Below are 139,710 nucleotides of genomic sequence, written 5' to 3'. Positions count from 1 at the left end.
CATTTCAGTCAAACACACTTGATAAAACCCCAGCCTATCAAATTTTCCCACCTGAGGAGAGTTTAAGCAAGGGATCTACAACATTCTGTGGGAGTCAAAAACTCATTTACGTAGAATATTATGAAAAGACGGACAAACCTTAATAGCTGAAAACAGATGTGCAACCCCACTTTGTGACCAATCAACTCCAACCAAAGGCATAAACTGACCCAAAACATCTGATCTGTTCACAACAAAATACTAATGAGGATCAAATCTATGAGGAAGCAACCAGTCTGTGACAGAGTTAAACCATGGAAATAGTATCTACGAAGGATGAGCCAGTAAAATATGGAGAAATTCAGACTGATGAACTGCACAACCGAATCACAAACATCAAGGATGCTAGAAACCCTGAGTGCAAACAGAAAAACGGAATCATGTATAGAAGGGACAATTCTTGTCATTTCACTTTCTTGCTGGTATCGAAGATAAGTGTCTTGAAATGACAAGATGGTCTAAATATGACTAATATGAGGAAAAATTGAATTTTGTGCGAAAAAGAAATCGAAGTTATGCCATGTTTCAAGTTGATTGGGTTCATTTCATGTCAGCAGTTTTCCCTCACCAAGTGTTCTCTTATTCATGTCGCAGTTTCGTATCATGTTAGAAGCAGCTCCAAAGGGAAATTCACACATCAAATTAGAACATAAATCATTTTTCTCTTCATTTTTATAATTGTTCAAGGCAGTGGATTAACAGTTTTCATGCAAAAGTCATAAGTAACTTGGTCAAGACAAAGGCTATCGATTTAGTGTCTATAACTTGATGGAACCATGGAAAGCCCATGCAACACAGAACAGAATATTCAAAGAGGTAGTTTGTATAGTTGTGGAGCATAATTTTGAAAAAATCATGGTTAAAACATAGGGGATGAACACACAGCAAGTGATCAGCAATGAGAGGGAAGTAAAACTGTTTGTCCACTGTTTGTCCCTTAATATCTAATGCCTAATCCTTATCTGGCCCCTCATTCTTACAAAATGAGGCATGGAAGATCAAAGAGAAGGGTACGCTTACAACTGTGAGAAGATTCAGCTCAGGACTACCCAAAAGTCATTACAACATAAAGCATTATGCAAGATGGATTTCCTCCTTCATATTGGCAAGGCTTCCCTAATCTTGGCTAAGCAAATGACAACATGTTGCATCGTGCTGTTTCACTCTATTATTACATCTCACAGAAGGCAACAACTGTCCCATTTTGCAAGTTCTATTTCAAGGAGTGGTGTCTGCAGCCACTCATTGCCAGACTTGCTGCCTGCACAATTATTTTACTTACAGAGCATCTAAATGAAACAAATATCACAAAGCAGTGTGCTATTTTATGTGCATTCCAAAAAATGGACTCACCTGGTTATGGTCCCATCTACATCCGAGATGATGACACGACTGTTCCATTTCCACAAATATATTCGTGCGTCAACCTGAATCATGATGAAAAATCCCAACTCAGCAGAAACTTCTTTTCTGCTTTGAGATAAATAAGGAAAGGAACGTCACTGTTCTCTAAAAAGCGACTTCTTAAGGTTATGGTGAGCAAAAAACCTGCTGCTTTCCCAGCATTGCAGTGGAAAATGTGAAGGTCACCAAATTGCTTCCTTCTTTCAAATTTAGGGACGCAAGCTGCTCAGATGTAGGAGTCATTGCCTTTGCCATCTTTTTCACCACTTTTGGTTTAGGCAGCAATTCGTCTGCATTAGGGCTGTTAGCTGTCTCTGAAACACTTTCAGCACCAAAGCTTCTGACACTATACCTAGCTTTTCGAGATTTGGAATTTTTCAAGGAGAAGGGCCAAATTCTCCAGCTTCCACCAGCTGGAATTATGACTTTTGATGCATTTCCATCAAGAGTTCTCTCCTCTTTATCAATGGCTATCATGCCCTTGGGTTCAAATATTCGATCAGCTCCAAAAGAAGCCATCCCCAGAAGAATGGGAGAAGCTGCATCCCAGGGGAAGTATTGACCACCAATTCTAACAACAAGCCTATCATCCTTGACAACAGAAGGACCTAGAGAAGTATATCTATGGATGTCCAACTTTTCAGCATCAAATGCTTGGGATGCAGCATCGGCCCCCATACCTACATACAACAAGTGTTTGCAGAGGGACACTTCTGCATTAAGCAACACAAAGGTGAGTTCAGTCAGTAATCTGCTTCAGCAATTGTAAAAAGAGAAGCGGATAAGCTTCTTCTTTTTTTCCCCAAAAGCTACCATTTTATTCAAGGCTAGTCAGATACAGAAAAGAAGAAACGCATTGTAAAGATACAAAAACAAATGAAATATTTAGTCGATAATGAAACTCTCTCTCTCTCTCTCTCTCTCTCTCTACTGACATCTAATGTGCAATCCATGTTGAGAGAAATAACACTGAAAATATCCAGTAAAAAGAAATAAAAAACAACCAAACTACGTTTGACAGCATCAAGAGGGTAGTTAACGATGCAAAATATCTCACCTACTGCAGGATCAAAAGGGAAATTCTTTGTGCCTCCTAAACCCTGGATGTCTCCAGCGTTAGGCTGGTCTTGCGCTAATTGGTCCTCTTTGCATGCATAAGACTTTGAACAACTTGCATCTTCCTTGCTTGGGATAGAAAATTCCAGCGATTCGTAATTTGAGTCTAATGAGTGACCGAGGGGAATGTCGAGCTCACATGAGTCCAGATTTTCAACATTAGACCTCATGTTTGGCATTGATTCCACTAGCCGCATACCTTCATCCCCATCGATGCCATGGCTTCTAGAAATGTTAATAGGGCTTGAGATAATATTTGAGTTCTCAATTGTATTATCAGGGTCAACTGATGAATTCTCTTGATCGTCAAAATCAGAAGATGCACATGACTTCTCATGTCCATCACTCGAACCAGTCTCCCCACTGCATTGCATACTCAACAAGAGATGACTTTCTTCATTCGCAGGCTCTGGTGAAACTGCATCCACACATGTAACCTCATTGACATTGAAACCATCAAGGTCACTGAAAGGAAATTGTTCCTCCTCTGAACTTTCAGATGTTGGAGAAATTGTAGTTTTTGACACAAGGCAATCACCTAGGCAGTTCTCAGCATTGCCACTAGACTCCAACTTAAGTTTCAGCTCTCTACCGATATTATCTCTATAGCTTTTATCATTGTAAGAGAGGTAATCTTTTTCAGTGACACTGATCATGCTCCGGATATCTTCACCACATGTGGGTTCAGCTTCTGCTATCTTGTCAAAAGAAGCCACTGCTGAAACTGGCTCTTCGACTTGCAGTTTAATACATTCATTTATTAACCAAGAAGACGTCTGTTGAGAATCCTTCTGTTTTCTGTCCAGTTCAACATCTTCAGCTTGGAACTCGGTGATTATATCCTGCTAAAAACCTATGATTACTCAGTCGAGACAGCATATAAGAACACAATAAAGAACATTTAGAGTGGCTCCAGCAGAATGCTAGATAAAATCACCAGCAGTTAGATACCAAAATACCTAATAATAAGTGTTTCTATCCTAAGTATAATGGATTATAAGGATTTCATGCACTGATACACCATGATCAATGACCTCAAAAGAGAGCTTACCTCAGGCAGTACCACAGTTTTGGCTTCAATTGTCTTGATAGAAACTTCACCAGCTTCTCCACCAGCAAGGTACACTTCTTCCTGAGAATGCTCAGTTGATGAATGCAATCCTGAATCAAAGGTCTCTGACATCACCCAGTAAGCACAGGATTCAACTTTATCAGCGTCCCTGTTCTCGCCAAGAGTGTCATTTTCCAGAAAATCAGCATTCTTTTCAGTGGAATCCCATTCATATTTCTTGAGTTCTTCATGATCCAGTGAACTGGAAGTGTCTGAAACAGGGCCAGCGATCTTGGCAATTACAACCTCCGCATTTACAGTCTGATTGGCAGTATCTACACTATGTACATACTGGGTAGTTTCTTCCACTATTACGTCACTCTTCTCTTCCAAAACACTGTCCCTGACAGTCGAAATTTCAAAAACTTGTCCTGAAGTGCTAACACGTGGCAATTCTTTGCCACCATTAGAAACACAATGCTCCACCTTTTCAACAGACGGATCATGGTGACCAATTTCAGTTCCTTCACACGATAAACCGCTCTTCAAAGGATTTTCTGCCCCACCATTTTTGTCCTCTATCTGCAAAACCTCGTCAGGCTTATTATCCAGAACAACATTAGGATGAAACCGAGAAGCAGCATCCTTCCCGTAGTTCTTAGTGGAAAGATTTGTGGACCACTTCATCTCCAAGAGGTCTGCGGCAATCTCCGCACGCTCCAACGAATCCACCCTCTCCACACCGGGATCACCATCTTCATCCTTGTAACCATCTGCCTTCACCGACCTCCGCCCAAAAACCAGCCCGAAAATGCGCGACCTTCGAGAATTGGTCCTAGCAACAATCTTTTCATCGCTCAAAATGATGGAATTTGGTCCTCTTGTGTCGTAATTGCAGCTTTTGCTCTTCACCGGCCTCTTATTTGCCCGAGACTGCCCATCTGTGTCATCGCCGGAAGACGAAGAAGACGGGAGCAACACCAAATCCCCATCTTCTCCCTCGACTTCTCGGAGGAAGTAAGCCTCTCCTCTTTGGTCCAAAAACATGTGGAAGTCGGCCTCAACTCCATTGACGCTGATGTTGACGATCTTCTCCTTCGCCTTCAACACGCCTTGGAATTTCCCAAAGCGGACATACCAGGGAGACGATTTGAAGCTGCCATCCGGTTGCTCCACCACAATTATATCCACAGCTCCACCAAAGGGATGAAATGGACCAGAAACAGTGGAGACACCCCGTGTGATGTAATTACCTAGCCTACCTACTGCATACATCTTTACAAAAATGTTATGATCCCACAACACAACCAGATGCAGAATTCAAACTCCAACCGTAATTCAAGCACCCAAATGATTGCCTCACATAATCATGAGGCATTCTCTCTCCCTTTCCCTCCCTCCCCCCTCTCTCAAAACAGCAAACTGTTCTCTTTTTGAATTTCAATCTCCCGAAACAGCAAAACTCCAACTGGGTTCAATCAAGAACCCGCGAGAGACCAGGATTGAACTCCTCCGATCACAACCCAGACCGACGGAATCTCAATCTGACACCGCCGGGTCACGACCCAATTAATAGCAACTCGTAAAGCTCCACCCTTTGCAGGTGCGGAGCCGATAACTTGTCGATCCGACAACAATTAATGATCAAACAAACTAACCGCCCCGCAAATCAAATTGAGGAAAAGAGAAGAAGAAAAATTAGTAATCGAAGAGCGGAAGAAACCCGAAAGGACTCCTCTCGCTTGCGGAGACAGCTTAAGAAGAACGGACCGCCAGCAAGTGCAGAGAGAGCTCCACCGTGTAAGCAATCAAAAAAGAATATTCTTTCAAATGTATTCGGATCCAAGTCATCATCATCATTGAATCTCCCCAGCAGGCAAGAGACACCTCATTCACGTAATCCCATTTCTTCTTTTCCTCTCTCTTTTTTTTTTTTTCTTTTGGTTCCTTCAATCCTCTTTTTTTTTTTTTTTTCTTTTGGTTCCTTCAATCCATCTAGTGATGCATTGAATAAACACCACCCATTGAATGCATGTAGTTTTACATATTATTCAACGACTAATCAAATTCTGATACAATAATTGCGCCTTAAGCGAGAAAGACACTGACCTGTAAAAACGGGCCCAAGCCAACGTTACTTAAAATGAAAAATGACCATCAAACAGGGCGGTCTCCATATGGAAGATAGATCTAGAGAGAGAGAGGGAGAGAGGGGCTTTTGGGTGGGCGTGTCCTTGGAAATGTCGAACAAATATCGGAAAAAGCTTAAATGACTAGGTCGGCTGGGGATGGTTCCTTGTCCCAGATTTGGATCAGAACTGTTTCGATTTAGTTGGGACCAATGAAGCCTGTTGGGCCCCCTTTCACAACTGCATTCTTCGTGACCATGGAACATGAGTCAACGCGCTCTGTTTTCTCGAACGCCGGAACGTGCTCTGCTCTTTCTTTTATTCAAATTTGGGGGTCATGGCGCCCTGTTTCTCCTTCCCCTGTTTTTAATTTTTGCATTCAGTACTCTCTGTCCTGAACGTGAGAACTTCCAATGATTGAGATTGTCGGCTAATTTTGCAAATTGCAGCTCGACAAGTTTAAAACTTTCAATGATCCGAATGAAATAGAAATGTGGGTTGAGTTACTACATGGGGGTGATGAATCATGGTGGATTGATTGGAATTGAGTTAGCTGTCCATTACTTCACGCCATGATTAGCTAAATGCCGTTGACAAGCAAGACCCTTCATTTTCTTTTTCCTTTGCTTTCCTTTCGATTTCCTTACTTTCTTTCACATTATTTATTTCATATTTGCCTGCTAATGATAAGCTATGATTGCACGACATCAGAATGAGCGTCTTATATTGTTTTTGCACATATAGGTTTGCGTCTATTTTCTTTTACTATGTTCAATCGTGTGTTACTCTTGCATACTACTGCAAACTAGGCTTCAAATTGACCTCAAGGTGAAATATAACCAAGAGTATAGTTCAAGCGATGGATCCTCATAAAATGAACAATCGATGGGCAAAAAGAAATTGACAATTGATATTACTTTTTATTTCATTTATTAATGCCAGGCCTTCTATAATGTCACTATTCGTCAAGCACCTTAAAACAAGTAGCACTTCTCAATTGGAATTGCCGAGAGAAGGTTGTATGCAAGAGTCCATGTGCTGTGAGGATTGTAAAGGGTCTAATGTTTGTACTATGCCAGATCATTGTCACATTTTTAGATTAACTCACTTAAAATATTATCCGTTTTGGCCCATTCCATATCAAATCTCATAGTTTTGTTCTTTTACATATAGATAGGTATTTTTTTCAAGAGGTCATCTATCATTACCAAATCTCACAATTTTGTCTCTTCATGTACAAGCATACACTTTCCAATAATATCATCCATCTCAGTAATATTTAAGTTTAGGCTTACTTAACTTTAGAATTCCAAAACAAAACTTGTTTTTATGACTTAATTCCAGTTTTCATGTATATCCTTTCTCCATCATAAAAGGCTACAAGAGCCGCTTCTTGTCCAGGTTCTCTAGCTCGAGGACTACTACTCACCCTCATTGGACTGGGTCATTATAGACCCATCAACTTCCATGTGATTCATCCCGAAACCACACACATATTTGAGGGAGTGTTGCTTTAATACCATATCATGGAATCCCTGGAGTAAGTTATACTGTTCGTTTTGATAAGTCTTATACTAATTCTCATGATTTTGTCCTTTTATGTAAAAGTACTTTCCTAGAAGGTTATCAATCATGATAGTGCTCTACCATAGGCATATGGTTAATTTTGGAGTTTTGACATAATATTTGTCATTATGTAAAAAGTTATATTCATGAGTTAATTCTAATTTAATATATATCAAAATCGCTCTCTCTCCCTTATTTCCATTCATTCTTGTCTCCTTTGAGCCTATTAAGAGTCATTCTTTGTCAAAGTTCTTTAGTCCCGATAACCACTTTATGCTTTCGTTGGATCGGATCGTTACAATCCTTTTTAAGGTATTGCCTATGTCCTGAGCTCCAAGTTGATCAATAAATCGACCACAGTGGCAAGCACTAAGCAACGCCAATCAAAAAGAGGAGGCGGCATTGCACCTGCAATGGCAGCTGGAATTAAGAATTGAAAAGTTTGAGAGTGACCCATCAATCTTTCCATCACTTTCTTCTACAGATGCAGCGAACCATCTTTGAACTTTTTTTTTCCCTTCTTTTTTTTTTTCCCTCTTTTCAACCTGAGTTGTAGGTTTTCGAACCGTGTTGGGATATTTTCTTTCCTTGGTGGGAATGTCTGGTTGAGATGATTCATGGATTCAAAATTAAGAGGTTCGTCTTGCCCAACGGTCCAACATTTATGAATTAGACCAGTGGTTGGAGGTAGATGAGAAGAAGCAGACAGCAGAACCGGCTCGAGAGATCTTCTTCCTCTACGTGGTACGGATAAAAAAAAAGAAATTGTTCCGTGAAATCAGATCAGCGTCGGTCCACATTTGTATGGAACATTCCCGTTTTCATTTCCTTAGCACATATGGATCTGTCCCATCGTTTCGCAACAGACTATCCATCACGATCTCCTCAATAGATTAGCAGTGAGGCATGTCGTAAATGGGCCAGTCAATTGATCACCGATGGACGACATGTTCAAGTGAACCAATAGGGACGAGTCACTTTTCCGAAACTCACATGTGTATGCACCGTGTGGGTCTTGGTTTGTTGGTCGATTGAGCCGCCATACTTATGAGTGGGTCAAATCAAAAGGCCAAGTCCTCACCAAAAATTCCCCAACTTTTACTTTGGCGACGTAAATGTCCTGGCTTTTCAAACGACAAAAACATTATTTGTCAAAAAAAAAAAAAACGACAAAAACATTAAAGAATTTTTAAAAATAAAATTACCCATCCATAAGTTTTGCATCCATACAAGTTGTCAAATGTGTACAAATGACATGCTAGTAAGAGCCAAAAGACACTATGGACAATCAATAAAAGTCAGATTTCATTATTGCTATAATATGTTATCATTTCTGATTCGTCCTTACTTAGACAAACCTATTCCACATGCATTTTGAAAGATCACTAAAGCTTTTTTTCTATTAATATGTCCTCCTAAAACGTTGCTATCAACCACGTCACATGTCATATCAGCTTGCATGGACGGTAAATCTTAAAACAGATATTTTTCATCTTGTGTAAGAATTCACGTGTTCTTTTGGTTTTCTTAGAAAGCCAGGGTTTTTTTTTTTTTTTTAGTACTTTACAGGTAAAAGTTGATGTGCATTTTGGGATTTGGCCTGTTCAGAATGTCATATGTATTTACTTTACTGGAAGTCTATGTGATTATGCAATGTCTTTATCTTAATTAAGTTGATGGAACTGACATCCTATAAGCAGAAGTTACATGGGCTTTTTTGGGTGTTGGGATGGGCTGGACTTTAGTCTTGGAAAATTTTGGAGAACTTGATCACGAGTCTACTTGGTTGGTTGAGATTCATTTGGTCCTCTGGAGCTAATTCCAAGCATCAATGATGATACATGGCTCGTTTGTCCAATTTCCCCTTTTCTCTTTCTTTTTGCAAGAGATTCTAATTCCCAAAACAAGAGAAAAACATTTTCAAATCCTAGATTTCGGGTTAACCTTGATGTCAGTTTATATTTGTTTTTCTTTCTCCGGTAGGATATATAGCGAGAGAAGGATATTCTATGTCATTAATTAAGCAAAGCCAACAGCCACTTCAATCTCAAACTTTTACCAGAAAATGTCACCATGAAAAACTCATGCAGATTTCTAAAAACCAAATAAGAACACTTGGCTACCTATGAACAAAATCACAATTAGCAATAATTGAGATTACAGTTACATAAGCAATGAATTTCTTACCTTCTAAATTTGAATTCAAAAAAATAACCTAGTATTTAATAATCCATAATCTAAAATTATATTCAGAAATAGATCAAAGTCTTTTCATACTATTACATTCTTTATTTATTCATTTTCTTTTTACTATTTCTCTTCGTGCGGAATGCACGTGCTGTACTAAGGAGAACGAAATTCATCATTGAAAGAAAAAGAATAAGATAAGTATGAGATTGACAAAAAGCAATGAATGAAAGTTGAATAAAATAAAATGGTTGTTCCGATTATTTTAATGAGGAACGTCAAATTCAAACAGGACCTAATGTCAAAATGTCAAACGCTATCTCCTAAAAGTAGTATGAAAGAGAGAAAAGAAAGAACAAACTTAGAGAGGAAAAGGCTGTTTTCTGAATTATTACTCGCTGTTCCATGTCGTCCTACAATGCGTATGAAGCGTTGTCATGATGATTAGGGCCAGGTCTCATGGCAAATTCTTGGAAGCAAAGCACTGAATCAACCTGAGATCTTGCTTGAATGGAGATTACATCCTCTCTGCTGCATGATCTTTCTTTCTCCGTTTCTTCTTTAGGTTGTTTTTTTTTTTTTTTTTTTTTTTTTGGGAGGGTCGGAGATTACTTTACATCTTTAGTTCACTTGGTGGAAACCAGAATTGATGGGATAAGCTGTTCATGATTGAAGAGGCAGCAGAAACTGACCTTGGACAAACAATAGTAAGTTCAACATGCTCCACTGATTTTGCACTTTCAAGGGTACAATCATATGAGGGAAATTTGGACTTGTGATTCACATAGATAAGTCTACTCAAAATTCTAAATCTTGTCTCGAAAATGCAACCGTCCTAACCAAGATCCGGCAGCCCTAGGTTAGATTTGGTCAAGAGGCAGCTACACTCGATCACCCTCACTCGCAATTGATGAAGGTCTTTGGCCACAGGCTGGGGCCTGGCTTCTATTGCTGGCCATGGCCCACCATGGCCATCCCCTTCCGCCAATGGTGGGGCGGGGGCCGCGACGAGGATCCTATAAGCCCTTGCCTGATTGTTTTTCTTTTGAGCTTATTTTTAATCTAATTTACATGAAATTTGGAGTAAAAATCATATTTGGATTAAACCAACCTTATTTTAGTCTCATGTCGATCCACGTGGGATAGAGAATATAATTAAGAAAAGAGTCAAGTTAGAATTTTTCATTTTTTATTAACCAAATTGGATGAAGTTAATAAAAAGACTTAATTGCATTTTTCGTGAAAGTTTCTTAATTGCATCTTCGTGATAAGTTTGTAAGACTTCTGGTTTAACATTAATCTGTTAACCAAATTTGGGATATGAAGGTCATTTTATTTCGAGGGCAAGATCTGACTTTTAAGTTAATGCAAAAACAAACTTATGGAAAAGTCTGTAAAGATCCATGGAGAGAAGATTGGTGGAGATGGCTGGGGGTATCCGGGAGATTTCCATCTCAAGAATTGAAGGATATCATCCAAATCTCATCGAGTACTCTACATAAACTGCTTTAGAAGAGGATCACATGCAAAGATCACAGGATCTAAACCTCAACGAATACTCCGTACAAACTGCTTTGAAATAGGGTCACATGCATAGATCACGGACCTAAAAATAAGATGGGGACTAATATGTGCATACTGCGCCAGTGGGCATCCAAGCAGCCATCAACAAACAGTCGAGCCAATGTGATTTTTGACGTGGACAGAATACGCTAAAGTTGTCGACCCCCAGCATAATGCAATAAACAAAAATCAGAATCGGGATTTCGTTAACAGTCCCCAATCCTCCCACCAATTGTGGTCTCAATTTCATTGAGCAGTCGTTGCTAAGGGAGGCTCTTTTCTTTTTAATCATTAAGAAACGCCTCTTTCTAGAGCCCCACCGGCACAGTTTTTTTTCTGGCGGGCCAATCCTCGATCGTTGGCCAAAAGGTTGTGGCCTCTTTTTGCAGTTCTCAATATGCAGAAACTAGGAATCTGCGCACCATGCAATGTCTCTCGTGCGCTTCAGTCCGAGTGCAGATCCACGCATGCACAGTCCGATGCGAGCTCCTTTAATCTTCTCGCGTCTCAAAGGGAAAAGGAAAGGATTTCTGCTGGATGCAACCCTTTTTTCCAGGGAGCACTTTTCCAATCCCTCCTTGCTTTTTGGTGTGATCTTTTGAAAAGGAAATCAAAGGCACTTTCTATAAACTTCATGTGGGTGTGTGGGGTTTGTGACAAAAGGTGTTTTAGTAGTTGCAATAAGCCATCTTACACGGCCCCTTGCTCGTATTAAAGTTGCTGGATCGATCGGTAGGGAATCATTATTAGAAGCTATCATCGTCAGCCCTATCATTGTGATCTTTTGGTGTTACTCGAGAGAATAAAGGTCATCAGCAATAGCTCCCACTAATGCATGAGTGCAGTTGGTGCGCCAAAGGGGCTAATGAAGGACCGAGTACCTTCTGCTTTTCTTTTGTTCTCATCACGTAAATAATTGTTGTACTTGGCCTCTCCCCTTTTCAACAGAGCTTAATCATCGAAGCTCGTGAGCCCCACACGCCCTATTTGAGAGAAACTTTGAAGCTCTCTCCTTTTGACAGTATCTGACCGATCTCCTTTCCGCACTATGAGCAGCTTGCTACTATTTTGATTCCTTTTACTCTCTACTCGTAGAAGGAGGAGGGCTATTTTCGTTTTCCAGAAAAAAGAATTTCCAGTGAAGATGTCATTGTACCAAATGTATTTTTAGTTTGTTTGAAGGACCATCGCTGTCGAGATCGGTTCGCATAAGTAAATACCATCGTTGCAGTCAATATCTCCCGTTCGACCATTTTGCTAATGCGTGCTCAAGTTTATTTTGAGCATAGTATAATTACAGTCCCTGAAAAGTCTCTAGAAGAAAGTCTGAACTGGATTGACTTCTCGAGGATATGAGTACAAAACACGGGGCAAATCAACTTCTTGAGTCTACGCCAATCCCCAAGCTGTTACAGCCGATTTGAGAGTACATGGAAAAATCTATCTTCTCTGGATTGCACAGTGCGCTGCTGGTAGGTAGTCGGTACAACTGTTGTTGTGTATCTTAATAACAAGTGGGCACAATTAAACAGAATATGAGATTCGTCCTGCATTGCCTCCGCTTAACATCACCTAATGAACGAAATTTCTTGTTATTGAACTGAGATAAGAGAGACCTTATTTTTAGCAGAAACTACTCGTAAGATTATGAGCCAAGTTGCTGTTATGAAAAAAGAAAACATCACCATTGATACAAAATATGGTGGGAAACAAAAGCATACTGAAGAATCATCACAGAAAAATCATTTGGAATCATTACACACGGTACCACATGATACATGACCCAAATGGTGAAGGAGGATGATTTCCAAGATGTCGTATCGATGCTGCCAGGGGGTGGATTGATTGTGTAGTTGCGTGAATAAACCTCACGGCTATCTTATGGGTTCAATATGAGATTTCATATGATACAAGATCAAGTTTCGTTGGGGGTCTTCATCATCCATATTCGAAAAAGCTAGGTGTGTGTTAGATATGGAAACAAGATGAATTCACAGCATTGTTTCGACATGCTTTTTAAAAGGGAATCTATGGTATTAAAACGAGCTCGAATAGCCTCAACAGAAGTGAATCATTTATAAGCGAAAGAAAGAGTGCATGAAGGGAAAAGAGAGTGAAGTAATCAAGCTTCAGGGGCAAGAGAATAATGACAAAGAAAAGGAAGAAATTTATTGCTTGTATAGGAAGAGAAAATAGCCAAAAAGGTATGTCCTGCGTTGGCTCTAGGAATAAACTAAATATGGCGGAGAGCAACCACGCCTGATCCACATTGCATGGAGCAAAAACTAAAGAAAAAGCACTTAAAAATAAAATCTCCGATGGGACACTGAAGCCCATGAAACTTTTTGACTAGAAACTCAAGACCCATATTAGTCAAATTCCGCAATTATGTGCAAAAGAGGCCCTCGTTACAAGGCACCAACAAATTATTTTATTGCTCAAGTGGTTGCAGTTTCCGAGTGAGAGAATTTTTTAATTCCTCTGAATGGTGGCAGGGCAGAACCCAATGCATTTTCCTAGGACATCATTTGAAGGAGATGCAGTCAAAAGCACCCAAAACCTGCCTCTGCCAATCTCAAATCTGTGACATTTTGCTGTCATCTCAATCTATGATTCTCAAAAAACTCATTACATTTATCGATGTGATATACAATTAATTATACACAAGGAGATAATGATTCGATGACTATGTCAAAAAAAGAAAAAAAAAAAAAGTACAGAACCTAAGGCGACAATTGATAAAAAAATACACATCAAGCCTTGAGCTTTCCTTCGGCTGCAATGGAGTTCTTGCAATGGGCAATTGCAGCTTGAATTGCAGCCTGCAACTCTTCCATGGTGCTTTGATCTGAGGTAGAAGAAGTGAGGGCTGCGGTTGGAACTAGCAGGCCACTGTTGGTTGGGGATGTCCTCATTGATGCTGGTGCTGAGAATTGAGGAGCTCTCAGTTCTGGATTCTTTCTCCTCCCATCGACATTCCCTGAGAAAGAATGTGACTGCCTTCTGAATTGGGCACCTTCTTCTCCTCTCCTGCCTCTAAACAGCAAAAGTGGCCTCACCATTCTTGCATACCTTTTCAACATCTGGGCCATGTCAAAGCTGATCACTTTCTTCCTCTTCTGCTTCTCTTTGTAATCTTCCCCATCTCCAACTTCACTGGCTCTTGACTTATTCCGTCTGGGTATCCCAAATATGGAAAAGGATCTGAGCTTGCTTCTTCCCCGAGGAGCTTCACTCTCTTCATCACCATTTATCTTCTGCTTGTGTTCGCTGCTTTTGCCATAGCCACCACGGTCATCTTCATCGCTGTCGCCACGGTCATAATTGCCATAACTCTTGATGGAGCCTTGATCATCTGGGAAGTCCCTTATGGGGAGGGTGAAGCTGTCCAAGGAATTGCCGGAGGAGCGCGGAGAGACGGGGAGATGGGAGAGGAGGTGGAGAGGGAGTAAGTGGCCATGGAAGAAGATGTCATCAGCAGGAGACAGGTCAATCGCTCGGGAAGTCGGGTTCTTGGTTTTGCTCGGTGTGGTGGTGGTGTTGGGGGTGGTGGAGGAGTGTAGGGAGATTGTGAAGGAGAATTCATGAGTAGGGGAGGAGGCAGCCGATGGTGGCGATGCGGAAGTTGTAGGCGGCGGTGGCGATGGTGGCTGCAGCGGTGGCTGCTTTTGTTCTCTTCCTACACCCTTCTGGTGCTCAAAGGACTCCATAATTCGATTGGGAATCAATAATTCACCCGAGACTATATTGAAAATTAACGAGCTGTAGGACGGTACGTAGATTCCTTTAAGCTGCTACACAGAGTGAGTAGAGAGAGAGAGAGAGAGAGAGAGAGAGAGAGAGAGAGAGAGAGTAAGGCATGGAATGTGCTTTGGACAAAAAGCTTGACATATATAAGGGGGTAGGCATTAGAAAAATGGCATCACCATCCTTGATGGGAAAAGAGTAATATGGCCATGAATGAGTCTTCGAAAAAGGGAGGTGATATAACCTTTCTAATTTTTTAGACGCAATTGTGAAATGAGGTTGGTGGGTCCTTGTCAAATCCAACAGCTATTTAAGTACTGATTTTGGAAATTGGAGATTCAGAAGATCCAAATTTGCCACCAAAAAGCATAGATGGGAATCGTCAAAGCAGACTGGTTTTTGGGTACGTGTTTCTATACCTCTTGAGTTGTTCTTGCAAACGAGAGGGCCGATGGGTCACCTTCATACATGCCCACAACCCGCTCTGGTTTCTAGGGGAATCTAGGAATTCTACATAAGCCAAAAGGCATAATGCTCACCATGAACATTTTACTGTTATTGCGTCCTCTATTTGCACAGAGATCGCATCAGAGAAGGCGCTTCGGGGGCGCCTTGCCTTCTTCCCGTGCAAAGATAAGAGAAATGATCGATGATGCAAAGGCCGGCAATGCGAAGAGAACGAGAGGAGGATGAAGTGGGCGAAGATGGAAGCGTGACGTCACTCGCGAACGGCTGAGGCACTCACGCACTGATGAAAGGCTTTTAAGTCAAGGCACTGAGGAGGGTCCATGTCCCTTGTGAATCTCATTCGCTCCAGGAGATATAATTTAATTCGGAAATTCACCGGCGAATGCGACGCGCACTGAGGGCCGGCAACAGTGATCGCGAAGAAAGAATTCTTGGACTTTTTAATCCCCCTTTGAAATTCGGATGCTTACGCTCGCGCGGGTAGAATATCTTGCGCCCCGCACGACATTTCGACAATGAAAGGATTCATGGCACACGCGCGTCAATCAATTCAAAGGAAGGTAGAAAAATTCAGAAAGCGCAAAGCTCACGCAGTGGAGGAAGGAGAAAACGAGAGCCACTGCCACCGCAGGAACAGAAGGGAAAGAACCAGCAGGAACCGTGCGATGTGCTGAAGCATGGGACTTCCTTTCCTTCGGGTGGACAAAGGACAGCGAATTAGCTGTTAGGTAAGATGACGTGGGCCCGCACACACGTGTACAAGGTGGTCCATTTTTGGTGAAGCTGTAGAGAGAGGAACTTTTGTTCTGCTCAGTTAAGTCAACATCTCAATCATGGAGGCATTATTTTCGGGTGGACAGGCTCACCTTCAACACTAAAACCACTAAAAAAAAATAAAAAAACACTCCCCATTCCCCCTTTTTCCTCCTCTGAATTCCTGAACAAGATAATAGCTGAAAGAAAGAGAGAGAGAGAACAGTGGACAAAACAAATACTTCACAGTCATCCAGTGGGCATCCTTACTTTTCCGTTTGTTTTGCCTTTTTCTAGCTTTCGCCATTGGCCACTCAAAATCCCGGTTCTTTGCCTAAAGACGCAACTACGGGTCACAGGAGAAAACAAGAGAGGCCAAGGACTAAACGTGGTATCAAACAAACGCCTTTTTCTTGGTGCGATGTGTACGTACGCGGGCGCGTCTTTCCTCACTTGGCTGGCATTGGAGATGGGCAGTGTGGCCTTTGCGCATCCTAAAAAGATCTTGGCTACGTGATTGAACCCGACGGTGGAAAACTGCAAGTGGTGGAGAATGAAGGGAATCGCGCGTATCGGCAAACGAGTGAGACAACTCGATGGACCATTGCAGATTTCCCAACTCCAAAGTGCTTCTGTCGTCTTGTCCTGTGCCTTCTGCATCGTTCGATTTCCTTTATCTACAAATCGCGCCTCGCCTTCCGGTTTCTAAAGATTCATTCTGCATAACATAACGGATTAGGGACTAAAGTTACCTTACCTATGCAGGCAATTCTGCTAAGGTTTACGTCGTTCACGTGGAATTCTATATTTGCAGGTACAAGACTGCTACAAGTGAAAAGGCGCACGTCTCTCTCCATTAAACCTTGGACACCAACGCTATGACCAACAAATACACCTTCGACACTGATCATGGATATGGAAACAATTAACCTCGGATGCTGAATATGGAAGACTGTTCTGCGAAGCGACATTGTACATCGTAAAAGTCCAACGGGCGCGCACATGATCATTGACCTACTTTCTTTAAAGACTCTTCATGTGTTTAACTTTTGCGATGAATGAATCAGTATATACCCCAATGAGGATGTACTGCCTTAAGGCCATTTCAAAGTCCTCTGGTTCTTTATTGACTTCTTCTTCACCTTGTTTTTCCTTTTCATCTTTTTTCCCTTTCAACATTCTCTTTTTAGACTTTTCCACTTATCATCTGAATCTGCAAAATTATTGATGCCGACCCATCTTCATTAAAACAAAATAGACTGTATTTCCAGCAGACATAATCAAGATTTCCTAGTCAAATGGTCCAATAGACTATTAGCATGTTGTCTGTTGACGGAAACCACCTGATCATAAACCTCGACAAGACGTGGGATAATATTGTAGCAGGACTCTGGTGAAAAATCTTGCTATATACTTTTATTATACCGATCATCACGGCCTGGTGACTATGTTAGCTTGACTGAGAGTTTCAAACACATTAGGACAGAGGAAGAAACGTGATAGAAAGTTGAAAAATTATTGTCACTTGTAGATGCCAAGAAAGATGCGATGGTGGATTCCTCCGTGAAGATAACAGCAAGGAAAGACTGAAAGAGGTTCACTGTAACAGAAGGAGTTTAAACTAAATACAAAAAGTTGCATAAATAGTGTCGAGGCGAGCGATAGGAGCGAAAGTCTTGGTGTAATGGATATCTTGTTGTTTCAAGTATCCTTTCGCCACTAGCTTGCTTTACACTTTTGAATTGACCTATTTACGTTGAGCTTTGTCTTGTAGACTCATTTGATACAACGATGTCTTTCTTCAAGCAATCGAAGCAAGTTTCATTTTTGTCAATCATCTCGGTATCTTCTTCTATGGTTTTTGTCCAATCTTCTTTATTGGAAGTCTTCTTAGCTCTGAGGCAGTAAAGTTGCATGTTTCACTAATTCTTCTCAGAGATTTTACTCGTAGCATGGGAGATGCCGGAGTAGATTCTTTTTGCGTCGTGCTTGGAGAAGATAATGGGGGTTACAAATTGAGTAGCAAAATCCAATACTTCACCTTCGCCTCGTGTTGTTGACTTTTCTGGTGCTAGTGGTGTATCTGACAATGTGACATAGTTCTTCCCGTTCTCTCTTCATGTCAGTTGCGGGCTGCATTCACGTTAAACTCGACATCTCGACTAATCATCTGCTTCTCGGTTCTTAGATTGAAGATAGCATTTCGATTGGTCATCGTAAACAATAAACATTCACTTTCCTATTTTCTCATCGAGTTTGCTCCTTTAGTAAGAACCTAAGTAATATCAACACTAACACACGACACGTGACACGATATAATATGCTGGCACGTTATTTCTCAAAAAATATAGAATTTCAATACGTTGGGACACGTTGTATATTAAATGTATATTTTTATATATACATAATAGATTATCATTTTTATCTAATTAATTTGATTCATATTCACAGATAAATAAATAATAGTAAGAGAACTTAGAATAAATTTATACTAAAAATATTAATCCATCATTTATTAATATCATTCATCATTTCGAATTGACAAATTCAAATACATTATATTCCAATAATCCATAAAACTTGGAGGAAAAAAAAACAAACAATCCACATTCCACCATCAAATTTTAACATTTAATAATAAGCCAAAAAAAAAAAAAAATCCACATGTCAGATATATTTTTGGGGCTGGCTGGGTATATTAATTTTGGGGTGACTAGGTATATAACTTGAGTATATATATTTTTGATTGATTTATATTGACCCTTTATTTATTGAAAATATTTAAAATTGTCTCGTGCTTGTCAAAATGGTGTGTCAAGATGTTGAACTCGCGTGTCACTATCATGTCCGAAGCGCTAACCACATGATGAATGTCTGACACTAGTTGACCACATATCGGTTGTATGTTAGACGTATGTCGATTCTACTACAATATTACAGTACTATGAATGGTACCAAACGGTACATGAATTGTATGCTATAACATCCACGTCCAACAACTGATACGAAGACCCCCAAAGAGTGTCCATGCTTCCTAAGCAGGGACATGGACATAACACATACGGCAAAACACCTTGAGATGCTTTGCTGGAAGTGTCTGCTCCATAATTCGACTTGAGTTCTTTTATGGACTACTTTAATTGGACACTTATTTAACTAGTATACTGCCATTTAAATAAGTATATCTAACTAGAACGAGTTAGGAAGTCTTTTTTCCCTTTTTCATGGATCTTGCTTTTTCCCAGGCGGTTCTATTCTTTCTTTCCGAACTTTATTCTGCTATGAGGCATAACCAACTGTAGGTGATGATGAATGCCTAGTCTTGACAGCATTTGTCGAATTGGTTGGAGTTGTATTCAATGCTTTTGTCAATTCTTAGGATTTTGACATTGCGCCCATTTGCTTTTTGACGTGGTTTTTGAATTTCTTGAAAATACAAAAAATTCCGATCTTTCTCGAACAAAATAGGGCTTTCATAATTATATCTCTGATGGGACTGATAGGACTGATCAATTCCCGGTCCAGTCTTGAGGTGGAACCTGAAACTGGACCGGGAGGACCGGGAACCAAACGATGATCCTGGAATCTGCAACTGGATTGATCAATCGGTCCAGTGCGATCCTGTGGAACTAGTAAATTTGCTGTTGTTTTTAAAAATAAAATGAAAAATGAGAGAAATTAGGAAGAATTAGGGTTTGTTTCTTAAAAATATAAATATATATATATATATATACTTAATCAGTCCAGTCCAATCCGGGCAGTTCCCGATGCACACCCTTGATGAGTTTCTATCAAGCAAGAAAGTTCCTATTCTCCATTTTAACAGAGGCAACAATATGCTTTTTATATTTGTCCCAAATAGTGCAGGTATCTCCTTTATAATATAGAGAATTCCCATTCTGTACCATGTTATCCATACTAAGTTTTGCGCTAGAATAGGAACCATATATAAGTCACGAATATACTTTGGATTTTCTCTGTTTCAACTGCTGGAGTGCATTTTCCTTCACGTCGAACAATGCGAGGTTTTGCAGCTCCTGGGATTTTACAGATGTATCAACAAATTAACAATGGGCGAATATTCATACCTGTCTTGTGATGATTAACGTATATCCTTATCAACATTTATTATTTGACCTGCGGAGAGCATATCGTCCGTATTTTCCTTTTCTTCAACATAATTAGTTCAGTAATTTGTTTTCGAGTGACGATAATTTTCTGGATGATCATATTTTTTACTAAAGAAGCCATCCCGCTGGATCCCTGGAGAAGCATCCTTCAAAGTGCAAGCATCTGCTGAGATTTACTACATGCTCCATTTTCCTGGAGCAAGCAATGCTCATATACCGGTTCTTTCTCCTTCAGTTGGGCATACATCGGTCGGTCATCTCTAATTACATCGACCATTCATGTGATGTGGCATATTAAACTTTGGTGTCATTAGCACTGGCGGTCTAACAATAGATTTTTTTCACAAAAGCTCAAGTGCCTCCTAAGTTCCCTGTAACAACTAGCACGTAATGCAGTTAAAAAAAAAAAAAAAAAACTAGTCCATAAGCAAAGACGCATGTCTCTAAGTTTGATGCATTAAAAGTCATAACTCTTTATTCTCATGACAAGGATCTACAGAGTCGAAAGCAAGTCATACCTCTTTATTCATGACAAGGATCTACGGAGTCGAAAGCTTTCTCACTAGAGTCGCTGTACAATTCAAGCCACAAGTCAAATCTACCACCGATCTCGCGCCCATTCTTCCTTAATTCCTCAAAACACTGTCATTTCTATGATTCTCTTTCAGGCAAAGCATCTCCTGGGCCCATTCTCGCTTTTCATATATTCCAAGCCACCCCTCCAATTAAATAACTTCCCCAACTTTACAAATCAAATAACTTTACAATCTCGAACGGCGTATGCATTTGATTGGATTGAATGGAGCATGCCTCCTTGTATTAGTCAGAGGGCGCTTGTAATAGGACTCTGACTGCCTTATGTCCCAGTCTTCGACATTCTTGGGAACACACACATCGAATAGAATTTGGCCAAGAACTCCGTGAGCATTGATGCTAGGTAGGCTAGGCAGATGGACCATGCCTTCCTTGCCCTCATCTTGTACAGATCCACCATTTCTTCCATCATAACACTCAACTGAGCTCGGCAAGAGCATCTGATTGCTCAGGGTGACAGCAAACCCTTGAGAATTCTGGCTCGAACTAGCTGTTGCTCTTCTAGGGGGGAAGATTGGCTCAGAGATTTCATCATGTCTGCCCTCAATACCCATTCTTTCACACTCAGGCCGTTGACCTCTCTGGGAGAAAATTGCAGCTGCCTTACCAAGGAGCTCAGTCACCGCAGCCTTGTAATCAACTGGATAGCAACGATAATGACCTGAAAAAGAATGCCATGCAGAGGATTAGTGCAGGAGTATATCCAAACCGAAAGTTTAGAATCTGAGCAAGACAAATCCAAGGAGTATGTCCTGCAAATTCTTTGGTAAGGTAAACTTTTCCTTCTTAAGCTCCACAATCTTGAAGAAATAACCTGCCCTAACAGAGTGCCACATAAATCAAAGGGGTGGAGCAGGAGCAGCATCAGCAAACTAGGCATGGGAGTGGAAATGAAAATGATTGATAGGGGTGACAAATGGACTCATAGATCCCCATCTCCAGTATTTATTATATGCAAAGAAGAATTGATGAACATGGAGAGTCATAATTGTGGAAAGGAAGAGAGAGAAACAGAGAAAAGTCAGCAAAGTGGCCGAGGAAGGACAAGTTGGGGAGTGGAAGCTACTATTCTATTTGGTGCAGAAATGGGAGTCAGAAGTCATGCAAGGGAGGCAAACGGGATGACCAGCTGAGAGGAGTAGTTGAGCAGCAGACCCTACTACCATCCTCAATGAGTACACCTGCACTTTTTACCAACAGCACAAAAACCAAAGCACTTCCTTCGAGAAGACCCCCGACCCAAGTAGGCAGGCCAAGGTCCTAATGTCTCATGCACAATCAGGGAAGCTTTTCAGAGAAGAAATTGCACAAGAAATACAAATCAAAATTACTGACCTACGTGAGGAGAGCCATTCCACGTAACAAGTTTAACATCACCGCCAAGATCTCGTATTCTTTCCGCGAAATTCCTTATAGTTTGGTAAGGAGCAAGATCATCATTTTCTGAACACAATAGTAGGTATGGAGCTCTCAAGTTCTGCACAAGAAAATTAATCAGAAAACGGAAACATAAAGAGACATAAGGCTTCGAATAGCAGTTGATACGATATTTACTCACAATAGACGAGTACAGAGTCTGCCAATATTCAGCCCGTTGTGATTCAAACCGGCTCAGGAAGAGAGCATCCAAACCAGAGGCAATGCCATTAGCTACCCATGATGCAAATCTCGGTGGATGGGACATTTTCATGACGGTTGGATGAACCACAAACCGGGTCCCCAGGTCGCTCGTAAAATCAACAGGACTAGAATCATATATGAAGCCGGAAATAGAGTCTTTAACCAAACGGAGGTCATCCTTCACACACAGAAAAGGAATGGCACACTTAAGAATGAAGATTGGAGTCAAATCTAAGATGAGAAAGATATTGCCCAATTTGACCTGCTTACGTAAGTGCCCAGGAACAAGACATTATAGAGAGAGAGACAGAGAGAGAGAGAGAGAGAGAGAGAGAGAGCAGGAGGAGAAGAAGAAGAAGAAGAAGAAGAAGAAGAAGAAGAAGAAGCAAAACTAATGGTAAGCAATGCCATCATTTCCTATAAAACTTTGGTTTCAATTAGCAGAAAGTAATGCTACTCTTGTGAAGCGTTCACATTTTCCTGGGTGAATTCAAATTTTGAAAGAAGACATACATGATTTAGCTGCACTTCACAATTCCCCTCCAATATCTGCAAGAAACAAGTCATGGCATGTGAATTACATATAAGGGTACAAAGAAGACATAGGATTATGTCCTTGGACGTTATTCAGCACAACTAGAGAAAAAATGCTAACAATGCGGACAAAGTATAGGACAAGATATACCTGAAGAACTCTGTACATGCAAGCTTTTGGCCCTCCAGAAAAAGATGCAAGGACTACAGGACATGTCCTGATCTTTAGTTCCTGCAAATCACAAGACAAAATTAATCAATTGAAACAGTGGAAAAGTTTGAGCTGGACAATTAATCGAATCTGATGAATCGAGAAAGGTATCTATATTATGATTAAGAGAAGTTGACAAGTAATTCAGGATAAAATGGAGATGGACCAACATAATCTTTCCCTATGATTCTTTTGTGCTTTTCTTGCTGAAGCTAGTTTAGACTTCAGATTTTAGCATGAAGAGCAAGGAAGAAAGCATACCCTAATAAGTTCATTGAGGACTTCAACCGCCAGAGGAGTTGCCCTTTCAGGAAAGAACCTGCAGATATAAAACATTCTTAATCAAATTGACCATTATCTGCTATTATGCAAAGACCTAATGCCCACTCCTTAATTGCACCATGTGTGCAAGTTCAATGTTAGAAGAACTAGCCAGTTGAGAGCAGAACTGTGAGGTCATCTTATATAGGCCGCACAGTAAACACAATAGGAGCCTTTGTCAGTGTGCCAATCTCAAATTAATTCTAATTTGTCTTCTTTAGCTCAAATACACATCATTTTGGTAACAGTGCTTGCCTAGTACTCCTAAAAAGATTGATAGTTACATCAGCTGTCTAATTCACAACATCGAAGGGTTTGGCAAGTTTAGGCCACTCTAAGATTTATCCACTCGAGATGCCATAAGAAGATATACTGATATTAGACCACTTGGCATCTCATACTCATTACATGGCACAACTATTATCAGGTTTCTCAAAAGAATCCTTAAATCTATTGCTTCCTGTTCAATGTAGTTCGATACTGACTCAGACACTGATAAGAGAGTTAAGCATTTGCTTTAATACTTTGGGGAAATTATCATGAAAAAACTCCCCATCTTGTCTCGTCCTACGCTCTACAGTTCAAATCTCCCTCTCCTAAAACAATACCTGAACATCACCATGATTTAGCCCGAGAATTTAAGGCTACCCCTAAACTCAGAAACTGAAGAACGTTATGCAACGAGGAGCTAAGGTTTCCTACCAGAGAAAAGATCGTCAGTAGTTACTCAAATTTAAGCTTTTGGAAGCATTTAAACCATGTCCCGCAGATTTAACTGACCAATTATGCATGGATGAACAACAATCCACGCATGAATTACGAAAGGATTGTAGACGATCAAGCAGAAACTTATCCCAGAGAAAGAGCAACAAGAGAATCAACAACCGTGCCTCGAACGCTATCTCTACTTAGAATAGAAACGCAAAATAAGTGAATTAAAATGCCGAGTGCATGGTTAGTATTAATTGAAAACTAGGCAACTTCAATCCCAATGAGACAGAGAGAAAACTCATTGCTTGATTATGGCATCCAATCCTCAAAGAGAGCTCTTAACATTCATAATCAAGACATAGTTAGGCTAATCCTCTCATTCTCTTCACTGAAACACCCACCCCCCCCAAAAAAAAAAAAAAAGAAAAAAAAAAAAGAAAAGAGGAGTTGAGAAGGACCATAAATAGAATGCATCCCAATTAAAAACCCAGCGAGACCCACATCCATCACTCGGTCAACCCCTGCTCAGACCCATGAAATCAAAAGGGCAAGAATGGAAAAGGGAACTCCGGAAATCATACCAAAGGCTTCAAAATCAAACCGAAGACGACATTAAAAAGAGAAAACCATCGAAACCGAAGCTCACATGTTGAGGAATTGCGAGTGGCAGACGAGCGAATTCCACCCCAACGACTCGTAAAGCTGGACGTAGCTCTTCAGGTGCCTCTCCTGGCTCGACATCCACGCGAACACCACCACTACGCCCTCGATTTTCTCCCTCCCACTCCCCTTCCTCCCCCAATAATGCCTGCCCCCGAACCCCCACATTCTCTCGCCCCCGGCGACCGAATTTTCCCGGGAAAAAGATCCGAGCTTTCGCCCGCGCCTGCACTCTTCGAGGAATCAAGCTTGGTGGGTCGGCATGGAACGGGTCCGCGGGGGGATGCAGAGAATCAGAGACGCTGGGACGAGGAAAGACGTGCTGCAGAGAGACAGAGAGAGAGAAAGATAGAGGCGGAGAGAGATGAGCAAACTCGATTTCTTCTTCTTCTTTTTTTTATTTGTTTTTGTCTTCAATTACTGATATTTTTTGGCTTATTTTGAAATGGAATAATGGAATAATGGAATATGTGCGGATATGAGTTTATATTTACTATGTAGATAGATGGGGATATTCGACTATTCGAGTGGGCAAATTACATATTGCTCCCCAAGCTTTTGGCATTGCTGCAAATCGCCCCCGATGTTTCATTTTTTTTATAGTCCTCCTGGGGAATTTTGGAAAACGGTTGCTATGCATGCCACGTGGTGTTGACTTCGACGAATTGCTCGGAACGTGACAGAACATGATTGATTATTGACGACAAGTTCGCCATATAAAAATATGCAAGTAGAGGAAAGCAAATGGATAGTTCATTAATATATTCATGTGAGAACAAGTGACCAAAATTTTGATGAAGATTTGAATAAGTAAACATCGATCGGGCATTAATCTTAAAATTTAAATATCGAGCAATCCCTATATTCTTTTCTCTCACATGTATATATGACATACGATCAATTTCCCTTCCTTAGCTTAATCACGTGATCAAACATGTGATAGAAATCTGGCTAGAGACAACGCTAGGAGGAAAATCGTCACTAATGTCAAAAAGAAGGGGCGAATTGTGAAAGAAAAATGAAGCGTCTGAGACAAGTTGACATAATCTCAAAAATTGAGGAACCAAAGGTAATTTTCCCAATTCTGGTCGTTTGGCATGGGTATGATTTTTTAATTTAATGTTTTTTCGGGGATATCAACTGCAACTTTTTGGAGTTATCGTATGTTTCAGCGAAGTGCGTGCCAATTTCCCCTTCTTTTGGCAGAATTTCGTTGTAGCTGGAGCACTTTCCTCAACGGGGTCCACGCATCGTGCTATAGACAATTAGTGTTTGGAAAAATATATTATTCCTAATAAGTATATTTAAAGTATTCAAGACACTCATTTACAAGACTTATAACCAAAAAAAATAAAATCGAATTACCGTTATATGATTAACAAGGATGGTTGATGCATTAAAAGTTATAAATTTTTCATTGGATGCTCATTGACATTTTTACATATCTCATTAATAATTAGTGCTCATTCACATTTTTACATATCTCATTAATAATTAGTGAATAAAATAATAGTTTTGTAATTTTAAAAATATATTAATATATTATACATCACTTCACATGCCAAGTATGATTTCGTTTGTACTTCGCATTCAAATAATATATATATGAGCACTGTGAAATTAATAAACAATTAAAGGTTAAAAGTAAAAATAACTCCCAATAAGCACTTATAAGAGGCAAAATATAAAAACCAATAAAAAGTTATAATATACTAAAAATATGCACCACATATCTAGTAGCCCATCTCCCTTGTTGTCTCGCAAAAGATAAGAGATAGTGACTTCCTCTTTCTTTTCATTAAGTACGACTTTTCATCGACTTCAGTGAGTCACGAAAATGTATTGAGTTCACATAAAAACAAAATCACTTGCCAAGATAAGATTGATTTGTTAACTCGACGGGTGATTTTGGGCAAAAGAACGCTTCAAGTGCCATAACTTTGGCCAAAGGGACACTTAAGTCTATGTAAACTTACGAAAGGTACACTTAAGTGCAAATTCGAAAAAAATGGATCACTGAGTGCTCACTGCCAAAATCCGCCAAAACGCCAACATGGCGTTTTCCGATGCGCGCCAAAACGACGCCGTTTTGCACGTTGACGTGGCCAAAACGGCGTCGTTTTGGGCGACAAAAAAGAAAATTAATTTAATTAATTAAATTAATTTTAAAATTAAATTTAGTTAAAATATTTAAAAATAATAATTTTAAAATTAAATTTATTTAAAATATTTTAAAAATAATAATTTAAAAAACTTTAAAAACCTTTAAAGATATTTTAAAAAATTAAAAAAAAAAAAGGGAATGGGGGAGGCGGCCGAGGGATCGGCCCTCGGCCCACCGCCGCCGCCCCGCCGCCGGAAGGGCGGCGACGGTGGGGAGGGTCGGCCGGGGTCGCCGGGGCCCGGCCGAGGTCGGCGACCCGGCCGGCCGGCGGCGAGGGCTCGCGAGCCCTCGCCCGTCTGGGGGCGAGGGTCGCGGCCCTCGCCCGGATCCGGCGAGTCGGCGGCCCTCGCCCGGCCGCCAAGGGCCGCCGCCCGCCGGGGGTCGCCCGGGGGCGGCGGCCTTGGCCCGGCGGCGAGGCGAGGGCCGAGGGTCCCCGACGGGCGGCGGCCCTTGGCCCGGCCGGGGCGAGGGCCGCGCCCTCGCCGGATCTAGGCGAGGGCGCGCGCCCCGGATCTAGCGGCGAGGGCTCGCGGCCCTGCCCGATCTAGCGGCGAGGGCCGTGAGCCCTTGCCAGATCAGCGGCGAGGGCTCGCGAGCCCTCGCCGCCGTCGACCGGCGAGGGCCGCGAGCCCTCGCCCAAATCCCGGCGGCGAGGGCTCGCGAGCCCCCGCCGCCGGCCGGCCGGGTCGCCGACCTCGGCCGGGGCCCGCGACCCGGCCGACCCTCCCCCCGCCATCGCCGCTCTTCCGCGGCGGCGGGGGCGGCGGCGGCGGCGGGCGAGAGTTGATCTCGTACCCGCCTCCCCCTGTTCCTTTTTTTTTTTTTTTTTTTTTTTGTAATTTTTTAAAGTTTTTAAATTTTTAAATATTATTTTTTAAAATATTTTAACTAAATTTAATTTTAAATTAAATTAAATTATTTATTTATTTATTTTGTTCCACGTCGCCGTAAACGACGCCGTTTTGGCTTCGCCCGGAAAACGCCCATGTTGGCGTTTTGTCGGATTGGCACTCAAGTGATCTCTTTTACTCCGATTTTGGCACTTAAGTGTACCTTTCGTAAGTTATGGCACTTAAGTGTCCCTTTGGATAAAGTTAAGGCACTTGAGAGGTCCGCACGTCGGTGATTTTGTATGAGAAATTTTGGTACTATTCCAAGTTCGGACCTGAAGATGATCGGATTGGTAGCTAGTCGCTCTCATCGCCAGACACACTCAGAGACCCTTCTGGTATTCCGGCAACAGGACACAACCTTGGGGTAAAGCCGGAACTGTATGATCTGTTTCCGATTCCGAATAGAAGCCAAATCGTTCTTTAGCCCGAGAAGGTGAACCTCTTCTAATTTGGGTTATGTTACCAGTACATGGCATTGTCTTGCGGTGGCTGTCACATAGCTCATCCCATGACACTAGTGCCAGTAACAGTGCTTTTCAAACTTTTCCAAGTCGAGAGACGGTAATCGGTGGTGCGTCAATCGATGTCGCCATAATACGAGAAAAGAACGCATTAAAAGATTCGACCTTGGGAAGAGCTCCCAAATGTCAAACAGCTAATGTGCCAACTGCCATAGGCCCAAAAGTCAAAACTTTAAGAGAAAACCACTTCAGCTTTGGCTTATTTTCCTCTACCAAGCGACGTGCATCCGAAGTTAAGGGAGAGAATAGTACCGGAACGACCCGATTGCCCGGGACATCTGTTGGAAAGGGGAAGAACTCTCGCAACCAATCGTCGCGTACGCAACGATTAAGGTTTTTTCTTATTTTCTTTTCCTTTCTAAATTGATGGAACCTGTCCTTCGATGATTAATTTGGATGAATACCATACTCCCCATGCTCTTTTAAGAGCCTCTCCTCAAAAGGAGTTTTGATGAGGCCAAAAACAGAGGACCTAACACGGGAAGAACGGATCCTGATAACGATAGCAAGGGACTTCTTATATTCCAAGTCAAGTTCCCAGAAAATGTTGGAAAGAACCAAAGGCTTGGAAAATTTTGACGAAAGCTAAAAGCTTAAACCAATCATCCGGCAGGCAAGGTTCGGGACCAACAGTGGTAGGTATCGGAAAAGAGGTCAACCAGGAGAACAGACCTGAGTCGCCCCTCGTGATTCACAGAAAGCACTTGCCCCTCGTAGCTTTGATTGGGTTCTCAGTCCCTTTCAATACACTAAAGAATCCACGTTAAACCCATCGGACAAGATTTCGCAAGTAGGGATAGCTACAGCTTTCGCAGTCGTTCGCATTTTATTAATGTCCTCGCTCAATTACCTAGGCAAAAGTGGCATTGTTGGATTGCCCTTTCTTGAGACTAAAGTGGCCAACTACCCCATGATGATTTTACACATGACAAGCTCAAATCAATTACAATAATCAGAGTGTGTACCGAAGATTAGTCCGCTCGTTGACTGTCAATCACTATAGATGCACAGTCAGTAAAGCAAATGCTCAGCGAAAGTTAGGGGCAATTTCTCACCACTAGATGGAATGCTTTCCCTATGCAATGTCCTTCAGCAATTTCTCAAGTGCCTCGGTTGGCAGAGGGATGTGCAAGCAGTCCTCTCCCTCCGGGTTTTTTCTCATCTTGACCAACTCGTGGTCCTTGAATTCTGTCAAGTGTGAGTTCAGTGTCACCTGACTACTCACCAGAAAACGCTCTCGGCATGTCGAGTATAAGCTGCTAATTGGCATCCCTGAAATTCAAACAAAAAGATGACATCCATACCAACATAACAATTACAGGCAACGATGCTCTTATAAGTTGTTCCCAACTTACCTTCTTCATTAGGATGAGCCATTTGATGTTCTGCCAGTACTCTGAAGACACTCTGGGCATTTGGCGTCAAACTCTGCAAGACGATTGTAGCTGTTTTGGCACTCTGGGTAGTATTGCCATGAGCGAGAATCAATGGGAAGAACATTCCTTCATACTTGTACGGTTCAAAGGTAGGAGTGTGATGCCAATACCAGTTGAACTGTGTGTCAACCATCTTCTTGTCCCACACTGTCGACAAACCCCGGTAAACACTAGGAAGTATTCATCACAAAATAACACCACAAACGGCTTGCACTGAGATTGCTTCTTTCATGTGCATTTTTTGTTTCATGTGATCAGATACTATGCTACTTACAAGTTTACCACACACAAACACTTACATAAGCATAAGCTGAAGTCAAGTAAGTGAAGAATTAGAATTATTGCAATAGCAGCTTCTTTTTTCTTCTTTTTTTCCCCAGTCAGGTAAATCTGACTTGCTGCTATGCAATGCAAGGAAAAGGGCTAACTGAACTTTCATGCAGAAATTTAAGCAGGCATTAAAAAAAAAACCAGGTAAGATACTTCTATCTATCCTTTGATGCCTGCCTCAATTAAACCATCGTTGAATGTGGACTAATTGATGATAAGCTGAAAACTTACAGAGAGGCGCATTGACATGGTCAATGGAAGCAATGATGCGAGTATGAGAACAAGCAGTGACGCGCGCAAGGCACTGTTGAGTGTCTGAGTCCCTCAATCCAGGCCCATCGATGTTATGAACGACGACGCAAATGAAAAGATCCTTCTCCTCCACCCACGGCCCATTCAGGAACAAAATAAGCTCATCCAAGGATTGAGAGCCGGATGGTTCTTTCATCTTAGACATGCTTGCTGCAGGGGTTTTTCGCTTGGTCTTCAAAAGATCCCACAGCACTTGAGCCAAGCCAAGCACGACCTGCATCAAGTATCAAGAATTCATACAGATACTGACAATCTACCAACCAAAAGCTTGCAAACACCCTGCCCTGCTGCCTCCACCCACCTCAAGCAGGGAATACACTCTCGCCGGTGGATTTCACATCAATATCGAAAGTAGCTTAGTACACACGAAACTGTCGAAATTGGACAATCAGTGTACAAGGAAAATGATACCTGCTTTATGTTGATCGACGGAAGGTAGCCATTGACGACAACAACTGAATAATCGGTCAACGCCGTGGAAGCGAAATCTTCCAGCAACGCTTTCTTAGATCCGAAACCATAAAACAACATCCCAAATCCACACCTTGTACATGAAAAATCCACAAACCGTAAGCAATCAAGCAAATTGAGACATACACACGCCGAGAAATGAAAAAAACCCAAGCCCTTTCCGGATCCCTTACGATGACAGGACAACCGAATTAGCACCAGAGAACCGATTAAGCTAAAATAAACAGGAGAGAAATCCAACGAGCACGCCGAATTCGCGAGCGAGAAGAACGCGCACCTGAGCTCGAAAACCCACTGCGAGTACGAGCCTCTGTACCCGTCTCTCAGAGCTGCGATCTCCTTTTCGTGCTTAGGTTTAATCTCGGACATCGCCGCCACGAGTTCCTGGCAAGGAAAGAAGTCGGCCTCAGCCGATGGCGAAAATTTCGACGCGGGAAAACTTCACGAAGAACGACGACGGATGCGGAGCATCATCGGAGACGGGTTTCGAAAGAGAGGGGAACCTGTTCGTCGACGACGTCGATGTCGGAGACCTTGCAGGCGGACTTCTTGCCGGCGCCGCGCGATTCCTTGGCGAGGAAGTAATTCCTCGAGAACCCGAACTCCTCTTCCCCTCCCTCGTCGACGCCGTCGGCCGCCGCCATTGTCGAGAGCTGCGCTTTTTTCCGAGCCGCGGCGGATCGAAGGGGGGGCGAGGAAGACGAAGAGCGCAAGCGCGCACAAAAGAGCTCTCGCGCCTCGCGCGCTGGCGGCGGCGGCGGCGCGTTTTCCCGCCATTTTCCTGGTCCCTGGACGACGCGTCGTCCGCGGCGGATGGCGGGCCCATGGGCCCCGTCCAAGGCCCAAGTTTCTTCACGGCCCAAAACGGGGTTATCGGGTCGGGAATCTTGCACTGCCTTGCCCCCGATGGTGCCGGCGATAACCCGATGGCTCTCGTCACTATTTGGAATGACCTCCAATAGCGGATGAGATACGTGGAAGCCCGTTCAGACTCCATTTCGGGCCAGAGAAAAAAAATGGAGTAGTTGAGGAAGATGAGAGATGGGGGAAATTGTGAGGAAAGTTGGTTGATGTCTACTTATTGATTTTAGCGTCTACATCGAGGGAGGAAAAATATTTATGGTACGCCTTTTTTGACATATCACAAATAATTTCAATAGATCGAGTCACTGCTATTTTTAAAGTCAATAAGAAAGAAATTTCAAACTACCATCACTTGTAAATTGACCACTAATTTGATAGCATTGTTTTTTCTTTTTTCTTCTTTTTTTCCATTACTTATTCTGAAATGAATTAGATCCAGTTCTAGAAATGCATTAAGATTTAAATCATTTTTTTTATATTTACAAAATCGTTAAAAATTTATGTTGACTTATGCTACTAATGCTTATATCATTGTACGCTCTTGAAGATTTGAAGGGTTCAACTTGAATAAAAAGCCCTATTTAGTTAATGTAATATTTCATCCTCTCGACCTTCAAGGGGTTAATTGAGTTGATTGGAACTCGAGGGATGATATTCACTATACATATATCAATTTAGGGACACATTCATTGCAGCGTATCGTCCCCAACTTTGACACATAGCACATTTCGCTATGCACCAAGTGTTTCTAGCCATTTATTAGCTCTCTCAACACATTTTGATCTCACTTTGAAAACGTATATCAATCTAGGGATGTATATCTACCGCATATTGCACACTCGCGCAATCTACATTCCATCACCTAGGTTGCATCTAGTCTTGAAACCGGTCCGCACATGTCCATCTGTGTAATTTTTAATTGAAAGAAACGGACTGAAAAGTGCATAATTCGAGCAAGGCCGTATTCTAATCAAGTTACATCATCATGAGTTCTCGCCTTTTTCTTTTGGCATGCAAGTTAAGTAATTTGATCGTGGGGATTTTAATGATGGAAATAGTGGGGAAATGAGGACTTGGGGGGGATCCATCCATCAAAACGGCGTCGTTTCAGGCGCCATAGATAAAAAAGAAAGCAAAGCCGCGTCATTAATTACGCTTCAGCCGCACGCCTGAACCCAAAATTCTTCACCCTGAACCGCCGACCGCGATTCCTCCTTCCCTTCCCCACCCGCCTTTTCCCACTTTTCGGCCGTCTCCACCTCCACCCGCCCGCATGCTCCACCTCCCAACCCCTCCCTTTCACTTTTAGTTAGGGTTTCTATTTATGGTCCCGTCTCATTTCGCCCCCCAAAAAAAAAAAAAAAAATTCATATACAAAAATGTTTTCTTAAAATTAATTGCTAAAAAATAATTGAGAAAAGGTTTTCATCATTTTGTGAGAATATTTAAATATAAATTATTATCGAGAGTGAGATATTTTTATTAATTAACTATTTTTAAGTGATAGAAGCGCTGATTTTTAGTAAAAAATTGATCTATTGAAATAATTAGTTAAAAAGATTTTTTTATTATTGACAATAATTTATGTTTAAGTATTTACGTGGACGATGAAAAATATTTTACGTTCACTCATTCTTTTATAAGATTTAGATCATTTTTTAGAAAAATATTTTTTAAATCATTCATTTTTTCATGAAACATATAATTAAATTTTTGTTTGCATATGGACATATATTATTATCAATAATGAAAATATTTTTGAATGCTAATTATTTCAAGCGATATAAATAATCATCTTTAAGAAAACATTTTTCACATGAATTGTTTTCCGTAAAATAAATAAAGCCTAAATTCTTTTCACCGCTTTCTAAAGAATTTAGTTTATGTTTTAATTGGAAATAAAATGGAGAGGGTTGTTTCCGGACGTAACTTTTGTATGCGGTTGGAGCCCCACTTTTATCCCAAAAAAAAAAAAAAAAAAAAAGGAAAATGAAGGAAAGACATTTTCTGGAGGGTCCCCTCTCGAGAACGATTAAAATTTGATGCCGACCGGATCTCCTTTCCAACTTTTTGATGGGGATTTTTGACCCTCTTCGTACATGTCGACACTCGGGATCTTAAATTCAACCCCCTTTTTTTTCTTCCTTCGTAAATTTTAGAAAGATAAAAAAAAAAGGTTACCACGAGGCTTATCGCGTGCGTGTATATTGAGTGGTCAATCCCTCCATCAAACATTTTTAATTACCAATATATATGTTGGTCATATTAAGTAAAAGGTATTATAAATAAACTTAAATATAATATGAATATCGAATGGATCATAAATAGGTTAACAATTATTTAGATCCCAACGCATTTTCATGATTCTTTCTTTATTGTTTTTGGGCTCCCATTTCAATTTGAATATGTGTTTTCTTAAATATGAAAGCCTTTTTTTTTTTAATAATATGAGTTGAAATGGATGGGGTATAGGCCAATAGATTTTCATGGTATTGAAAATAATACAAAATAAATTATTTGAATCAGTCTTAATTATGCTATTTATAAATCAATTCGATCCATTTATTCGATGAATCACATAATATATGGCGATAAATACATCATTTATCACACCCGCCGCCGTGAATCCGATTGAAATCATCACCAAAAAAAGAAAAAGAAAAAAAGAACAGCAGTGCCGAATGCCGATTACTTAAGGCAGTAAAATTTCTTGTTGCGCAATCAATCGCAGCAGCGAATGATTAACACCCAAATCAAAGGGGGAGGGGAGGGGAGGGGGACAAGGCAAGAAATAATTAAAATATTTCAACATTACAGACTACAGAGAGAGAGAGCGAGAGCGCAAAGAGCATTTATTCCGCCCCCTTTCTCTCTCTCTCTCTTCAGTGTCATCGGATTAGGAAGAAGAAGAAGAAGAAGAAGAAGGCGGAGAGAAAAAGAGGAGCGCGGAAGCAGACGAAGCGCAGAGCCCCCCCGCGAGCGTCGCTGCCGACGGCGGCCGGAGCAAGATCCCCTCGATCGCCGCGATCCGCAGATCGATCCCGGCATTACCCGACATTCCCCCCCTTCTAGAGAGAGAGAGAGAGAGAGAGAGAGAGAGAGAGTATGGTGGCGGCGGCGGGCGGTGGGATGAGGAAGGAGAGGAGGGAATGGCGAGGGATTGGGGAAATCAAGGGAGAGGAGGAGGCGGAGGAAGCGGGAAGCTCGGCGGAGGAGGCGGAGGAGGAGGAGGAGGAGGAGGCGGCGGCGGAGGGTGCTCCTACAAGCGCACCACCCTCATCGTCTGCTCCGTCAACATCCTCGTCGCCCTCTTCGTCCTCCGCTACCTCTACGCCTCCCTCTACGTCCACTCCTCCGGCGCCGGCGACCCCACCAATGGTACGTGCCCCGCCCCCTCTCGAATCGAGCTCGTTCCGGCTTGATCCTCCGGGACCTCCGATTTCGAGCGCGCCTGCTGATGAAATCTGCTTTCTCCCGTCGGTTTTGCAGTTGCCAAGTACACGCCGGATCAGATTAAGAAGATGGAGGAGTCCATCCGGATACGGAGGGCGGCCAAACCGGTGCAGCTCGTGAAAATGGTAAAACTAATTGGCGTTCGGAGAAGATTCTTGCTTGCTGTGTTTAGTAGATTTGCTGAGACGGTGTCGATCGATTGAGCAAAGATGCTAACTTTGCGACTGTATTATTGGAATTAATGAGAAGCGGTTACTCTTTTTTGTCTCTCTTGATCTGTGGAAAAACAAAAAAAGGTTAAGAAGCTCGAGAAGCAAATGTCTTCGGAAGGAGCAGTTCAACTACCGCACCCGCTGAAGCAGAAAATCACTGATGAGATTTTGCAGATATTGAAAGGCCTCGATGGCGATGGAAAGGCGAATGAGCAGCAGCGAGGTCAGCACGAGTCGGCTCTAATGTCGTGTGCCCGTTACCTCCCCTGCTTTTAAGCTGTGGTTAATGATAATTTTACTCGCCATTACATTGTTCTATAGCCTAGTTGTAGTTAAATTTGTGGCAGCTACCTTTTTCGATGTATGCTTGTGCCTGCGACTTTTGTTTCGGCTCGGTCAGTTGGAATTTGGGCATAACTTATAGGTTAACTTTTGGGAAAACCATCCTATTAAGATTACTTACTCGAGATAGCATGTGAACTCAAGTACAGGCATTCGAATTTTGACCAGCACTGTATAGTATTTATCAATTGGGTGCGGTATTCATTTAGGAAATAAACTCTATCAAATGCTTTGGGTGCAAGTTTCTTAGTTTTTAGCCAGTCTCATTGGTATATCTTTGTTTCGGAATTTTTCGCTCACTTTCCCTGTTTTTGCTATTTTAGGATTCTCCACATTTTTCATCTTGCATTTCACAGTGTAAGTTTCATTCTTTATCCTTCATTGGGAGATCGTTAGGCATTCAAGGACTTAAGTGTCATTATTTCACTGTGACCAGCTGGCGCTTCACATGACACAGATGTCATTAATTGGTATCCTCGAGAATAAATCTGTTCGTGTTGCTTCTAGCTCATTTTCTTTGATATGTCATCCTGTGGAAATTTTGAGGAGGTTGATACTTGGTGTTGGCTTAGGGTTGTTTTTTCCTTGGTTGAGTTTGCTTTCCTCTTAAGTGCATATGGAATGGGAAAAGATCCATCAAGACTAGCCTTTTTTTAACTGTATTGCGTCTACAGTCTGAGCCTTTTTTTTTTCCACCTAGACAGCATCTTCCAGGAAAATTCTTGGGGATAAGGTAAAAGTTGTCATGACCTTAATATTGTTGATTGGTGCCTTTCTGCCAATTTGACAATTAAGATGTAGTCCCTGTCATGGTCCATTAGTGCTAGGCCAGCCTTCATCCGGTGGGATCACCAGATCTCAGAGACCACTGACTAATGGAGACAATCCATACTCTAGATAGTGGCGGTATCAACTAGTACCACCATATACTTTTACTGGGAAAGAAAGTGAAGATCCAAGGGTCTGGCAATGTCTGCTGGTGATAGATATCATCTATAAATCCCCTGCCTTATGTATTTCATTAGGCCTTTCTTTATTTTGCATTGTCTTTAACATATTTTCTCTGAACTTGGTGGTGTACGTCCTTTCTTATGGATGATGTTTGCTATGTTGAAAATATTTCCCTTGTTGGAAGGGTGAGAAGGAAGGAGGATGCTCAATCTTGGATATGTTTCCTTGGTGATCATGGTTCCTAGTACTGAGTTTGCCAATAGGCTAAATCATGTATACCAGGAGTTTCCATAGTGATTGTGTAATAAGATAGGAGCACTAACCATGGATATTGTTTGTGCCAGAACAAGTCTTCTTTCAGTTGTATTAGGTCCTGTGCAGTAGTGGTACTTGAGCTAACACTAGACTTTGGCCCAAGATCACTGTGCCATTTTCCTGGGATAATTGCCTTTTGGCTACCAAAATCTTATTGATGAACTCCATGGAAAATTGATCTATTCATTCATGTAGGTTTTCTATTGCTCTAGGAGGAACTGACCCAACTGTGGATGGGTCTGGTGGGACATCCTCACAATATCACATCGGCTTTCCCGATTCACAATCCGTGCTCTTTACCTGGAAACTGAGAATGTCTTAGAGGCAGTCATTTTATCCAGGTTTAACTGGAATTGTGTGTGATTTTGGAAAATCTCCCTGTTGAAGTAGCACAGGTTGCTGCATGACTTTGCTACTGATTAGTCATGACCTCAAAATTTAGGTGTTTATCAACTGAATTCTGAATCTGAATATCCGGGGGTTGTACTTCCAAAAGAGCCGCTGGAATGCTTTTGGACTGGAGAGTGCCTCTTATGCACTAAGTCATGATCTTAGAAAAGTGGCTGTTCATGTTTAGGCATATATAGAATGTACTCTGTGATGGAATCGACAAGCAAGTATGTGAAATTTAGTCTCTTAAAATCTGCAGCCTGTAATTCTAACTGAACATTTAGTTATTCATAGCATTGTGAACAGTTTGGGATTAGGCCCTTTAGAAATTTTTGATGGTGAAATGTATGATTGCAATCTTGGGTATAACATCCTGTGAGAGATGATCAAAGGATGACCGGTCGTAAGTAGGATGTGCTGACAAGGATAATTATAGCAGGCAGAGTTTTAGGTAATGATTTTATGAGTAATTGTTCCCTTACAAAAGACATTTTCCCTCACAGAGGAAGTCGCTTCTCCTATATCCCAAGATTTGTGATAGGCAGATTTAGTGAGTGATCAATTCACCAGACTAGAACAACGGCCTTTTCTTCCACTCTTTTGTCTATCTATGAGAGTTGGCAGGCATTCACTCTGGAGCTAATATTAGTGGACCACAAGCAATGATGATGGAGGAAGTTATGCTGTAGCATTGCAGAATCCCTACAATAGTTCCTCTGACTGGAGTAATTTGCTACTAGCAAGTCTTGTATTTTGTCTGTCGGCCAGTTGTATATCTTGAACCTAACAAAGGATCCATTCACTATTCTCAAGGGAATAGGAAGAGACTTTCCTATATTCTTGATTTATTGTGCGGTGCAATGTCTGAATTATATCCAACTCCACTTAATTGCTGTTGTTGTGGTAGTGGTTGTTGCTATTGTTCTTGTTATTATCAGGTAGTTGAATAAATGTTTGTGATAAACAGATGCTATTGAAAGCTGGCGCAAGGAAAAACTACAAGAGGCCAAACGAGTGACCCTTGGAAACCGCGTCAATTCAACTCTTCTAGTAAAGGATGCAGGTATATCCAGGAGATGCTCCATAACTTGCTTTACTTGTGTTAATGCATAAGTACTCCTGTTTATTTTTTCTAATAAGCTATTTATAACTAAACATTGTTGATTAAATTTCATGCAGGGTTGTTACTGAAAGCCTTGGACTCTAATTGGGATGTTCTATTAGAACAGATTGGACTTTGGATACCAACTGAAGTCATCAACAAGGAACATGATGATAAGCCCGAGGGTGCAGACGAGATTGGTAATGTTTCTCTACCTTTCTTTCTGGTGCATTAACAGCTGTTTAATACATTATTGTGAAGTTATTTATGTATTGTCTATCTTCCCTGTTTTCCTTTGATCCCCACCTTCTGTTTCCTTGTCTCAATTCTTTCTTCCTTAATTAGCCTTTCCCTGAAGTCTGTTGTTTTCTTGACTTGCGGGGTGGAAAAACATGATGGGATTTGTCAGCGATTAGAATGCCTGCGTTTATAATGTTCTAATTTTATTTTCCAGAGGAGGAAGTTTTACCCGGCAGACCACTGCCTCCAGAGTGCAATGCTGAACTCCATTCAGACTACGGTGGTGACGCTGTTAGATGGGGCCTTACTCATCACAAAGAAAGTGCGGCTGATTGTTGTCAGGCTTGTTTGGATCAGGCTAAGTATGCCAGACGAGGGGAGAAGAAATGTAACATTTGGGTATATTGCCCATCTGAAACAGGGTGTTACTCTCCAGATATCTATGAACACAAGAACCAGGAGTGCTGGCTTAAATACGTAAGTTTTGGAATTTCTTTTCATCTGGGAAATTCATGGTCTCTTCTAATCAAATGAAGATTACTGCATGTTGGCGTTGTTTCTTTTAAGGTTTTCACCATTGACGTGCCTTTCAATTATCAAAATGCAGGCAGAGCAACCGAAGTTGAATTTTAAGGACCAGTATTCCGAGGCATATAGGGATGCGCATCCAAATGCGCCATTGGTCGTTCCTTGGGTTTCTGGTGTTGTTAGTGTATAACAGGGGGATACATTCGTGAGGCTGATAGAAACTGTATAGGAGCTGCAAATTGTTCTTGATCTGAATGAAGCTGGCGTTGCCAGGTTATTTCGTGCTGCTAACTCCTTGGCATTGTTTGTTGGACTGAAAGACGCATCCTTCAATATTTATTCGTTACACCATTTTTGTAATTGTAATACGGGATGCTGCGGTCTCGGTGCCGATCAAATTAAGTCGGATGGTGCCAAGGTTGCCCGGCTCTCGTGTATCTGAAATGTGAGAATATCATGGCATGGGGCATTTGATTTGTCATACAGTGAAGAAGTTTTGGCACTCGCATTCTCTGTGTCCGTCTCTGGCATGTTTGCGTGTGGCTATCCGGTCATCACTAAAACAAATACAGTTTTCGTAGTGCGAGAGGTAGCAACAGGACCAGTCTAGTGCCTACCCCACCTATGCTCATTCGTCGCATTTTCAAGTAGGCAGTGCTTCTCGAAGGCTGATGTGTGCATGTGTTTCGACTCGACTAGCTGGTTGCGCATCATCCCTGTCCGCGATAATGTTCTTGCGCGTGGGGACAATTGGACTCGCGGAGCAAATTGCGGTCCAATCATTTTCAGGAGCCCTTAAAAGAGTCTTCGTTACACACGGGCGAGCCGATGGATCTGATCCTATGGTTAATCCCATCAGGCCAGAATGACCTTTTTCCAGGTTTCGGTCATGGCACATGCCGGGAATTCTTGCGGGAATTATGATGATTAGCTCTTAGCAACTGCCACTTGAGTGGCTCGGACAATGTGCCGTTTCTAGCAAACTATTAGAATGACAAATGAAACGGGGATTAGCTGAGTTATATGTTGAATAAAGGAAGGTGATTTTTATATTATATGTGTGAAGCTGGAATTAATTAAGAAGAGGCGTTTTTTTCAATGTAACGAGATGATAACAATATGATAGTAATAACACATTGTAGATGGTAAAATTTTGTTCATCAGTTACTGAAGAAGTAAAATTTAATGTACCAGCATTTTCGGAAGGGCATGTATCGAGATTAATGAAATCTTCCCCGTTGCCTTTTTTGCCCTCGAAAAACTTAACAAAATTCCAAGTTTAACCCTTTCCCTTATTTTTGGGAAAATCAAAACCCTAGATCTGTTCTCTGCCTCTCTCGGCTCGCGATCGCTTTCACCTCTGGTTCTCCTTCCTCTCCTTCTCGTCGTCGCTCGCGAGCACCGCTGGTCCACCAGGTTGCGGAGCTCCTCGCGCCGAGAATCCAGGTTCGCTCGCTTCAGCTCCTCCTCAAGCGAACGGTGATTTCGCGTTCGGTTGTTTCGACGGCCACCGGATAAGCATGTGTTGCCTTAAATCCTACCATCGCAACTCGAATTCTTTCTCGCTCTCGCGCGCGAAAGGATTTATTGTCCCGTTGTTTACGTTAGGTCGGTGTCGGTGCTTCTGCCGATCATCCTTAGACTGTCATTCGGCGATGGTTTCGGAGCTGAGCGCTATCGGAGAACAATTCGAATGTATATTGTGTATCCTAATGCTACACTCATAGGAAGATTATAGAATGATGAAAGCCTGGAATATAACATGTGAAGTACTTTATAGGTAGCGCGGTTGGAAAATTCAGAAAAAAAGGGGGAATGTGGGATTCGGGCGTGGGATTCGTTGGCTTTGGTGGCGTATTAGAATGGATGTTGATGCGGTTGCTGGCCTCGCTGTAAAGCAGTGTAATTAGAGAATGATGCTGTGTAGTGTATATTCTCATTGTATACATTTTCAGTCTTTGATAACCAATGTCTAAGTATGATCTGCCCTTCATCTGGCTGTTTGTAGCCATTTGTCAATGTGTATGAATATATACTTTTTTATATTTCTGAGGGATTTTAAGAGGAGAGACTACCCTATTTTGCTTTGCCTCTCGTTATTAGGCATGGTGTTGGTTTTTTTATAAATAGGCGAGTGTAAATCTCAGTCTTTTGTTCACTTGTGGTTTGATCCTGTTGACAGTCTACATTAAGGTTTGCAGAGTTCTTAGTTTTGGACAGATTGAAGCTAATATTCTCAGACCTAGGGTTTTTATGTCTTAAGTTGTATGTTATCCTGTGCTTGATGTTTATTGGTGGCGTGTTTCCATTTCTCATATGGTTGTTTTCCATGTAACTAGTTGAAGGAAAAGTCAGTTGAGAGTCATTCTTCTATGCCTGGTGTCATGATTCTGAGCCAAAATATGAATGGCATAGCTGTGTTAGTCAAAGAAAGGATTGAGATATTTCCTGACCTGCTGAACACGAATTAGGTTGCCTTGACACTTCCAAGTTCTTTCCTTGCTAATTTGGACTGCATACTTTAGTTCTGAATATAATGTCTTGATCTTCAAAGTGAGTAAAAATTGATAATTGAAGTATGCTGTGCATTGGAGCTTAAGAGATGACTATCATGTGCTGTGACAAAAGGATTATAGAATTTCTTCACTTTATTTTCTCTTGTGATTGGCTATTGGTTGGTACTGATATCCCTACTACCTGCACAACAAACACAGCATCTTTTATAGGCTTGGTCAATGACCAATGTTAGGCTGTGGCATGGCAACATGCCAACATATGCAAATTAAGATATATGACCATACACTTGTGAATTAGCATCTGATGGCTTGAGTCCCTGAAACACAATAAGATTGAGAAGTAGTATTAACATTGACAAACTCCTTTGCAAATGGAGGCAAATTTTAGTGTCTTGCTTTTGTTTTGATGTGGTTCTGTTTGAATACAGGATGAGATTGATTTTTTTGAGTTCAACCTGGAAGCATACTCTATTTAGAAAATTCTCTCTTCTGTTTTTAATTATGTGGCTTGTATTAAGTTTTCCTGTGTGCATGCATTTTGCAGTGTAGCCAGCTTGAAGCCAATTCTCCTTTGAACAATGGTGCTTGGCCAGCATTCTGTGACAGAAACATACTATGATATTTTGTGTGTCAAAGAAAACGCGAGCTATGAAGAAATTCGTGCAACCTATCGATCTTCTATACTCAATTATCATCCGGATAAATTACACACAACTTCCGAGAGGGATTGTGCTGATCATAGCATGGCAAATAAATTTCTGATGATTCAAAAAGCTTGGGAAGTCCTCGGTGATGCCAAGTTGAGAAGACTTTATGATACTGAACTGCAGGCTTCAAGACAGGATACCGGAACTGCAGAGGACGTCAGCTTAGAGGATATGATGGTTGAAGATTCTGGAGATGTCTTACAGCTCTCTTATCAATGCCGATGTGGGGATTTTTTCTGTGTTGATTCTCAGGATTTGGAAGAAATGGGTTGCCCAATTTTGAGGGATGGGAGTGGTATGATTGTACGGACATCGGATAATTTACAGGCATCAATAGTTCTTCCCTGTGGCTCTTGTTCTCTGAGGATTCGGCTTTTAATTGAGCCAGATGCTATGGTTTCTGTAGGATGATCAGCTCTATCATCTTGAGAGATTTTGGTCTGCCCAATTCATTCGATTTAATTGAATGGTAATGTTTCGTTTTGCGCTTTCTTGGTTACCATGGCTTCCCTTTACTCCCACTTCATTGCTACTATTTACATCCATGTGCACGTGAGGGATCTTAACGGGCTTGTTTTTTCTTAGTAGGTAAGTTAAAACATTTCATCAAGAGCTCCCTTGCTATGACTCTGTCTCTTCGCTTTATAATGCAAATATAAAGGTGGCCTTAACATGATAATTCTATCATTAAATTTCGTGAAAGTCGATGTATATTTATTATTAACGAAAAATCATTATGGTACAAAATAAACGAAGGTAAAAAAATCGGTATATTAAGTGACATGATAAAGCCATTTAGTGTTCCACACGTGTCCGTTTTAATCCAATTAGATGGTCGTACTCTAGCCTAATGGGGTGACTATAAGGCGCGTTTAGTAACGATTCTATTCCTAAGAACAGATTCGACTAGAAATGATTATTTTTATTTTGTTCTTAAAACAATGGGAATGATCGAAATGATTATTTTTTATTACATTCCCAAAATAATTTCTAAGCATTTTAAGTCGTTTGGTAGCGTCTAAAATTTCTAATTCTAGAATAGAATTATGTTTGGTATCGTGCTCATTGATTCTATTCAAAATCAATTTTTTTTAATTTTTAAATATTCTTTTTCTTTTTCTTTTTTCCTTTCTCTCTCATGTTCTTCTTCTTCCGGTGGCTGGTGACCTCACCGGAGCGTCGCCGGCCCTCGGCGAGACTCAGCCTCGTCGGCAACTGGGTGGGGCTCGCCTAGCCCCGCCGAGGCTCGGGCTCGCTAGGGCTGGGCGAGCCCTACCGGGGTTGGGCAAGGCTCGCTTGGCCACCGGGGAGGCTCGGCTTTGCCAGTCGCGAGGCTTGCCCAGCCACTGTGAGGCTCGGCCTCACCCGATTTGGCGAGGCGCCTTAGCGAGCCTCGCCTAGCCCTTCGGCGAGCTCACAGGTGGCCAGGCGGGCCTCCGGCGAGCTCGCCGGACCGGTTGCCGGCGACCGACGGCGGGTGGCAATGTATGGCGGCGAACGGCAACTGGCAGTCAATGAAGAAGAAGAGAAAATGGAAGAAGAAGAATTGGTTTTGATTCTTAGATTTGTTCTTGAACAAGAACAACTTTTATTTTTTTTTTTTTTATTCTTGATTCTATTTCAAATTTACTTCCAAGAATAAAATGATAGAAATTTGTTCTCGGGAACAAAATTTTTATCAAACGCGTGATTCTGTTCCCAAATTGATCCAAGAACAAAAAATTAGAATCAGATACTGTTTGGATGGTTATCAAACAGTACCTATAAAAGCCGACTACACCGATCATAGGATCGCGGCAGGATAACCCATCGGGGAACATGTTAACCTTACAGTATCCCTTGGGTGGGGCGAATAGTAAGACCACTGCCTGTGAGACCAAATGCCCATTCGCACTGTGAACAGTTCGGCCACCGTGCGCCGTAATATAACACCACTTGCTGCGGCCAATGTGATTGTTTCGTGTTTTTTTGCTTCAGCAGAAAAAGCTTTGAAGTTTCTTCCCATGTTAGAAGTATGCTGAGCAAGTCGAAAATCCAATTTGTCTTGCCTGTGGTCAAATGGATCATACGCATTTTGGTCGTAAATTGGTGGACATATTCTGCAGAAGATTGTTTCTGATTGTTGATTTTCAGGTGTACTTGGCAAGGGAAAGCTAGATACACTTGCCGTATGTATCTTTGTCACAGTTGCATTGTAGGAACAAAAATCGCACTAGATTCTTAAGCAACTCCAATGCGGAGCCTCTTCTAGCGGTGGTCAGATTCAGGTCACTATGTCATGTTGTCTCAGTACTATTCAGTATGAACTGGACGCTAAAACCACAACTCCAGTAGACAGTATAGGCGATGAATTGATATTTTTGTTGTGAATCTTTATGATCCTGTTTGAGGTAGCAACTATAATTCAATCAGTATGAACTCTCGAGAAGCTTGCAGCGTCTTCTCATGGGAGAGATTAACACTGCCATTGCTAATCTCGAATATGCATGTGCGAGTGCATTCCTTGAGTTCCCATCATCTGTTGGTTCAAAGTATAAGGGCTTTGATAAGAATGCGATGTTGCAGCACGATGCTAGGATGACAGAAGAAGCATACAGGGCTGGACGTGCTGCCTTAGCTGCTTGCAAGCTCGATGAGGCTCTTTTATTCGCTGAATATTGTTCTCTCTAAATGCCCGCCTGATGAGGCTTCCGCTGTTGCAAGGCTTTGGTCAATTATTTCTCTCATTTCTCAGCAGTTCCAGAAATCCGGGGAGCCAGTTGACTGAACTGTGAGTTTCGCATTCCACAGACTCATCACTCTCCATGCTCCATCTGGCTATTGTCTAGACTGAACTCATTAGTCATTCGATTTTGCAATAGATTGTGGTGAAAGTAGTACCTGATCCCGAAGCAGGCTATTGTTATAAATAATTTAATATTGGTCTCTAGACAGGGTCGTGATTTTTTCTTAGTAGAAAATGCATTGCCTTAGATGTCTAGTTTTGCCAGGATCCTAGAGGAAGATACTATTTTTTCTTCCGATGTATGCTGACCATTTTGACCGAAGAAGCTGTGCAGTGTCAGTTGGCTACCTGAAGGAATTCATGTAATGGCATGTTCCTGAATACTTCATTCTCAGGGCGATGCATTCCCTATGCTCAGAAAGATTCGTGGCTGCACCCACCAGATTACATGTTCATCGGTATTCAGGCAACTGAAAAATATCATGAATGATGAAATGTGAGCTCCGGAATTGAGGTTTGAATCAGCTTATTATCGCTTCGACATGGTGGAAGCTCACTCATAAGAATCTGAATCCTGATTTACAACTTTTGATTAGCCTTCTGGTTGATTGGCTAATGTGCTGAACAGTTAATATGTGAATTATGGACTCTTCTATGTCAGCAGAACTCACTATTGACTATTTCGTGTTGGTCATACCTCAATAAGCAAGTGAAACCTTTTAGATCCTTGTCTTCTTTTTCCCCACCGAGATGCTATGCAGCTGTAAGTGTGCATCTGGTGGGCGGATCTTTGAGCACGGGCCTTTCTATGGTATCTGATACGGCTTCTATTCTGTCAATCTCTCTCTTCGAATTCACGAGTCACGACCTTCTCCCTTGGTTCGTTTTGCTTCCGCCATTGTTAGGTTTTTCTTCAATCTCTGATTCGCAAATTTACACTACTAGGGATAAGTACACTAATGGTGCCATAAGTTGTGTACGGCGCTCACTTTGGTGCCAAAAATTTCTGCCGGATCATTAAGTGCCAAATCGGAGAAAAAACGATCACTTCAGTGCCACTGGGGAGAAATTCCGGCTAAAATGATTACGTGGCTTTATATTTAAAAAAAAAAATCGATAAACCCTTTAAATGACGTCCTTTTCTGTCCTACTTAAGAAAACGACGTCGTTTTGCCGTCCTATGTGGATGGCTTAGAAAAAACGACGCCGTATTGCTCATTTGTAATTGAAGTTAGGGTTTTTTTGTGTTCATCCTCGCCGACCAAGCTTGCTCAGCCACCGTCGCTAGGCCACCATCGCTCGGCCACCGTGCTCGGGCACTGTGCTCGGCCACCATCGCTCGGCCAAGAAGTGATGGGAAAATAGGAGGCAAGGGCAGAGGAGGAGGAGGAAGAAGGGGGATTGAAGGTGCAGAGAGAGAGAAAAGATGAGGAGTGCGAGGGAAACAAGGAGGGCGCATATGGAGATGGTAGATTGGGCTCTGTTCAAAGAGTGGCTGGTGCTGGTGTGGTGTTGTTCTTCGAGGAAGAAGACGCCGCCGCTATGGCTTCTCTCTCTGTGTTGGTGTTGTTCTTCGAGGAAGAAGACGACATCGCCATGGCTTCTCTTTCTCTCCGCTAGTGTTGTTCTTCAGAGAAGAAGATGATGCTGCCATGGCCTCTCTCTCTGCACTGGTGTTGTTCTTCGAGGAAGAAGACAACATCGCCGCCATGGCCTCTCTCTCTCTCTCTCTCTCTCTCTCTCTCAATTTGGGGATTTAGGGTTTCGACTTGGGGTTTAAGATGCCAAACGACGGCGTTTGGTGGTTTACTTGCTAACTGGACTCTCCGGTGAGCTACATCAGTATAAGAAATTAATAAAAAAAAAAGGCCACGTTGGATTTCTGGCAATTCAGATCGGCATTGGCATCAAAGTGAGCATTTTTCAAATTTTTTGGCATTGCTTGCTCTGACCGAGATCTTTGGAGATGATTCCGTACTACAATTTGGCGGAGGAACTTTAGGACACCCTTGGGGAAATGCACCGGGTGCCGTAGCTAATCGAGTAGCTCTAGAAGCATGCGTACAAGCTCGTAATGAGGGACGTGATCTTGCTCGTGAGGGTAATGAAATTATCCGTGAGGCTAGCAAATGGAGTCCTGAACTAGCTGCTACTTGTGAAGTATGGAAAGAGATCAAATTTAGTGATTCGACGGAAACTTTTGGCACCAAAGTGAGCGCCGTATACAACTTATGGCACCATTAGTGTACTTATCCCTACACTACTATGACAAATTGTACTTCTAACAAGCCCAAACTTTCACCACCACTTTTACTTCTTTGTCCACTCACCGACTTGATGACGGTTCATGGAGCAATCCACTATTCAAAGGCAACGATTTAATGAGAAGAATTGACAAAAATGGATTTCGGATTATATCCTAGGTATAGATCGCTAAATTTGTATTGGATATAAATGCATCAATTTAGGTTAGACCGTTTTTCACCTCATCCACCGACGGCTCTGCTTGGACCAAATAACAAATGTTATCCAAAAAAAGAACAAAAATCGTTACACGCTCACAAGCACATTGCACGAACATTCAACCTAGCGTGGACCACTTGCTCTCCCTGATATGTAGATTCTAAAGCTGATAGGCTCTTGTCGGCGCACTGTTCTCGCTATGGGACCTGATTTTGACAAATCAAAAGGTCGATAATTTAGTAATCCAACTAGCATGATTTATCCAAATCAAAGTGGGTAAATTCAGAGAGAGACGTATCCTGGTCTTGACTAAAGAAACATGAATAGTCAAGTTAGCCAAGATCCCATTCTGATGGCCGAATGATTCTCATCGATACATCCATTGACATTTCCACTAATTTTCACGTTCATAGACGCATAGAAGACAGTTGTCGTTCTATGTGGTCTCCAATACTTCAGAGGATGGACACATACTCACCGTTGTAAACAGAGTCATTTAATAGGGTCTTGCATGTCGGTTTTTCTTTCTTCTCCCCGTGAGCAATATAACGAGCAACCAAAAAAGATAGGGCTGAGTCCCTCCTTTTGTAGGCTGGAAAATTCAATGCCAACATAACTCCTAGCTGTATTTAATGGATATTTATATGACAAGTTCAATACCAAGAATGAGGCTGGGGTTAAAAGGTGTCAATGGGACACGGCGGATCTCTCAGCCACCATCTGTTTGACGAAATCTGAGCACTTGGTGTAATCTTGGAGCTCGCCACATCAGTCAACATGTCACCAATCTGAAGTATATATTTTTTTTTGATTTGAAGTGAAGATAGCACTGCCCATTTTCTCTAGAGTCAATCGGAATATGCAGAAAGTGCAAGGAGAGAGTTTCAGCTTCTGAGGTTAGCTCCCTCTTTGTTTCTGATCTTAATTCTTGCAGAGCTCTGTGCATAAAATTTGAGCCTTTAAGATGATATCACCCTCTACCTTATTCGGCTGAGATAATTCAAATCAATCCCTTAAAGGGATTGTTCATCTCTTGCCAAATTCTATCGCATTTGGGAGGATAACGGTTGGTATAATGTCATAGCTGAATATGACTTCATCTTTAAGTGTAATCTATGTAATGTTCAATTTACTTCACGCATCTCCTGGGAAAAGTTCAAGAATTCCCGCAAAAAGAATCACAAAGGTTTTGACATGAAAGTTCAACAATCAACAGGGTGTGTTCGAGGGGGACTTGAAAATCACAGCCATCCCAATCTGCATCAGGTGATGAGGGAAAGCTTGAAATGGAATTGCGGGTCATGTCATATTTTTACTTTATCTAGTCTTTACTTTAAAGATTAAAACCCTGTATTTTTCAGAAAGCTGAGAGGCCACTATCACAGAGCACTTCAAAGTTACCATCAAGAGCATTGATTGGATTGTATTCTTGACATTTTCTTCCTGTCTTAAAACTCAACCAGGACCAAGAGTCTTCCCGCAACCACCACCAACGCCTTTGCCTTTGAGCTCACCAAACATGGGCGTGTTCTATCATGAAGAAGAGCCACCAAACCTTTCTAAGAGATGCAAGTGCCTCTCTGCAGTGCTCAAGGAAGCATTCTCTCAGTGCCATACTTTTGATAGACAGCTCTCGCGGTCAACCCCTGAAGAGGAGTATCCGATGAGCGATTCCGGCGATGAACAGGAAGTAATGATTTCTCCTTTATGTCAAAGTAACAAAACAATTGTCGTGTTTTCCTCTTACCAACCTTTTTAATGTTCATGTGTTTGTTGCATCGTACTGAATCAGTTCAGAAAGGAGTATTAACTCATCGGCTTTGATTGTATCCACTCTTTTGGCAAGGAACTTGACATGATCTTTATCCACGAACAGACAATTGCATTTGTCAAATTAGCCATGAGAAACCTTCTAGATACAGGAAGACTCGCACCATTGCAATCAGAGCCGGAATCTTGGATCGAATATAACCTTTGTAATGAATTATCGGTGCTTCTCAGGAGGTTGTATCGGAGATTCGCAGTCGAGCCATGGAGAAGCTAAGGCGCAAGGCGAACTTCACTATGGACAGCTTTTCCTTTGTCTTCTCCCCGGGCATGGACGAGCTTTCTTTCACCCATCAACAGGGAGCCGATCATGATGAAGACGACAAGGAGGAATTCGTGACCGTAAGGAGCTGTTTCACCTGCTGTTCAAGCGCTGCAACTGCAAGCAGGGATGAGTTCATGACCGTGAGGACCAACTTCTCACGGTGCTCGAGCTTGAATGAAATGACGATCCAAGAAATGCGGCGGCGCTCAATCATTCAGGAGTTCTGTCACTGCCAGGGGTGGCCGTTCGGCCTGTGCCGGAAGCTCCTATTGCTTCCGCCTCTGCCCAAGTCTCCAACAGAGTCATGGTCATGGAGGAGAGGTACCAGGCTGAGAAAGATGCCCTATATTTAGTGCTTCTTTGATCTGGGTACTCTTTGGTGATTGTTCATGTAATAAATGGATAGTTTTGGGCGATGTTGGTCACATTGCTGGAGAATTATCATTTTGTCAGCTTACAGCAAACTAGAGAAAGTAGGGAAAACAGATATAGAGACAGGTTTACTCCAAGCTGAGATTGAAGATTGTGGATGAGTTTCTAGCACATTCTAAGGCATCCAATTTGCGAAGAGGAGTATACTAAGCTAAGATGGATAATCATCTGATTGAATAATCGTCATTTCAATATCTATGTATCAGTTCTGAGTTATAGCATCAAATCGCTCTGAGCGTTGTCGACAGAGGGCTATCTCTTGCACTGAATATGGAAATCTCACTCTAACATGAGTCCCATCCAAATGGGTTCAAAAGTTTGGTGACCTGTCAATTACTTACCAATAATATTCATCAATACAGAAACCACCAAAGGAACATCCATTTTTTTTTTCACTTCTCTTCAGGTTCTTCTCCTGCTTAGAACACGCGTTATTTAGAATCATGGGAAAGGTCATGTTTTGGCACTGGAAGCAACTATAATCGACTATCAAATAGGAGAAAATTCAAAAAAAAAAATAAAAATTGCAAGACAAAATAACGTAAGAACATTTCTTCATGACCAATTAAACATGGGAAAATATTATCAGAAACATCCTCATCCCCCAATTTATGTCAACAATTAAAGTCCTTTATTGAAGAACAGATCAACTCAAAATTTTTATTTGGACCCATTTCAACTGCCAAACTTCCTTCCAAATGCCCAAAAACAAGATCACAAAGGCAAGCTGCAGAGTCTCGATGACACAAGATAAAAATGAACTCCATGGTTTAAGCTCTTTGCTCAATATACGATCCAGCAAGTCCAGAAGTTCCAAGAACCGTAACCTGCAAAAGCAAGACCAACCGAATTAGATTTCCAGAGGAGAATGCTCATATGACTCATTACCCATCAACTATATCATCATATATTATCTCATGGTTAGATACAGGCAAATGCAACTCGCCAAAGTTGTGAAGATTCTGACCAAACTTGTGCGACAAACAGAGAGAGAGAGCATGCCGTTTTTTTTTTTTTTTTTGGGGGAGTTGTTTGTATTTACATAAAGCAACTCAACATCAGCATCAGTGGCCTTGTGTTGTCCATGGGATTGAGGGATATGAAACAACTGTTAATCACCCATTCCCTGAAAAAGGCAAAATCAAGTTGCATATATTGCCTGAAGTAGTTACTCTCCAGATGCTGGAGCTTTCTTGTGGCATAGCAGACCGTAAGATGTGATGTACACAGCTACATAAAAATGAAAGCACGAAAAAAATTCTGCAAGGCCTGGTCATGAGAAACAATATCCTCACCTTTCCCCATTCAGAGCCAAGGCCTCCACATCTCATCTTTAAGTGAATCATCTTAGTTCCCAACTCTGTCTCTACTTTCTTCCGTAAATAAGCCTCATCAGGTCCAAATGCATCCAGATAAACAGTATACCGTTCATAAATTTTTTGAAGGGCACTGGCATGTTCATCCGACAAGGGCTTTACATCCTGCAAGAAAAATATAAGTCATAGGTGTGAGAAAAGAAAAAATAGAAGGTACAGGAAGTGTTTGGCCTTCTCAATCATGAAGAGGACTTAACCTCGCCACTCAGTCCAATACTGTCATCAAGTTCCATTTTCAATGATGTAAGCACACCAGTGAATTCCTCAACTGCTTCAGCTGCACGGTAAACGTTGGCCAAGACCTCTTGACCAGCCTTATCATCGGTATTTCTGGACAGTGCTTCTTTCACATCATGCACAACGTTATCGGGAATCTCATCCCAGCTAGCAGCCATCAGATCCTTGAATGCATTCAAAACATCGGGATCTTCAAAGTCAGGCATGTGAGTAACATCTTCACTGAAACAACGTGTGCTCCCCATACTCATTCCACAAGGGGGCCTGCAATCTATAAGGTTTGCACCAGAAAGAAAAGCTGAGATGATGGAATGCACCATAACAACTTAGAAACTGAAGCTTGATGGGAAGGAACACGCCATTAAACTGATAAGCAGAGACCAATTTGACCAACCAAACTTGCAGCTCAACAGAATTCATTGAAGATTACAGTCTGACACCAATGCAAGGAACTTTCTCCCACAGAACTAAAAAGAAGGTCATATAGAACCAACAGTGGCAAACATTGTAAAAATGCAAAGCATTAGCACCAACCAAGAAAACAATTAAGGACCATTCGATTGCATAAATCTCAGAAAACAAAGTCTCAGAATCTCAGCTCTCACTAACCCATTCCATACACCAAGTAAAAAGTAAGACAAAGTCGGTTCCAGGATTATCATCATATTACCAAACGGGTTAATTTGAATTCATCACCACACAAGAATTAAGCAGCTGACTACTAACTAACATTGCATAGGATCATTTATGCATCTCCAGCTGTCCACACTTATAGGCTCTAGCCATGCCTTATTTGAAGACCAACACTAATTCACCATTTGAGGTACCATTGACTAGCAAACAACACATCAGTATATCATAACAACATCACAAAGCAACTTCACTTAAGTACCCATATATCCGAGATATACACAGAAAATAAAATGATTGGTGAAGATGCGCTGTCGCTCCAGATACCGACGTCCTCTACTTCTTTACATCCCTATGCACCTCACAAAGTAAAAGCTCCCATTTTTTCGCTAGGAATAGCCTAACTAAACCACATACCCAGTTCAAGTTCAACCAAGAGTACTAAAATTCCACTCAACTAAAACTGCAACTAATGTAACCTCTCATCAAGAAGGAGCTAAATCAGTTGAATTTGAGCAGAGAGAGGAAGTCAGGAGCTAAACATGGCATCAGACAGAAATGCACCGCGAGTCCTCACATTCAACCCCACAGATCATGATTTCCCCAGAAGTAAAATCGACATGCCAAGGGCAATAGCGTTCCCCCCAGAGATTAATTACTTCCAAAAATCAATCTTTTCGCTCTTAAGATATCGCACACAGAGAGCACACTAATCAAAGCTCAAGAAAGGGAAATGAAATCAAGAAACGAAAAGTCCACACCCAGCATCGAAAAAGGGAAGTGGGTATTTACCGAAGGGAAGGTTTCTCGTCGGAGGAGCCGAGACGGACTGACTGGAAAGCCCGAACAAGCTCCGGGAGGGGACGGCGAAGTGGCGGGCGAGAGAGAAGCCGCCGCGGCGGCCGACGGCGGCGGCCGAAGACGAAGCGGGCCTGAAGCGGGCCGAAGCCGAGCGGCTGATGATGGATCGCAAGACCGCCATCTTCTTCTCCATCCTCGATCGATCAACTCGCTCCCGCCGCTCGAAGGAATGCTTCGATCGCAGAGAATTACCTCGTAACGAGTTTCGGTCGGAGTGTGGAGAAACCAGGGGTGACGTTCCTGGGTTTCTCTTTTGACATTGACAGTTCTTCCAATCCGGGTCGATCCACGGGTCGGGTTTTTTTTTTTCTTTCCCGGGTCTATCATTTTTAATCTTTTGCCTGCCGGCTAAATATTCCAATTGGCTGATGGCATTTTCATTCAAAAAAATTAATTAATTAATTTTTTTGGTGAGGCTTGGTGACACTAGCCAGCCACAACCCTTGACAAATCTAAGTAAGGATTGCTTGCCCAAGCCTTTGACGATTACAGGTGGCCTAACCTAGGCAAGTCATGGCTTGGCAAGGGTCAGCCTTGCCCAGCTTAGTTGCCCAGCTTAGTGTAGCTTTGCTTGCCTAGGTGAGGGTGAGTTGCGCCTCGCTTGACAAGTTTGGGTGAGGGCGAGGGTTGCCTTGCTAATAGCTAGCGAGGGATGGCCTTGCCTTAGCGATGCAACCTTCACCTTGGGCGAGGCCACCCTCAAAAGCACATCAAGGGTTGCTTGCTCGGCCATGGCTAATGGCTGATCATTGCTTATGGTTGGCAAAAGGAAAAAGAAAAGAAAAAGGAAAAATTAATGTAAAATTGAAAAAAATTAAATATTGTAAAAATATTCTATGTTAGTATTGGTTATGTTTTACAAGATGGTCAACATCCGCGTCGCTTAATTTTGGCAAAAATTGATTAAATAGACTCCATTGATAAAATGTGAAAATATTTGAGATTTAATAAGCAAAATTGAAAAATTAGGTACTAAATTAGCAAAAGTGTAATAAGTTTAGAATTTTTTAGACAATTTTTTCTTTTTTTATATCAAAAGAAAATTGTATTTATTACTTAAAAGGATACATAAAAAATTCATAAACTTCATAACGAAGTGAATAGAAGCATAGCAAAACCCAAAATATTGCAATCCAAATCCAAATCTAGATAACAAAGAGGATCAACAAAGCATTAATAGGGTTAAATATATGCTTATTCCACAATAACATATTTGTCAAGCAAAATAATTATTAGTTGATCAATGGTTCTCATAATGAGCACTATTAGAAATTTCTTATGGTGTTGCCAATCGATAGTGTGTGTTTATGTTTAGCTTCCTTTACACAATCACTGTAAAGGTTAAAAAAATATGGATCTAATATTTGGGAGAGCAAATTTTTGTGGTTCAACGAGGCACCATATCTCCTACGATCACAATAAAAGTTAGAGACAGAGAACTTGTATACAAGTAGAGCATAAGGGCATCGAATCTCAAAAGCATATTTATTATACCAAGATCTAAATCGCGAGGCAATAATTCTTAGATCTAGAACTAGAACGGAAGGATTACAAAACTAGGATAGGAAAATAGAGCTCCTAAATTTAGATATAGAGAGAAGAAGAAATAAGAAAAAGGACAAAAAGGACACAAAAAGAGTCAATAAGAGGGGGAGGGGAGGGTGAGACTACCTCGGACCCTACCCTCATGGTCAAAGGTTGAAAAAGCGGATGCAGAGGGAACAGTGAGGGAGAAATCAGAAGGGTCAAAGAAAATGACTCTTGCCTTGGGTAACACGGATTATCTCAACATCCCACTAATCTCTTTATCTTCATCTTTATAAAAAGGGAACCTCAAACTCATCAGATTGCAATCTCTCTCTCTCCCTCTCTCTCTCTCTCATGGAGCCACACAGCAATTCAAGCAAATCGGAAGTGGCCTTCGAGTGGCCTTCGATTATTCGAGTTTACAAAGACGGCCGCGTCGAGAGGTTCTTTGAAACCGACGTCGTCCCGCCGTCCACCGACCCCGAAACCGGCGTTTCATGTAAGGACGTCACCATCCCCGTCGCTGCCGCTGCTGCCGCCCCTTCCAAGCCCTCCTCCCACGTCGTCTCCGCTCGCCTCTTCCTCCCGAAACTCGCCGACTCCCGAAAGCTCCCCCTCCTTATCTACTTCCACGGTGGAGGGTTCTTCGTCTCCTCCCCGTTCTCCGCTGTTTACCACAACTACCTCAAAGCCGTGGTCGCGGAGGCCAACGTCATCGCGGTGTCGGTGAACTACGGGAAGGCCCCAGAGCACCCGATACCGGCGGCTTACGAGGACTCCTGGGCTGCAATCCAGTGGGCAGCTTCGCACCGCGACGGTGATGGCCCGGAGGCTTGGTTGAACGAGCACGCGGACTTTGGGAGGGTGTTCTTGTCCGGAGAAAGCGCAGGTGAAAAAATGATCATTTCATTGTTAAGTTACTTCATTCATTCTGTGCTTGCGACCTGTCTGTAAAGCAAATGCACAAAATGATTGACTGAAATAGTCTTTATAGACTTGGTCTGAAACCCTGTCTTTTTTATATTGATTTTGAAGAAAGTTGAATCGCAAGTAAACATTCTAATTGAGCAGGTGCCAACATTGCTCACAACATGGCGATGGTGGCCGGAAAACCCGAGCGTGGGCTAAACATCCGGCTTCTTGGAGTTGCTCTAGTCCATCCTTATTTCTGGGGTTCCAGTCCGATCGGGCCGGAGGCACTGCATCCGGATAAGAGGGCCGAACTGGATTGGATATGGCCTTTTGTCTGCCCGTCTACGCCGGACAGCGATGAACCGTGGATCAACCCGATGGCCGACGGAGCCCCGAGGTTGGCGGGGCTCGGGTGCAGGAGGGTGCTGGTGTGCGTGGCCGAGAAGGATTTATTAAGGGACAGAGGGCGGCTGTACCGTGAGGTGCTGGGCGGGAGCGGGTGGGCGGGCGTGGCGGAGATGATGGAGACGGAAGGGGAGGGTCACGCGTTTCATTTGTATGACTTGGGAGGGGAGAAAGCTAAGGATCTGATCCGGCGGCTGGCGACTTTCTTCAATGGAGATATGTCGCCCTTGATGTCTTAATCACGAAAAGGCTTGAATTAATGTCCCACTACGTGGAAAATGAGGTGGAATGTTTTTGTCGAGAGCAAGTATGAATGGACATCTTCACAAATACGGCGTTATGCCGTAATCAAGAACAATTTTGTCGTAAATTTGAGAAATTACGACGTCATTATAATGTTTATGATGGCTTGTTTTCATGTCCTAAAATCTTAAGTTAAAAAAGGAAGAGGCAAAAGGACGAAGCAACCGCCGGTGGCCGGCCAGAAAACTTGTGGCATGGTACAGGCGTCGTAAGCTAAAAGCCCTATGTAATTCCATAAATGAGTTGCCTTCCCCCCTCTTCTGTGGCTTTTGATGTGAGTGAAAATGAGCTGGAGAAGTTGGTGCGTTCTAGTCTTTCGCCTTGTTACAACCAACTATCCACCGAACGACATACTTGCGATTTATGAATCTGACAAATAATTGTTGAGATAGTTACACGAAACGTCTTCAATTTATTGTACGGATGCCAATTGTTATAAACATATCAATTTGACCAATTTAATCCTATACATTCAAATGATTTGTTAATATAGTTTTTTCGATCAATTTTAATTAGTAATCGTAGACGTGGACGCTGATCTGACATATAATATGTCGTTTTCTTCCCACGTTGGCATAATGTTTTTTAAAGCAGCGTGATGGGATTGGCTCATGCGAGGGTGCAGTCTCTTTGGACAAGTTTCTCGGATCAATTTAATTTTAAGCTTGGTGGGCCGACTCGGACATTTGTAGCAAAGCGGAATATGGGGGAATAATCTATGGCCAGAGAAAATTTATGTTGGATAAGGAGGAATGACGTGGGCGTGGATGGGGCCGCGGCTGCTGAAGACTTTCCGGACCTTTTGGGCGCGCGAGGCCGGGACAAGATTCGTGCCGTGCTCGATAGAACGGGAGCGGCCTGCCCCGAAGACGGTCGGTGAAGCACGGAGTTTTCATGGACTCGCGACATTCTATAGGTACTTCAATCGCAATATTAAGCACCGTTATGGCCCCGACCACTGAAGAAAAACTATGTTCACCGCAGGTTTTCTACTTTGCCCTATTTCAATAAGCTGTTTGAAGTGGGCTATGATGTGCCTGGAGTGAGGATTGGTGTGGTGCTGTCCCGGGAGTAGAGACTTGAGGCCTCTTTTCAGCGAGGCTCTGTGTGATGCGTGTCGACGATGACTTACACACGACGGAAATTTAATGCAGTCATGCGTGCTCCGAAGCGTCGGGAGCATTATCTGATTGCTAATGAATTTATGCTGTATTCAGATCGTGGAGCCTCGAAATATCTGGGTAATCAGAAGCCAAATTAGCAGCGATATGCATGCTAAAGGGTGCATATTTCTGCAGAAGTTCCTATATAATTTACAGCATCAATCTGATACTTCGATCTGGGTTGCTGATGCGCTAAGTTGGCGAGCTGCGTTGATTTCCACTCTCGGAAGTGAGGTCGTGGGATTTTGGATATCGGCAGGATTTATGTGCTGAGGATGATGATTTCCAGGGCGTCTGGGAAAAATTGAAGCAGGGACAACCTGATAATGGCTTTCGTGTATCTGATGGGTTTCTAATGCAGGGTAATTTGCCGTGCGTCCCGAGTACATCCTTGCTCCGGGAGACCTGATCTGAAGTAATGTAGAAAAACGCCGAAGCAGGGGGGGTTCGGCTCTAGCTCCTACGGAATCAGTTTACAGCAGCACTGTATGTTCATCGGTAGCGTACGAAAGGCCCTTTACACGTTCTTGATGCGATTCACTCCCTGAGTCAACTGAGGAGAGCATTGCCGCCCAAAACTTAGCGAAACAGGTGCAGTTGACCCCGGCCGAAGCAGGGGGATTCGGCTCTAGCTCCTACCGATAGACACCGACTATTGTTTCGTTAGCATCATTTTAAACTCATATCAGAATAAGAGCATAATCAGAATATCTGCATGATAAGCAATCTGAGATTTATTCAAACATCATCTCCAGCTCTCATTAGAATTAGAGCACAATCAGAATAATCCCAACTTAATTTAACATTTGAGAGAGCAAATTTTTGTGGTTTAGCAAGAGACTAGAGTTCATGCGATCGCCCATTGAAGCTGGAGACAGATGACTTGTACACAAATAGAGCACAGGAGGGTCGAATCCCAAAAGCATATTTATTATACTCTCAAATCTAGATCGAGAGGAATAACTCCTCTGGCTCGGGAAGAGAGCTCTTAAACTTATATCTAGAGAGAAGAAGAAACAAGAAAAAGACGAAATAACACGAACAAAATCAATAAAAGAGGGAGGGGAGAGTGAGACCAGTTGAAAACGTACTCCCGATTGAAGGGTGAAAAAGCCGATGGAGACATTGGAAGGGCCATAGAAACTTGCTTTTGCCTTGTGTAACAAGATTATTTCAACATCAGACTTTTTGGCCACTAACGATTGGTATCTCTATGATTTGTTGGAATTGACCATATTAATAGCTCTGATTTGGCAAATCGAAACTGGCGTGTTGGACCATGCTAGCCAAAAGCATGACTAGGGAGAAAAAAGATACCACCATGGACAAGGTGGATCAAACTACAAGCATAATAGTCCAATATACGCTTAGTCAAATTTTCAACAATCACTTTTCATTAGAAGCTATTTATTCGACGGTTGAACTTTCAGTCGATAAAGATTGGTACTTCAGTTTTAATACGAGGAAGAATAATGATTTGAAAGGTTTTTTTTAGATTAATTATTCATATCGCTCATAAAGATGAATTGATGAAAAATATTATCATCATAACCATATATTGTTGCTGATAATAATAACTTTTTTGGTAAACTAATTTGTTTAAGCAATGAACTAGTGAAAAAATACAACTTCTGGACGGTTTAAAATTCATTCGCACTCGATTCGCATATTCTCTTTATCTTCATGCTTATAAAAAGGAACCACAAACTCGTCAGAGAGCAACCTTCCTCTCTCTATCTCTCTCTTTCTCCCATGGAGCCAGACCACAAATCAAGCAAATCGGAAGTAGCCTTCGAGTGGCCTTCGATTATTCGAGTTCACAAAGACGGCCGCGTCGAGAGGCTCTTTGGAACCGACGTCGTCCCGCCGTCCACCGACCCGGAAACCGGTGTTTCATCCAAGGACATCACCATCCCCGTCACCGCCGCTGCCTCCACAACCACTTCCGAACCCTCCTCCCATGTCATCTCCGCTCGCCTCTACCTCCCAAAACTCACCGAATCCCGAAAGCTCCCAGTCCTAATCTACTTCCACGGTGGAGCGTTCTGCGTCTGCTCCCCGTTCAACGCGGCTTACCACAGCTACCTCAATGCCGTTGTCGCCAAGGCCAAGGTTGTCCTTGTCTCGGTGAACTACAGGAAGGCCCCGGAGCACCCGATACCAGCGGCTTACGAGGACTCCTGGGCTGCGATCCAATGGGCGGCTTCGCACTGCGACGGGGATGGCCCGGAGGCTTGGTTGAACGAGCACGCCGATTTTGGGAGGGTGTTCTTGTCCGGAGAAAGCGCAGGTGAAGAAATGATCATTTCATTGTTGAGTTACTTCAGTCATTCTGCGCTTGTGACCTGTTTGTGGAGCTATGGACAAAGCGATTGCCTGAAACAATCACTATACACTTAGTTTGAAACTCTGTCTTGATATTGACTTTCTATAGCATGTACGTGAAGCAAGTTGAATCACAAGTGAACATTCTAATTGAGCAGGTGCCAATATTGCTCACAACATGGCGATGGCGGCCGGAAAACCCGAGCGCGGGCTAAACATCCGGCTTCTTGGAGTTGCTCTAGTCCATCCTTTTTTCTGGGGTTCCAATCCAATCGGATCAGAAGCACTGCCTCCGAATACAAGGGCCTATGTGGACTGGCTTTGGCCTTTTGTCTGCCCGTCTAAGCCGGACAACGACGAACCGTGGGTCAACCCGATGACCGATGGAGCACCGAGCTTGGCAGGGCTGGGGTGCAGGATGGTGCTGATGTGCGTGGCCGAGAAGGATATATTAAGAGACAGAGGGCGGTTGTACCATGAGGTGTTGGGTCGGAGCGGGTAGACAGGCGTGGTGGAGATCATGGAGACGGAAGGGGAGGATCACGCGTTTCATCTGTATGACATGGGAACTGAGAAAGCTAAGGATTTGATCCGACGGCTAGCGGATTTCCTCAATCGAGACGCGCCGCCTTTGATGTCTTAAGTAGGAAAAGTCCCTAATTTTTGTCTAATTCTATGAAAAGTGTGGTGGAATATTAGGAGCAAGTATGGACAGACATCTTAGACCATTCGCCTCTTAGGCGGAATAGTTTTGAGTTCCATACACCACAATCATCAAGTTATGTGGTCATAAAATCGAAAGTTGTGATGTACCTTTTTGAATCTTGTTAGTTTTATAATTATTTTGTTTCGAATCAAACACAAATTATATTAGATATGAGGAACCGACAATGATACAATTTGAGTAGTGCTTGATCCGACGATTTAGGCTGTGTTTGGAAAGGTCTTAGGTGGTTGAGGAAAATAAAATTTCTTTATAATGTTTGGAATAAAAGGAAAATGGAAGAAAGTGCCAGGGATGGATTATAGCTTGTTTAGAAAGAGAGGAAAAGCGAAGGATAGGGAGAAAAATTATAATGAAATTATGCTTTTGCCCTAACAGACTATACAAGCCAACTTAACATGGCAAAAGTCACTTCAGAAAAGGATGACGGTAGTTTTTCGAAGTTTATTGTTTTTGTATCAAATTCTACTGGTTCTCTTCACATTCGGGCTCAATCGATTAGCTCACAAACTTAACTCAAATCTTGCTGTTTAATCCTTATTCCTACATGCAATACCATTTTTGACTACAACTTAATAAGTTTGGTTTAATGTTGAAGATACCGATTATGTGGACAAGTTATCAATTTGGTGGACAAGTTATTGATTTTCATAATTGCCAACTAAAACTACCTAGATGTTGATTTACAAGCATGTTGTCGATTTTGAGACTACTAATTGACTACCTAAAGACCGAAGGCTGTCCTTAATGATTTCTTGTGTTGGTAGGTGATCATTCAAGGTGTCTGTGGGCTGCTAAGGCTGATAAATGAATTTAGAGTCTAAGTCGAATTACTTTGTGTTGCGACCTACTTTTTTTTGTTTGGAAGGGAAAAGACATAGATTTATGGATATTACCTAAAAAGGCGGGCCTATAACCCTTGATTATACACAAACTCTCCTAAGTCAATACTTTGAGTGACATGGGACATTCAATGTTCAAATTGACGCTAAGAGGATTTTTAATGAGGAGTCGCTACTAGTCTATTAGGGTCGGTTAGAAATTAAGTGAGGCATGAGAATATACCTTATTTCCTACGCAACTAGAGAATATAAGGTTGATAACTTGATTACACTAATTAATCAACTAGTGCTATTTTGGTATCTAAACTTGTTCATTTCAAAAAGATATTTATCAAACAGTTTGAAATAATTTTAAATATATCCACTAAGATGTGGGATGATCATGCATGTGTGCAATCATTGAAATAACAATAGATAGCCAAGGAAGTATTAAATAAATTATAGGAAAAGTAAGAATTTAACACTAAGAACAAGAAAAAATGCATTTCTTAACTAAGCTAAAGGGAAACAATAATCAACATATTGAAGATGCAAAATCAAGTGATCATTGAAATAGAAATGCGTAATAGGAACTTTGGCTCGAGCACAGGCACTGGAGTCTTGGGCTTGGCCTCAATGGACTTGAGCTCAAAGTTGGGGACTTGGGCATGGGTGTTGGGGTCCATGGCTTGGCCTCAATGGTCTTGAGCTAGGGCATTGGGGTCTCGAGCTCGGCCTTGATGGACCTTGGACTCGGTCTCGATGGACTCAGGCGCAAAGTTGGAGACTTGGGCGCAGGTGATGGGGTCCGAGGCTCGGCAAAATGGTCTTGAGCTAGGGCGTTGGAGTTTGGAGCTTGGCCTCGATGGACTTGGGCTTGGGTGCCCACCACTTGGCCTTGATCTCTAGTCTCGGCCTCACTGCCAAGGGTTTGGGAATGAGTATTGGAGTTTTGGTGCCCAAGAGCAAAATTCTAAACCAAGTGTTGATGTCTAGTCATATTTTGAAAAATGACTTTTGATTTTTTAAGGTTTGATAGTATGGAAAATCCTAAACTAGTACATTTATGAGAAATTTACTACAAATTAATTTTTTATCTCCAAAAATCTCAAATTAGTACGCATGTGATAAATTTACTCTACTTAGTAAAATTACTGAATTGGATAATATATGATATTGACATGGCAAGTATGTGTGGAAATCCGTACAGTTAGTACCACAAAAAACCTTACATTAATACACTTGTGATAAATTTAGCAAAAACAAATTTTTGGGTCACAAAAAACCTAAATTAGTACATGATGACACATTCACACTCCGTTAGCTTTCTTAAAAAATCCATAACACTTTTTTTTATGGTAAAAAAAGTACATAATTGATATGTGAACTAGGATTATTTATAATGCGGTCCTAAATTTCTAATTTCTTGCAATTATCTCCTCGAACTTATAATAATCAAGTCCTGGTTCCCTGATTTCGGCAAATTTAGCCTATGTGTCCGAGGATGCTTGTCAAAAGTACGCGGTGGGAAAACTTAGATGGGACCATGGACAATGAATTTGCGCCAACCAAACTACAAGAATAGTAGTGCAATACAAAATTAGGTGAAATTTCAATAATAACATTACACGGATTTTTTTAATCAAAAGAAAATGATATTCATTGCTTAAAAAGATAAATCAACCTGCTACTTCATAACAAAGCGAATAGAAGCAAAGTAAAACCCAAAATATTGCAAGACAAACCCAAATCTAGATAAGAAAGAGAGTCAACAAGGCACTAACAGGGTTAAGCACGATTGTTCCATAATAACAAATTTGTCAACCAAAATAATCATCATTCGGTCACTAGATCTCATATCATCGTCGATGAAATCCTTCTCCAGTAATTACGATATTGATAGTTGACAGATGTGCATCTAGATTTGGCTTCCTCTATACAATCGATGTATAGAGACAATCAAAACAAGTTGAGCAAACATAAATATAATATTTATGATAGTAAATTTTCGTGGTTCAGTAAGACATCAAAACTCATGCGATAATTATTGAAGTTGAAAACACAAAACTTGTACACCCACATAGCATAAAAGTATTGAATCAAAAGCATATTTATTATACTCTTGGATCTAGATCGAGAGAGAATGGCTCTCAGATCTAGAATTAGATAGGGAGATGAGAATTTCCAAATTTAGATTGGGAGAAAAGAAAAGATAAAAGAGAAAAGAGAAAAGAAACACAAACAAGAGAAAGGGAAAGGAGAGACTAGCTCAAACTCTAACCCTTACGAGTGAAGTCAACATCAGACTTTTGGCTACTAACAACTGGCACTTTAATTTGTTGGAATTGACCATCGAAAGATTTCATTCGGCAAATTGAAGCTGGTGCATTGGACTATATGCAAGCCAAAAGTGTGACTTGGTGAAAAAAAAAATATCCACGAACAAGGTGGATCAAACCATAAGCATAATAGTCCAATGTACACTTGGTCAATTTTTCAATCACGTTTTACTAGAAGCTGACTATTTGACGGTTGAACTTTTGGCCAATAAAATTTTGGTACGTCATTTTTAATATGGGAATATAATGGATGTACATCTATTTCGTCCAAAATTAACGATATGAAAAATATTTCTCTTAAAAAGATTATTTGTATTAGTCACAAAGATGAATCGATGAAAATATTTTCACCGTAAGCTTAGATTATTGTCAACAAAAATAACATTTTTTTGTAGATTAATTTTGTTTAAGCGATGAAATGGCGAAGTACAACTTTTGGATGGTTTAGAATGCATTCGCACTGGATGCATACAATCTCTTTATCTTCATGTCTATAAAAGAGAACCACAAACTTATCAGAGAGCAACCCCCCTCTCTCTCTCTCTCTCTCATGGAGCCAGGCAGCAATTCAAGCAAATCGGAAGTAGCCTTTGAGAGGCTTCCGATGATAAGAGTCTACAAAGACGGCCGCGTCGAGAGGCTCCTTGGAACTGACTTCGTCCCGCCGTCCACTGACCCCGAAACCGGCGTTTCATCCAAGGACGTCACCATCCCCGTCGCCGCCGCTGCCACCACGGCCACTTCCGAGCCCTCCTCCCATGTCATCTCCGCTCGTCTCTTCCTCCCAAAACTCACTGACTCCCGAAAACTCCCGCTCCTCATCTACTTCCACGGTGGAGGGTTCTGCATCTCCTCCCCGTTCACCGCCATTCACCACGGCTACCTCAACGCCTTGGTCGCCAAGGCCAAGGTCGTTGCCGTCGCGGTGGACCACAGGAAGGCCCCGGAGCACCCGATACCAGCGGCTTATGAGGACGCCTGGGCTGCGATACAGTGGGCGGCTTCACACTGCGACGGAGATGGCCCGGAGGCTTGGCTGAACGAGCACGCCGATTTTGGGAGGGTGTTCTTGTCCGGAGAAAGCTCAGGTGAAAAAATGATCATTTCGATGTACACTTACTTCAGTCATATGGTGCTTGTGGCCTGTTATTCCCAGCTTTATTTATTTATTTCCATTCTGGTTTTATTTGACGTGTTTTGACTTTCATTGGAGAAGAAGCTGGGCTAAAATGATAAGGTCACCTGATAGAGTTCCATGTTATGGAGGAAATAATGATGCAAAGTTTGGGAAATGTTAGGTAGGTTAAGACCAAGTTTTAAAGCAAATGGACAAAGCGATTGACTGAAACAGTCTTTATATACTTAGTAGGAAACTGTGACTTGATATTGACGTTTTACAGCATATACGTGAAGAAAATTGAATCGCAAGTAAATTCTAATTGAGCAGGTGCCAATATTGCTCATAACACGGCGATGGCGGCCGGGGATCCCGAGCTCAGGCTAAACATCCGGCTTCTTGGAGTTGCACTAGTCCATCCTTTTTTCTGGGGTTCCACTCCGATCGGATCGGAGGCACTGCCTCCTAATAAGAGGGCCGATGTGGACTGGCTATGGCCTTTTGTTTGCCCGTCTAAGCCGGACAATGATGAACCGTGGGTCAACCCAATGGCCGATGGAGCACCGAGCTTGGCGGGGCTCGGGTGCGGGAGGGTGCTGGTGTGTGTGGCTGAGAAGGATATATTAAAAGACAGAGGGCAGTTGTACTATGAGGTGTTGGGTCGGAGCGGGTGGATGGGCGTGGCGGAGATCATGGAGACGGAAGGGGAGGGTCACGGGTTTCATTTGTTTGACATGAAAACTGAGAAAGCTAAGGATTTGATCCGGCGGCTGGCAGATTTCCTCAATCGTGACTTGCCGCCTTTGATGTCTTAATTAGAAAAATTCCCCAATTTATGTCTCATTCTATGGAAGATGCGGTGGAATATTAGGAGTTAGTATGGACGTACATCTTAGACCGTTTGCCTCTTAGGCGGAACATGTATGATTTCCACGTATCATAAATAAAATCAAAGGTTGTAATGTACTCTTTCGAATTTTATTTGTTTTATAATTATTTTGTTTCAAACACGACATAAATTATATTAGATACGAGGAACCAATATATATACACTTTAGATAGTGCTTGATCGGACAATTTAGGCTGTGTTTGGAAAGGCTTTTAGGTGGGTGAGGAAAATAAGGGCGTGCATGGAAACGTTTCTAAGAACGTTTAGCACACTTTGTAATACGGAAAGTGTGCGGGAACAAAAAAAACAGAAACGCGTTTGGTTGCGTTTTTGTTCCTTTTTTTTTTTTTGTTTTCAACGAAATAGGAAGAAAAAGAAACAAAAAAAGTTGTTTCTCCAGAAAAGAAACACTACCGGAAGAACAAAAGAACAAAACGACTCTTCTCTCTCTTCTTCTTCTCTTCTTCTTTTCTTTTTTTTTTTTCTTATTTTTCTTTGGCCGGCCGCCGCCCTCGCCATGGCGGCCGGCCGTGCCGAGGCTCGGCCTCGCCCAGATCCGGCGAGGCCGAGCCTCGCCTTCGGGCGACGCCGAGCGTCGCCGCCCCGGCGAGGCTCGGGCTCGTCGGACGGGCGAGCTCGAGCTCGCCCGGCCATGGCGAGGCTCGGGCTCGCGGATCTGGCGAGCCCGAGCTCGCCCGGCCAAAGGCGAGGCTCGGCGTTGCCGCGCCGGCGAGGCCGAGCCTCGCCCAACCACGGCCAGGCTCGGCCTCGCAGGTGGGCCGCGAGCCTCGCCGTGGTCGGGCGAGGCCGCCCGCCCGTCGGCCGGTCACGGAGGCCGTGGTGGACCGCCGAAAAAAAAGAAAAATAAAAAGAAAGGAAAAAATAAAAAATAATAATAAATGTTTAAAAAATTAAAAGAAACAAAAAAATAATAAAATTTAACCAAACGTGTTTCTGTTCATTTTTTATTCTGACCAAACGTTACCAAACGCGTTCTTTTGTTCAAAATTGTTAGAATGTAAAACACTTTTTTTTGTTTCTGTTCAGGAACAAAAAAGCACAGAAATAAATCCATGCGCACCCTAAAATTCCTTTATGACGTTTGGAATAAGGGGAAAATGGAAGAGTGCCGAGGGTGGGTTATATCTTGTTCGGAAAAAAGAGGAAAAGCGCAGGAGGGGGACAAAATTAAAATGAAATTACGCTTTTGCCCTAAGAGACCATCTAAGCCAACTTGACATGGCCAAGGTCATTTCAGAAAAGGATGAGGGGAGTTTTTTGAAGTTTAATTTTGGTTTTTATGTCATATTCTACTAGTTCTCTTCACAATCCGTTTGTAATGTGGGAGTTTTAGGCTCTATCGATTAACTCACAAGCTTAACTCAGATCTCATTAGTTAATCCTCATTCCTACTAAGGGCGAGCAATTCCAAGTTTCATACAAGTTCCAGTAGTTTTTTGAAGTTTAATTTTTGTTTTTATGTCATATTCTACTGGTTCTCTTTGCAATCCATTTGTAATACAGGAGTTTCGGGCTCTATCTATTAACTCAGATCTCATTAGTTGATCTTCATTCCTGCTAAGGGCGAGCAGTTTCAGGTTCCATACAGATTTCATCTGGAACCTGAAATCTACTCGTTGGAAGAGGGTCCTCATTTTTGGGAACCTGAAATCTACTCTGTATATGTTAAAACTTGAAACCCACCTTGTAATAAGTTCCAAGATTAGTTATAGGATCTATTCAAGTTCCACTTATATTATTAATTAAATGATTACAATTTACTAACTATAACTTATATTTAGACATAAATAATATGAATATTAATAAAGTAAAAATCTTATTCATAAAATGGAAACTTTGAATAGTATTTCTAGATTATACACTTATCATTAAATAGTATGAAATATCGGAGAATCGTACGGAGATATGTACAAAAAAATAATTTTAAAACTTGTTTTAGGTTTTAGATTACAAGTTGTAGATTCTAGGTTCCAAGTTTTTTCCAATTAAGAACTTTGAACTTATCCATCGAAATAGGTTTCTCATTTTTTGGAATTTGGAATCTACCCCGCATACCTTGGAACCTGAAACCTATATGTTCTCATAGGTCCGGTTCTTAGGTTTCAGGTTCTATCATGGAATCATGCTCACCCTTAATTCCTGCAAGCAATATCATTTTTGGCTTTAACTTAATAAGTTGAGTTCAATGTTGAAGATATCATTATGCAGAAAAGTTATCAATTTGGTGGACAAGTTGTAGACTGACTACGATTTACAAGCATGTTGTCAATTTCGAGATAATTAATCGAGCACTTGGCAACCGGAGAGTGGAGACTGTCTTGGACGATCCTTTACTATTTGGTGATCTTTTAAGATGATTGTTGGGCTGCCTAGGTTGGTAAGTGAATTTAGCGTCTAAGTTTAATTACTTTGTGCTGCAACCTACCTTTAGGGGCATTATCTAAAAGATGGGCCTACAATCCTCGGTTAAGTACAAGCTTTCCTAAGTCTATATTTTGCGTGACGTTGGAATATTCAATATTAAGTCAAATCAAGGCTAAGAGGATTTTTTAATGATGAGTGACCACTAATTTATTAGGGTTAATTAAAAACCAAGTGAGGCAATATAACTCACTTCATACACAACTAGAGAATTTAGAGTCGAGAACTTAATTACACTTATTCATTTATTAATCAACTAGTATCATTTCAATACCTAAACTTATTTATACCAAGAAGATGTTTGTCAATCAGTTTGCATTGATTTTAAATTTATCAACTAACATGATCACTTAGGTTTGCAAGTTAAAGTAACAATTAACAATAAAAAAAAATCAAAATAAATTGCTAGGAAAAGCAATAATTTAACACTAAGAAATAAGGAAAAAAATGTCATTCCTAACTAAGCTAAATGGAAACAACTGTCTACATATAGAAAATATGCAATCAAATGATGATTGGAACAAAAATGCGCAACCAACGACCCAAAATCTTTTTCCTTAAAAGCATGTAAATTTTATTTGTAAAGCTTTAAGAGTTTGTTCAATTTGGAGTACAAATTTTTTCGATCAGGGATTTTCACACATTTTAAAAGAAAACTACTCAAAAACTAATTTTCAAGCTTTTTCTTAATTTTTAGAAAAAAATAAAAATTTCGGAATTTTAAAATTTTTAATTAATTTTATATCAAATTTAAAAAAAAAAAATTAAATAATTTTTAAACAGAAAATATGGGCTGCAATCTGGTCCGTCAATTTGGGCTCAAGGGTAAGGTTGGGGCTTGTCTTGAACAAGCCCACCTCAATTAGAAAACTCACCAAACCCACTTCTAAATATGACACATATCAGCCCAATCACCTATATTACCCAAACCTTTGAGAAGAAATAATCCCAGACTTGCTGAACCAACTAAGACCCGAATTCACTAATCCTAATTACGCCCAAACTTACAAAACTCCACTTAAGCCCACCTAAACAACTACTCTCTTTCCCCTTCACCCTTTCTTCTTTCCCCCTCTCCACTGTTCCCTTCTTTCACGCTCAAGTCCACATCTTCTAACGAAGCGAACCAACGGACGAGAAATGTGAGAAATTTGAAACAAAGCTTGTGATTGAGAAGTCAGAACACAAAACAAAACACTTCACCATGAATCAAAACATAAATTTCGCTAAACTTCCCTCATCAGTGGCCATATCTGAGCATCATCGTGGTTCATTTTTTTTGGTTTTTTCTACTCTAACTCTGAACTCAGTCTCTGATTTTTGTCTCTTTTTCTTTGCAGAGCGTGAGAATCAAACCTCACTTGAAATTAAATGCCCCCAAACTCTTCCCCTAAGAGAAAGTGGAAAATCGCTCCTCACCTCCCCCTTCCCAAGTAGGAAAGGTGGCCTCAGTGATTCAATTGTGGTCCATTCACCATTCAAGATGTCGCAACATACGGTTACCACGTGAGCGGAGCAAACATGTCATTCAAAGGAACTCAATAGGCAAACTGGTGTTGATTTAGTAAGGAGTCGTCGTAAGGCCTTTGCTTCACTGACACCCCTCATCGCTTAACCACCAGCACACATACAGTTTACCGAAAATATAGAGAAAAGGGAGAGAGGGGGGTGTTGCAAAAACATTCAGGGGTAGCCACGAATCGTATCCAAGAGCCTCGACATACCGGTTCAGCAAACGTGCACCAATATATAGAACAAAATAGGCCGTGCTTGGATTCGGACAAAAACGGAGAATAGTACCATGTGACTCCTACTTATGCAAGTTTTACTTGACCTTTTGTTGATACTCCATCTTCAAGGTGAGCGTAGGTAATGCCTTTTCACAAGTGATATGTAGTAATTGTTAGAATCCTGAACTCCATTCAAAAGAGGGTATTGTGCATTTAAGATGGCGTATCACCTATGAAAAAACACTACTTATGCTCATCTTGAAGAGGGAGTATTGACAGACAGTCAAGTAAAACTCACAAAACCTTAATACATTGTTAATTTCTTACACAAGATGCCACATTAGGTAATGATTAGGCCATAGAGTGGTACTTGGTCATGCCATTTTGTCAAGGGGAAAATTTCGAAAAAGGACCTAAAGTGCCATTATTTGAGAAAATAAGGGTCCGAAGTGGACTTTATTTCAAATAAGGACCTAAAGTGGCTTTAGTTGTTTCAAATAAAGGCCTAAAGTGGATTTGATTGTTTCAAAGTAAGGACTCGACCTTACCGGTTGCCGACCGGTCAAGGGAATTTTTGTCATTTGGCATTTTCCCCTTTTTTTCCCTTTTCTTTTTCTAGTTCTTCTTCTTCCTCTTCGTCAATGGCTGCCGACCATTGGTGATGCCCACAAAGGGCTGGGCGAGGGTCACCTTCGCCGGTGAAGGCTATCCACGCTAGCCACAGGCGAGGGATGGTGTCGCTTGGGCGTGGCGAGGTCGGCCCTCGCTAGCTACTAGTAAGGGCTAGCGTGGGTGGCCCTCGCCCAACCCTCTGTGGGCATTGCCGGTGGTCGGCCGGCCACTGGTGAAGAGGAAGAAGAAGAACCAAAAAAAAAAAAAAAAGAGGGAAGAAAAAAAGCTAGAAAATGGAAAAAGACGAAAATACCCTTGATCGCTAAAAAGTCAGGTCCTTATTTGAAACAAATATAACCACTTTAGGTCCTCATTTGAAACAACATCTACTTCAGACCCTTATTTGAAAAAAGTGATAGCACTTCAGGTTCCTATTTGAAACAAGGTCCACTTCGGGCCCTTATTCGAGAAAAATATGGCACTTCAGGTCCTATTTTGGAATTTTCCCTTTTGTCAAGAGTACTAATTGAGTTACCAAAAGTGTCACTATTTCAAATTAGGTCTAATTGAAGAAACAAAGAGAGATTATTAGGGATTTTTTTATGGATACTAAGAGAGGATGAATGTATTACTCGTGTACCGTATTACTCGTGTACCAATATATGGTTTTTGGCAATAAAAAAATTAATTTTAAGTACATTTGTCATAAGTAATACTAATTCGAGGATTTTCATGGTCTTTAACTTCATGGATTTACACATAGATTTGCCTCATCAATCCATGTGTCCTCTTACTTAGCAACTTCACAATAAAATTTGACGTATTGTCACGAGTGTATTAGTTTGTGAGTTTTCATGGTATTAATTCATCTTTTAAAGAGAAAATAATTTTTCTAAATTTAAGTTTTGGTAGGAAATTTTCTTTTTTCGTTTGTTAGGGAAATCATTTTTGATGTTTTGAAGATGACAAAATAAATAAAAAACTGCTAACATGTTCAATGATTGAGTAATTAGGTGAAAGACACACAAGCTGTTATGTAGATGATATAATGTAAGGTTCGGAATGACACGAGTGCAGAACGAGACGCAAGTTTAAAACGGAGCAAGTTCTGAATGAGACAACTTAATAGAATATGACATAAGCCTAGAACGTATAACGACTAGTGAATTGATTCAAATTCTACACAGAGATATAATTGATTGACTTAATCTAATTGATTAGTAAATTAATCTTGAAGACAAGTTCTTTTTAAACAGAGAAGCTTTACTTATGGAAACCTTACTCTAATTATATTGGCGATCATAATAAAGTTGAAATTTTACCATTGTCACTTAATGGCCACCAAATTTTCTTGATATAGTTTTGTCCATTGACAAAATGGAAGATGATCCTTTAGAAGCTGTCTAACGGCTAGTTTGGAAGTGGAGGAGTATATAAAGAGATCAAAGGATTGAGGAGTAAAAAGAGATGAGGTCTAGAATCTATAATTCCAAAATCCAAGCGTACTTTGGTGATACATTTGTTTTTCGTGAGCTTAAACATTTGCGATCATGAGAGAAATATCAAAAAAGTGACTTAGTGAGATGTTGTGATCTACTACTAAATATTTGTACTTAAAGTTGTAATCTCTTATTAATTATATAGTGGAATCTAGCCAGTAGGTTGTAAGTAAGGGAGAGTAGATATAAGCTTGACTAAAGCCAAATCATTATAAATTTTGTGTGTAATTTCTCTATCCTTACTCTCTTATTGTTTATTGCTAAAAGTCTATTGCACCCTCTCTAGGTGATCTGTGCCAGCAATATCACCATTGACTCATTTTTATAAGTGGTCAAAACGCCAGAGAATTTAAAAAATGTTTTCGGTGAAATAAAGAGTTGATTCACCGAGTAAACGAATGCATGGTGCCAAAGAAAATGGTCGCTCAACCTAACACAAAGGAGCCCTCATTAATCACATGTAAACATTCGTTTAAGCCTCTTTTGATTTATATGTAGTGATGCACCGCATGCCCGAGCCACAAGCTAGATGCCGACAAACTCAGCCTAACCTATCTTTCATGGAGGAGAGACCTCGTCTCCCTCTGCAAATTGCCAAAAAGACACAGAGAAAAATGGACAAACAAAAGAAAAAAAAAAAAACAGTTTACAACGAAGAAAGCAAAAGGCATAATTATTTTGGATAGCATAGGATGCCGGCAAGACGATAAACAAAAGTAAGAGTTACGAGAATTGCGTCCATACAGCGAATTTCCTCGAGGCCTGACATATATCTCCCCCGTAATTTCTGGACGGAAAAGAATTGTCGTCGACTCTTCATTCATGCTCAAGTTCAGGGTACCGGCATCAATTGAGTAAAAGAAAAAGAAAAGAGAACGTGCATTCTGCCGTCTTCAGTAAAATAATTATGCTGACTTGGTCGAAGAACGTGACATTTTACACATTATAAAAAAGAAAAAAGAAATCGTGGCGGCTTGCTCGCTATAGTGTAAATAGACCCGCTTTGCCTGGTTCGACGAGACTGTAAAGTGTTCTGGGACACATTTGAATTAGTTAGACGTTGACATTCAACACGGAGTTTCGACTAACCTTTTTGTCTTCTTCTAAGTCCCAACTACCAATACTCCTCCCCGATAAATTGGACCCGCTTCGCTCTCTGTTTGAGCCATCGCTGTTTCTTGTCTCTTCGATTCATCGTCCTCGCCTGTCCCTCCTTAGTATCGTCGACATCTCTCTCTCTCTCGCTCTCATGGATTCATCCAAAGAGGTCTCGGTCGAGATCTTCCCCTACATCAGAGTCTACAAAGATGGCACCTTCGAGCGCCTCGCCGGCATTGAGATTGCGCCGCCCGGCCTCGATCCCCACACCCAAGTCGAGTCCAAGGACATCCTCATCCTCCCTGACACCGGCATCTCTGCGCGGATCTACCGCCCCTCCTCCACCTCCTCCACTGCCACGAAACTCCCCCTCGTCATCTACTTCCATGGTGGGGCTTTCATTATCGCCTCCATCGCCGACCCCAAGTATCATGCCAGCCTCAATGCCCTTGTCGCCGAGTCCAATGTCATCGTCGTCTCCGTTGACTATCGCCGAGTCCCCGACCACCCCCTCCCTGCCGCCTATGATGACTCCTACGCTGCTCTGCAGTGGATCGCATCCGAGGCAGCCCGGAGCGAGCCGTGGCTCAGGGACCATGCCGACTTTGACCGGCTCTTCCTCGTCGGTGACAGCGGTGGTGCCAACATGTCTCACCACTTGGCCATGCGACTCAGGTACGGTACAATAACAAACCCAAAGTAGCTTAGTGAGTCTTTTAGTGTTCATCAATAACTCTGGGAATTCATTGTTGTCTTACATATGATTAGGGGTGTGCATGGTCCGGGCGGGCGGTTCTCGACCTAGAACCGATAACCGCCCGCTAAGGACCGGTTCCGAAAAATTGGAACCGAGATCCACCCATTAGTTGCATGGATTCACCCGGGAACCGGACCATTGGTGTGGTTCGGTTCCCGGGTGGATCCATGGAACCGATTTTAACGTGAAATAATTTTGGTTTTCAATATAGAACGACTACGTGACTTCCATAACAACAGTTGAAGAGGTTGCAAAAGGATATCATGGCATGCACTTACGATAATTGTGAGGAAATGATAGCAATTTTGGTTAAACTTGTTTTCTATCATGGCTATCATTAGGGGTGTCAACGGTTTGGTTCGGTTCGGTTTTTGAAAAACCGAACCGAACCGAACCGTTATAAAATTTTTCGAACCAACCGAAACCGAATCGAACCGAATACGAACCGAACTGAAATTTTTCGGTTCGGTTCGGTTGGTTCCCGATTTTTCGGTTTTCGGTTTTTAGTTTTTTGCATTTCTTTTATTTCCTCTTTCCTCTCTGCGTCATCTTCCGGACGCTCGCATCATCAAAAACCCCAAAAGATCAACGGCGAGAGAAAAAAAAAACCCTCACGGACCCTTCTCGACCACCACCGGAATCTCCTCGGATCCGCTGCCCGTGCCGTCCTCCCCGTCCTTGTCCCTGTCGTCGCCGCCCGTCGCCACATCGTCGCAGATGGAGGAGACGGCGTTCAGCAGGTCGGGGGGCAGGGGGAGGTTGCGGGAGATGAGGCTGAACCAGCGACTTCATCTTCCTCCTTTCTCTCTCCTCTATCTTCCGCGGATAAAACCCACTCTCTTTTATTCAAAATGCTCTCTTGCAATTCGCCTCCATCTCTGCATCCATCTTCGCCTACTTCTTCTTTGACCTCCAGCATTGCTGCCTCCCACCCAACTCCTCTCCCGCCCTCCAAGTTGACACTCGGGTCGGCGAACCATCACCGCCCCGGTCGCACTGTTGCCTGCGGCGGTGCTCGCTGCGCCCCGCCGGGCGGGGGCTAGGGGCTCTCGAGTTGGGCCACCATGGATTGGAGGGAGGCACGTGAAATCGAGCCAAAGGAGACGAGTCGAGGGAGAATAAAACTGAATTTTTAATGGTTTATCGGTTTGTGGTTCGGTTCGGTTTGGTTAACCGATAAAAACCGAACCAATAAAAAAATATCGGTTTTTAATGTGAATCGAACCGAAAACCGAACCGAACTGAAAAAACCGAATTTTTCGGTTCGGTTCGGTTCGGTTTTTGACACTCATAGCTATCATGGGTCTAAATAAAATTTTGCAGGCAAATTCCGTGTCCGAGGCATTTATTTTTCTCTTAGGTGTGATGCTTTAAAAACCCTCTATGTGATGCTTAGGAACCTTTGTTTGTGATGAAGCCTAAAGATTTATTCCTTGTTGTGGACTCGTTATCCTACATCAAAATCTCTCGGTCAAACTTTTTTGCTTTGTTTTGGCAAGTCTATATACGGTATATTACATAAGCTGCATGACGAGATATTTCTTCCTCATTGTCTTTTTAGTTTAACTAAGGCCAAATTGTTTTGGCATTTTTCCAGGCATTTCATTATGGAATGATGATAAAGAAGCGATCTTGACTTAATTTTTTAGTTATTTGATTTGGGATTATTAATTAGTAATTTTAATTTTTTAATATTAAAAATTAATATATTATTTTAATATAATCGGTCCGGTTCGGATGGGTGGATGGACAGATCTACCTATGAAACCGAGAATCGGACTGGTACCCACCGGTTCCCTCAAGAACCACTGGTTCCGGGCGGTTCCGGTTTGGTTTTGAGAGGTCCGGGCGGGTCTCGCTTCTTTTGCACACCCCTACATATGATTGCAATTTTAAAATTTTTAAACAGTTTTATATCGAGTAGACAATTATTATTTTTATTTACTATGGTAGAAAAATTTACGCAAAATTCCCTTATTGCACTATCTATCTAAATTTCTGCATCCGTGGCTGATAAGGGAGGATGCACTGGGCAAGCGGATCAAGCTCTCGGGGATCGGGATGATACAACCGTACTTCTGGGGCGAGAAACCGATCGGAGCGGAGGTGTCGGACCCCGGCCGTAAGGCGTTGGTGGACAGCTGGTGGCGGTTCGTGTGCGTGTCGGGCAAGGGGTGCGACGACCCGCTGATCAACCCGTTCGCGGACGGGGCCCCCGGCGTGGACGGGCTGGCGTGCGAGAAGGTGCTGGTGATCGTGAGCGAGAAGGACATACTAAGGGACAGAGGGAGGCTGTACTACGAGAAGCTGGTGGAGAGCGGCGGGGTGGCCGGGGCGGCGGCGGAGATCATGGAGGTCGACGGCGAGGATCACGTGTTCCACATCTTTGACCCGAGCTGCGAGAAGGCCAAGAGGCTGTTCAAGCGCGTGGCAGCGTTCGTCAACGCCGACGGCGATGATCCCAAGAAAGGTGCATGAAACAAGAGAGAGAGTTGGAAACACCGAGGGCGTTGTTGATGTTGTCTTATTGCTTTGCTTGTCGCTGCTAGATTTTCTGGTCGTCGCCACGTTGTGGGTGGTTGATACATGGTCGGCCATGAGAGTGTAGGTAGCTTTTCTGAGTTCCTGATTATTCTTGCTTTTTTTTTTTTGCTGGTTATTGTTTTAAAAACATTAGTGATATCTGATTCGGCATGAGCCTCATGTTCTCACTTTCCTTGGAAAGTCTTACATTCATGTGAGGGATAATGATATAAGTAATCTTTGAATTTTAATTCAACGTGTAACGTGATTTCTAAATATTTTATTTGATCTATGGGGTTCTTGGATCTTAGCCTAATATTCAATATAGTCCCTAAAATTTTAATTTGCATTGTGGTTTTTATACTTTTGGTATATGTTCAATATAGTACTTGGACTATATGAAAATATTCAATGTAATCCTTGATTCTTGAATTAATGGAAGAACAATATCGAACATTTTCATATAGTTTGGGGATTAAATCATGGACTACATTGGACCACATTGCATATTGGGCTGGACTACATTAAACAAATTAAAAGTTCAAGGATCGATTTGTACATTGAGCCAAAGTGCTAGAGCTATTTGTGTAATTTTACCTTCATATAAAGTGAAGTTGGTGCATGACATTCTTTTTCAAGGAATTCATTTATCTATATATATTTTACATTTTGACTTTATACTATATTAATGGATCATCTTAACCTTCAACCAAATAAAATGTTACATTTTTTTACTAGATCTTTATTTTTTTTAAATATAAAATTTGCCCAATAATTGTAGAAGACTAGTTTTTTGGTCGGTAGAAGGCTAGTTTCTGTCGATATAAAATAACACAAAGATTGGGCCCATTAAGGGGCCGTTCAACTTGCCAGCTGTTCCGACCCAAAAAAAAAAAAAAACTTGCCAGCTGCAATTGAAACAGATCATTAGTCTGGTTTTTGTGTAATTGTAGGAGTTTAGGAAAGAGTCGCGATATATAAGTAAGTTTCACTAGAAACCAGTCCAACAAAGAGCGCCCTCTTCACGTTTAGCATCCATCGATTCTCAGTGAAGCATATGACATTTAAGCTTAGTTTATTTATGAATAATAAAAAATTTGAAAAAAAATTTCCTAAAAAATTTCACCCGTATCACTTAAAATAATTAGTTAATGTATTATCGACTACAATTTATATTTAAACATTTTGTGGATAATGAAAATATTTTTCGCCTATTCGTTTTTGTAGGCGATACAAGTTATCGATTCTATGAAATTATTTTCTAAATCAATATGTACTTTTTTTTTTTGTGAAATAAATGGAGTCTCAACTTGAAGATAGGTTTTTTAGGTGTCTACATCATTCTCAATTCAATCTACCAAGAGAGGACCTATTTTTTTTTTTCTTTTAAAAACCACCAATTTTAGTTTGGGTTCCAATTTTAATCCTTTTTTTTTCATTTGCATTTCATGGAAGTGCACCTTAGCCAAATTTGATCCCTTTTGAGGTTCCTTCTAATGACGCCATTGAAAATTCGATATGTAATTTCATGTGAACTTAGCGACTCATGTGACATCCGAAATTTTCTTGTAATTCATGATGTTTAAGATATTAAGTTAATGAGAGTTATTGGGAAAATATAATTAGTATTATAATTGTTAATAAGGATTGATATTCTCTAGAATACATATTGAATAATTTTCAAATGTTTAAATTTTATTGAGCTAAGGTGTCTTATTGTTCTACATTAACTATAAAGAAAATTTCGGATGTCACATGAGTCACCAAGTTGGTTTGAACTTAAGGTGTTATCTCTCATCATCGCTTAAACTTAAGAGATTCTATATCTAAAGAGTTAGGGAAAACATCTTATTCTTTGTCATTTGCACCATGATGATCAACTTTTGTTGACACCTCTTATGGTGCAAACTCCATCTTCAATATGAACCATGTGACCCTTTTTGAAAAGTTGCCCAATCCTCAGCAAATTCCAAAAAGTTCATGGCACAAAGTAAATATGTGCAATAGTACCAATAATACCATCAACTTGACGAGGGAATTTTTGTGGTCAAGGTTCACTACCGATTCGGTGATGTATGAAAGTGAATTGATGATTACTTGTACTGCATATTCCACCGACATTTCGCTTCAGGTCATATTGAAAACAATTTGGACTTAGAATGAAGATTGCCTTGACTGAAATCTGGGGAATGAAACTTTTTTTTTTGGTCGTAAGGGGAAAGAAACTTGAAGAGAGTGGAAAAGGAGATTTTGTGGAGAGGAGAGGTGACCTTTATCTGGAAGACGGTCTGGCGTTAATAGGAAAGAAAAAGACAAAAGGAGATGAAGTGGTCGACGTTGACTGAGCCTTCACATCAGCAATTTTCACTCTCAATTTATCCTGAAAAATTACTTGAAAAATCATTAAAAGATTTAGCACTTCATTATCTTAATACAAAGTTTGTCACATAATTTCAACGAAATGAATCGTTTTAAAGATTTATATCCATGCACGAACCTAGGGTAAAAATACCACATTAAAGATAGAGTAAAAAGAAATTAAAGTGAGATGAGGATTTTGTTACTTGCAACAAATAATCATGTTGATTTCATCAATTGATGACTTTTTGGTTACTAGGTAACGTAAAAGAATTTACTTATTTTTATTATTGATTTTTTCAAGAATTTGGATCTTTGACCAAAAAAAAAAAACAATTAATCCGAATCCCATGACGGGATCGTCGGATTTAATCAATTAAAAAAAAAAAGGAGGTTATCTTAGACGAGACTTGAAAAGTATTATGTTTATAACAACGTTGGAAGACGTGGTTAGACATTGACATTTAACCACGAGTCTAACCAACACTTTTTTTTTTTTTTTTTCTGATTTTGTTATAACTCGTAATTACCGAAAGTCCACCCTATAAATAGGCCCCGCTTTCCTCTCCCTGCTTGGCCGTCGCTGTTTCTCGTCTCTCCGATTCATCGTCCTCGCCGATATCACTCGTTTAGGATCGTTGAGGTCTCTCTCTCTCTCTCTCTCTCTCTCTCATGGATTCATCCAAAGAGGTCTCAGTCGAGATCTTCCCCTACATCCGAGTCTACAAAGACGGCACCTTCGACCGCCTCGCCGGCTTCGAGGTCGCCCCGCCCGGCCTCGACCCGGACACCCGAGTCGATTCCAAGGACGTCCTCATCCTCCCTGACACCGGCATCTTCGCCCGGATCTACCTCCCCTCCTCCGCCTCCTCCGCAGCCAAGAAACTCCCCCTCGTCGTCTACTTCCACGGCGGGGCCTTCATCATCGCCACCATCGCCGACCCCAAGTATCACGCCAGCCTCAACGCCCTTGTCGCCGAGTCCAACGCCATCGTCATCTCTGTCGACTATCGCCGAGTCCCCGAGCACCCTCTCCCCGCAGCCTACGATGACTCCTGGGCTGCTCTGCAGTGGATCGCGTCCGAGCAAGCCCGGAGCGAGCCGTGGCTCAGGGACCATGCCGACTTCGATCGGCTCTTCCTCGTCGGCGACAGTGGTGGCGCCAACATGTCTCACCACTTGGCCATGCGACTCAGGTACAGCACAATAACAAATCCAAAGATGCTTAGGGAGTTTTGTACTGTTCATTTGCTCTAAGTGACTTTGTGATTTCGTTGCTGTCTTACGTATAATTTATTATCTTTTAATTGTAAACAATTTTATATTGAGTAGATACTGAATAATATGATATTTCTAGTTGAAGAAATTTACCTAAAATCTCCTTATTTAATTATTTTTCTAAGTTTCTGCATCGATTGCTGATAAGGGATGACGTGCTTGGCGAGCGGGTCAAACTCTCGGGGATCGGGATGATACAACCGTACTTCTGGGGCGAGACACCGATCGGAGAGGAGGTGGTGGACCACGGTCGGAAGGCGTTGGTGGACAGCTGGTGGCGCTTCGTGTGCGTGTCGGACAAGGGAGGCGACGACCCGGTGATCAACCCGTTCGCGGACGGGGCCCCCGGCGTGAAGGGGCTGGCGTGCAAGAAGGTGCTGGTGATCGTGAGCGAGAAGGACATACTGAGGGACAGAGGGAGGCTGTACTACGAGAAGCTGGTGGAGAGCGGCGGGCCGGCGGCGGCGGAGTTCATGGAGATCGAAGGCGAGGATCATGTGTTCCACATCTTCGACCCGAGCTGCGAAAGGGCCAAGAGGATGTTCAAGCGCTTGGCCTCGTTCATTAACAGTGATGGTGATTGTGCATGACAGAAAAGAGAGAAGTTGACAAGCAGAGGGCGTTTTCGAACTTGCCTTATTAATTTGCCTGAAGTTCGACCGTGGTGGTCCCCTTTGTCGGTTGTACTGGTGAAAAAAAATAAAAATAATGGTCGATACGTTCTTGACCACAAGAATTGCGTGTAGCTTTTGCAATTCCCGATCATTTGCATGTTACTTTCTGGGTGCGGGTTTAACATTAGTAACCTCTGACTCGACCAACCGGGTGAGAGGCGCGCGTGTCGTGTTTTGGCTTTCGTGGCAAGGTTCGAGACTATGGTTTTTATTAAGCGAACTTGGCCCATGACGGTCCTTTTCGAGGTATTAAATTACTTCTAGTGTCTCATCTTCCTTTTTCTGAACTTCATTTATGGACCATCTTGACCTTAAACGAAATTTAAGGTTACTTCTTTTTGCTAGACTTTTGTCACGAGCCTTCTCAAATCTACTTGTAGAAGTATATGTAATTCTTATTCTTATTATTATTATTTTGTAAATTGTAGGAATTTAGCAAAGTATCATGATCAGCAGGTGAAATATTCTGATCAAACAGGTCGGACAAAGAGTGCGCGCTTCACGATTTTTTTTTTTTTTTGTCCTTTGTGGGCCACGCACGGTCCGCGATAAGCATGTGCCGCCTCTGAGGGAAGCATTAAGGTGGATGTGGCCTCGAGATGGTCCTTTGATAGGTAACAATGTTTAAGATGTATTGCACCGTACAATTGGAAGTCGCGATGGAACATGCCCAAGATCTCGTCTCTTATCACCCTAGAGAGACGATGGGTTGGCGAACATCCGTCTCGACTCAAGTTTGTCTTCCTCTTTGAGCAGATGGCCTAATTTCCTATAACCGTCGGCTTTAACTCGAATCTTGATTTTTTTTTTTTTTTAAATTTCATGAAAATGAACAATCTTTGAGTTGGTATGAAAATATGGCTCTTGTCAAATTTTTGTTCAAGAGACATCATTAAAGATCCGATATGCATTCCCTGTATATTCTAACAACTCGCACCTGTGTTGAGGTGGAAGGTCGCACACCAATGATGTTATTGCAAATCAGGCATCCAAAGGAAGACGTTGTCATCTTAAATTGGGGGTAGAATTCTCTCTCTCCTGTCCATAAACAGATGGGAAAAAAAATTAGGGCGAGAGAGGACGAAATTGGCCCAAACAAAAAGCAAATCAAATGCAGAATGTCTTCCCAAGCAAATTCTAACAAAGAATATGAAGCATTGAGTGGATTCACGAGCGACGATTGCGACGTTTCATGCAAGCATCGGTGTGGAGCAACCCCCAAGATCTTGCCTATCCCAAGAAATCCTGCGGGGGAGGTTCTTCCGTTGTTCAACATGGAGGATAAATAGTTTATCATCAGTTTTTAATGTGAAATTGCTTCAATTTGTTGAGTGTTTTTTAACTATCGTGTGTTTGTAGAAAATTTCTATGAGTTGAATGATGACCGTTGTGTTTAAGGATAGTTTGTCGCAACCTTCCCGTAAATGAACCACCAAGGAAGGACTAATGAATAACTAATCATAGTGCTTAACATGGACTTTCTCATGCTAGACCAATTGTAAGTTGGTACTTAATTTGACATGTAATTTAGTTGGTACTTAATTTGACATGTAATTTATCTTACTTTTTTGAGTCACTATTAATCAGTTATGGTTCGAATAGATGCCTAGGTAAAATGTGGGAGTGCATTTTAATTTTGCAAACTAGAGATTCAATAGATTCAAGAATTTGATTATAATAGATTAATATAACGTTGTTGAGGTACCTTTTTGCATTATTTCAAAAATATTTTCTTGCAGCCTTTATCCATTTTTGTATTGCTCTTGTATTGGGCCCATTTTCAACTTATCAAAGCCCACGTAAAATCTCTCCAATTCTTTGGTTGTTGGGTTGACTTCCATTTCAAATGTTGCATTCTAACTAACTCTCTCAAGTTCCTTTAAATAAGATCTCATCATATTATATTGCTCCTGTATTGTGCCCGTCATATAATGAAGAGCTTTCCATACGGTGTTATAACTTTTTTTAATCAAGTCTTGGAGCAAATCTTTCTCTTGCATATGTCAGCATATTACTATTTTACCTACAAGTTATTCCTTCAAATCTTTGTTTAAGCCTCTTTTGGTTTTTCTTTTTAATTATTAGAAAGTTTAACCCAAAAACTTAAATTATAAATTGTATGGAGACTGTGCATAATATAAAAATCATATAAGATCTGTTGTCAACTAATGTGAAATATTTAGCACCTCCTCTCACATGCAAGCTGGATGAGGAGTGGTCTCTGAAATTTGATTAACTTGTGTGGACATAGACGCAAAATGGATTGCATCTGGCTCTATACCATATTAGAAGGTTCAATTCAACACTAAAGTTGATATGTGGAAAAAGGCAAAGAAAAAAAAAAACATGATGACTTGTTGTCAACATATATTGCGTCTCATGTGCAAGCCAGATTAGGAGTGACATGTGGAATTTTATGACATCCTATGAAATTTGGTTGATGAGGAGTGTGTGGCATGAGTTACCTTCATTGGGTTGATATCTTCATTTTTCTTGAAAGGCAAATGAATAAAGAACTCATAATTCAGCCACAAAGGATTATAGCATTTTTCCAGAAACTTTGAATGAGAAAAAATAGGTTCTATTTGGGCTAAGCGAAAGGAATAGTGCTAGTTATGATATCATGTTAGAATGTCTAATTTAAAAACTTAATTTATTAGGTGAAGAAAAATCATATGTATATAAAGAGCATATGATCAAGTGATATGAGATATTTCAACACTCTTCTTATATGTAAGTTAGGTTAGTAGTGATATGTGAAATTTGATTAATGGGCACGGAGACACATGTGAAAAGGATAACACTTAGCTCTGATTTCATATTAGAAAGTATAATCCAAAAACTTAAATTGATAAGTGGAAAAAGACAAACAATATCTAGCTATGTTGAACAATATTATAAGTGACCCATAGAATTTGACCGTACCCTATGTGATTTGGCTGTACACGTAGAATTTGACTGTACCCTATGCGAAAATAATAGCACCGGCTATAATACTATGTTAAAAAGTCCAACAAAAAAATCTAAACTATTAGAAAAAGAAAGATCACATATATTTGTAGAGTATATAAATTTTTTTATCAAGTTATATAGGATATTTCAAAATGTGGCACTGCACGAGCAGCAACCTCGACGTCAGCCTAGCTCATTCTCTCGGGGAGCGCCTCCCCACTAAGAATTCCTAAAAGGACAGAGGAGAAAACAGTTTTCATCGAAGAAAGAAATAGGTACAATTATTTTGAATAGAAATAGAATGATGACGAGACAATAAACAAAAGTAAGAGCTATGAGAAAAACATTCATAGGATGTTCCGCAATTATCGCTCCTGCGACCAATTTCCCACGGACCGAATTATGTTTGATTTGGCCGATGAATGGACCTTTTTATGCATTAAAAGAAGAAAAATAGTCTAGCTTGATTGCTCGTGTAAAAGGATTCAACACGTTGCTATTACTGATCTTTTCAAGACGTTGATGTGCCACCTATCATAAAATAGAATTAATCCAAATCGATGTAATAAAGATCTTCGGACTTTCAACCAAACGAAATCAGATGGAAAAAAAGGCTATCTTCGGCGAGACTAAAGAAAAATGAATTATGACCTCATTTGAAGATGTAGTCTGACCTACCTTTTTCTAACTTGTAAACTCATAATTCCCAAAAGTCCTCCTCAATAAATGCGCCTGCTTTGCTTTCCCTACTTGAGGAGCCATAGCTGTGTCTTTTCCCTCAATTCATCATCCTCGCCTACCTCAAAGTTATTATCGTTGGCACCTACCTCTCTCTCTCATGGATCCATCCAAAGAGATCTCGCTCGAGATCTTCCCCTACATCAGAGTCTACAAGGACGGCACCTTCGACCGCCTCGCCGGCTTCGAGATTGCCCCGCCCGGCCTCGAGCCTGACACCCGAGTCGAGTCCAAGGACGTCCTCATCCTCCCTGACAACGGCGTCTCCGCCCGAATCTACCGCCCCTCCACCGTTTCTGCCACCACGAAACTCCCCCTCGTCATCTACTTCCACGGCGGGGCCTTCATCATCTCCTCCATCGCCGACCCCAAGTATCACTTCTGCCTCAACGCCCTTGTCGCGGAGTGCAACGTCGTCCTCGTCTCCATCGACTATCGCCGAGTCCCTGATCACCCCCTCCCCGCGGCCTATGACGACTCTTGGGCTGCTCTGCAGTGGATCGCGTCGGAGGAAGCCCAGAGTGAGCCATGGCTCAGGGAGCGTGCCGACTTCGACCGCCTATTCCTTGTTGGCGACAGCGGCGGCGCCAACATGTCGCACCACTTGGCCATGCGACTCAGGTACGGTACAATAACTACCTAGTGATGCTTAGTGAGTTTTTCACTGTTCATTTATTATAAGTAACTTTGTGATTTCATTGCTAGGATACGTGCGTTTAAACAATTTTACATCGAGTAGACACAGATTGATATTAGTTATAACAGTAGAGGATCTTTATGCAAAAGCTCCTTAATTCATTTTTCATCTAAGTTTCTGCGCCGGTCACTGATAAGGGATGACGTGCTGGGCGAGCGGGTCAAGCTCTCGGGGATCGGGATGATACAACCGTACTTCTGGGGCGAGAAGCCGATCGGGGTGGAGGTGGTTGACCCAGGTCGGAAGGCTTGGGTGGACAGGACGTGGCGGTTCGTGTGCTTGTCGGACAAGGGGTGCGACGACCCGCTGATCAACCCGTTTGCGGACGGGGCCCCCGGCGTGGACGGGCTGGCGTGCAAGAAGGTGCTGGTGATCGTGAGCGAGAAGGACATACTGAGGGACAGAGGGAGGCTGTACTACGAGAAGCTGGTGGAGAGCGGCGGGCCGGCGGCGGCGGAGTTCGTGGAGATCGAGGGCGTGGATCACGTGTTCCACATCTACGATCCGAGCTGCGAGAAGGCCAAGATGCTGTTCAAACGCGTGGCCTCGTTTATCAACAACAGTGATGGCGAAGGTCACGAGAGAGAGACTGATGGAGTGAAAGGTGCATGAAACCATGGGGGGCGTTTTCCAAGTTTTTCTCGTTGACTTTGCCTACCGCTCCTAAATTCTCTTGTGGAGGTGAAAAAAGTGATCGTCGATGCCTTCTAGGCTAAAGTATTGTGGGTAACTTCCGCGACTTAAGATGGTTTTTACTATTTATTTGCTGTTTATTGGTATTGACATTTGTAATCTCCGACTCTACCTGCCGGATAAGAGACATGTTATGCCATATTCTTGCTTTCGTAAGAAAATTCGAGCTTCACATTTTTATTAAGGAAGCTGGATGCATATCGGTCATTTTCGAGTTTCTTATGGTTTATAGTTTTTATTTTGTTGTTTTCCCCTTTTAGACTTTAGACTTTAGACTTTATTTATTGATTATCCGAATCTTCAACTAAATTAGATGTTACTTAAATTTTTCTATTTTACAAATTCTCTTCGAGTTATCTGTAGAAGTCTAATATTTGTCATTAGTCTAATCTGCGCACCGACGTTTTATCTCGTCCCTTAGAGAGCCATTTAACAAGTACCCTTATCAGTCTCCTGCCATTGAACAGATCATTAGTTATGTAATTGTAGGATTTTAGCGTAGAATCATAATATATAGGTAAGTTTCATATAAAAACCGGCCCAACAAAGAGCGCACTCTTCACGGTTAGCATGCGTCGTTTCCGAATGAAGCATTAACATTTGGTGTCAAGACAGTGTATTCCAGGGAGGATTGTCAAGATATATTAAGTCACAGTGGAACATGCGTAAGATAAAGTCTAATACCCCCAGAGAGAGAGACTATGTATAGTGATTTTAAAGCACCGCATCAATCGTTATCGTGGCCTGTATTTTTTACTCGCATCCTCTTGCAAGTTGCCATATATAGTCAGCGTCACTTCATTAGTTGATGTGGAACCCAATAATTTTTTTTTTTAAAATCCGATCTTTTTCTCGCTCCTCGTTCCGTTCTCCTCCATCCAGCCGCTTCATCTTCATCTGGGATTCGTCTTCCTTTGTTCGTCCATGGCGAGCCATCCAAGACGAGCTCCGGATCACCAAATCTGTGGACAACCCATCTCGCGAGTCATGGATAAAGCGAGGCCAGACCTGGAGGCACGACTCCACATCCAGACTTGGAGGAGCAATGATGGAGCCGAGAAGTTTCCGCGGATGTTGCGGGATGTTCCCTAACAATTAATATATCAACTTGCTTTTCTTTTGATATACGGATGCAACGTCATACAAAGAGATAGGCTCTGTTTAGTTCAACATTCCCAAGGGACTTTCAGTCCAAAAGCCCATTGAAAAAAAATTTAAGTGTTTGGTTCAGCATTTTGAGGCGTCCTTGACCAAATGCTGGCATTTGAAATGCTAAAAGTCCAAGCATTTCGGAAATGCAAATCAACCTCTACTATTAATCCGTTGATTTTTTTTTTTTTTTTTTTAAACCGATTGTCTTCCCCATATATCCCAATCGCTATTAATCAGCGACGGAGTTTCATCGGATTTTATTTTTATATTTAAAAAAATAATAAAAAACTCGTTGCAAATGTTGGGTTTGCCTTTTTTCTTTTTTTTGTCATTTTTATCTTTTAACAATCAATAACCCAACTTTTTATCGATACACTAGAATAATCATTAATTAACAAAGATGAATAATACTACAATAATTTTAAAAAAATTCAAAGTTAAAAACAAACCTAAAAGAACCCTAGGCCAAGAATTGAGCTTTGCATCTACTCTATAGTCAAATTCTTTTAATATACTTTTAAAATAAATTTACTAATATATATCTTTTACATTACTCTCAACATGAAAATGTAAAATATTATATAGTCATTATCTCTTTTTTGCAATTTTAAAAATACTAAAACTAAAAAACTTAATTTGGTTACACTAAAGGGTTTTTCAAATATATGTTTACCAAATAGTCTTGCATTTCACTAAAGCACTTTTCAGTTATAGTTTACCAAACAGTCTAGCATTTCGGAAAATCCCTTTACCTTGAAGGTATTTGCATTCTCCCAAGGGCATTTCCCCAAAACCGAACCAAACGGGCCCTATATCCCTAAAGAAGATTCCATGGATGTGTTATGTATAAAAAAAGGCTAAACAAAGTGCAAACCACAATAAAATACTCATAATTTCCTTTGTGAGATTCCTCCGTTTGGCATCAAGCCCCGATTTGTTTCCTCCATAGCCCTAACTATTTCTCTAAAAGCAGCGAGCCCTAATTTTCCCTCCAATCACCAAGCCCTAGTTATTTTCCCACGTCGATTGAGCATGTGAGTAAGAGATTATGACAATGTTGATTGAGTGTGAGAGACAATGACAGCGTGCGAGTTAGCGATCGAAATTTGAAATTGAGATTGTCCAAGTGTTGGAACGAAGAAAGAGGAATCGTAGCAACATTTGAGAGAGAGAACTGTACAGCATCATTAGAGTGAGAGAGTCCATGCTGGACTAATTTTTTGAGTTAAAAAGCAATGGCAAAATAAACATTTTATGATAAATGCCACGTAGGACTTGTGATTAAATTTTATCACAAAAAACACTTAAGTGATTGTTTTTCTTTGATTTGATGCTTAAGTGATCCAGCGAAAATTGTTGACACTAAAATAAGTGTCGTGATGTCCTTTTCCCCTACTTGGCCCATCCTTGTTCTCAATTTTTTTTCCTCTCTCCCCCTTTTTCCTTCATTAAGGTGGTAGATTGATTGCTCATCAGCCACATTTTTGCACCATTCATGCTTGAGAAGGGAAAGTGGTGAAATCTTTCATAAGTATCGTCCTTAAAGCAGTCATCTTCACTGTTTTTGGTAGGGGTGTGCAAAATACCCGGGAACCGCCCGGAACCGGCAGTTCTTGAGGGAATCGGTCCGGTTCCCGGTTTCAATTTTTCGGAACCGGTGGGTACCAGTCCGGTTCCCGGTTCCATGGGCGGATCCACCCACTCGGACTGGACTGGAACATTTTTAATATTTCAAAAAAAAAATTACTAAAAGAAACCCTAGATTAGATCTCATTTCCTCACTCCCTTCGTATTCGGTTCTCTCTCTTTGTCTCTTCCTCGGTTCCTCCTAATCCTATCGTCATTTTGATTCCTCCTCGAGTGTTGACGCCACCGCTGCTACTCCTCCACCGTTGTTGTTCGCCCCCTCGCGTCGGCCGCCACCCACCACAGCCGCGGAAAATTGTTCCACGACCATTCTATGTTGAAAACCCAACCATAGACCTCCTCCCCTCCGTTCTATGTTGAAAACCAAAATTATTTCGCATCAAGATCGGTTCCATGGATCCATCCGAGAACCGGACCGGACCAGCGTCCGATTCCCGGGTGGATCCATGCAACAAACGGGTGGATCCCGGTTCTAATTTTCCGGAACTGGTCCTTAGCGGGCGGTTCCCGGTTCTAGGTTGGGAACCGCCTGCCCGAACCATGCACACCCCTAGTTGTTGGTATCTTCCTTCATCAACGTGGTGCAATATATGGCCTGTCTACATGGTATTTCTGAGGTTTCCCACTCCTTACGAGCACAAATTTTCCTAGCCCAATTAAGCGCAAATATAACATCATTCACTTGAACCTAAAATTTAGTCACCATAGTTGGCCTAGAAATACCCGGACTCTAATTTAATCTTCTCCAACTTCATGCTAATCTTTGCACAAATTGGATTTGTTCATAACTTCTTGAGAAAAATGTCAAAAAAATCCTAAATTTATTGTATGATGGCAAATTTAGTTATAAACCTTTTAATGTAACTAATTTAGTCCAAACCTTTTTACAATTTGCCAATATAGTCATTTTGGCTAATTTTGGCCTAAATCATTAATGTGAATGGCGGCCGTCCTATGTGATATTATCGGTGCTAATGTGGACAATTTTTGCAACTTTTTAAAAAAAAATTTGACTTTTTTAGTACCTTTTCCTCCTTACTTTTTTTCCCCCAACTCTAGGCTAGCGACCTTGCCGACCAACCATCCGCCATGGGCAAGGGTCTTTGTGCCCTTGCCACTATTGGCAAGGGCAACATAACCCTTGCCTAGATCAAGCAAGGCTCGTGCGCCCTCATTGGCCTAAGTTGGAAATAACTGAAAGAAAAGAAAATAAAAAAACAAAAAAATAATAAATTCAGAAAAATTTTAAAACATGTTGCAAAAATTATCCATGTCAATACCAGTAATGCCACGTAGGATAACTAATGTCTACGTTAGTAATTTCTTACCAAAATTGACCAAAAGGATTGCATTGGCAAATTGCCAAAATATTTAGTATTAAATTGGACAAATTGAAATATTTAGAACTAAATTAACATATGTACAATTAGTTTAGACTTATCCCAACTTCCTCTGCTATCCTCTCCATTAACATTGTGATTATCCCTTCAAACATCTCAATTGTAGCCTTTTCTCTTGATAGCCAAATGTATACATTGAAGGTTTGACTAAAGTTATTATCAACTACATCAAGGGTTGATATCTGTCTTGATGAAAGCCCTACCAAATTGCTCAACGCTAGCCTCACGAAGTCTTTGAAACCTTTAGGGCACTTCATATTCAAATTAGCCATTGCTCGGTTAAAATCAATTTCAAATGTACTCCTCATAGCTTGCTAGGGGAGTTTCCTAAGAGCATCCCTTCTATGCAATATTTCCCTCTCTTAGGCCTTATCCTATTGGGATTGACTCTTAGCATCCAGTTAAACTCTCATTGAAACTAGTTTGCAAATGGGGATAGCCTTGAATTTGGTTTATTTAGTTACTGCAACGAAAATCACCTAATAAAAACATGGGTTAATATCACGAAGAATTTCAAAATGGTACATCCGTGATAAATTTACTCAAAACTAAAATTCCAAACCGATATATCTGTGACAAATTTACCAAAAACTAAAATCTCAAACTGATACACATGTGACAAATTTAACTTTCATTAGTTTTTATTAAATTTTACTGTTAAATTGTTAAGTTGGATGCCATTGACTGGTGTACCGATAAGGGGTTTTATCCTCTGCTTGTCACATATGTACTGATTTATGATTTTTTGTGATATTAATCTAATTTAACGGAAATTAATGGAGGGTAAATTTGTCATAAACATACCAATTTGGGGTTTTTGATGGTCGAAAAATTAGTTTTGGTAAATTTGTCACAAATATACCAATTTAGAGTATTTGATGGTCAAAAAATCAGTATGTGGTAAATTTATCATATGTTTACCAGTTTATGTTTTTTTAGTGGTTTAAGCCTAAAAAGAAGAAGAAAAAGAAGCAAATCACATAGATGATTGCACTATTGTGGCTTATGAACATTTAAAGACAAAATGTGAGATATTACTTTTTGTTGGTTACTTATGAAAGAACAACCCTTGCCTCTGCCGGGAACCCAATGCGCGCTCCACACCCCAACTCGCCCTCTTCTCTCCTTCTCATGTTAGTGAATAACAAGAGAGAAACCAATTTGAAGATGCCGCATACTTAGAGCGTGCATGATAAAATTTATATTTCTTTATTTCTCCATTTCTTTGTTTCCGGGGATAGATTTAAAATAGAAATCCATTTGGTAACACAATTTAATTATTCCATTTCTAGAACATTTTATTCTAGAAATAGATTTGGAGAAGAAATTAGAAGCTAAAATTTTTAAGTTTTCAATTTTTGGAATAAAAATGAGAAATCAAAACTCTTTTCATCGTTCACTCTCGTCATTGCTTGTTGCCAACCGCCCATTGCTGATCGCTTGACTCGCCACCGGCCGTCCATCGTTGATCGGTTGACCACCGTCGGACGATGGCTTGGCCATCGATCATCGGTCGTTGGCCACTTGCCATTAGATGTTGGTCACTGATCGCCAGACACTTGCCACCAGATGCTAAATGTTGGATGTTGAACATTGCCGACCTATTGCGCATCGTCGGATGTCGGACTTCGGCCGCCCATCATTGGTGTTGGCCGCTGGAAGTCGGTTGTTGGCTGTTGGACGCCGGCCATTGGTCATCGGCCACTTGCCATCGGACGCTGCCTGTTGACCGCTAGACACTTGCAACCGAACGCCGAATGTTGAATACTGGACCCTCACCATTGGACGTTGGTCGCTCGTTGCCGGATGCCGGATGCCCATCGCTGGATGGCCGTTGCTAGACGTTGGCTATCGCCACCCCTAGAAATAGAAATTTTATTAGTTATCAAACGAATTTCTATTTTAAAATCAAAACTTTTGAATTGCTATCAAACACGTTTTTTACTTAGAAAATCGTTTGGGGAATATAAATTGATTTCTATTTCAGAAATTTTTTCCGTGTGCTTTTATCTTCCACAACCGCCCAAGCAAGTAGGAATATTTAATTATTTTCATGTCGTCCAAATAGCCAAAACAACATCCCTTGAATCGAGTCATGAGGAAGCACCCATCTAAGTCCATGGCACGTCTACATCCTGTTAAAACCTTCTTTTTCAACTCATAAGACCTTAGATAAAGCCTCTTAAAGACTTTGGGTGCTAGGTTAATTTCAATCTCAAATTTACAGTACATGTTAACTCTCTTAAGCTTCTCCTAATAAGTTCTCAGCATATCGTATTGCTGATCCTTACATGACTAAGTGCTTTCCAGAGGGCTCTCTATACCCTTTATTTTTATCATGCGTTGGGGCAGAGCTCTTACATCTGGATATCCATAGTTAAGCTTCCAAGTTATTCCTTTATATCTTTATTTAGATCTATTGTTATTATTAATGCACCGCTTGCCGCACGAGCAACTACCCTGATAATGACAAACTCAACCTACCCCTCTGGAAATTCCTGAAGAGGCCAAAAAAAAAAAAAAAAGAATGACGAGGAGAAGAGAGGAAAAGTTACAATTACTTTGAATAGCAATAGAATGATGACAAGGCAATAGACAGCAAGTTAGAGCTTCTAGAAATACATAAATACGGTATTCCACAATTATTGCTGTTGCGACGACCTTTCCTTTGTTCCTAATACACGACCAACCAACAAAAGACAATGACTAGTCCGAATCGATCTGAACGGGATGCTCTCACGATCTCATCCAACCATGTTCAGATTGATTGCCTTTGATCACATTGTAAGATGCACTTAGACATTGACATTTACCCGTGAGTGGCTAGCCTTTTCCCTAAGTTGTTATTGCTCGTAGTTACCAGAAGTTCCTCAATAAATAGACCCACTTTGCTTTCCCTGTTCGAGCCATCGCTGTTTCTTGTCTCTCAATTCATCATCTTCACCTATCTCTGATCAATATCGTCGACCTCTCTCTCTCTCATGGATTCATCCAAGGAGGTTTCGCTCGAGATCTTCCCCTACATCCGAGTCTTCAAAGACGGCAACTTTGAACGCCTCGCCGGCTTCGAGATCATGCCGCCTGGCCTTGACCCCAAGACCGGAGTCGAATCCAAGGACATTATCATCCTCCCTGACGCTGGCGTCTCTGCCCGGATCTACCGCCCCTCCTCAGCATCCACCACCACAAAACTCCCCCTCGTCCTCTACTTCCACGGCGGGGCCTTCATCATCTCGTCCATTGCTGACCCCAAATATCACTCCAGCCTCAATGCCCTTGTTGCCGAGTGCAACATTGTCCTCGTCTCCGTTGACTATCGCCGAGTCCCCGAGCACCCCCTCCCCGCGGCCTACGATGACTCCTGGGCTGCTCTGCAGTGGATCACTTCAGAGGAAGCCCGGGGCGAGCCGTGGCTCAGGGACCATGCTGACTTCGACCGGCTCTTCCTCGCCGGTGACAGCGGTGGCGCCAACATGTCGCACCACTTGGCCATGCGACTCAGGTACGGTACAATAACAAACGTGAAGATGCCGAGTGTGTTTTCCAGTATAAGTTACTTTAAGATCTCATCGCTGTGTTACGTCTAATTAGAATTGTAAAACATAAAAATTTTTGTTGTGGAAGCACTATTTAATATCGTTGACAGCAGTAGTGAATTTTTTTTTTTTTTTTTTGTAAAATCTCCTAAATTCATTATCATCTTCGCTAAGGGATGACGTACTAGGCAAGCGGGTCAAGCTCTCGGGGATCGGGATGGTACAACCGTACTTCTGGGGCGAGAAGCCGATCGGGGCAGAGGTGGCGGACCCTGGCCGGAAGGCGTGGGTGGACAGCTGGTGGCGGTTCGTGTGCGTGTCGGACAAGGGGTGCGATGACCCGCTGATCAACCCGTTCGCGGTCGGGGCTGCCGGAGTGGAAGGGCTGGCGTGCAAGAACGTGCTGGTGATCGTGAGCGAGAAGGACATCTTGCGGGACAGAGGGAGGGTGTACTACGAGAAGCTGGTGGAGAGCGGCGGGCCGGCCGCGGTAGAGTTCATGGAGATCGAGGGCGTGGATCATGTGTTCCATATCTTCGACCCGAGCTGCGAGGAGGCCAAGAGGCTGTTCAAACGCGTGGCCTCGTTCGTGAACAGTGATGGTGATGATCGCAAGGAAGGAGATCGTAATGTCAAAGGTGCATGAAACGGTTTGAGGGCGTTTTCAAAGTTTGTCTTTTACTTTTCCTCGTCGCTGATGGAGTCTCTGGTCGTCGTCGAGATGTCGTTTGTCGTGGTGAAAGAACGTGGCCGTCGATACATTCCTGGCCACGAGAGTCGTGGATAGCTTTTGTCAATTCCTGATTATTTTACTATTATTTTATGGTTATCGACGATTCGACGTTGCTGATCTTCTGACCCGACCAACCCGGGCCAGAGAAACGCGTGTCATGTTCTGACTTTCCTTTTGAAGTTCTAGACTTTCGTTCATTAAAAGTGAACTTCGTACATAGCGGTCGTTTCCCAAGCTATTCGTTTATTTATAGTTTTTTTTTACCCTGTTCAACATAAACTTTAATTATTGATCATCTTCACCTTCAACCGAATTAAATGTTACTTTCTTTTACTAAATTTTCTTCTCATAAATTTTCTCCAATTTACAGTAATAATTTATGATAAGCACGTAAATTTCATACCAGTCTACTCCAACAAAGCAGGCAGTCTTCACAACGATTGGCTCGTGTGGCTGCTAAGTAAAGCAATGACGATGCATGCCCAAGTTCTTGTCTCATGTGCGCCCACGGTGCGATGGGGTGGCAACATCTTTGTCAACTCCATTCATCGTCCCCCATTGAAAGGAGACAGGAGACCTGCCCCGTTATTTAGTATAAGAGATCATGTCACATAGGCTCGCGGATAAACCGTCTCCTTTCCTTTCCCTTTCTTGGATAAGAACAAATTGGTAACTGAATTGTTTGAATGGGGATACAAGCAAAGAAGAGAACAAAGGGCTAAATTTCTAACAAGCCGCAGTGTCTACCGATCAAGCCAACGTAACAATTAGTCCCGGAACACCGCCACAAAAGATGATACAGAGTTGTGCAGGATGCAGGTAACATAAGATGCCAATTCGGAGGGCCTTAGAAGACTACGGTATCAGCATGGTCCCTAAGGTCTGAACTATGTTGGAAGACATGAGGTTGGAGACGTGCTCCTCAAGGTGCTTCTTGGCGTCTTGCCTTCCCACATTTGCGATCGCTAGCTTCTCCGGTGGCAATTCGTCCTCCTCCTGCACCGCCTTGTTATACTTGATTGCCAAATTCAGCATCTCCTGCAAGATTGGAAGGAAAAAAAAAAGAAAAAAAGAAAATCAACTCATTTTGATTGTACCATAAATAGAAATCAAACAACGTCCACCCACCAACCAACTGATATGATATTCATAATGAACTGCAGAAGAAGATGGGTTTCCTGTGGCCCTACCATATGGATATTGTGGCCAGCCACTACTCGTTATTGGACTTTAATAAGATGCAAACGATCACGAGTTACACTCAATGGCCAACAACCCTCCTCTCACTTTCCTAATCCTGCCACAGGGGTGAATTATATATATCCTACATTAACTTAAAGGGATCTACAAGGAAAACCCATATTCAAGTCTTCATACTTGAGGCATTTATTACACTGCCATACACAATGTCATCCACGTCCATTGCCGTGGATGTGTCCTAATATATCTGTAACAACTGTCCAGAGTATGCACCAAGAATCATGTAAAGCTTTGACTAGAGATTGTCACCAATCAATTGTTGCCCTGTTGCCTTCCATTGAATAGGTCTTTGCCAATCCGTTTAAAAGAGGGTGGGGGGTTATATCTGCAGTGTACTTTCATTAATAGTTTTTGGAAGAGAATATACCAAAGAATGAACCACACTATGTAACCAATCTATATTACAAAACAAACGACTATATTTTTTCCCCTGGATGCTTTCTTCTCAGCCTAGATGTAAAGCATAAAGCACATGACCTTAGCTTTTGGATGATAAAGCATGAATCTTTCTCCTACCCCCCAAAAAAAAACCACCTAAAACAAGGATCTGAATTTGCAAACAATCATTTGTTTTGCAAGAAATGACAGCTTTTCAACATCCAGTTCAATGAAATCTATACGCATTGCAAGCTAATCGATCTTTGATTAATTAGGAAAAAATGGACATCAGATGAAAATATGCTTAAGCAAAAGGGTCTTGTCTTGCATTGTCTAGATTCCACCTCTAAGTGACTGGCGCAACCAATTCTCCAATCTAGATGCAACAGATTAAGACCTTGACTTACCTGAACAGTCTGTTCATTGGTTTTAGAATGCGTGTCAAAACGGCGAAGCGTCAAGCCATCTGTCCATTTCTTCTTGTGAAGATTAAGTAGCATTTTTTCCTCAAGTTCATTCTTTCTGTAATTGATGGCAATTGAGTAATAGTGTCTGTTCAGCCCATGGATCAATGCCTAGAAACATGAAGTCAACCCCATGAGATAAGATGAAAACTCAATATTAAAAAAGAATACTATCTGGTCAAAACTCACCTGGATGGACGGTTTGTTGAGATGTCCAAGGTTGGAGGTTGTCTGCCTGGGTTCTTGGCCAAGCATCATGGTTTGTGGGTTGATCAAACGGAAGGCATCAATCACCACCTTCCCTTTGACACTCTGGATGGGATCCACCACTACTGCAACCGCACGCTGATTTAGAGCCTCAAAACTCTGATTTTATAAGAACACAGCACAAGTAAAAAGCAGCCTTGTTAACAATTGGATCAAACTGGAAACCTATAAGCAATTATAGTCGAGCAAAAAAAGACAAAAGAAACCAATCACATGATCATCAACCAAGGGTGTAAATATTTGAAATATCCTGAGGTACAGCTCTCTGAGTGAATTCCCAAAGCCACAACCTTCAACCGGGGGTGAGCATGGTTCCAAGGTAAAATCAGGAATTGAAAAACAAGACTCGTCTAGGTTCTGGTGGAATTCAGTCCGGTTCCCAGTCCCATTTTTTTTTAACCTGCACTATGTTGTTCGGTTCTCGGTTCCCAGGTAGAAACTGAACTAAACCGGATCGGAACTCAAAAACCAGACCACCTACGTAATGCCCAAACCAAGTCTAATCACAGATCTCTCTTCCAACCACAGATGAGAGCTAAACTCTAGCTCATTTCATTAGCTAATCTCTAGGTGATCAGTCCTTAATATGCCATCTCGAACAGTAAACAAAAACAAGAGACTACAGATCAAAAACAGCATAAACTCTTATACTTTCTCATTGAACTCTTATACTTCCTCATTGAAGCACCATAGCAATATTAACTCCTGCTAATGATGGGCATGTAATCAATTGCGAGCTACTGATAATGTCAAATAAACTCTTTTTTCATGGTTGCTATAGAGAAATGGAGAATCTTCATATTTGTTATTGTGTTCACTTTCATTTTGCTTAACAAAAAATAAAATGATAAAAAAGGAAATTGGCCAGTTCCCGGATAGACTCTAGAACTGACTCTAGAACTTGTGACAAGATAGGTTTCTGGTTCCAGGATACGCAGGGTAGGTTCTAGGTTCCAAAAATTTAGGGAACCGATTCCAACAGATTGGTTCTAGGACTTGGACCAACCTAGAAGAAGCGCATTGTTTTCATAGAGTCTGGGGACAAAATGATATAGGTAACAAGTTGATGAATAAAAGATACTCCATACTTATACTTACAGACTCACATGCCGTACTATCATAACTCTTAACTACATCACCAACCAATAGTTGTTGTAAGGCCAAAAGGTCATACCATTTGTAACTACAATTTACATGCTGCCTATAAGAATGAAATATAGGGTAAAAGAGATGACCTGCTGAGTGTTGATGTCCACACCAGAAAGCCAACATCCAAAGCCAGGATGAGAGTGGTACCAACCTACCACCATCTCTGGTCTGCAATGCAGAACACATAATAAGCACATAATACATAAACATATGTTGCGACATATATGCATATAGAAAAAAACCCAGACTAAGGATGACTGACATTGATAGATAAGGCAGTTGAAATAAAATAGAAATCCTAATCACAGGTTACAATTGGAGTTTCATGCTGGTGCCTATCTGACCTGTTGCGTGATAGCATTTGATGATAAAATAGCCAGTATTTAGCTCAAGAACCATCCACAAAAATTCAGCCCAAGATAAATATAAACAATTAGAAAATTGAAGTTCTACCTAGTCAAAGAGGCACATCCTTAGCACATATATATTATACTGGTGAACGGTGACTACAATAAACAGCTAGGACGGAAAGGGACAAAAATGTCTCATTTCAGTAAAGATCGTGAAACCTCATATCGATTGACCCAGAAAGCCTTGAAAAAAAAAAATCGTTGTTTGTCAGTCATGAACGTAGAATATTTAGCATGAGAATCATCACCATTCACTTTCTGAGTTAATCGAAGAATACAATCTGGCAGATGGAAGATCTATCATATAACATATCAAGCTCATCATGGCCATGACATCCATAATTCTATGCTACCATACCACTTCTTAATTGGAGAGAGAATTGGAGACTATTAATCATTGTTCAGCACATAATTAGATAAACATTCACATATGTATTACACAAGCATTACCATGCATGATAAACAGAGAACCATGAATTTCAACATGCTCGTCATCTAGATAGGTAAAATCATATCAGCAGATTACCATGAAGTTCGTTCAACATGGAAGTCATCTTTAAAAAGAAAAAAAAAAGAAAGTCAAGCTTCGTTTTTACCAGCAATTAGAATTTTCTCATAACTACTATCTGCATAAAACCTCATCAGCTTATCATAAACTGAAGGCCTTGTAAAGATCATCAATTCCTTCAGAGAGACCATAATATAAACAACCAAGTCTTTATCAGGTGCAATACCCAGTGTTGCCAGTCCCCAAACCACCTACTTAATATAGAACCATACTTCTTCAGGATATATGCAGTTCACTGAGAAAGCTTGGTAGGTTGGAATTCTCAACGAGATAGGATAAGAAGATAACTAACTTCTTTAGGAGAAATGCAATTGACTGATGAAAGCCCTGTAAAATTATCTGCTCTAGAGAAACTTCTGCTAACTTCTTGAAATCGAATGCTGTTCACTTCTGTAATTCATCGACTGCTAAGCAAAGTTACAGGAATCGAATTCTGATATTCTTTTTTCATCATATCATTATGAGTCCCCCGGTCTCAACTAAAAAATTCCAGACACGGCATGAAAGGATAAGTTAAGCAGCTCCATCTTAACACTGAGTATCAAATTCAAAATCCATCCAGAAGCTAAGATACATCATTGTGACTAAGTAGTAGTTTCTAACTTCAAACTGCATATAATTTTTCTAAAATTCACTTTCTCATCAAAAGTTAAGCAATCCTCTGAAGAACTACTCTACATTATAGCTTGATGAAAGGGCCTTGATACGATTAAGCAAAAATAGATTGACAACTGTCCATCCAGTCAGCAAAAAAAAAAAAAAAAAAAAAAAAAAGGCAAATCGCACCAAGCGTGTGAAGAATTACCTTCCAGTCTGTTTGAGCATGTCAAGCATGTTGGTCTGGAACACATGATCGACGGCCTCGACACTGACACCGGTACCACTCTGCGGCATAGCAAACACATCGACGACTCGGACGGTGTACTCATCCACAAACTCCCCAAGCATCAAGCCCATCACTTCCATGGGAACCCCAGCCCTCCCTGGTCGGTCAAATCCAAATCCAAATTTAGAGAAAGCAAGATACCAGCCAAGAACCATTGAATTTATCTACCAAAATGCCTACTACATAAGTGAACTCATTGAATTTATCTACCCAAATGCCTACCACTTAAAAAAATAGCATCTTGTCCAATGTCCACCTTGAGAGTTAAGTGACCTAACTCAATTTATCTACGAAATTGCTTGCTAAAATTGAGCATATAATGTCTTGTACAATGTCTGAAGACTCAATGAAGGATTACTCCTAGGCATTGCATTGTATAGGTGCATAGCTTAATAACCAGCAAAACTCCATTAAATACACATTTCTCATTACAAGCCTAAAAGAATACCATAGAAAGATCCACAATTATCTCTTCGGTTCTCTGTTTTCACAGAATACACAGTTCATGCATTGCAAAATCCTTCTCCAATTCTAGATTGTAGGTGTCTCATTCCGTGTTGATGAATTAGATTAACTAAAAATAGTACATTTAGCCTGAAACCACAATAAATGTAGAATGAAAACCAATTTTCCACTGCCAGAGAAACATATAGCATGCCAGAAAGGAAACGAAAAGATTGACCACACCAGGACTGTAAAGAGTTAGCAGATACAAGCCACGAATGAAACCAGAATATCAGCTGAATCCCAATTGAAAAGCGGCAAGGAGCAATAGACCGGATGAACAGAACTACACCAAAGTACGAATCAAAGCATTCAAATAAATCCAAGGGAAACACCAAATCCATTCACGAAAACCGCAGTCACGATAAAAATCAAAACTTCGAGCCATCAACCAAATTAAAACCAACATACTGAACGAGCAGCCAAATTAGACATAGCAATCACGCAACAACAGCACATCGCAGGCCCAAAGAAAATCTTACATGACCTGGCAATAAGCAAATTGTCCACACACATTCAGCGAGAGCGAGAGAGAGAGAGAGAGAGAGAGAGAGAGAGAGAGAGAGACCTGAACTAATATCTAACAACACGCAAAACCACGGAACAGATCCGAAAGCTCAAATTCGACTCCAAGACACAAACTTTCCCGACCCCTCGACACTAAAAATGGGGGCCCAACAGAAACCACGCGGCAAGAAACCCTAACCGATCCTTCGGCAGCGGTAGAGAAAAGCAACCGGCATTACCGATTAGGGTTTTTTTTTTTTTTTTTTTTTTTCACGTCGAACTGTCGAATCGAGCGACCGCAAGCGAAAGACGAAGCGAGAGAGAGAAGGGGGAAAACTATACCGTGCTTGAGCATCTTGAGGAGGGCGAGGGAGGAGATGTAGACCTGCTCGGAGGAATCGAGGGTCGGGGAGTCCGGGGGCGGGTGGCCCAGAGCACCTCCGGCGCCGGCGAACATCCTCTGAAGCCTCTCCATACCGGACATCCAAGTTCGGGATCAAACCGCGACCGCGCCCCTCTCTCTCTCTCTTCGTCCTCTCGAGTTTCTCTGTAGCAGCTGTGAACCGATGTGTAGGAGAGAGGAAGCAGGAGGAAAGGGGAGGAGAAGGAGTTTTGGATGACTTTTGCTGCAAGCCAAGCGAGAAGCTCGTGCTGCCGTTTGGGCTTTTGGGAGGCCCTGATGATTTGCTTGGGCGGGCTCGGACGATGCGTTTCGGAGCGGAACTGGGCCCGAACCGAGCCCGGTGGGGACCGGACGAGCGGGTTGGCAGGGCTTTTGTCGAGGAAGTGGGTCTCGAGGGAATTCCCGAGGCAGAGGGCCTCGTCCAGCTTCGCCCGCAGGCGGGCTCCTCGGGTCCCTGTTGATCAGCGACTCGCCTCCGCCTCCGCCTCCGCCGTCGCGTCCAGGTGCGAGAGAAGGGGCGAGCGAGGAATCGGAATGGCGAGGGCGAGGGAGGGAGAAGGTGGGGCTGGTGCAGGGGTGTCGGGAGAGGAGCGAGGTGGAGTCGACAGAGCGAAGAAGCTATTCTGAGCACTTCTCTTCGAGGGGTTTAAGGTGGCCTGAGCTGAGCATCTGCGGTATAAACTTCACTTGGAGAAAGGGGCTTTTAGCTCACGGTAGTTGACTTGAAAAAGAAGAAGTTAATATCATACTAAAAACAAAAAATTAATATCATATAAAATCTTAAACTGGTATATTTATGATAAATTATTTCAAATTAATTTTTTGATTATCAAAAACTTTAAATTAGTATTTCTATGAATATTATGAAAAATTATAAATATGTACATCTATAATAAATCTCAAACTAGTGTCAATGTTATCAAAATTTAACAAAACTAACATAGGATAAATTTATCATAAGTATACTATTTGAAATTAAATTAATTTGGGCAAATTCATTATGTGTGTACCAGGATATTTCCCTCTCTCTCTCTCTCTCCTCCCCTTGCCCCTCGCTATTTTGACTCACTCACTTGTTTGCCTGGATCAGCATATCCGGCTCGAGGCTCGACCATCAAGCCTATTCTTTTGGCGGGCTTGGCACAATCTATCAAAGTATGTGGGAAAGTTGTTGGCTGAGTCGGTTGAGCATCCGGTTGGGGAACCAAAGGGGTAGGGATTGGAATCTCTTTCTTACATGCTCAGATTCGGTTGAATCCGCTACTGATTCAAGTGGTGGTCTAGATCAAATTGTACAACTGACCGGTGCCTAGTTGAGCCGATTGAATCAGCCGTCTAGTACCAAAATGTTGGTCCATGGATGAAAGGGTGGATAATCGTAGATTTGGGAGAGGTCCATTGTAGGTTAGGGGGAGCTCAATAGTAGTGACCGTATTTTTTGAAATCATTGTCTCACTACCCATTTTTCCTCAAGATGTAATGGACATTCATTTGAAGTGGATATGGAGTTTACTTCTTTTTTAAATAGAGTAAAGTGAGAGAAGATAAAGATGTAAATATACTTATTAACAGAAGTCCACTTGAACACACAAGATGGGTAAGAGCATAAAAAACCCGGTATGGTTTTAAGAAGGCCAAAAAAGTTCACATTGACTTCTATTATAACATCTGTCTTTTGTCAAATGAGGCAACCTAAATTAATCTCATACACTATCTCTTCTATTATTACTATACTATTATAAAGAGAACTTTTATATTTGATATCCACCCCAAAATTATCAAAAATAAACCCCAAAATTTGTCATTCTTATTAAAAGGCAATCAAAAAGGTAATTTCATGCATTCGATGAGGTAGTTTTTCTGTTGATCAATAGTAACTTTGGTAGAACTCCCCTCCGTTACCGTACCTCTAAATAGCCACTAATTTCTTCAAAGTAACTATCCACTTTCTTTTTAACTAATAAAAACAAAGTTGTGCACTTTATTTTCATGCTTAACCACCAAACTACAGTCACATGAATAGCGCGTATATTGCCCGTACTCCAATATATAAATTGGAAAAATGAGTTTTGTCTCACTTCCAAAACTACCACCCGGATGAAATAGTGAAGAGAAAAACAAAAGACATGATGGGGAACGTATCTCTTATAACTTCCTATTTATTCTATAATATCATGTGACCTTATAATTAATTATCAGGAAAATTACCAAAAAAATCATAAACCTATTGTAATTGTGCCAATTCAGTAATAAACTTTTTTTTGGCCAATTTAGTCCTAAACCTTTTATTTTTGTTCCAGTTTAGTCCATCCGGCCATGCATAGTCGGAAATATCTGATGTGGCATCATAGTCAGCGCTGATCGGCGTTGCCAATGCTGACATGGCACCGTATAGCAAAACGTCACTGTTGTGCTTTAAAAAAAAATGCCAAAAACAAATGGTAGAAGAGAAAAGGGCATGAAGAGAAAAGGGCGTGGGGTTAGTCGGGTTCTTTCCTAAAATCAAGTAGGGAACCCTAAATTGAGAGGATCTTCCCTTGATTCATGGTCACCCGACATTGATTCTTGGTGGATGCCTTCGTTCAACACCTCCATCGAAACCCTCTAGCTGATGCTCGCCCAACGCCTCCGTTTGACGCCTCCGTCCAACCCCGCTGGCCAATGCTCGCCCAACGCCTCCGTTCGATGCCTCCGTTCGATGCCTCCGTCCAACCCCTCTAGCCAATGCTCGCCCAACGCCTCCGTTCGACGCCTTCGTCCAACCCCTCCGGCCAATGCTCGCCTAACGCCTCTGTTCGACGCCTCCGTCCAACCCCTTCGGCTGATGCTTGCCTGACGTCTCCATCCGACGTGTGCGTCGGCTCGACGCCTCCATCCGACGCTCAACTTGACGTCTTCATCCGACGCTTGCTCGATGCCTCCATCTGATGCTTGCTTAGATTTGCCTAGCGCTTGCTTGACGCTCACTCAACGCCTTCATCGTCTTCTTGAAATTGCGGTGCTTTATATTTATGTTGAGGCTTTAGATGTCTTGATTTCACTTTAATTTTATTTTAAATTTTGTTGACATGGGTTTGTTGTAGTAATGGGTTTGTGGCTGTTGAACTGGTTCATTTGAAATGGCTGGGCAAATTGTTAACATGGGTTTGTGAATGGTCTCACGTAGAATGTCTTTGTCTTGCCTAGAATTTTTGGTGTTGTTGCTTTTGGCTCATTTGGGAAGAATATATTACTTTGAGTTGCTGCCTCTAGTTCAGATCAACAAAGTTTTGTTAGGTATATGGAGTTCTTAATATACTCCTCATTTTGATTTCCCAAAGCTCGTTTGGATCACTTAAATCTCACAGCAATAACAGCATGATAGAAAGCATATGATAAAATTTCTACTTCTTTATTTCTCTGTTTTTCTGTTTCCCGGAATAAGTTTGGAATATAAATCCGTTTGGTAACGCAATTTGATTTTTCTATTTCTGGAACGGATTTCTATTCCAAAAACTGATTTGAAGAAGAAATCAGAAGTTAAAATTTTTTAACTTCTCAATTTCTGAAATAGAAATTGAGAAATCAACTTTTGAAATAGAAATTGAGAAATCAATTTTTGGCTATAAATCAACTTATGTTCCAGAAATTTTATTATGCGCACCCTTAGAGAGATTTTATATTTATCATCCATGAGCACATTCGTTTTTTTTCACGACTCAAACTGAATATGATATGCATATCCCAGATTGCAACTTCATAAAAGTGATTAAAAATTGAAACTTTTTATTTTAATTTGTTATGATGCAATTCATGGAACATTGTAGGTTTTTTTTTTTTTTCCTACGCATTTGAAGCTCACCTGTGGAAGCTTGAGAATTTATCATTTGATTATCTCCTTAGCCTGCTGATAGAAATTGACTTATAGAAAAAATTGAGATCGGATTCACACTTTCTCAATAGACAATGTTAAAGATATTATTGGGTTACTGCTGGTGCTTTGTTTTAGCTAAACTAGATTTCACTCTAATGTTGTATATTTCTATATACTGTACTTACTCTTGTTTATAGAAATAAGACATGTTAACTATACTGCTGTCTTATTTATGTTAAAAATGTACTGTCTACATCTTGTTGACCATCATATTTACATCTTTTTAGGTGCAACCTAAGTGCACAGATTGATAGGCTTATGAGGCTCCTATTTCCAACAATCATCACAATCAATGAAGATACCAACGAATTCGTTACAATCAATGACATCAGTCCCACTAATCATCAATGATACATATGTGCTTTTTTTTTTTTTGTGGCTTGAAATGTTCATTACAAGTAGCAAAGATGAAAAAGAATTGAGGAAGAAGATATCACGGTTGCCCAAAATATAAGATTGGAGAAAGTTGCTGTTTTTTTTTTTTTGCTTGGGTTGATGTAGAAATTAGTCCATCGGCAAGAAATGTGTCAAAAAATTTTCATTGAAGCAATGTTGAAGAGAAACTATCAAGCCATACTGAGGATGATGGCAATTCAATAGATGCAGAATTAAGAGTTTTCGAGGCACAACTGAAAAATTTCGAACAAGATGTGTCAAAGTTAAAAAAACAAAATTCAGCATTGAAGATAATGTTAGTTGTGTCATGGGTGTTTATAGTGATTTTAGGAAATTTGTTATTTCGAAATATGAAGATGAATAATATAATGAGCTTGCCGTAAAATGTATTAATGTCATTTGCATTATTAAGTTGTTTTAGTAGATGTCATGTATTTGTCCACATGAAATTCGAACATGAATGAAGTGCAAGTTTTTTGCAAACTCCTTTGTTTTGCTTGGAAAATGTATCGCACCAGGTGATTAAGGAACATATTTAGAAGGCCGATATAGTAAAACAAACAAACATGAGTGTGTTCGATCTTAAAACAAGTTTTTGGCGCAGTAATTAGACTACACTCCTCCCATTCAGTCACGCCCCAAACCAAGTCGCTTTTCTTGAAGTTTGGATGCACATCAGTCATTTGCTCAACCTTTGTTACTATATTCCCAGTTCACCTTTTCAGTGCTGCATTCATGTTTAGTTCTTCCTTATAGTTGAAAGCATCATCAAATCCAAACTTGTTCTTCAGTAAATTAACCTTTTTTCTTGAACATAACAGCAAACAAGAATTTTAAGTAAGTATAAAATCGGGAAGAGAATATTAAGCAAATTCTATTCAAGGAAACTAGACAAATGTGAGATGACTACTTTCTTTATGCTACCGATGCTACCAAACTCAACACTTCATTTTTAAAACCTCATTGTTTCATTGAGTATACAAAATTTGGCGTTCAAACCCGAAACCTCATTTTTTCTCTATTTCTTGCCCAACAACCTTTTTTGAAATAAACTTGGGCAACTCTTTTTTTTTTTTTTCCCTTTAAAGCTTTGGGAAATAAATTCATATGTATTCCCGTATTCAAAATTAATCCATTAAACTTTGTATGCACCTAATTTAAAACCTTATTGTGTTATTGAGCAAATAAAATTTGACGTTCAAATCTGACACCCCAATTATTTTCTATTTTCTTGCCCAACCACCATTTTTGGAAATAATCTTAGGCAACTCTGTTTTTTTTCTTTAAAGCTTTCGGAAATAAATTTGTACGTGCTCCTATACTCCAAATTAATCCATCAAATTTTGCACACTCCTAATTTAAAAACTTATTGTGTTATTGAGCAAATAAAATTTGGCGTCCAAACTTGACACCCAATTTATTTTCTATTTTCTTGCCCAAGCATCCTTTTTGGAAATAATCTTGGGCAACTTTTTTTTTCTTTAAAGCTGTCGAAAATAAATTCGTATGAGCTCCCGTACTCAAAATTAATCCATCAAATTTTGCACGCACCTAATTTAAAACCTCATTGTATTATTGAGCAAATAAAATTTGGTATCCAAACCTAACACCCCATTTATTTTATATTTTCTTGCACAAGCACCATTTTTGGAAATAATCTTGGGTAACTATTTTTTTTCTTTAAAGCTTTCTGAAATAAATTCATACGTACTCCCATACCTAAAATTAATCCATCAAACTTTGCACGCACCTAGTTTAAAACCTACTTGTTTTATTGAGCATATAAAATTTGGCGTCCAAATCTGACACTTAATTTTTTTTCTCTATTTCTTGCCCAACAACTGGACACCTCATTTTTTTCTTTATTTATTGTCTAACAATCCTTTTTGAAATAAACTTGGGTAACTTTTTTTTTTTCTCTTTAAAGTTTTCGGAAATAAATTCGCACGTGCTTCTGTACTCAAAATTAATCCATTAAACTCTGCACACACCTAGTTTAAAATCTCATTGTGTCATTGAATAAATAAAATTTGGTGTCCAAACTCGACACTTAATTTATTTTCCATTTTTTTGCCCAACCACCTTTTTGGGAAATAATTTTGGGCAACTCTTTTTTTTTTCTTTAAAAATTTCGGAAATAAATTCGTATGAGCTTCTGTACTCAAAATTAATCTATCAAACTTTGCACGCATCTAGTTTAAAACCTCATTGTGTTATTGAGCAAATAAAATTTGGCGTCCAAATCCGACACCCCATTTATTTTCTATTTTCTTTTCCAATCGCTCTTTTTGGAAATAATCTTGGGCAACTCTTTTTTTTTTCTTTAAATTTTTCGGAAATAAATTCGTATGAGCTCCCGTACCCAAAATTAATCCATCAAACTTTAGATGCACCTAGTTTAAAACCTCATTGTGTTATTGAGCAAATAAAATTTAGTGTCCAAACCCGACACCTTATTTATTTTCTATTTTCTTGCCCAACTACTCTTTTTGGAAATAATCTTGGGCAACTCTTTTTTTTCTTTAAGGCTTTCGAAAATAAATTTGTACGAGCTCCCGTACTCAAAATTAATCAATCAAATTTTGTACGCACCTAATTTAAAACCTCATCGTGTTATTAAGTAAATAAAATTTGGTGTCCAAACCCGATACCCCATTTATTTTCTATTTTCTTGCCCAACCACCATTTTTGGAAATAATCTTGGGCAACTCTTTTTCTTTTTCCTTTAAAACTTTCAGAAATAAATTCGTACATGCTCTCGTACTCAAAATTAATCCATTAAACTTTGCACGCACCTAGTTTAAAATCTCGTTGTATTATTGGATAAATAAAATTTGGCGTCCAAACCCGACACCCTATTTATTTTTTATTTTCTTTTCCAACCACTTTTTTTTAAAGTAATCTTGGGCAACTCTTTTTTTTTTACTTTAAAGTTTTCGGAAATAAATTCGTATGAGCTCCCGTACTCAAAATTAATCCATCAAACTTTGGACACACCTAGTTTAAAACCTCATTGTGTTATTGAGTAAATAAAATTTGGTGTCCAAATCCGACACCTTATTTATTTTCTATTTTCTTGCCCAACCACTATTTTTGGAAATAATATTGGGCAACTCTTTTTTTTTTCTTTAAAACTTTGGGAAATAAATTCGTACGTGCTCCCGTACTCAAAATTAATCCATTAAACTTTGCACGCACCTAGTTTAAAACCTACTTGTTTTATTGAGTATATAAAGTTTGGGGTCCAAACCCGACACCCTATTTATTTTCCATTTTCTTGCCCAACCACCTTTTTTGGAAATAATCTTGGGCAACTCTTTTTTTTTTTTTCTTTAAAGCTTTTGAAATAAATTCGTACGTGCTCCCGTACTTAAAATTAATCCATCAAACTTTGCACGCACCTTATTTAAAATCTACTTGTTTTGTTGAGCATATAAAATTTGGTGTCTAAACCCGACACCTCATTTTTTTCTCTATTTCTTGCCCAACAACCATTTTTGAAATAAATTTGGGCAACCTTTTTTTTTTTTATAAAGTTTTTGGAAATAAATTCGCACGTTCTCCCATACTCAAAAATAATCCATCAAAGTTTGCATGCAGCTAGTATAAAACCTCATTGTGTTATTGAGCAAATAAAATTTGGTGTCCAAACCCGACGCCCTTTTTATTTTCTATTTCTTGCCCAACCACCTTTTTTGGGAAATAATCTTGGGTAACTCTTTTTTTTTTTCTTTAAAGTTTTCGGAAATAAATTCGTACGAGCTCCCATACTCAAAATTAATCTATCAAACTTTGCATACACCTAATTTAAAATCTCATTGTGTTATTGAGCAAATAAAATTTGGTGTCCAAACCCAACGCCCTATTTATTTTCTATTTTCTTGCCTAACCACCATTTTTGGAAATAGTCTTGGGCAACTCTTTTTTTTTCTTTCTTTAAAGCTTTCGGAAATAAATTCATATGTGTTCCCGTACTCAAAATTAATCAATCTTATGCTTCGGAAAAGGCTGATGCATCCGATGACCTAAATGAGGAAGAAAATAATGCAAATTATTCCTTTTGTTAGCTGATGCATCATCTGTTGGTAGCCCTAGTACTAATGGCAAGAATTGGTCATCAAGTTCAGTAAATTGCTGTATCAGGAATACTTCTGGCGATCTTAGTGATGCTGAATAATTTGTAGCATAATCTATCATGGAGTTCATATTCTTTTTTGACAATAGCAGAAATGAAGGCAACATCCCTTCCTTCGCCTCATCCAATCACTGTCTAGTTCTAAGGTTTTCAGACTTTCAATTGGGATGAGGATGCAAATGCCAATCCTTTGCCAATCTCTGCTCATTTCGACAAACAAGCATATGGTAGGGCTCTATTCTTGAGACAATTCAATATGACTTGCTATTATGATGAAAGAAGTACTCATACATTGAATATAAATGTGACATCCCGATTTTCCAATTCTATTTTCAATAATTTGAGACGGGCATTTTGTTGGCACGCATATAGTTCTTTTCCTTGAGTCGGCCACTCATGTGAAAACTAGTCTACCAAGTGAAGCCGTTAAGAGATTCTAATGCATCAGACTCGAGAATTTGACCAGGAAGCGATCTTTCGACCGAGCTAATCTGCAAGGGTCATTACGGTACAATTAAAAATCGATTAGAGATCAGAGATATGCCGATTTGACAGAGGCATGTGATCAGGTGTGGATGATTCCACCGGATCACACAATTCTTATCGATCGGCACTGAACCGACTTTTCTGTCGATTGGGTACCCTGTGTTCGTATTTGAAACCTTGAGATTACCCCGACAATCGAAAGTCGCCAATGTTTCGAAGATGTACATTGTGGCTTGAGATGATCAATCACAGGTCAAATGCATGAAAATTTCTAAATGCTACCCGGTAGGTTGGGCCGTGCTAGTATCATGCCAAAGTGAAATTAACCGTGGAATTGAGATCGAATTCAGAAATTGGAAGTCTGGGTGTGTTACAAATCATTTTAGGAATATTGATTCATCTTTGGAAGATTTTTCATGCAAGCCGAGTTTTTCGGCAAATTAATCAGAAAATGGCTAAATTGGTTTGGAAAATTAGTAGGCCCGCCCTTGGTTGTGCTTTTGGGACTTAAGTTGGTTCTATGGACAAGTGAAGATGTGAATTGAAGTGTGGTGACCTCGGATTAATTTTATGATCTTCAATTTGATTCAATTGGAAGAGAATCAAGTGAAATTGAAGAATTGGTTGTATAAGACTTTATGCCCCGGCGGAAAATAAAATTGAACCTATTGGACTAAGGTTATGGGAGATTAGAGTTAGTGGAAGATGACATCACCTTATGTCATGGTGGTTGGAGCCAAGTGATGAGAGCTTGACAAGTGGCAAGTGTTAATTGGCTCTCAAAAAGTGGGGCTCTCCCATCAATCTTCTTTTTCTTCCTTGAGAACCGGATGGGAGGGAAAAAGGGGGAGGAAAACCAGCGACCGACCGGCCTCCCCTTCGCTCGACGCACGCTTGCACGCCTCTGGAGCCGCCGCTGTCGCAGCCGCGCCTTGCCGCTCGCTCCTCCGCCTCTCTCCCTCTACCGTTGCGTCGTCGAAGCCCTCTTTTCTCCATCTTCAGTTGCTGCTCGTGTCCCAGCAGCAACTCGAGCAGCCATGGCCGTCGCACGTCGCTAGCCGGAGCTCCTCACCGTCACGGTCGCTGCTCGTTCACGCGCACCCCACACAGGCCAGCTCACCATTCCGCCTCCGCCCGAGTCTCCAGCCGCGTCATCCCTGCTTCTCCGTTCATTTTGGTCGATGTTAGGAGCCGTTGGAGCTCCCTCCGACCGCCGTGCACTGCTGGCTCAACCCGCCTGAGCTGCTGCCCCCCATCCTCGCCGGCTTTGTGCCCGAACCGCCGCTGTGCAGCCCTCCGTCGGCCTCAACCAGTAGCCAAGAAAAGTGGGTCTCACAGCTCGGTTTTGGCCCGTTTTGGTCGCCTTCCCGAGCCCGGATGCTCGGCCCGCCTTGAGGAAAGTCGATCCTCGTGTTGTCCCCGTCGTTTTGGTCCGCTCGGTTCGCTAATCCGGTGAGTTTAGCTCACTAAATCTCGATTAGAGGGTTAATTATGCTTTAGGTGTGCTTAGCTTAGGTTAATTAAACTTAGGTGGTTAATTTAATTTATTTAATTGTGAATTAGATTAAGAGGTTGGTTTAACTTAAAATATGTTTAGTTAAGGTTAAATTGATGTTTATATTAGTATAATGGTGATTTGACATAAATGAATTACTTTTGGGATTAAATAAATATTTCGAAATTGTTTAATAATTTAATAATATTTTATTATTCGAAATTATTAAAATATTATTATTTAATTATTTCAGAATAAATTTAATTATTTATTAAATTCGAAAAATTTGTCGGGACCCTAAATTCTCGAATTTCATGCCGGTCGCTGCTATGTAGTCAGATTTTGAAATTGATGATTGGATATTATAAATTGAGTGTGGATCGTGAAAAACATGGATATTATTATTTAATTAATTTTCGGAATAAATTTAATTATTTAATAAATTTCGAAAATTATTTCGGGACCTTATTTTCTCAGAATTTCGTGCTGATCGTTGTTGTGTATTTAGAATTTCAATTTGATGAATGGATGTGGTAAGTTGGGTGTTGATTGTGATAATTAGGGGTTTTATTCATAAAAACCAAAGTGTCGGGTTTTAATGCAAAAATTGGATTTTGAATATTATATTAAATAGTGGGGTTTGAAAAAGTGAGATATTGGTTTTCTGGATCGAAATTAATGTGTCCCACACACGTGAGTAATTTTTGGAATATTTTTAATATGAAGAAAAATGGTTGGGATCACTATCTTAAGTGGAAGCGTTGAGTGAAATGCAAAGTGTCCTGGGGCCGAGTATGATTTGGCTGTGTGATAATTAAGAGGAATCGTCCTGGGCTGTTGAGCCGGACTTGCCCCTATATGGGATGCCCACGCAGTGGTTGCGGGTCGCAGTTGATTCTGAGCCCATGCTCCTCCGGGAACGTCGTCGATGTACTGACGAAGCTGCGCTCCAAGGTGGGGAGGCGATGCCTGGCTATATGCCAGTAGATAGCCGAACTACGAGTAGGCTATGCCCTTGTGTGGCAGTGAATAACAATTGGAATGCATGTTGAGCGTGGTTGATGTGCCGGATTATGGGACGAAATTGTTTGGCATGGAATGGGACGTGTCATAATGATTTAGTCTTATAATCAGGACCCCCGCGGTTGTTGGTTATATGAAAGAGAATGCGTTCCGGTTGTTTAAGTTCCTATTACTATCTGTGATTAAGTGATTTGAATTGCGCTAACCTGCAGGTAAGAACTGAGGCGAGGTAAGTCTTCTGTGTGATGTGGCTAGGCCACCCGGGGTGTATTTTCTTTCTAATAGGGGTTTAGGGGGTTGAACTCGCCGAGACATTGTCTCATCCCGGTTTGGGGATTAAAATTTCAGGTCCCTGGTGGATGGAGTGGCCAGATAGCTTTAGTTGACCTTGAGGAGTTGCAGAGGTGAAGTCATGAGGATTGGAGAATGTGTTCGACTTGTAGGTCGTAGGACAATTCATTTTTTAAGAGCCGGTCTTTTGTAGACTTTTGGCTATAGGCTTCTGTTTGTAATTCTGTTGAATTATGAAAGTGTTATGTTGCGGTTTTGCTTCATGCTTTTCTATCCCGTATTTCATTGTTAGGGGTTTTATAATACGTTCCGCTTGCGCAATAATAAATGAATGGGGTCGGCAACACTACCTGGGAATGTCGCACTTGCATGACCATGGTGGGATGTTGGCACGCTCGAGGTTCGGGGCGTGACAATAAAAGAGCAAATGATGGCATGCACAATCTTATTACTTCACGAACAAACACTATCTATACATTATTCAAGTCAAAAATAGATGAATACACCCATTTTACTATAATAAGATGGTTTAAAAGCACATCATCTCACTGATCCCAACCGTTATACAAATGGCCATATAAGATAAATCAAAAAGATGCATCCACAACCCTACTTCATTGATGCCATTATCAATAAAAATAACAAATTGATCAACACCACTTCACCGATCACATTATCACAAAAGATATTACCACAAAATGTCAAAACTAAACATTCCCAAATGTTGTCACTTTTGTTTATTTGAATAACTTCTAATGCTTGTGCTCTTGACATCAGTAGGGGGATCCATACTAGTAGAACCGCTAGCACGACCACTTGCATTTTTACTTGTACATATCTAAACCTGCAAAGAGTTTATTCTTTTAAAGTATCATTGATGAAACAAGTATGACATAATAGAAATGGAAGTACTAACCGGAATTTTTTGTCTTGAAAGTTGTGTTTGAGAAGATATAGACCTAATCTTCTTAATTGGACAAGTTGAACTATTATGTCCAGTCTTCAAGTAAGTTCGACATGTCATATTCATTCCTATTCTCGACATCCTAGTTCCACTTGCCACCCCACTTTCCTCTTTTGATCTTTTCTGTTTACGTCTATCTCGCTTTACTAGGCTTGGAAATGGTTCAGGCGGCTCCTCATAAGTCTTTTTCCAAAATCTCTTTCCTTGAATTGGCATCATCATGTTTTCATACGCTGCTAAGAACTTGATCTTCTTATAACATTTATCAACATAGTTATATGCATCTTCTTGCCTATGATTTATTGCAGAAATGGCATGAGGACAAGGGATGCCAGTAAGTTACCATTTTCTACGAGAGAAATCTCTCTTGAATACATCTACTACATATTTGTCACCCTTATCCATTACCTCATATCGAGCATCACCATTCCATATCACTTGATAGTATGTTGCACAAATTCTATTTTCTTCTAGTTTTCTTATGATTCTTGGACCACAATCTTTTTTCCTTTTAGCACATGCATCCTTCTGTGTATGCATCATTGTCATTATCATTATTTTCATTTCCTCTAACATACTATATATGGACTTACACCTAGCATGTGTAATTTTTCCATTGAATGTCTCGTATAAATTATTGTCAACAATGTCACATTTCACATTAGTATTAAATAAAGCCTTGCACTAGTGCTTTGGCTCTGTTGCATCAGATCATGATATGCACAAGGACTAATTTTCTTCAATGCCTGAGAGTGTTTATCATACTCTGTCCTAGTATTGTTCTTAGCACACTGCCAAAATAGTCTTTACATTTGTATTCCTTTATGTTTCTTGCCCCAATTAGCATAGATGTGTCTATGACACATTCTATGCTCAGTTGTAGGTAGTAAATCAGCCACAACTCCTATAAGGCCCTTGTTACGCCTTGATCTTTGGGCATGCACCAATGCCTTACTTGGTCAATTAATAGCGATGTCCTAGGACACATTGCCGATCCTTTTATTTTAATACGCATGCGGAAGCAAATATAAAATCCTCAGACAATAAAATAATGGGATAGAAAAGTAGGATTAAAAACTCGAACTTGAACCAACACACTTATATACATATATAACAACTTAGTCATATATATACATATGCAAGCTATACTAGAAAGTCGGTTCCTACTCAAACAAATTCAACAGAAACAAGTTATCCAACAGGAGTGGGGTCTCAATCCTCATCAGGATCATACTCCGGATCATGCTCGAGGTCCTTCCATGACTCCTCTTCCAATTCTTCCTTAGGCTCTTCTTTCGGTTCCTCTTATGGTTCCCCTCCAGGCTCTTCCTCCCATTTCTCATCATGTTCAACGATCTCTCCTTCTTCATCACTCTAGTTAGTGCCCTCAGCTGAGTACACTGGAGAGTCAGAATCATCCTCGAGATTAGGATCATTTGCATCCACCACCGATTCATCTTTATGGTCTGCTGTACCCTTTCCAAAAGTAGCTTCCAAAACGAACCGGGGTACATTAGATTCCGGCATAGGACCCTCCCTTCACCTGTCATGGTAGTGGCGATACCATGACCGATACCTATAGGGCACCTTATCGGGTTCAGGTTGACTTCACTAGTACATATTTTAGTCTTTCGGGGTGGGGGTGTATCGGGAAGTGGTATCCTATCTCAATGATTTCTTCGGGTATACCAAAATACATGAGAGGATGAGGAGGTGGAGGTGTTGCCATCTAGGGAACTGAAATGTTGTCCCACAATGGGGTGAGACTATGTTTCAGCAAGTTCTACCCTCTAATACCTGATTAGGAAGCCAATATGCCCTAAGAGCTGCCTAAACACAACATGGGTTAGAGCATTTACCTTGGCCTCAGTTCCATCCTACAATTCAGTATATATATCAAATATAAACAATCACATCATATCACCCAATTAGATTGAATTATCGATCAATTGACTCAGTCGACTACATGTCACAATGACCTTTCCCTAGTCGGTATATTCAATATTATCTATAAAGTCATATTAATTCAGGATTGCTCACCCAAAGCTGATAATATATAGTATAGCTCGCCCAAAATTAATAATATAGTATACTGTATATGTGCTAATCCAAAGCTGATAATATATATGTGCTCACCCAAAGCTGATAATATGTGCTCACCTAAAGCTGATAATATGGTATACTATTTATATGCTTGCCCAAAATTGATAAATTAGAGCCCTTAGGCCAAGATAGTATACCATTTTCATTATATAACAGTTCATCATTTTTATTATACCCGATAAAAATAGCCGTGTATGAGTACAAGGTCGGCCTTAGCCAAAATACAGTATTTTCACCCTTGAAAATTTCACCATTTATATGGTCTACCAAAATATTTTTCGCATTGTAAACCAACGCTCGGATTTTCCAATCAATTACCAAAATTGATTAATTTAGGAATAAATTCCTAAAAATACAATTAAATCAATTCAGTACAAATTACAACTCTAATAAAAAAACAGACTGCACCACAATAATCAACATAAAATTCCAATCATCGGCTATCCCAACCTAATTTTCGAAAAATAAATAAATAAATAAATAATTACGAAAAATATTTAATAAATGCAATAAATCCAATTTAAGCCTGTAATGCCTAATTGGACGCTGAAACGGACTTGGAAAATTTCCGAGGTTCGATTAATAAATAATAACACTAGTCTACTTGCTAATGTCACTAACCATTTGCCTAACATGCAATAATAAAGCACTAATTTAATTACTCTACTATAATCTATCCACTTAATCATACTTAATTAAATCTAATCAACCCTTAAGCATCATTAGCCTACTAAGCGGAGTTTAGTGAGCAAAACTCACTTGATTAACGAACGAGTCGGATCAAACCGATGGCAATGTCGCGGGGGACAATTCTTCTCAAAGCAGGCTTAGGTTTTGAGGTCGGGATTAACCTCAAAACGGGCCTAGAAGTTGCTGAAATACCCACACGGCTTGCTGCTGTTCTTGGCTGGAAAACAAAGGAAATAGGGCTGGTTAAGGCGAGCAAGACTGGCGGTGGCAACGGCGAGGTCGAGCAGCTAAAGGCGAGGACTCACGGTGGTTCTGGTGATTCACACGGCCACACACGGTGTCGGGGACGAGCTAAGCAGTCCACGAATAGCCAGGGATGGCAACTGTAGCGGCGTATGGGCAAGATGGGCGGAGGGCACGTGTGTAAGGCAATGTGTGCGTGGACGTCAGACAACGGTGGCGTGCGATCCCAGCGGTGGCATGGCTGTTTCCGGTGGCTTCTCTGTTGGCTGGGGTGTCGAGCAAGGCAATGAGGGGGAGTGGAGTGGGGTGGACGGTGAAATGGCTAGTACGAGTGCCTAGAGGGGGTGAATAGGTGATCAAAGAAATTTTTTTATATCTTATCAATGTGAAAGTTAGTATGAGCACCTAGAGGGGGGTGAATAGGTGCAAAAACAATTTTGTGAGATATGTGCAGTGTTAATCAAGAGTCACCAATATGTAGAAGATGTACTTCGTGGCTTGAAAATAATCAACCATAGCTCAAATGCACGAAAATTTCCTAAAAGCTATCCGGTAGATTAGGACGCACTAAATTCGAGCCGAATTGAAATTAACCGTGAAATTCAAATCGAATTCAAAATTGAGAGTTCTGTTATGTCACGGGTTGTTTTAGGAGCGTCGGTTCAGTTTTAGAAGATTTTTCAGCAACCCGAGACTTTTTTGGAAAAAGTCAAGGTAGGGCCATTTTCGATAAGAATTTGCAGAGGACCGTTTTTGTTGTGAATTTGGGATGCCAGTGGGTTATATTGGTGAGAAAAAAAATACTAATTTGATTGAGGACTCCACAATTGATTTTTCAGAGGCCATATTGAATTGTTTCAAGAAGAATTGAAGTCCAAATTGTGCCATTTCTCTTGCAAAATTCGTATGCCACATATACCCAACATTTTGGACTATCTAAGGGCTTCTAGAAGGGGCAAAATAGTCTAGAAAATATGGGTAGGTGACAACTGGGTGGTGGGCCATGTTTGAGTGACCTAAGAGAGAGAGAGAGAGAGAGAGAGAGAGAGAGAGAAACTGGTTCCCCCCCCACTCTTTCTTCCGTTGAGCTCCTCCTCCATCTCATTCTTCTTCTTCTTCTTCTTTTTCTTTGGACACTAGCAACAACGGAGATCGACCAACAAGCCGCTGGACCTCATGCCGTCGCACGCCCTCGCTGTTGCACTGGACTGCCGTTACCCGGCCCCACTCTTTCTTCCTCCCCTTCTCTATCCGTCTAGCAGCTTCTCTCCTCCATCCCCTTGCTGTGCGACGCCCCTACAAGCCAAAGACGGCGAGGCTAGCAGCACTGTTGGAGTAGTCGCACACCAGTGCCGCTTGTCGTCCAAGCCTCGCGCACACACCGTCGCTGCTTGCCGCTGCTCTGCATGGCTCCGCCTCCCTCTCACCTACCCCTGTGTCGCAGCTACTGCCTCATCTCGTGCCAGAGCTGTTTAGCCACCTTTGGCCACCTTGAGACCCTGCTATTGGCCGCACGGCACAGCTGCAGCTCCTCCGCCCATTTTCGACTCAAGACGGCACCTGATTTGCCTTTTCTTGGCCTCAACTAGCAGAGGATGGCAGCTGTAAAAATGGGTATCCCTGCTCGGTTTTGGCTTGTTTTGGCTGGCTTCCCGGCCCCAAAAGCTTGGCCTACCTTGAGGAAAGTCAATCCCCACGACGTTCCCATCTTTTTTGTCCGAACAATTCGTTAATCGGGTGAGTTTAGCCTCTAATCAAGGATTAGAGGGTTAATGATGCTTATTGGGGGTTTAGCTTAAGCTAAGTAAGCTTAGGTGGTTAATTATATTTAGTTAAGTGTGGATTAGATTAAGAGGTGTGATTAGTTTAGTGCATGATTAATTAAGCTAAGTAGAGGTTTAGATTAGTATAATCTTGTTTAGACCTTAATTGATTATTTTAGATTATTTAATTATTTCGAATTTATTTAATTATTTAATAAATATATATTTTAAAATATTAATAAAATATTATTATTTAATTAATTTTGGAATAAATTTAATTATTTATTATTTTCGAGAAATTTTCCGAGACCTTAAATTGTCGGAATTTCGTGCTAATTGTTGTTATGTATTCATATTATGCAATTAATGGTTAGATATTGCAAATTGAGTGTTGGTTGTGAAAAATATGAACTTTATTTAGAAAATCCCAGGTGTCGGGTTTTGATACCAAAATTGAATTTTAAGGATTATATTAAATTGTGGGGTTTGAAAAAGTAAGATATTGGTTTTCTGGTTTGAAATTAACGTGCCCCCACACACGTGAATAATTTATGGAACATTTTTAATATGAAGAAAATAGGCCGGGATCACTATTTTAAATGGAAGCATTGAGTGAAATGCAAAGTATCCTAGGCCAAGTATGAACTTGTTGTGTTTTAATTAAGAGGAAATTGTCTGGTGCTATTAAGCCGGACTAGCCCTTATATGGGATGCCCCATACAACGGATGCGGGTCGCAGTAGATTCTGGGCCCACACTCCTTCGGGAACGCCGTCGACGTAGTGACGAAGTCATGCTCCAAGGTGGGGAGACAATGCCTGGGATTAATGTCAGTAGACAGCCGAACTGCGAGTAGGTTATGCCCATGTATGGCAATGAATAACAATTGGAATGCATGCTAAGTGTTGTTAATGTGTCGGATTATGGGACGAAATTGTGTAGTATGGTATGAGACGTGTCATAATGATTTGGTCTTATAATTAGGACCCCTGTGGTTGTTGATTATCTGAAAGTTATTGCGTTCCGGTTGTTTAAGCTCATATTATTGCACATGATTGAGTGATATGAATATGATTGAGTGATTTGAATTATGCTAACCTGTAGAAAGGAATTGAGGCGAGTTAAGTCCTCTGTGTGGTGTGGCTAGGCCATCTTGGGGTGTATTTCCTTTCTAATAGGGGTTTAGGGGGTGAACTTGCTAAGACATTGTCTCACCCTGTTGTGGGCCTATATTTTCAAGTCCCTAGTGAACGAAGCGGCCAATTTGTTTTGGTTGGCCTTGAAGAGTTGTAGAGGTGAAGTTAGAAGGATTGGAGAACGTGTTCGACTTGTAGGTCGTAGAACATTTCCTTTTTAAGAGCCGATCTTTTGTAGACTTTTCGCTGTAGACCTCTGTTTGTAAACTCCGTTGATTTATGAAAGTGTATTGTTGTGAAATTGCTTCTTGTTGCTCTATCCCAAATTTTATTGTCAAGGGTTTTATAATATGCTTCCGCATGTGCATATAAAAAGAATTGGGTTGGCGACGCATCTTAGGAACGTCGCATTTACATGACCAGATGGGATGTTCGTGTATCTCGGGGTTCGGGGCGTGACACTGCGATGGGCATACACCCTTTTAATTTCAACAAGTCTTCTTAGTTAGATATTGAGCCGCACATATCATGCACATGTCTATGTGATGTCATCTATTTTCTCGCACAAAGTAAGTTTTTTATCTATGCACTTTGCAATTTACTTACCTTCCTGTATTTATTGAGTAGTCCATGATTAGCCTAGAATTTAATACCACGGTCATTTAAATTTGAAAGTAATTGTCATATATATATTTAAAATATTGGCAAAGGAAACTTTCAGTTGGTGTCTTTGTTTTTCCTTAAGCATGTTACAAAGTTCTTTTCCACAATAATTTTTGTTTGCTTCGAAAATGATAGAAGTCTTTTTTAAAATTTATTACAATTCATGCTTTCTTCGCCTTTTAAATTAAATATCTTTTTAGTCTATGCTAATATGTCGCATGTCTTTCAATCCCTGTTTAGGAAATCCTCTACATGTACAAACTTTTCATAAATAAACAAAAGGGTAGGATTAGGTCGTCATCATGGACTGACTCCCTATTTATGCCCTATATTTATGCATGCTTGTTTATTCATGACCAAGTAATCACAGAATGTCAACATTCGCCGATCCAGACTCGTTCAAAAGCAAGAGTAAGAATGATGGAAGAGAATGTACCAAGCCGTGTTGCGGCCATGGAAAGTGAAATGAAGTAAGTCTCCAATGTGCTTCAACAACTCTCAAAGCAGATAGACTCCATCTAGGGCAAACTTACTCCTGCCTCGATCTCAGTCGAGGTATTGTTACCACAATCATCCACTAGAGGTGATTAAGATAGAGATACCGATGATAACATGCTCGAATTGGAGGATGATTCGCACCAAACCGCGATTGAGAAAGCTAAGTCAAACAGTTTGTCTAAAACTGAGCATGACAAACGTCTAAAAAAAGTTGAGGAGAGGCTGAAACAACTACAAGGCCTCCAAGATCCTACTTTGACGAACCTCTCCATTTATTCCAAGGTCAAAATGTCGGAAAATTTTTAAATGCCTGAGTTTGAGAAGTACGATGGTACGACTTGCCCGATGGCTCATTTGCAAATGTACTTGGTTCGAATGACCCAATACGTTAATAATGCACCATTAATGATCCAGTTGTTCCAATCAAGTCTAGTAGGCCTACGCTGAGGTGGTACATCATGAAGAACATGAACCTCCTTGAAACATGGAACGAAGTGAGTGAGGCAATCCTCAAGCAGTATGTTGACACCTAAATTTTACAATTTTATTTAGGACTTAATCGTGTAATAAGAAATTAGTTGTTAAAAAAAAGAAAAAAAAAAAAAAAGAGAAAAAACGTGGAAAGGGTCGGGCCAAATCTCGCCTTAACCCGGCCCATGCCACCTTCTCCCTCCTCCATCCCCGCCGTTTCCCCTAGGAGGAGGAGGAAGCAACAAGACAGAGAAGAAGGAAGAACATGAGATCATGCAGCAAAGAGAGTTGGGGGAGAAATAAAAAAGAACAAGAAGAAGAAGAAAGCAAGAACCCAGAAAGGGAGAGAGAGAACATAGGAGAGAGAGAGAAAGCTCGAGGAAAAATAGCGGTGGCACGCCGTTGCCGGTAGGGGCGCTCGACTAACGCCAACCTCGTCGCCTCAACCCGACATCGTCGAGTCGCCGCCCCCGTTCACACCGACCATTGCACCAACCATTGTCGCTTTGCCAGCCGTTCACCATCGCCTCTGCTTCGACGAGCCGACATTGCTCCCGCTCTATCGGCCACCACTGCTCCGTGCCCCTAAAGTCATGATGCCGCCTCCGCCTAGATTTGTCGGCCCCACCTCTGCCCAGATCTACTACGCCAGAATGCGACCTTGAGGCACTACATGTCTACACGTCGCCATTACTGCAATCCGAGCGACCCACTGCACCAGCAGCTCACCGCGCTCTTCCTGCAACCTTTGTGCCGTCAAAACTGTCTCGCCTGCAACTGACACCAGCCTCCACCTTCGAAGTTGCCACTGCCCAAGCAAGCCAGATTTGGAGGAAGGAGGCTCGCTGCCATCGTTCCTGCTGCTGCCGCCGCCTCTTTAGCCATCGACGACACCATCGACCTCGACGTCGTCAGCGCCCCTCGCTGCCCTGTGTCGCTGTTGAACCACCCAACTTTGCATTGTTGCCACCCGTCTTCGCAGACGCTACGTCATCGTTGCCACCCGCCGCGTTGCCACCACCATGAAGCCCGTCACCGCTGCCGCCAATGTCGCCAAGAAACCCTTGGGTTTCGGCCAAAAGAAACGGGTCAGACACGTGTCGCGAATTGGGTAGGGTTTCTGAGCTATTTGGGTCGGTTTTGGGCTTGTGAGCTTTTGGGCTTTTAGGGACTTATGGACTTGTGGGCTTAGGGCTTGTGGGCTTCATTTAAAAAAAAAAAAAATTATAGCAGATTGGACCCACTGGTTGGGGCCCAATTCAAGCCAAGGAAAGGCCTGACGAATGGTCGGGCCTTCGGGCCTTGTCCTTCGAATGGGCCAGTTCGGCCTGGCCCCTATCCGGGCCGAACCAAGGCGGGTCTGACTGAACTACCTCAACCGGGTCAGACACGGGTCCGGTAGTCCGGCCTTTTTAAAAAAAAAAAAAAAAAAAATTAAAATAATAATTAAAAAAAATTAAAGACTTAAAAAATTTCGAAAAATAAAAAAATGTAGGGTTTGGTTGGGAATTGCCATATCTTGCCCTTTTTTTTTTTTTTTTTAGTATATTAGGCTTTTATTTGCTCGTATATTAATTATATTGCATGTTTAATTGGCATATTTTATTATGTCTAATTACACGTGTTCAATTTTATTGCAATTAGAATATTGGTAGCTGTGATTGTTACTTTAATGATTGCGCACCCGCATGATTACCTCACATGTTAATGGATATGTATAAAATCAATCCAAATTGCTTGCCAAAAAAATAATCATTTTTTGAAAATGAACAAGATTAGATACCAAAAGGGCACTAATTGGTCAATTAGTGTAATCAAGTCCACGACCCTAGATTCTCTGGTCACGTAGGAAGTGAGGTACACTCCCATGCCTCACTTGGTTTCTAGCCAACCCTAATAGGCTAGTAGCGACTCATTTTGTGCAAAATTCTTTAAAAATATCCCAATGTCACGCAGGGTATGAGCTTGGGAGAGCCCGTGCCTAGTCTTGGGCCTTAGGCCCGTCCTTTAAGCAATACCCTTAAACCTATTCCCTCCACCCGAGTGTAGGTCGCGACAGCTTGGCGACTCCACTGGGGATTTGGTTTTAAACCTTAGAGGACTTATGCCAAAATTAATCTTGTTCAAAAATATTTTTTTTTTGGCAGCGAGGATTCCAGGTACGTCCTTAACATTAAAAGTGTTTTTGTAGAATGTGAGGTATAAGGGGAAGTGTTTGCTCACCTTTGTCTTGCAGGGAGGTGTAGGAATGTATGGTTTATTTTTTATGTATGGAGTGTTGTTTGCTTATAAATTTTCGTGCATGTATCCTTTGCATTGCACTACACTATGGCACACATTACCTGCCGCCAGACTTGGGCTGCATAAGATCATTTAGGATGGTGTTGAGGTGGACACTGTGACATCCTGATTTTTCAAATCTAATTTCAATTGAATAAATCGGGCCTTTTGTCGATGTGTCTATAGTGCTATTCTTTGAGCCAATCACCCAAGAGATAACTAGACTATCTAGAAAAATTATTAAGGGATTTTAACGCAAAAAGCTTGAGAATTCGACCATGAATTGACTGCTCGACCGCGCTAATTTGCAAGGGTCATTACGGCACACTTAAAAATCGATAAGAGATCAGAGGTAAGTCGATTCGACTGAGATAGGTGATCAAAATGTGGGTGATTCTACCTGATTGCAAAATTCTCATCGATCGGCACTAAATTGATTTTCTATCGTTTTGGGTACCCTGTGTTTGTATTTGAAATCTGGAGATTTTCACGATAATCGAGAGTCGCCAATGTGTCGAAGATGTACATTGTGACTCGAGATAAATCGATCACGGGTCAACTGCACCAAAAATTCCTAAAAGTTACCCGGTAGACTAGGTCACGCTAAAAGCGCGCCAGATTGAAAATAATCGCGAATTTGAACCTGATTTCAGAAATTGAAAGTTCTGAGGTGTCACAAGTTATTTTAGGAATGTTGACTCATTCTCCGAAGATTTTTCAGAGATTTCGGGATTTTTACGGAAAATCGATACGAATGTCGTGGAAAATTAATGAAAATTCAGATGGGCCAAATTAAGAGAAATTTGGACTGCCATGCCAAGCCTTTGGGTATTGGGGATTTACATAAAATTGCTCGGGATTTTTCTTCAGCGAAATTGAACCTCGATTTGGATAATCGGAGAGGAAATTGAAGCCAAATTAATGAAATTCGGAATTTTGGAAGGAACCCTAATTTTGGCTTCAATTTGGATTTAATTATGGCTTTATCTTGGTAGAAAGAATTAGAAGGGGACAATGCATTTAATGGAAGGGCTAATCATGTGGACTTTTGGGCTTTATCCTCATTCGCTCGTGCCCTCCAACGTGGTCGACTTCTCCTCCGTGACTTCATCTTTCTTTTTCCTCCTTCTGCCTTGCTTTCATTCTTCTTGCCTGAATCGAACTATTTTGCCCCTTCTTCTTTCATTTTTCTTCCTTGCAAAACCACCAAAATCTCTGCCTCAATTCCCTGCAAGCTGCCAGCTCGACACTGCTCCACTCCTTCGTGTCTTCTCTCCTTCGCCACATGAAGCAAGTGAACCGAAGCTGCTCCCTCTTGCTGTTTGTTGACTAGCAACACCCCTGCTCTTTCCACCGAGGCCATCTCCACTTCGGTTTGTTCCCCTCCGGTCAACAAACGAGCGTGGAAGACCACCGTTCAACCCCACGCACGCCTCCACGTTTCCAGCAACTCCCAGTGTGTGTTTTCGGCCCAGCCGCCGCCAGTTCGTGCACCCCTTCTCCACCAGCTCTTGTCGTCCACCCACAGTCCACATGCCGGCCATCATCTTCAACGATTTCATTTTTTTCGGCCAGCTCAACACCAGCGAATCTTCCAGCTCTGTTTCTACTTCGGTCTTGCTGCACTAGTGTCGATTGAAGCCCAAGCTGCGGCTGTTCGTCCGGCCCACCTTCTTAGCAGCGAGCAGCCCAGCGTCTTTAGTCTTGGGTCGTGTCTTCAGCCCAGCGAAATTTTAAAGGCAGCAGCCCAAGAGAATAGTCCAATTAATTGGGTCTTCAGCCCAATTCAGCAAGGCCTAATTCCAGCAAGACAATTGAAGCCCAGCCCAAGTTGGAAACAAATCTCAGATTTGGGCTGAGATTTGTTGGGCCAATTCCAGGCTTGGTCCAAGTTTGTCGACGCCGCCGAAAATTTGGATTTTGGCCGCCGTTGAGTTGTCGTCACGGTGAACCGGTTTCCGTAATTAACCGGTGAGTTTATACTCTAAACTCTGCTTAGTAGGTTAATGATGTTTAAGGGGTGTTTATAAATGTAATTATTTAATTGAGCATGTTAGGTGGTTAGCATGGTTTAGCTAAGGTCTAAATAAATTGTACTATTTATCTAGAAAGGTTTAGGAATTTCTCCGAGTCCGTATTGGTTATTAATTCAATGATTCTGGCCTAGGTTAGTATTTTTAGAATTTAAATTGATTTATTTAATTAATTTCAGTAATTATTTAATTATTAAAATTTTTCCGGAAATTAGGCCGAGATAGCCGGTGACCGGAATTTCGTGCTAATTGCAATTGTGTGGTTAATTTCTACAATTGAGTGTTAAATTATGCAAATTAAGTGTTGATTGGATTTTGATATTTAATTCCAAAGATTGTGAATTTTCAATGTTTATTCAAAAAATCCCGGGTGTCGAGTTTAGACACCGAAAATGATTTTTAGTACTATATGAAATAGTGGGATTTCAAAAAGGAAGATTATCAAATTTTCAAGGTCAAGTTGACCGTGTACCCACACACGAGTAATTTAATGTGAATTTCTAATATTAGGAAAAATGCCAGGCTCACCACTTTAATTGAAGCATTTGAGTGCAATGCACGGTGCCTTGGGCCATATTTGAGTGGTTGTGTGATGGTTAAGAGAAATTGTCCCGGGCTATTGAGTTGGACGTTGTCCCTATTTGGGATACCCCCTGGACAACGGGAAGCCGGTTGCAGTAGATTCTGGACCTTATGCTCCTTCGGAAAAGCCGTCTGATAAAGAGGCGTGCCGTGCTCAATGGGGTGCGACGATGCTTGGCAATGCCAGAAGACCGCCGAACAAAGAGTAGGCTGTGCTATATGGCGAGATCAAAAGTAGGAACGCATGATTAATTGAGTGTGTCGTTTCAGTTGTTGGAGCCTATTTGTTGCTCATGTTCTCATGTTGTTTGTGAGATAAATTGTACTGACCTGCAGGGTGAATCTGAGACGAGGTAAGTCTTCTTGATTGTGTGATTAGGACACTTCTGGATGTATTTCCCTCCTAATTGGGGTTTAGAGCTTAGACTCGCTAAGATGATATCTCACCCCGTTGTGGGACAACATTTTCAGGGTTGTCGAGTGGAGGACCTAGAGCTGAGAGGAGGTGATCGGAAGCGTAGGTCAGTTAGGACTACTTCTTTTGGAAGGCTAGTCTTTTGTAGTCTTTTGGCCATAAACCTTTGTACATGACCTTAGTGTATATATATAAAGCATGTTTGTTTGTGAATCTATTATCCGGCTTTTCTATCTCGAGATGATTATTGTTAGGGGATTATAATCTGCTTCCGCATGTGTAATAAAATGGAAAGGGTCGGCGACTCGTCCTGGGAAGTCGCAAATTATTATCGACCGGATAGGGATGGGCACATGCTCGGGGTTCGGAGCGTGACAGATACCACTCCGACTACAACCATGTAGTACGAGTCGCCTATCTCAACCCCAAAATTTCTTTCTTCATGTCGAAGGTACCCACCCCGGTCTGCGAGCATGCGACATGGGTTGGTTCTTTGACAAAGCCGGAGTCATGGGTAACACGACTTAACCGCAAGCATGTTGGTTTAGTTCTGTGATCCCATGGCTTCATTTTGAGCCGGATATAATAGAAATCGAATGTGCATGTCTATGGAAAAAAAAAAAAGACAAAGGTCGGCACCCATTGTAAGTGTCATTTTCCTTTTTATTTGCTCATTTTGCATTACATTTTCATCTTGAAATTCGAGGAAATCAATCGAATCCCTCGGTGATGCAAGCTTATGATTGAAAAATTGGCACTTACTTTTGACAAGTGAGTATTTGAATGCAAGTTCTAAATATTTTGATTTGGCCATGTTGAACACATGGTTTTGTTTAAATTTCTAGTTATGGGCTCGAAATTAATTCGGAAAAAAAAAATTTCAAGTTGTGATTTTATATTGGGGCACAAAAATTGAAATTGCGTTTTTTATCAAATTTTCTCATTCTCACATTTTGGGACTATAATGCAAATCATTTTGTGTACAAATTCCTCAAAAAAATAATTACTTCATTTTTCTAGGAGTAAAATCACAAATCAATCTTTCAAAACTCAATGACGCTTTTGCATGCGAAACTTTTGGAATAAAAGTGGATATTCAATTAATGGCCATGGATTGATAATTTTAATGATGTCTTCTCTTATGATAAAATCTTGGCGAAATACTAAAATCCCATAATAAGGATTGTGAGGCATGTATCGTCGCCTCGATTTTATCGTAAGAAGCAACCTCATTAAGATATCATTCTCTCATTCACATACTGACATTGTCGTCTTTTTGCAGGTTATGCGTGATGCTCTGACATTCTCGTGGTGACCATTCAAAGAAGTGAATTCTAGAGCTAGGACAAGAGTTGTTTTTTTTTTTTTTATACTCTCATATGTAAAAGAGTCTTTGTATTTTATCATTGTCTTTATTCTTGTTAAGAAACATGTTTTCCGTTTTGGGTTTTGATTGCAAATCCAATTGATGCTCTTGTAAATCATGCAACTCACATTTTTAATGATGGAATTCGAAAATCATCATTTTTTATATAAAAAAATAGAGCAAAACAAAGCAAAAAAAAAAAAAAAAAACGAATTTAGAAGTGTTTCAAGTGTATCTTTACGTTTACCTTCCAAAATGATTTTTTTTAAAGCTTTGTTTAAGGCCCTCTCTTCACATGGTCGCTTTCTTGGGTAGAATGAAGAGTTTATTTGAGACCGGCATCGACCCTTTCTAAAAGATAGAAGTGTGGGTTTATGGAACCTGAGGAGCAAGCATGCGTTGAGACTTCATCAGCGTTAATATTCCATCGAGGCGGAACGAAGTTGAATTATGTTTTGGGAAGTTTTGTTATTCGGAATTGCCTTAGGTGCCAAAACAGCCCATTGATCTTGTTCACTTTGCATGATTAGACAAATGAAGGGAGTTGCCAAGCATCCAAAAGGACGAATTCATTCTAATACCGTTTCTAACATGACTTTCTTTTCATTGTCAAGGATACATCAAGAGTATAAATTTTTCTAACATTCCAGCAGATGCGATGGAGCGTTATGAAGTCATATTCATCTTAAACAAAGAAGGATTCAACTGAAATAGAGGGGCAATATTACCCCTTCCTTCATAAGGGACACCTCAGGATGTTGATTGTTCGACTATGGAAAGGGATGTATTTCGTTCCTAAACTTGATTCTCTTCAATATAAAAAAAAATGATATATCATTTTCTTTGGTACAGGACAAATTCGAACAGAACAAAGGTTTGTCATATAAAGAGTGGGAGAACAACGTTTGATTTAGAGAAAAATATCTCATTCACCCCACCAATGAAGTGTGCTGGAACAACGTTGTCAAATTCATCAAGAAAGGATGTATTGTTCCTCAATTGAACCTAATTGAGTATGGAGATAACCTATTTCATCTCCTCTTCTTACAGGGTGATAAATGAAAAAAAAAGTTGCACATTGACCGTAGAAGCAGCGCCTTCCACCAAGGAATCAAGAAAGCATCAAGCACTTAAAGGTGAATGCAAGGGAAGGGTATTGTCGAGTTACCAAATATCCACGAAGGTGAATCCGAGATATGTTAGTGCCTAAAAGATGAAAGCGAATTAAGGGTAATAATGTATCGTTTCCAACATTTCAATCCCTAAATATTTTTGCACTAACATATTCTTTCACATTCTTTACAGGATTACCGAGTCACCACCATGCCGCAAGTAAGTACCCTTCTTCTGATTTTTTTTCTTTAAAAAAAAAGAAGAAAAAAAAAGGAAAATTTCCATTACAAAAAAGAACCTTTGGCGCTTTCCTAGAGACAAACACAAAAATGGATAATTGAAAAAAAATTCTACAAACTTTTTGAGCATTATTTTTATCTCGAAATTGTTTTCTCGTTTTGTGGGTTATTCATTTTGAATCAAATTTTCCTATGGAGATTGATCTACTCAGACGATCTCAGTAGAGTGAAATAGAGACGTTAAGCATGCCAAACAAGAAGTGCTTAGGATGAAGAAAGGTAAGCCATTTCCAAACATGTCCTTCAAACACTTTTGAGAGTTGAGTGGAAAACGACTTTCTCTTAAAACAAAGGATTCATTCGCATTGAGCGCAAATATTGAAATGATAAAGACATTTCATTATCAATCCCAAGCACTGAACTGACATCTTGCTGACATCCTTTCGGCTAAATAAAGATGATCCTTCAAAGTACTCCTGTCGAGAACGACCCTACATTGGGGCATCATGGGAGGTTACAGTCGTGTTGTAGAGCAAAATATTGAGAAAGATTTTATTACTTTCACTTGCATTAATCTTCTAGGGTAGGTTCAGAGGAATTCTCATCAGAGCTTGACTTAGCCCAAGGTGAATAAGATCATTTCCTTTTCTACCCAAACACTGATACCCATTGCTTTAACCAATTTGGGCCTGATTGTTCATTTCTAAACCCTGAGCAGTGATCATCACCCTTCATTGGGGCAAGACATAAAGATTGACCACATGCAATTGACATTTACGAGAAAACTTAAAAAGCATCTCGAAAGTCATAAGAGCTCCAAAAGTTCAAAGAGCAAAAAGTTCAACAAACTAGGGAGCATGAAAAAGCAGTGTGCCTGGTAAAAGTAAGGCCAATGCCCATAAAAAAAAAAGCCAAAATGTTGCATTTTATGTGAAAGAAAAATTATCAAAGTTAAAATGCCTGCGTGAAAAAATCATCGCAAGGGTAAAGGAAATTAGAGAAAAGAGCAAAGCTCCCATGCAAAAATGGTTAGTCAAGGGACTTTCGAGATGTACTATGTTTCAAAAGCCAAATGATTTTGAAAGATCGAGTGATTTGGTCACGATGCCATGATGATCACCGACTCTCAAAAACACTATTGAAAATTTTAAGCCTTTCGAGCCTCTCCCGAGCCAACATTACAACCCTCCTCCGAAATCTCTTCTGATTGGGATGGTTTGAGTGAAAATGAGAATGTCACAAAGAAGCTATTGCTTGAAGAAGTGGAAGTAATTCTATCTTATCTTATCTTCCAAGTTCTCGACTTGTAAACTCGATGAAGATAGTGACAAATGTTCCTTTATTGGTCTCAAAGCAATAATTCCTTTGTGTAAGCCCTAACTGAGCCTATATGGTAGTCCTTTCAAAAGACCCTTTTGATCGATCAGACTGTGCTCATCGCGAATGTTTCTGAAAGCCTTTGACATGGGTTGTGTGAGATACCCCTCAATCATCAGTTACTTCCCACGCGAATGGATGGGATTGAGCATCCATTTTATCGAGGATGTGCGAGAAGCCTTTTCTGACTAAGAAGCTCTAGTTTGGCATGCTTAATGAGTCATTTTCACGAGTCGTAGTCGTTCTGATAAGAACTTGACTCCCGGAGAATTTGATGATTAATGATATATCCCCAAGCAAGATGATAGTTTTGCGCCACATGATGCTGATTGAAATCGAATATTTTTCTAAAGTAGTCGGACTTAGCTTGATTAGCTTGTTCAATTAATGCTGTAATATTGCTAATATGTCTCTTGATGACGTCTCTAATGACATTTGTTCAAGTTGAGTTTGACAAGATTCCTTAGTTAAACCATGCCATCTCCAAAGGTTCATGGTTAGCCTCAAACCATGTCATCTACAAAGGTTTATGGTTAGGCTTAAATCATGCCATTTCCAAGGTTGGTGGATTTATCCTTAAACCATGAGGTTGGTGGCTCTTCCTAAACCACACAGCTTGTGGGTTCATCCGTGGACCACGCTTGTCCGCACCCGGTTGAAACCCGTTCGTATATGGTGAGACTATCATATTCGATCGAAACTCGTTCGTACACGATGAGACCTTCCTCATAGTCGAAACCCGTTCGTACATGGTGAGACTATCATACCCGGTCGAAACCCATTCGTACACAGTGAGACCTACCTCCCAGTCAAGACTCATTCATACACGATGAGACTATCATACCTGGTCAAAACCCGTTCGTACACGGTAAGACTATCATACTCGGTCGAGACCTGTTCGTACACGGTGAGACTATCATACCCGGTCGAAACCCGTTCGTACACGGTGAGACCTACCTCCCAGTCGAGAGCCATTCGTACATGGTGAGACTATCATACCCGGTCGAAACCCATTCGTACACGGTGAGACCTTTCTCCCAGTCGAGACTCGTTTGTACACGGTGAGACTATCATACCCAATCGAAACCCATTCGTACACGATGAAACTATCATACTCGGTCGAAACCCGTTCGTATATAGTGAGACCTTCCTCACAGTTGAAACTCGTTCGTACACGGTGAGACTATCATACCCGGTCGAAACCCATTCGTACATGGTGAGACATTCTTCCTAGTCAAAACCCGTTCATACATGGTGAGATTATCATACTCGGTCGAAACCCGTTGTTACACGGTGAGACCTCATTCCTCTCATCTTATGACTCGCAGAGCCTTGTATCCTGGAGTCTTCCTCCTTTTTTATGACCCGGAGAGCTTTGTATCCCAGAGTTTTCCTTCATTCTTATGACTCGGAGAGCTTTGTATCCTGGAGTCTTCCTCTCTTCTTATGACATGAAGAGCTTTGTATCCCGGAGTCTTCCATCCTTCTTATGACTCGGAGAGCTTTGTACTCGGAGTCTTCCTCCATTCTTGTGACCTAGAGAGCTTTGTATCCTGGAGTCTTCCATTCTTCTTATGACCTGGAGAGCTTTGTATCCTGGAGTTTTCCTTTCTTCTTATGATCTGGTGCGCTTCTATACCCTGGAGCCTTTCTTCCTCTTATTGACAAGACGCGCTTCTATAGTTATAAGTACTTTCCATCGACCTAATACGTGCCTATGCACCTAGGGTCTCTTTATTGCCAAAATAATATAGGTGTCTTTTATCTTTGAATGGAAGCTCTTCGAGCTCCCATTCAAAGAGGGGAAGCCGTTGACACTTAAATTTTACAATTTTATTTAGGACTTAATCGTGTAATTAGGAATTAGTTGTTAAAAAAAAGCAAAAACAAAAATAAAAACAACAAAAAAAAGAGAAAAAACGTGGAAAGGGCCGGGCCAAATCTTGCCTTGACCCAGCCCATGCCACCTTCTCCCTCCTCCATCCCCGCTGTTTCCCCTAGGAGGAGGAGGAAGCAACAAGACAGAGAAGAAGGAAGAACATAGAGATCAGGCAGCAAAGAGAGTTGGGGGAGAAATAAAAAAGAACAACAAGAAGAAGAAAGCAAGAACCCAGAAAGGGAGAGAGAGAACAGAGGAGAGAGAGAGAAAGCTTGAGGAAAAATAGTGGTGGCACGCCGTTGTCGGCGGGGCGCTCGACCGACGCCAACCTCGTCGCCTCAACCCGACGTCGTCCGAGCCGCCGCCCCCGTTCACACCGACCATTGCACCGACCATCGTCGCTTTGCCAACTGTTCACCATCTCCTCTCGCCCGATGACCGACGACACGCTCCCACTCTATCGGCCACCACTGCTCCGCGCCCCTAAAGTCATGATGCCGCCTCTGCCCAGATTTATCGGCCCCGCCTCTGCCCAGATCTGCTGCACTAGAACGCGACCCCGAGGCACTACGTGTCTATGTGTCGCCATTACTGCAATCCGAGGAACCCACTGCACCAACAGCTTGCCACGCTCTTCCTACAACCTCTGCGCCGTCGAATCTATCTCACCTGCAACTGACACCAACCTCCACCTTCGAAGTTGCCGCTGCTCGAGCAAGCCAGATTTGGAGGGAGGAGGCTCGTTGTCACCGTTCCTGCTGCTGCCGCCGCCTCCTTAGCCACCGACGACACCATCAACCTCGACGTCGTCATCGCCCCTTGCTGCTTTGTGTCGCCGTTGAACCACCCAACACCGCATTGCTGTTGCCCGTCTTCGCAGACGCTTCGTCATTGCTGCCGCCCGCCGCGTTGCCACCACCATGAAGCCGTCACCACCGCTGCCAACGCTGCCAAGAAACCCTAGGGTTTCGGCCAAAAGAAACGGGTCAGACATGGGTTGTGAACTGGGTCGGTTTTGGGCTTTTAGATTTTTGGGCTTATGAGCTTTTGGGCTTTTAGGGACTTATGGACTTGTGGGCTTAGGGCTTGTGGGCTTCATTTTTAAAAATAAAAAAAATTATAGCAGATTAGACCCACTGGTTAGGGCCCAATTCAAGCCAAGGAAATGGTCGGGCCTTCAGGCCTTGTCCTTTGCGTCACCGCCGCCGCCCGTTGCATTGCTGCGTCGTTGCTGCCGCTCGCTGCATTGCCGCATCGCTGCTGCCATCCGCTGCATTGCCGCCACCATCAAGCCTGTCACCGTCGCCGCCGCTGCTGCCGCCAACACCGCCAAGAAACCCTAGGGTATTGGCCAAAAGAAATGGGTCGGACATCGGTTGCAAACCGGGTAGGGTTTTTGAGCTATTTGGGTCGGTTTTGGGCTTTTGGGCTTTTAGGGACTTATGGACTTGTGAGCCCAATTCGGGCCAAGGAAAGGCTCGACCAATGGCCGGGCCTTGTCCTTCGAATGGGCGGTTCGACTCGGCCCTTATCCGGGCCGAACCAGGCGGGTCCGATCGACCCGCCTCAACCGGGTCAGACTCGGGTCCGGTCAAACGGGACCCGACCTGGTCTAGCCTTTTATTTATTTTTAATATTATTAAAAAAATAAAAAATATTAATTTAAAAAAATTTCAAAATTTCAAAATTTCAAAAAAAAAAAAAAATGTAGAGTTTGGTTGGGAATTGCCATATCTTGCCTTTTTTTTTTTGGTGTATTAGGCTTTTATTTGCTCGTATATTAATTATATTGCATGTTTAATTGGCATATTTTATTATGTCTAATTACACGTGTTCAATTTTATTACAATTAGGATATTGGTAGCTATGATTGTTACTTTAATGATTGGGCACCCACATGATCACCTCACATGTTAGTGGATATGTATAAAATCAATCCAAATTTCTTGCCAAAAAAAATCATTTTATGAAAATGAACAAGATTAGGTACCGAAAAGGCATTAATTGGTCAATTAGTGTAATCAAGTCCCCGACCATAGATTGTCTGGTCAATTAGGCTAGTGGTGACTCCTTTTGTGCAAAATTCTTAAAAAATATCCCAATGTCACGCGGGGTATGGGCTTGGGAGAGCCCGCGCCTAATCACGGGCCTTAGGCCCGTCCTTTAGGCAATACCCCTAAACCTGTTCCCTTCCCTCGAGGGTAGGTCGCAAAACAGTATAAGTTCATAATGGACATTATCCCTTCTCATGAGGATCTTGAGCGTACCGAAAAGAAAAAGCACGGATCATTCAAAGAATATGCTATTAGATGGAGGAATCAGGTTGCCCAAATCAATCTTGAACCAATCGATTTTGAGTTGAGAAAGATGTTTATCAAAACCCTCCCCTACGAGTACCGTAATCGAATGGTAACCATGATCGCCCATTCGTTCAATCAACTCATTCTAGTAGGGGAGCAAATTGGGATAGGGTTAAGGGATGGTTGGTTCATTGAACCTGCACCTATGGGCAAGTTCAACATGAAGAAAGATAAAGAACTCGTAATAGATGTCAATGCGACCTACAATCATCCTCCAACAATTCAGACAAGTGCAGGATAGCAACAGATCACCAGCCGTCAGCCATCCCAGCATTATAGCAATAAGAGACAATTTACTCCTCTTCCTGTATCTCCATCATAGGTATCGGCAATCCTCCAGAAGAAGAACCTCCTTTCCAACTATGACTAGTCAAAGATATGCAACTATCACATGGGAGAAGTGGGGTGTGACATCTCGAAATTTGGCCCTAGTTTTGAATATATCAAACGGTTATTCCATCGACGTGCTTATGGTTATTTTACTTGGAACTGATCACTCACAAGTTAACTGATCTATTTGGTGAGGCCGTTAAGGAATATAAACGTGACAGACTAGAGAATTTAATCATAAATTGACCGCTCGACCATAATGATTGGCAAGGGTCAATACGACACCGTTATAAATCAATTAGCGAACAGATATAAGTCAATTCGATGGAATTACGTAGTCGAATTGTGGGTGGTTCCACATGATTACGATATTCACATCGAATGGCAATCACCCGATTTTCTATCGATATTATATTTGGGACACGTAATTGAACATTCGCGATTTTATGACAACTGAGGGTCATCTACAATTCAAAGATGCACAAACGTGGATTGAAAATTATCGACCACTACTCGGTAAATTAGGTCATATTGAAGTCGCGTTCGATCGATTTTAAGCACGAAATTTAATTCAGTTTCTGGAATCGGACGTTCGAGCGTGTCACCATTTATTTATTGGACATTGTCTCATCTTTCGGCGAATTTTCGATGAGTCCAAAATTTTGCGGAAAAATAAATTTCAGACAAAAAGACAGAAAATGAAATTCGGATGGGTAGAGAAATTGGACTTTTCTACCCCAAAAGGCTTTAATTTAGGGAAATTAGAGCTAATTTGTGATTGGGTGACCAAGGATGAGGTATAGAGACTTTGAGGCATAGGTGATGATGATTTAGATATTTCTCAAAGGCTTTGATTGGCTTGCTTCTCTTATTTTCTTTTTCCTTCTCTCTCTCCCACTCTTCTTCCTCCCTCATGCACGTTTAGCCCCCTCCTTGAGTAGAGCAATCCCCTTCATTCCTTCTTTTCTCCCCCTGCCGCTAGCCCCTTCTCCATTTCCTGTTCATTTTTGCTGCTGCCACAGCACATGCTCAGCACTAGCGAAACTCCCTCGCTGGCCCAGCCGCTCCGCCCACTTCACCCTCACGCCCATAACTCCCTAGCTCCACCCCTATCACAGTCACTACAGCTCTGCACCACCACTAGCGGCTACCAACACCAGCTCGACGCCAACTCCACCGCGCCTCAGCCCACTGAGCAGCCACCACTCACATCGCTAGCGTCCATCTTCACAGCCTCACTGTTCGTAACTTCACCTCACGTTTAGACTAGCCACTCTAGCACCACAACTCCACCGCAACCCCACCCTATGTTCGGCTTCATTGCTAGTGACTCCACCACTTATCCAACGTCCAGCAGCTCCCACTGCCAGCTACCCTCACCAATTGAGTAGCCCTTCAGTGTCCAGCACCACCAAGCTGCCACTAGCTTTGCTTGCCAGCAGCCATCAAGACCAGCCCCAAGCCGAGCTCCCCTCTTGGCCGAGAGCTTGGAGGGACCGCCACCGTTGCCATTGAGCCTTGTTTGATCCCTGAGTGGCACGTCCTCGACATCGTTGCGTCGCCGTCGCCGCGAGCCCGCCACCATCGAAAACCTGTGAGTTAACTCCCTAATTTTTTATTAGGCCATTAATTGCGCTTAGGGGTGATTAGATTAGCACTAATAATGTTTAGTGTTAATTAAGTTTGGTTTAGTTTAATTGAGATTAAGAATGGTTTAGTTTAATTTTAATTGCGATTAGTTTAAGTAATTACAATTAGGTTAATTAGTCATGGTTAGGTTAATTAATTTGGTTTAGTTTAATTAATCATAATTTACTTAATTAATCACAATTAGCATAATTATTGACAGATTAGGTGTTACGTACAATTTTACGCTCGTTTTCTTAGATGAAATTATTCGTGATTTTGAGTGTTTGCACGTGTGATATTATGAGTTTGATTGCTCTATGGTAGGTTCCGTTTTTTTTTTTTTTTTTTTTTTTTTTACAAAAGATGGCTTTATATGTCATCAAATAGCAAAAAAAAAATAGATGTCGGGTTTGGACGCCAAATTTTATGTGCTCAATAAAACAATGGGGTTTTAAATTAGATGAGTGTAAAATTTGACGGGTTGATTTCAAATACATGACCTTGTCCGAAATTCTTTCCGAAAGTTTTAAAGAAAAAAAAAAGAGAGTTGCCAAGTTATTATTTGCAAAGGGATTTTGGTGTTGGTAATAAAAGGTTAGCTTGATTGATGATGTTCTTGAGTGGTCACGTAATTGAACCCGTCACACTATGGGAGTTTGGGGATGATGCCCGATTTTATCGGATGCCCGACGGGGTTTTGGAAGTCGAGTCGCGGTTGAAGCCGGACTAATGCTTCTTTATGGAATGCCATCTAGGTGGGGGTTCTAGACATTACCGTGCCCGATGGGGCGGGACGATGCCCAATTACATCGGAAGACCACCGATACTTGTGTTGGCCGTTGCCTGAGGGGTCGAAATAATTGGAACATGTGTGTCGACTGAGCGCGTGAAAATTCTTGTATGTGTTCTGATTATTATTTATGCACATTACTTTGTTATTATTGTATGAGACGTGCTAATGTGCAGGGACGTGCTGAGGTGAGGTGAGTTTATGATTGGCGCTTGCTTAGGTCGCCATCGAGGCGAATTCACGTCCTAATCGAGGCTTAGGGATTTTTACTCGTTGAGATTTTTATCTCACTCCATCGTAGTTAAATATTTTCAGGTTTGTAGAATGAAGATCCGCCCAGTCCGATTCGAGGTCACATGAGATATAGAGGTAGAGACTTCCCTCTAGCTTATCCCTAGGATTGATCGATTCTGTGAGTTGGTAGTGACTATGATTTGGGTCGATGAGGGCTTTGTGAATGTGGTGCCCCACCGCTTTAAGGCTTGGTTTATTATGGAACCGAATGGTGGTCGAGAGGGTCCCATGCATGGTTTTGACGAGCCATCGATAGGAAGTGAGATTGAGCAGGACACTGACCCTATGGATATAGACATCTCAGACGGTGTCGTGATAGATCCAGATATCGAACCTGAAGGGCCTGGGGAGCTGTGCTCACCTGGCGACGTGCCCGACTTCTTGGCTGGACCTGGGTATGGGTATTAGAGGGGATGGTGTAGTGGTGTAGTTGGGAGTTAACCCCGACCTTGATCATTTTTGTTAGAAGGTCACATAGGAGTCCCTTTTGTAGTAGACTTGTAAATATGAAACTCCTCAGGTTAACTTGTTGGTATATAAATCGTAGTTTGTGAAAATATTATTGTGGTGCTTTTACTATCCCTACTATTATTGATTGGGTGTTTTATGTAATTCGCTTCTGCATGCGTTTAATTGAAAGATAAAAAGAATGAGTTGGCGACGAGTCTTGGGACATCACAGTTTTAATCGAACGTTGACGGATGTTCGCATACTCAGGGTTCGGGGTGTGACATGGGGCACTTGACTAATGAGTGCTTCGCCCTCAAGAATCGAATCCAAAACCTATTGAACACTAAAGCTTTCTCATTTCAGAGCAATCCGCTCCTTGACCACATCGACAAAGTAAACGCGATATTCAATTATGTAGTCAGTCAGATCAAAAATGTCAAAGCACATACCGTTGACATTTATCAAGGGCTGGTAGAAGCCAAGTATTATTCAGGTAATGAAGTGCCACCCTTAGCAATAAAGAAAGAAGGGCAAGATGACATGACCACAATGTTTGGAGATCTTTTCATGGGCGCTATGAATGAAGGACTGTTAGGGGAAATGAGTGTAGACTCACTCAAGTAGAACCCTTTTTAATTTCCTTGTATACTTCCCTATGTGGGAACCTTTACATCTTTCTTAAGTCTAGTTTGTTTTATTTTCAACATAAGTTTTGCTTGAGGAACTAACTTTTAAAATCACTCTTCTAAAATGTAAATTCACCTATTAAAAAAAGTTGAAAATATTTTGAGGGCATGATGAGACACACCAAATCAACCCGGTGATGCTATCCAACAATAAAAAGAAAGTATCGTCCAAGGAGAATACTGAGGGCTAGACTTCATTATGCTTTCTCCCCCCCCAGAGATATATACTTTTGAAAACACAAAATATTTTATTACCAAATGCTTTTGTCAAAACAAGATGTTAAATTTAATCATGTTTATCTTTCTAACTAACTCACTCCGTGCCTCAGAATATCATCCCCTTTGACTTAGTGTGGTAGAGGCCATTTGAAGCTGGTGCATCATGTGAAGTCGTCGAATTCAAAGACACTC

General features: G+C 41.3%; 16 protein-coding genes across 19 annotated transcripts in view; 10 read left to right on the top strand and 6 right to left on the bottom strand.

Annotated features, from left to right (window-relative positions):
• Positions 1-5,867, bottom strand: part of LOC104447902 (phosphatidate phosphatase PAH2) — a 9,606-nt gene extending 3,739 nt beyond the window's left edge. The window contains exons 1-6 of one of the 4 annotated variants that reach the window (XM_039315246.1): positions 5,720-5,867; positions 3,611-4,885; positions 2,501-3,404; positions 1,588-2,156; positions 1,393-1,466; positions 139-223 (exon numbers count right to left, since the gene is read on the bottom strand). In XM_039315246.1, the coding sequence (XP_039171180.1) occupies positions 139-223; positions 1,393-1,466; positions 1,588-2,156; positions 2,501-3,404; positions 3,611-4,885 (2,907 nt within the window). In that variant the 5' untranslated portion in view covers positions 5,720-5,867. Of the gene's footprint in view, positions 1-138; positions 224-1,392; positions 1,467-1,587; positions 2,157-2,500; positions 3,405-3,610; positions 5,564-5,719 lie in introns of those variants that run through there. The other 3 variants (XM_039315247.1, XM_010061647.3, XM_010061648.3) reach the window with 3 other exon arrangements.
• Positions 5,868-13,668: 7,801 nt separating this feature from the next.
• On the bottom strand, positions 13,669-15,543 carry LOC104447903 (BRI1 kinase inhibitor 1). Its single transcript, XM_010061649.3, has one exon. The coding sequence runs from the start codon at positions 14,763-14,765 to the stop codon at positions 13,809-13,811; it is 957 nt and encodes a 318-aa protein (XP_010059951.1). The 5' UTR covers positions 14,766-15,543; the 3' UTR covers positions 13,669-13,808.
• Positions 15,544-20,577: 5,034 nt separating this feature from the next.
• Positions 20,578-25,198, bottom strand: LOC104447904. Its single transcript, XM_010061650.3, has 7 exons — positions 24,791-25,198; positions 23,374-23,431; positions 23,053-23,133; positions 22,881-22,916; positions 22,306-22,545; positions 22,083-22,224; positions 20,578-21,408 (listed from the first exon to the last, which is right to left on the bottom strand). The coding sequence occupies exons 1-7, from the start codon at positions 24,970-24,972 to the stop codon at positions 20,915-20,917; spliced, it is 1,233 nt and encodes a 410-aa protein (XP_010059952.1). The 5' UTR covers positions 24,973-25,198; the 3' UTR covers positions 20,578-20,914.
• A 3,966-nt stretch (positions 25,199-29,164) lies between these two features.
• LOC104447906 (origin of replication complex subunit 2) lies at positions 29,165-31,685 on the bottom strand. Its single transcript, XM_010061651.3, has 6 exons — positions 31,435-31,685; positions 31,209-31,315; positions 30,872-31,004; positions 30,380-30,674; positions 29,738-29,965; positions 29,165-29,654 (listed from the first exon to the last, which is right to left on the bottom strand). Exons 1-6 carry the CDS (start codon positions 31,573-31,575, stop codon positions 29,458-29,460), a joined length of 1,101 nt encoding a protein of 366 aa, XP_010059953.2. The 5' UTR covers positions 31,576-31,685; the 3' UTR covers positions 29,165-29,457.
• Positions 31,686-34,929: 3,244 nt separating this feature from the next.
• LOC104447907 (keratin, type II cytoskeletal 5) lies at positions 34,930-39,811 on the top strand. Its single transcript, XM_010061652.2, has 7 exons — positions 34,930-35,173; positions 35,285-35,373; positions 35,545-35,683; positions 38,426-38,521; positions 38,638-38,760; positions 39,015-39,277; positions 39,408-39,811. Exons 1-7 carry the CDS (start codon positions 34,945-34,947, stop codon positions 39,516-39,518), a joined length of 1,050 nt encoding a protein of 349 aa, XP_010059954.2. The 5' UTR covers positions 34,930-34,944; the 3' UTR covers positions 39,519-39,811.
• Positions 39,812-40,628: 817 nt separating this feature from the next.
• LOC104447908 (DPH4 homolog) lies at positions 40,629-43,050 on the top strand. Its single transcript, XM_010061653.3, has 2 exons — positions 40,629-40,774; positions 42,389-43,050. Exon 2 carries the CDS (start codon positions 42,423-42,425, stop codon positions 42,960-42,962), a length of 540 nt encoding a protein of 179 aa, XP_010059955.2. The 5' UTR covers positions 40,629-40,774; positions 42,389-42,422; the 3' UTR covers positions 42,963-43,050.
• A 6,139-nt stretch (positions 43,051-49,189) lies between these two features.
• On the top strand, positions 49,190-50,631 carry LOC104447909. Its single transcript, XM_010061655.3, has 2 exons — positions 49,190-49,429; positions 49,741-50,631. Exons 1-2 carry the CDS (start codon positions 49,259-49,261, stop codon positions 50,182-50,184), a joined length of 615 nt encoding a protein of 204 aa, XP_010059957.2. The 5' UTR covers positions 49,190-49,258; the 3' UTR covers positions 50,185-50,631.
• A 169-nt stretch (positions 50,632-50,800) lies between these two features.
• On the bottom strand, positions 50,801-53,610 carry LOC104447910 (succinate dehydrogenase subunit 5, mitochondrial). The gene is made up of 4 exons (XM_010061656.3): positions 53,299-53,610; positions 51,837-52,147; positions 51,559-51,744; positions 50,801-51,090 (listed from the first exon to the last, which is right to left on the bottom strand). Exons 1-4 carry the CDS (start codon positions 53,498-53,500, stop codon positions 51,034-51,036), a joined length of 756 nt encoding a protein of 251 aa, XP_010059958.2. The 5' UTR covers positions 53,501-53,610; the 3' UTR covers positions 50,801-51,033.
• Positions 53,611-55,211: 1,601 nt separating this feature from the next.
• Positions 55,212-56,613, top strand: LOC104447911 (probable carboxylesterase 2). Its single transcript, XM_010061657.3, has 2 exons — positions 55,212-55,783; positions 55,966-56,613. Exons 1-2 carry the CDS (start codon positions 55,249-55,251, stop codon positions 56,448-56,450), a joined length of 1,020 nt encoding a protein of 339 aa, XP_010059959.2. The 5' UTR covers positions 55,212-55,248; the 3' UTR covers positions 56,451-56,613.
• Positions 56,614-59,397: 2,784 nt separating this feature from the next.
• Positions 59,398-60,836, top strand: LOC104451151 (probable carboxylesterase 2). Its single transcript, XM_010065883.3, has 2 exons — positions 59,398-59,967; positions 60,161-60,836. Exons 1-2 carry the CDS (start codon positions 59,430-59,432, stop codon positions 60,502-60,504), a joined length of 882 nt encoding a protein of 293 aa, XP_010064185.2. The 5' UTR covers positions 59,398-59,429; the 3' UTR covers positions 60,505-60,836.
• A 3,561-nt stretch (positions 60,837-64,397) lies between these two features.
• LOC104447912 (probable carboxylesterase 2) lies at positions 64,398-65,971 on the top strand. The gene is made up of 2 exons (XM_039315265.1): positions 64,398-64,974; positions 65,334-65,971. Exons 1-2 carry the CDS (start codon positions 64,437-64,439, stop codon positions 65,816-65,818), a joined length of 1,023 nt encoding a protein of 340 aa, XP_039171199.1. The 5' UTR covers positions 64,398-64,436; the 3' UTR covers positions 65,819-65,971.
• Positions 65,972-73,365: 7,394 nt separating this feature from the next.
• LOC104447913 (probable carboxylesterase 2) lies at positions 73,366-76,845 on the top strand. The gene is made up of 2 exons (XM_010061658.3): positions 73,366-73,948; positions 76,049-76,845. Exons 1-2 carry the CDS (start codon positions 73,425-73,427, stop codon positions 76,506-76,508), a joined length of 984 nt encoding a protein of 327 aa, XP_010059960.2. The 5' UTR covers positions 73,366-73,424; the 3' UTR covers positions 76,509-76,845.
• Positions 76,846-79,483: 2,638 nt separating this feature from the next.
• LOC104447917 (probable carboxylesterase 2) lies at positions 79,484-81,117 on the top strand. Its single transcript, XM_010061661.3, has 2 exons — positions 79,484-80,107; positions 80,338-81,117. The coding sequence occupies exons 1-2, from the start codon at positions 79,584-79,586 to the stop codon at positions 80,777-80,779; spliced, it is 966 nt and encodes a 321-aa protein (XP_010059963.1). The 5' UTR covers positions 79,484-79,583; the 3' UTR covers positions 80,780-81,117.
• Positions 81,118-84,542: 3,425 nt separating this feature from the next.
• Positions 84,543-86,150, top strand: LOC104447915 (probable carboxylesterase 2). Its single transcript, XM_010061660.3, has 2 exons — positions 84,543-85,174; positions 85,388-86,150. The coding sequence occupies exons 1-2, from the start codon at positions 84,654-84,656 to the stop codon at positions 85,860-85,862; spliced, it is 996 nt and encodes a 331-aa protein (XP_010059962.2). The 5' UTR covers positions 84,543-84,653; the 3' UTR covers positions 85,863-86,150.
• Positions 86,151-92,947: 6,797 nt separating this feature from the next.
• On the top strand, positions 92,948-94,625 carry LOC104447914 (probable carboxylesterase 2). Its single transcript, XM_010061659.3, has 2 exons — positions 92,948-93,644; positions 93,853-94,625. Exons 1-2 carry the CDS (start codon positions 93,124-93,126, stop codon positions 94,322-94,324), a joined length of 993 nt encoding a protein of 330 aa, XP_010059961.2. The 5' UTR covers positions 92,948-93,123; the 3' UTR covers positions 94,325-94,625.
• A 403-nt stretch (positions 94,626-95,028) lies between these two features.
• LOC104447919 (26S proteasome non-ATPase regulatory subunit 14 homolog) lies at positions 95,029-101,405 on the bottom strand. The gene is made up of 6 exons (XM_010061662.3): positions 101,147-101,405; positions 99,713-99,890; positions 98,016-98,097; positions 96,703-96,879; positions 96,457-96,624; positions 95,029-95,449 (listed from the first exon to the last, which is right to left on the bottom strand). Exons 1-6 carry the CDS (start codon positions 101,286-101,288, stop codon positions 95,267-95,269), a joined length of 930 nt encoding a protein of 309 aa, XP_010059964.2. The 5' UTR covers positions 101,289-101,405; the 3' UTR covers positions 95,029-95,266.
• Positions 101,406-139,710: the final 38,305 nt, after the last annotated feature.

Source organism: Eucalyptus grandis, chromosome 6 (assembly GCF_016545825.1).
Source record: "Eucalyptus grandis isolate ANBG69807.140 chromosome 6, ASM1654582v1, whole genome shotgun sequence".
Taxonomy (NCBI): Eukaryota; Viridiplantae; Streptophyta; class Magnoliopsida; order Myrtales; family Myrtaceae; genus Eucalyptus; species Eucalyptus grandis.
Note: the sequence above shows the minus strand (reverse complement) of the source record. Positions and strands in the feature narration are given on the sequence as shown.

Excerpts from the sequence above, each read along its gene's own strand:
- LOC104447911 (XM_010061657.3), top strand. The coding sequence starts at position 55,249 with ATGGAGCCACACAGCAATTCAAGCAAATCGGAAGTGGCCTTCGAGTGG. Across the intron at positions 55,784-55,965 it reads CTTGTCCGGAGAAAGCGCAG|GTGCCAACATTGCTCACAAC; the intron begins GTGAAAAAATGA and ends CTAATTGAGCAG.
- LOC104447919 (XM_010061662.3), bottom strand. The coding sequence starts at position 101,288 with ATGTCCGGTATGGAGAGGCTTCAGAGGATGTTCGCCGGCGCCGGAGGT. Across the intron at positions 98,098-99,712 it reads ATGCTCAAACAGACTGGAAG|ACCAGAGATGGTGGTAGGTT; the intron begins GTAATTCTTCAC and ends TCTGCATTGCAG. Across the intron at positions 95,450-96,456 it reads CCAATGAACAGACTGTTCAG|GAGATGCTGAATTTGGCAAT; the intron begins GTAAGTCAAGGT and ends CCAATCTTGCAG.
- LOC104447908 (XM_010061653.3), top strand. The coding sequence starts at position 42,423 with ATGGTGCTTGGCCAGCATTCTGTGACAGAAACATACTATGATATTTTG.
- LOC104447915 (XM_010061660.3), top strand. The coding sequence starts at position 84,654 with ATGGATCCATCCAAAGAGATCTCGCTCGAGATCTTCCCCTACATCAGA. Across the intron at positions 85,175-85,387 it reads CACTTGGCCATGCGACTCAG|GGATGACGTGCTGGGCGAGC; the intron begins GTACGGTACAAT and ends GTCACTGATAAG.
- LOC104447907 (XM_010061652.2), top strand. The coding sequence starts at position 34,945 with ATGGCGAGGGATTGGGGAAATCAAGGGAGAGGAGGAGGCGGAGGAAGC. Across the intron at positions 35,174-35,284 it reads CGCCGGCGACCCCACCAATG|TTGCCAAGTACACGCCGGAT; the intron begins GTACGTGCCCCG and ends TCGGTTTTGCAG. Across the intron at positions 38,522-38,637 it reads TCTTCTAGTAAAGGATGCAG|GGTTGTTACTGAAAGCCTTG; the intron begins GTATATCCAGGA and ends AATTTCATGCAG.
- LOC104447917 (XM_010061661.3), top strand. The coding sequence starts at position 79,584 with ATGGATTCATCCAAAGAGGTCTCAGTCGAGATCTTCCCCTACATCCGA. Across the intron at positions 80,108-80,337 it reads CACTTGGCCATGCGACTCAG|GGATGACGTGCTTGGCGAGC; the intron begins GTACAGCACAAT and ends ATTGCTGATAAG.
- LOC104447914 (XM_010061659.3), top strand. The coding sequence starts at position 93,124 with ATGGATTCATCCAAGGAGGTTTCGCTCGAGATCTTCCCCTACATCCGA. Across the intron at positions 93,645-93,852 it reads CACTTGGCCATGCGACTCAG|GGATGACGTACTAGGCAAGC; the intron begins GTACGGTACAAT and ends ATCTTCGCTAAG.
- LOC104447906 (XM_010061651.3), bottom strand. The coding sequence starts at position 31,575 with ATGGCGGCGGCCGACGGCGTCGACGAGGGAGGGGAAGAGGAGTTCGGG. Across the intron at positions 31,005-31,208 it reads CAGTGGGTTTTCGAGCTCAG|GTGTGGATTTGGGATGTTGT; the intron begins GTGCGCGTTCTT and ends TTCATGTACAAG. Across the intron at positions 29,966-30,379 it reads CCATGTCAATGCGCCTCTCT|TGTGGGACAAGAAGATGGTT; the intron begins GTAAGTTTTCAG and ends GTTTGTCGACAG.
- LOC104447903 (XM_010061649.3), bottom strand. The coding sequence starts at position 14,765 with ATGGAGTCCTTTGAGCACCAGAAGGGTGTAGGAAGAGAACAAAAGCAG.
- LOC104447912 (XM_039315265.1), top strand. The coding sequence starts at position 64,437 with ATGGAGCCAGGCAGCAATTCAAGCAAATCGGAAGTAGCCTTTGAGAGG. Across the intron at positions 64,975-65,333 it reads CTTGTCCGGAGAAAGCTCAG|GTGCCAATATTGCTCATAAC; the intron begins GTGAAAAAATGA and ends CTAATTGAGCAG.
- LOC104447904 (XM_010061650.3), bottom strand. The coding sequence starts at position 24,972 with ATGTGGGGGTTCGGGGGCAGGCATTATTGGGGGAGGAAGGGGAGTGGG. Across the intron at positions 23,432-24,790 it reads CACTCGCAATTCCTCAACAT|GTTCTTTCCTGAAAGGGCAA; the intron begins GTGAGCTTCGGT and ends TTATATCTGCAG. Across the intron at positions 21,409-22,082 it reads GAATGGCTCTCCTCACGTAG|GTCATTATCGTTGCTATCCA; the intron begins GTCAGTAATTTT and ends ATTCTTTTTCAG.
- LOC104447913 (XM_010061658.3), top strand. The coding sequence starts at position 73,425 with ATGGATTCATCCAAAGAGGTCTCGGTCGAGATCTTCCCCTACATCAGA. Across the intron at positions 73,949-76,048 it reads CACTTGGCCATGCGACTCAG|GGAGGATGCACTGGGCAAGC; the intron begins GTACGGTACAAT and ends GTGGCTGATAAG.
- LOC104447909 (XM_010061655.3), top strand. The coding sequence starts at position 49,259 with ATGGGCGTGTTCTATCATGAAGAAGAGCCACCAAACCTTTCTAAGAGA. Across the intron at positions 49,430-49,740 it reads ATTCCGGCGATGAACAGGAA|GAGGTTGTATCGGAGATTCG; the intron begins GTAATGATTTCT and ends GGTGCTTCTCAG.
- LOC104447910 (XM_010061656.3), bottom strand. The coding sequence starts at position 53,500 with ATGGAGAAGAAGATGGCGGTCTTGCGATCCATCATCAGCCGCTCGGCT. Across the intron at positions 52,148-53,298 it reads GACGAGAAACCTTCCCTTCG|ATTGCAGGCCCCCTTGTGGA; the intron begins GTAAATACCCAC and ends CAAACCTTATAG. Across the intron at positions 51,091-51,558 it reads TTGGCTCTGAATGGGGAAAG|GTTACGGTTCTTGGAACTTC; the intron begins GTGAGGATATTG and ends TTGCTTTTGCAG.
- LOC104451151 (XM_010065883.3), top strand. The coding sequence starts at position 59,430 with ATGGAGCCAGACCACAAATCAAGCAAATCGGAAGTAGCCTTCGAGTGG. Across the intron at positions 59,968-60,160 it reads CTTGTCCGGAGAAAGCGCAG|GTGCCAATATTGCTCACAAC; the intron begins GTGAAGAAATGA and ends CTAATTGAGCAG.